The sequence below is a fragment of the Eriocheir sinensis genome, chromosome 34 (genome assembly GCF_024679095.1).
Source record: "Eriocheir sinensis breed Jianghai 21 chromosome 34, ASM2467909v1, whole genome shotgun sequence".
Taxonomy (NCBI): Eukaryota; Metazoa; Arthropoda; class Malacostraca; order Decapoda; family Varunidae; genus Eriocheir; species Eriocheir sinensis.
Genome location: NC_066542.1, coordinates 1759582 through 1884581, shown reverse-complemented (window position 1 = coordinate 1884581; position 125000 = coordinate 1759582). Strand labels below are relative to the sequence as shown.

Genomic DNA, 125000 nt, shown 5'->3' with positions numbered 1-125000 from the left:
TCGGTTGTGAGTCGAGCGTGCTAACCACTGCACCACGAAGCCCCCTACCTCTTAAGGGGAGCGTGGATCCTCTTTAGCTTCATGAAACTTGTATGGAAGGGTGCTTTGACCTTTGTACATTCCCGTATTTCTGATGGGGTAGGCCTGAGACTCATTTCTTTTGATGGGAAGGAGTTATTTACTAGTTTCGATCGTGGGATGTTGCTTCATGTTCCAGTTAGGCAGAACACTAAGAAAGAGCCCTGACTCAACGAACTGCAACCCACATTTCCACCCTTGACTGAGGTGTGTCCAGTGTTTATAAGACGAACAAACAAACTTTCGCTCTTATATAAATGAGAGTGAAGGAATAATTTCTGGAAGGGGGAGATGTTCAGACGGAATTTCTCAGGGGGGGAAAATGTCCGGAGGGGAAAGTGTTCATGGGGAAATATGACCGGCTACCTCTTCCCCCCCACCTTTCCCCCCATATCCTAAGGCTCGTGCAGGGTGGGAGGAAAAATGTGAAGGTGGAGGAAAATCGCTCAATGAAGGACACTCGGAAGAGGGAGAAAAAGATGTGGGAAATTGCTCCACATTTGCACGAAGGAGAGAAACACGAGTGAGTTATTCTTTTCTTCATTATACTCACACCAAGCTGTAAACTCTCAAGCATCTACCTGGTATGGTTATTATCAGCGTCACACCGGATATGAAGAAACGAAAACACAGGAAAGGAGAGATAAGAGAGTGCTTGATTTTGTTCTACGACACACATGCTTCAATTTCCAACGCATGTTGTCACGTATTCATATAAACCAACTATCATTTATATATAGACAGGAAATAAAGGACAAAATATAGATAGTGACCCTTCGTTTCCTACAACCCTCATGCCTCCACAACTCTCTCTCTCTCTCTCTCTCTCTCTCTCTCTCTCTCTCTCTCTCTCTCTCTCTCTCTCTCTCTCTCTCTCTGTAAAAAAAATCAGTTTCAAAAAGGTAGTAAATGAAAGACACACACACACACACACACACACACACACACACACACACACACACACACACACACACACACACACACAGAGACTAACACTAAAAACAAACAAAGAAACAAACAAAAATAAACACTCAGGTCCCTACAAAACCTTAACGCCAGGAATCAAACTTGACACCACATCAACGACGAACATTCGCTGCTAAATCGACTGTCATTTTCTCTGATGAGGCAACGCCATTCAGCAGCTTCTCACCGCGACTCATTCTCGTCCTAGACCTTTGCAAGTTTCTCCGCAAGCGATGTTCTACTTATCGGCCTCCCTCCCCACCCTCGCTTCCCTCCTCACACTCTCCCTCTTTTTACCTCCCTCCCCTCTGTGTCTCCCCCTTCCTCACCGTTCTCCTCCCCTGACTCACTTCCCACCCTCCTTCCCTACCTCTTCCCCTTTCCACTCCTCCACCCTATCTTTTCCTGTTTCTCACCCACTCCCTTTCGCTCCCTCCCTCTCCCAAAATCTCTTCTTCCAACTCTTATTTTCAGAACGCCTTACCTCTGTTTGTCACCTTCCACTCCCCAATTTCCTCCCCCTCTTTAAGCCCCTTTCCTTCTTGCCTCGTACTTTTTTTCTTCTTCCCCCTCTTCCGTAGCGCCTCCTCCTTTCCTCTCCTTCCTCCAGCACTACCAAATCATCGTTTTCGGCATAATGTATTTCCCGGTTTCAGAGTTCCAATCCATAACTATTACAAAAAAAAACCAGCATCAATAATTAACGATTTAACAATAACTCTAAATGAGAGTCAGAAATCGACAAATACAATAGGCTGATAGCGACAGTCTTACAACGTTGCTTTCCCCTTGTGCAAGTTACCCACCGCGACCGACCTACTGTGATGATGCAGGTCAGCGCTCCTCCCACCGCACCACCTGCATTACCTAACACCTCAGGCAGACAGGCAGACAGGTAGGCAGGCAGGCGTCCAACAAGAGGGAGAGTGGAGTGCATCCCCGCCATGTCTTTGTGTGCGTGTGCGTGTGTGTGTGTGTGTGTGTGTGTGTGTGTGTGTGTGTGTGTGTGTGTGTGTGTGTGTGTGTGTGTGTGTGTGTGTGTGTGTGTGTGTGTTTGTTTTGATGCTGTTGATACATAGCAAAGTGAGTATACAGTGGCAAACAAGAGAATATAGATGTATAAAGTGATTGCATAATGTAAACAGAGAGAGAGAGAGAGAGAGAGAGAGAGAGAGAGAGAGAGAGAGAGAGAGAGAGAGAGAGAGAGAGAGAGAGAGAGAGAGAGAGAGAGAGAGAGAGAGAGAGAGAGAGAGAGAGAGAGAGAGAGAGAGAGAGAGAGAGAGAGAGAGAGAGAGAGAGAGAGAGAACGAAAGAAACAAACCAATAACGAACGAAATAAAGGCAGGAAGAAAAAACAAAACAACAGGGAAGACTGTGGACGTGAATACTGAGGAGCAGAGAAGAGTTAGAATTGATAAAATAGAGTGAACAAAACAGTGCCATCAGATAACTGCCAACACATACGACAGTGGAGAAAGGAGGAGCTACAAACAAAGTGGAAGAGCTACGCCGCATTGCAAGCACGTCAGTAAATCTAATTCGTGTTCCGGCTCACGCACGGCGGCCGCTGTTAAGTAACCAGACACTGACCGAAGTGCTGTCCTTGGCACCGTTTGCATGACTGAAATAAAGTCACTGTCAGGTGTGTGTGTGTGTGTGTGTGTGTGTGTGTGTGTGTGTTAGTTCTAGATACGATTCGATAACACGCACTTTGTTTCTTGACCAATACATTTTATAAAGAGATTTCATGAATAAAAGTAGATCGGATCTTCCTCACACGCTGTTGAAACCTTTACGTTGATTTACAAGAGCGATTGCGTTACATGAAGCGTTTTCACCCTGAGGTATTGGTGAGGATATTGATTTGAACACTTGCTTTCGTGTGTCCTTGGTCATCAGCAGTATGTGGATTTCTTATTCAGACGTTTGCCATATTTTTAGAAGTCGTATTAATATCTGTTGCGTCTAGTTTGGCTTGTTAATTCCACTTTTGGGACGTGATTAGTTAGAACTGTTAGATTTTCACAGTCAAGTCAATATATTACAAACTCAGGCATAAAAGTGGTACAAAAAATCAACAAAACCAACTAACCTCGCCTTGGAAAACGGAACCAAAAAAAGACAAATTATGCACATAGGTAATACAGACTAATAGGACGTTTAAAATTCATGCGGTCATTCCACGAAAACCAGGGATGATGAGATGCTGGTACGCCTCGCAGGGTCGTCATCTTGTTCTTCCTCGGGTTCATCCTCTGACTACTTACTTACGACCTTTGCATCGCCTCGTTTTTGCTGCGGGAAAGCTTGGTTTGCTCCTGAGTCATGCCGAAGATATGATGCGGATGCGGAGAGTGAAAACGAGTAGACCACGAAGCGAGAGATTGTCAGAAGCGAGAGGTTGTCAGAAGCGAGAGGTTGTCAGAATCGAGAGTGAACGAGAGGAAAATCGGACCTTGACATGACTTATCTGAGGAAGCATCGAATTACCCCTCGAAATTATTACCATACCCAGTCTGAAAGTAATTTGCAATACTATCCGGCAAGAAAATAACATACATGGAGAACAAACGGGAGCTGGCGACACAGCCCATATTTCTCCAAGTCAAGAGTTAACCCGGTAGAATTTAGAGTAGTTTTTAAACTCTCCGGAATATTATGGTTGTTTATTTTTTTCTGAGTTTAGAATTGTGAGATCATGCCCACCTACTGAGCTGATTTATGAGTTATTTCTCTAAGACAGGGAGGGAGTAGCAATTTCAGCTCAGAGGGAGGAATTTTGTCCTGGGCTACAGAGGGAAACGATCGGGTGAAAATCAGACTGGTATGTACTTACACCTGTCCCCCGCGCCTAGGTGTGCCGGGATCGTCCACATTGCTTGCTTACCGCCACTTGCAACCCTCCCACCACCAGCCCTCCCGCCCTCATCACCACTACCACCACCACCCTTGGAAGACAGTAAGCTGCAGCCAGGAACGGACAGATATACTGCATAGTTTAAAAGGGAAAGCGTACCCAGCCTTATGAGGGAGAAGGGATCGGTGGCTGATAATGGCGACAATGATTATTCTTTAAATTAGAAGCAGACCAACACTTTCGATGCTATTAACGAGGGGCAGCGATAATGTTCTCGGTCCGAAGACACTAATTAAACAGCGTCGTTAATTCTCGGTAAAATGTGAAAACGCCAGCAAGTTGTTCAGAAATTATTTAGCAGACATGCACCAAAAATAAAATTGCAACCACTTTTCGGTGTAACAATACAACATAAAGCAAAGACACATCGACAATTCTTCCGATATTGACCTCCCTTCTGGCTACTCGTTTTTTTTCTCATACTGGAGCAGCGCCTAGCGTTTTTTTTTTCTTCTGTTTTTTGCCCTTGAGTTGCCTCCCTTGCTATAAAAAAACTTCACTGCAGCTGTACGTGTGTTGAAACTGCGCTACGCCTCCCAAAACGAAACGTTAGTAAGGACGAACAATCCGGCAACTCCTTCGTACCTACACTGTCATTCTAGGCGCAAGGCAAACATTCACGTCCTCCACCGCCGCTACTCAACAAACAAGACCGGCTAATTGCTTGTTAATTAAACAGAAAACATCGCCTTGTGCACGAAGTCACGTAGTTCAGACAAAAGAATGAAACTAGAGAACGACAGCGAACAAAAAAGGTTAGAGTAAATTGTCCTATGTCGAGTAATGTCGTACGTCGAGTAATATGTCGTATGTCGGAGTTTTTAGGGAGTTTAGGGAGGCGGTGGCTGAGAGGATAGCGTGACGGCGCCGCGTTCAGGACGACGCGAGTTTGATCCCCACCCGGTGCCACAAGCTGGGATTTTTCAGCCGCCGCCGAGTGGCACATGCCGTCCAGAGGACCACCTATCAACCCGTACTCTAGATTCTAGGATTAGAGATGAGCTCCGGGGGGCAGCATGAGCCAATACAAGATGGCGCCACTATAAACACTTGCCTGCGCCACAACGGGCTGGGGCTAACCATCAGGCCCTGATACGAAAGGAAAGCCTACCGGCGCAACGGGCGAAGACGTAAAAAAAAAACTAAAAAAAACACGCTGAACAAATAGCAATAAAAATACAAAATAAATAGAAAACACGCGTCCAGTCAATCAAGCCTCGCGGAATTTACATCAATATCTCAATTAGAAAAAAAACGAACAATACCGAAATGCCAGGATAATATTACGTACGGAGACGTTTCTGAGAACTACCAAGAGTCAGCCGAGTACGTGCATGGATCGAAGCTGATTTGCAGGTCCGGGAATAGTGTGAAATTCTCCGCCTGTACGCCCTTTAACTCAGTCTTTTGTACGAAGCGATAAGGAGGAGGTGGAGGAGGCTGTGTGTGTGTGTGTGTGTGTGTGTGTGTGTGTGTATTGCTGACATAGGAGCATTTGCCGGAGCAGGATGAAGTACACAAAGATCAGACAGAAAGAGAAGAACGCGGAGAAGGGGCTTTAGTAAGTGCTGCTGCTCATTATGACAGTGGAAATAATGATAAAGTGTGCATCCTAAAATGTTTAAAAGCTGACTAGATATCTTTGTTGCTCCTTCTGTCGTAATCACAACCCCACTGCTTCCATTCCTTCAGACTAGTTAGAAAATTAGTATTCTCTATCCAATAGTTTTTTTCATCCACAAGTTTCTTATTTCAATGTTTGTATCTCCCCTCCTCCCCTTCCTTCCCCCGTCCATGTCAGTTTCAATCAATTTCCTCTACCCCACGCAAATTCTTACTGAATATTCCGAAGCAACTTGTCTTAATGCCCTGAAACACACACACACACACACACACACACACACACACACACACACACACACACACACACACACACACACACACAAACAGTATACCCCTTTAGTACCCAGGTCACCCTCCGCTTGTCAAGGTGAGCGGTACAGGTACAGGTGTGTCAGCCATGCCAAAGGTCCACACAGGTGCGCCGTGTCTAAAGGATCACGGTGTACAGGTAGAAAGTATTACGAGCCAACCCCTTGTGTACGTTCGCATAATTTAAGTGTGCCCACCCGCCTGCGCGCTCCTATATACACACACACACACACACACACACACACACACACGTTCTGATATTCCGTCTTACTTTTTCCCTCTCTCAATCAAGGTGTATAATTCAGGTTTAATTAGTGAGTGGCCTTTCTCAGCGTGGTGCTTAGCGTGTTACTTTCCCACCCACTCCCTTACCTCTCTTCTGTGTGTGTGTGTGTGTGTGTGTGTCTCGCCGCCCGTCCCCACCCCCCTTCGTCGGCACTTCATCTCCTCGGCAGCACACGCACACCCCGCCCACCGCGCTGTCACTCCGGCAAAGACTGATGGCCGCATAGGTTATCGAGACACGTCGCTGCTGAATATATTTGCTCCTATCCTATATTTGCTTGTACACTCCTTTATTTGTCGTCTGCTCAGGGTCCATACGAGGCTTGCCGGGTACCTTACTCTGTTGGAATGTATTGTTTTGTTGGCACAGATGGTGGTTAGAGGTTACAGTGCGTCGACAACAAGAAAATACTGGTGCTTCTCGACATGTGGGCAGAGGTCAACACAAGAGTTCATCACAAAAACCTTTCCGGCTGAGTTTCATTAATGGTGGTAATTAGGCACGTAAAATAAAGATAAAAGCGGCCATGAAAAATAAAGAGGTTCGAAGTTTTTAACGTGCTCTATTTCTCGCAGATAATGGCGTTCGTTAACACACACACACACACACACACACACACACACACACACACACACACACAGGCAATAGTCGTTCATCGCTCTTGTGACAAAATCATCAACCTTGAAATGGAGTAGTCTAGTCTTGTTTGTGCCCATTCCTAAGGCTGGGCAAAGTTGACGGCCCGCCAGTGAAAACTTTAACTTTCACGGCTTATAACAACAATTGGATCACGGCCACTAAGGGGTGTCCGCCCCCCTCACGCCGGCGACGCCCTGAGTGAGTCGCGCCGGTACTGTAATGAGCCGTTCGCCGCGCCGCCCGAGTAGCCGAGCCGAGTACCGCGAGGGACAGACTGGTTCACTTACCTCTGCACACCTTGGTCCAGTTCAAGTCTCTGAGCACAGTGGAACCCGCCCAGACAACGCCGCCACACCTCACACACTCCACTTCACTCACACGGTCACACGTACCCTCCTCACAACACTCGCCTCTCGCCCCACACTCAACAACACAACCAAGACAAAGACACGTTGGAACGAGATTTTACCAGCAATGAAGTAAGACCTCCCGCACCTATGCCGTCCCGGTCAACACTGACACTGAGCACCGGCCGCCGCCGGAGACCAACCCCAACAAAGAGAAGTGACGTCACGGGGAGCGTCACAAACATGGAGAGCCTCGCAGCGGGGCAGAACTTACTCTCGATTACACTTGGGGCCAATAACCTCGAGCAGCAGGTGATATGGGAAGCAGACAGGACTCCCTACGTGAAAACATGGAACCTTATTACTGGAAAGACAGGATCGGCAGCCTTACCCCTCCCGCCACCTCCCACTCACCTGTCTTCCCTCCCCCCACACATCCCCGAAGGCCAAGCCGCAGGCCCCGACCACCACCTTGCCGCCACGCACCACCCACCGCACCGCACACACCTGCAGAGGGACCATGAACGGGCCTCTTAATTTTTGGACGATAATAACCGGAGGCTCTAGACTATTAATTACCTCTAATGATGAGAGTCTAGGTGAGAGCAGCGATTATCGGCGTCTCTCAGAGGGCTTTGTTTGCCGTTCCGTGGCAGGTAAAAGATAAAACTAAAACTGGTCTATCTTGATAATGTTCAGGGATGATAAAAAGGGTGGAGAAAACGAAATAACAAAAAGGAAAAGAAAAGAGAATGGAAAAGAAAAGCGGAAAAGAAAGGGAAAATGGTGGAGAAAAAATAAAACTAGTCTAACTTGTTATGTTCACGGATAATAAAAATGACAGTTCTTGAACCTACATAAACAGACAACATCGTTCTGAGATTAATTCCTGACTCCCAACTAATATTGTAAAGTAAACTGCTCCGACTCCCTAACGTAACCTGAGGAATGGCAACCTAGCTCCGCTGTATGAGTCCTGATATGAGGAACCCAGCCCCATGCACCAAGTTCGTGATCTAGCCCCACTAAATAGAAATCGGGAAACAGGACTGTCAGAACGATGCGATCTCATCAATTCCCGCCCCCCCCCCCAAAAAAAAAAAAAACATATAAAACATCACGTCATGCTTACTGGTGTTTCGTCTCGTGGTGCCCTGAGTCTGTGGCGACTGTGTTTCCCTCGTCCAGAGCACGGGCCAATCGTGACCTTTGGCTTCCCCACGTCAAAATTCCCCGGGTTTTCCCAGCTGTCGGCCAACCCACAAGAGCACATGTGTGGGTGGAATGTGAGTAGCTTTTCCCGGCCCAGACTTACAAAGAACACCGAATTTGTGGCTACAGAAAACACTACACAGAGGAAGTTTTTTTTTTCCCCATGAAGTGAACACAGGCAACATTCAAACCAGGCCCCATTTTCTCAAACACTCCGGGGCGTGCACACCCACGTTTGACAAGGCTTTTGTAAGAGTTGTGGGCATTTCCATGCGTACCTTCATGAGCATGGGTGTGGTTTCACGAAGCTTCTGTATATTTGTAACTGCGTACTCTCTCGATATGTTTCCCATTTCTGGATAGCCCTACACTGAGATTTTGTTTTATCCTCATTGATAATCAGACCCATGAGTGAAGTGCTACCTGCATCTTGACTGTAGAGCTGCCTGCAGCAACATGTCATCCGCATACATCATTGTGGTGACCCCTGCAGACAATTTTTCCTCAGCCAATTTGTTCATTAAGATATTGAACAAGGTTGGACTCAGTACTCCACCCTGAGGCGTCCCTCACTCCAGGTGTCTCTCCTGCGAGAGGTGCCCCTGGTAACACACCTGTGCCCTACGGCCAAAAAGATAGTCTCCAATCCGGCACAGAATCCTGCCTTTCACACCTAGTCTAGCGAGTTCGTATAGAATCACCTCACCATTAACCTTGTCAAATGCACCCTTGAGATCCACAAAAACCCGGCAGTAGTCGAAGTCACTGGAAAAGCATTGAATTACAGCGTCCGATGTACCTCTTCCTTTTGTAAATCCATACATATTCTCACTAAGTTGGTCGCCAACGAGATATAACATTCTTTTCAAAATTATCCTTTCCATCATTTTTGAGCAACAAGATGTTAAAGATACTGGCCTGTTGCACGCTCTAGGGAGCTTTCCTTCCCTAAGATTTTAAATTGACAGTTCAATGTATCATAAGTCCATCCTCCCCTGGTGCGGTAGACTTCCCTATCTTAATTGCTCTGAGAAGTTCATCTCTGGTGATCTCTGTGTCTGTCACATCACCAATGTTTAAGGCGCGGAGTATGAATTCCCGCCTTTCGCCCTCCCACCCTTTGAGAGCTTCACTGACGTCCTGAGGCAGCGAGGGAGGGAGAGAGCGAGAGAGAGAGAGGACGAGGGAGAGAGGCAGGGAGGGGGGCAGAGAGGGGAAGGAGAGAGGCAGCAGCCAATCAGGAGTTATCAGAATGTGATGTTACTGCAGGGGGTGGGGCTAGCCTCCGCGGAAGAAAAACTGGGCCGCTGTACAGCAGAAATACCTGAGTCCAGACTAATCCGCCCAAGTCCGCCCCACGATCGCCAAACAGTCATGTCAGGAAGCACCCTGCTCCACCAATATTGTTCCTGAGTAATAGCCGCTTTAACCATCAATAAATAACACAGCATGTCATTAAGGGTGGCAGAGATTGTTTGTATGATATATTTAGGTCTTTTAGGAAGATGATCACCGCGAACGCGCACGCGCAGGTCTCTCTCTCGTGTGTGTGTGTGTGTGTGTGTGTGTGTGTGTGTGTTCACCTCTTGGTCTCCTGCGGGTCTCTCTCGAGACTGCCAGCCGTTCCCAAATTGGAAATGATAGTAAGGTCTGAGGTTAAGCGTTCTGTGTGTGTGTGTGTGTGTGTGTGTGTGTGTGTGTGTGTGTGTGTGTGTGTGGCCTTCCTTCCCTCTTCACAGCAATTTTTGCATTAACAGTTATGCTCAGTGATGGAACGTGGAACATGTTTCGTAAAAGATCGGAATTTTTCTTTTTCAGCAAAGGAGACGGCTCAAGGGCAACAAAAAGAGTGCAGAGGGGAAAAAAAAAACGCTACTCACAGCTCCCATAATAGACAAAAGTAAAAAGTGGCCAAAAGAGAGGTTAATTTCGGGTGGAGAGTAGGTCAAGTCATAGGCAGAAGGAAATGCAGATGAAGAAAGGCTGTTCCAGAGTTTACTAGTGTAAGGGATGAAAGAGTGAAGATGCCCTACGCCCCTGTACACCCAGCAATGAATGGGTACCAGGTATTAATCGGGGGTTGTGTCCCGTCTCCTGGGATCTGTTCCCTTCTATAATTTCTTCCCCTTCTGTCTCTCTCCGGCATATGACCACATTTGTTGCGCCGACTAAACGAAACTTTCCAACTTTTTGGCCTTCGATTTATGATTATTTAGATTTTCTCTCTCTCTCTCTCTCTCTCTCTCTCTCTCTCTCTCTCTCTCTCTCTTGACGTGGAGTTCCTAAACGCATGGGACAATTTCTATGGACAAAATGAGCTCTTTCACAGGGACGGATTGCACCTTTCTCCCATCGGGGCAGCCAGACTCGGAAGGCTCCTCAACGAAGCAGTGCGTGTCATCCGAACAAAAAACGAGTCACGGCCACGTCCCTCCACCCCGCCCGTGTAAATAGACGCCGTGCATCACAACAAACCTGTAACCGTGATCCCGCAAGTACCACCACCTCTATTACCAAGCCTCTAGATAACTTAAAAATCCTTAGTTTCAATGCGCGTAGTCTAAGAAACAAATTTGATGAACTGAGATGTCTTGCTTTAACAGAAAATTTTGACATAATTGCTATAACCGAAACATTTATCGACACCACAAATATTGATTTAAGTTCCGAATACAACATAGATGGCTACAGACTCTTCAACAAAGATCGTGTAAACCGTAGAGGCGGTGGCGTCGCCCTTTATGTCAAAAGCTATTTGCAACCCACTGACAAAACACCGGGAAACAGTAACGTTGAACATTTGTGCGTGCGAGTAAACATTGCAAAAGTCAACTTAAATATATCTGTCACCTACAGACCTCCCGGGCAATCACTCGATGACGACCTTGAAATGTACAGCGTCTTAAGGCAGTCACTTAATAACAGCGACTCACTGATATTAGGAGACTTTAACCTCCCCCATATCGACTGGGCGACACTGTCAGGTACAGAAGGCGAGTCACATAGAATGATCGAATTTCTAGAAGAAAATTATCTAAGCCAAATGGTTTCTGAGCCAACTCGACAAAATAATATACTCGACCTTGTTATAACAACCCAAGATAACCTAGTCAGTAGTGTCACGGTAGGAGAACACCTCGGTTCTTGCGATCATAAATTAGTGCGCGTCGATATTAAAGCTCAATCATCAGTGACTGAAAATAAAGTAAAGGTGCCCAATTTCAAAAGAGCTAACTTCGTAGAAATCCGACAAAAACTAACAGAAATACAACTATCAGATGACTGCAACGTAGAGGAAGCCTGGCTAAGCCTTAAAAATCACTTACTCACTCAGCAGAACACATTCGTCCCCTTGTGCGAGAAGCGAATTAACACTAATAAAAGCCCACCGTGGTTTAATAGCGAGATTAAACAATCAGTCAATGAGAGAAAATTGTTTTACAGGTTAAAGAAAGAACAAAGCACGCCCGAAAACATTAGACTTTATAATGATGCCAGGCGACGAGTAAAAAGACTAGTAGGTCAGGCAAAGCGTAGATACGAAGAAAATATTGCAGCCAACTGTAAAAATAATCCGAAATCTTTCTTCAGTTACATAAACAACAGAAAGGCGATCAGAAGTGGTATTGGACCTTTAACAAACAGCGACTGTGCACTAGTGACTGACAGCCAACACATTGCAAACCTCTTAAACAATTACTTTTCCTCGGTGTTTAATACTAACAGTCTTCCTCTCGCTACCACTAACACCAGTACTATTGTAAATCTCGAGCATGCATTGCCTAATTTTGAAATAACAACCGATGAAGTCCTTAAAGCTCTCCATTCACTTAAAACAAATAAAAGTCCTGGACCCGACAAAGTATATCCAACTCTGCTGAAAGAAACAAAGAGCGAAATACTCTCCTCCCTCACAACCGTATTCAATATGTCCTTGCGACAAGGCATCGTCCCTTCAGATTGGAAAAAGGCTAACGTGACACCGATTTTCAAGAAAGGAGACAAAAAAGTACCAGGTAATTACAGGCCCATTAGTCTAACTTCGGTTGTAGGTAAGCTACTTGAGGGCATAATTAGAGACAAAATTGTGAATTACCTTGAAAGCCACTCATTGATTGGGGACTCACAACATGGCTTCCGAAACAAAAGATCCTGCCTATCAAACCTATTAACCTTTTATAACGACCTCTTCACTGTTTATGACGTAACCAAATCACTGGACGTAGTCTATCTTGATTTCCAGAAAGCGTTTGATAAAGTCCCGCATCATAAATTACTTTACAAATTAAAGCAAATAGGTATTGACGGTCAAGTAAACCAATGGATCGCGAATTGGTTGAGCAACAGACAACAAAGAGTAGTGATCGACGGATTTAACTCAGAGTGGGCGCCTGTCACTAGTGGCGTCCCTCAGGGCTCGGTCCTTGGCCCAGTGCTCTTCATTATTTACATCAACGACGTGGATGTTGGACTCAATAACCGCATTAGTAAATTTGCAGACGACACAAAGATTGGCAACTCGGTTCTCACTGACGAAGACAGGCAAAGCCTCCAAGAGGATTTGCACAAAATTTCAGCTTGGTCGGATAGATGGGAGATGCCCTTTAACGTAGACAAGTGCCAGGTCCTTCAAGTTGGAACAAGGAATAAGAAGTTCGAATACGAAATGCGCGGCGTTAAACTCAAAAGCGTTCAATGCGTCAAAGACTTGGGGGTCAAAATCGCGTCAAACCTCAAATTCTCACAGCAATGCATCGATGCAGCAAATAAAGCGAACAGAATGTTGGGCTTCATTAAAAGAAACTTTGTATTCAAGAATAAAGATGTAATACTCCCGCTCTACAACAGTTTAGTCAGACCCCACTTGGAATATGCGGTACAGTTTTGGTCTCCCCACCATGCAAAGGATATTGCTAAATTAGAAGGTGTTCAGCGTCGGGCAACGAAAATGATCCCTTCCTTGCGCAACAAATCCTACGAAGAAAGGCTTTCATCCTTAACATGTTCTCTTGAGAAACGTCGCCTGAGGAAAACTGATCGAATGTTTTAAAATACTTAATGGTTTCACGAATGTAGACAGATCAACATTGTTTATGATCGATGACACTTTGCGCACGAGGAACAATGGCGTAAAACTCAGATGTAGACAAGTAAATTCAGACTGCACCAAATTTTTCTTCACCAACGTTGTAGTGCGAGAATGGAATAAGCTTCCACCGTCAGTGGTCCAGTGTAACACGATTGACTTCTTCAAAAATAAGCTCGACCGTCACTTCCTTCAACTTAATATCAACTAGAGTAGAAATGCAACGTTTTGGAGTCTTCTGATTAATGTAAAATCACTTAGGTTTAAGGACAGACCACCAAGTCTGGACCATGGGGTCTGTGTGGTCTGATTTTCTGTGTAAATCTATGTAAATCTCTCTCTCTCGTTCTTGTTTTCGTGTTCTCTCTCTCGTTCTATCATTTGCTCTCGTTCATGCCCTTGCTCTCTTGCTCCAAAAAAATCCGTACAGCTTCTTTGCATTATCGACTCAAATAAAAAAAATGGTATTAGTCTTCTAGTAAGGGTCTTCCTGATCACATATATCACTGCTATTTGGTATCGTCTGTAATGAAGAAACACAGTCATACTCAGTAAGTCTTCAGGTCGTAAAACAGTGCACTATGGTTCATTTTTCCCTGTATGTTTATAATCAGATTTCTATTTTTACTTGTTTATGTAATTTCCCCAAGATTGGTTTCCGAAGGTTTCCTAAATATAGCATCAAGGACTGGAGGCTAACGATGTCTCAACTCGGATTGCTCAACCTCCTCTCACACAGGAATGTTTGTGGCTCCAGCCGTGACGGTCAGCATCCCGCCACGTCGCTGCAGGTCTGGGTCGCTATTCTCATCTTGCTTCTGCATCTCACACTAACAATTTCCAAAGGCCGAAAAGGAGATTAATCACTTTCTAATTAGTGCCTTTTTTCGGTCAGAGACGATAAAAATGTAACCTCCAGGCGAGTAAGTTAGCCCGCTTCGGACACCCCCCTCTCCCGACCGCTCAACCAGTAGCTTTCGCGACCTGATCATGACCTGCCCTGAATGGATGACTGACATATAATGCTCCATCTCTCTCTCTCTCTCTCTCTCTCTCTCTCTCTCTCTCTCTCTCTCTCTCTCTCTCTCTCTCTCTCTCTCTCTCTCTCATGCAGGCCCGTCTCCCTTTATTATAATAATAATTGTAATAAAAGTTTTATTTCGCCCAGCGGCATATATATATATATATATATATATATATATATATATATATATATATATATATATATATATATATATATATATATATATATATATATATATATATAGCTAGAAACAGGACAAGAAAACGAACGGAACGGAACAGAAGGGTTGGATGTAGGGTTACTAGGGAGTACTTGTAGGGGTACTTGGGAGAGAAGAGGGGTATAGGGGTACCAGGGAGGGGGTGCCGGAAGGGGTACCAGGGGGGAGAAGTGGGGAGGGGATTCGGAAGCAGGAATGAGGCGTGAGAACGGTTATCAAAAGGGAACATGTGTATTTGGGGTAGGCGTTGAAAAGGGTAGATTTGTGCAGCTCTTGAAAGTGTAGATTTGTAAGGATTGTAAATGGGTAGCGCTATTTCATCACTAAAAATACCCTTTTTCTACCCCTCTGCTACGTTTTTCTTCTGAGAGTGTAGAATGATCGAATTTTTAGAAGAAAATTACCTAAGCCAAATGGTTACTGAACCAACTCGACAAAATAACATATATACTAGACCTTGTTATAGCGACCCAAGATAACCTAGTCAGTAATGTTACGGAAGAACACCTCGGTTCTTGCGATCATAAATTAGCGCGCGTCGACATTAGAGCTCAAACAACAGTGACTGAAAATAAAGTAAAGATGCCCAATTTCAAAAGAGCTAATTTCGTAGGTATCCGACAAAAACTAACAAAAATACAACTATCAGATGATGGCAACGTAGAGGAAGCCTGGCTAAACTTAAAAAATCGTTTACTCACTCAGCAGTAACACATTTGTCAAACTGTGCGAGAAGCGAAGTAACACTAATAAAAGCCCACCTTAGTTTTTAACAGCGAAATTAAACATTCGATTAAGGAGAGAAAATTGTCTTACAGGCTAAAGAAAGAGAAAAGCACGCCCGAAAACATTAGACCTTATCATGAAGCCAGGCGGCGAGTAAAAAGATTAGTATGTCAGGCAAAGTGTAGATATGGAGAAAACATTGCAGCCAACTGTAAAAATAATCCGAAATCCTTCTTCAGTTATGTAAATAACAGGAAGGCGATCAGAAGTGGAAATGGATCTCTAACAAACAGTGACGGTGAACTAATGAATGACAGCCAACACGTTGCGAACTTATTAAACTATTACTTTTCCTCGGTGTTTAATACTTGCAGTCTTGGAAGACACTACTACCACCAACACCAGCGACGACAACAGTACTAACGTAAATCTCGTTCATGCATTGCCTAACTTTATAATAACTACCGATAAAGTCCTAAAAGCTCTCCAGTCCCTTAAAACAAATAAAAGTCCCGGACCTGACAAAGTATATTCTATACAGCTTAAAGAAACAAAGAGCGAAATATTATTCCCCTTCACAACCGTTTTCAATATGTCCTTGCGACAAGGCACCGTCGCTTCGGATTGGAAAAAGGCTAACGTGACACCGATTCTTATGAGAGGAGACAAAAAAATACCGGTAAATTACAGGCCCATTAGTCTAACTTCAGTTGTAGGCAAGCTACTCGAGAGCATAATTAGAGACAAAACTGTGAGTCAGGGATTCACAACATGGCTTCCGTAACAAAAGATCTTGCCTATCAAACCTATTGACCTGTTATAACGACCTCTTCTCAGTTTATGACATAGCCAAATCGCTGGTCGTAGTCTATCTTGATTTCCAGAAAGCGTTTGATAAAGTTCCACATCATAAATTACTTTATAAATTAAATTTAGCAACTAGGTATTGACGGTCAAGTACACCAATGGATCGCGAACCGATTGAGCAACGGACAACAAAGATTGGTGATCGACGGATTTAACTCAGAGTGGGCGCCTGTCACTAGTGGCGTCCCTCAGGGCTCAGTTCTTGGCCGAGTGCTCTTCATTATTTACATCAACGATGTGGATGTTGGAATCAATAATCTCATTAGTAAATTTGCAGACGACACAAAGATTGGTAACTCGGTTCACACTGACGAGGACAGACAAAGACTCCAAGAGGATTTGCATAAAATTTCAGCTTGGTCTGATGGATGGGAGATGCCCTTTAATGTAGACAAGTGCCAGGTCCTTTAAGTTGGAACAAGGAACAAGAAGTTCGATTACGAAATGCGCGGCATCAAACTCAAAAGCATTCAATGCGTCAAGGACTTGGGTGTCAAAATCGAGTCAAACCTCAAATTCTTACAGCAATACATCGATGCAGCAAATAAAGCCAACAGAATGTTGGGCTTCATTAGAAGAAACTTTTTATTCAAAAATAAAGAAATAATACTTCCGCTCTACAATTGTTTATTCAGACCCCTATTGGAATATGCGGTACAGTTTTGGTCTCCCCACCATGCAAAGGATATTGCTAAATAAGAAGCTGTTCAACGTCGGGCAACAAAAATGATCCCTTCCTTGCGGAACAAACCACACGCCTAGAGGCATTCCACCATTAACATGTTCCCTCTTGAGAAACATCGCCTCCGAGAAAACTGATCGAATGTTTTAAGACACTTAATGGATTTACGAATGTGGACAAATCAAAATTGTTTATGATCGATGACACTTTGCGAACGAGAGGCAATGGCACAAAACTTAAATGTAGACAAATAAATTCAGACTGCACCAAATTTTCTTCACCAACGTTGTAGTGCGAGAATGGAATAAGCTCCCACCTTCAGTGGTCTAGAGTAACACAATTGACTCCTTTAAAACAATTGACTCCTTTAAAACAAGCTTGACCGACACTTCTTTCAACTTAATATTAACTAGAGTAGAAATGCAAAGTTTTGGAGCCATCTGATTAATATAGATTTTTTTTCTTTCTAAGGACAGATCACCTAGTCTGGACCATTGATTGGGCCTGTGTGGTATGATTTTCTTTCAACATATTTGTAAACCTCTCTCTCTCTCTCTCTCTCTCTCTCTCTCTCTCTCTGTGTGTGTGTGTGTGTGTGTGTGTGTGTGTGTGTGTGTGTGTGCGTGCGTGTGCGTGCGTGCGTGCGTGTGTGCGTGTGCGTGCGTGCGTGCGTGCGTGTGTGTGTGTGTGTGTGTGTGTGTGTGTGTGTGTGTGTGTGATAATCATCAATATAATAACCCTTATTTTCAATAAAAGCGGTGAAGTTAAGCTTGAAAATTATTTCGGAAAATATCTGTCAATTTATCATAGCTGCTTGTCAATTGTGGGAGTTCCGTCGTGGAGCAGTTCCCAGTTTACTGCTTCCCGCGACATTGATAAGACGTACACATCGCGAGGCTCTGGTGCGACGGTCATGGCAGACTCAACAAAAAACATCTGTGGGTGAGTTGTGTGGAGGATTTGAAATGCGTGTTTGTGTTTCGCCGTTCTTTATATATATATATATATATATATATATATATATATATATATATATATATATATATATATATATATATATATATATATATATATATATATATATATATATATATATATATATATATATATATATATATATATATATATATATATATATATATATATATATATATATATATATATATATATATATATATATATATATATATATATATATATATATTCTATAAATAGATAACGTACAGACAGTGAGACAGATCGGCATGCGCAGGTCATCGCTAGATGTGTAAAAAATGGGGGGTTCCCCGGATCAGGCCACAGGGCTCAAGTCGATGGACTATAATTCTATCAACTAATTAAAGTTCTTTGACTATTTGAATTCTAATGTGGAGTGCATCTTGACACGTCACTGAAATTTCCAACCTGAGTGATTTCAATTAATGTTCACCAGCTTTGACTGTCATTCTCTTTTACTGACCGGCCTGGTGAACAAGGCTCTGCTCTCCTCAATGGTATAGAGCAGCTGGTTCAGCACCCTACATGTATGCCTGACCACCTTGGAGATCGCCCAACATTTTAAACATCTTTCTTATATTTAATCCTTCAGCTTATTCTATTAAACTGTTGTCTCCGTTGGGCTCCTCCGATTTCCAAAACCTTATTTCCGCATTCTGTCCTATCGCTCCTATACAGCCTGTGGACCCACCGAGAGGCAGTGATTTTGGGATTTTGCTTCAGCTCTGTGAGACGACCTGACTTTTACTTTTCCGATTATCCGTAAAATGATTACTGCTTCCAGGACGGAGACCCTTCTGTGTGTGCCTAGCACACCTTCTATGTACTGTCTCCACTCCTCTTGCTCAGAGACACGCCAGTCCTCGTCGACAGACCAACTTGGTCGGCTAGATTTCGATCGCCGATAGAGTCGGTCTGTCGGCTCCCTGCTACTCCCTGCCTTTGGCAAATACCCGTGCTCCCTCGTGCACGAGGGAGCAATCTCCCCCCCCCTCCCCCACTCCTCTTGCTAAAACCCCTTGTTCAGTAACGCTTATTCTCGCGCTATCAAAGACAAATAGGCAGCTCACAAAAGGCACCAGAACCTTCGCACTTCTGCTAATCACGATCCATACATTTCTGCCCAAAATCGTGCCAAATTCGACTTACCAAAAACACTTTCATCAGTATTAAATGCCAACACCGTGCTTTCTCTAATTCTACCACGGGATTCTGGCACCTAGCCAAAAATATCTCTAGCAGTTTCATTTCTTCATCTTTTTCACCTCTCCTAAATCCTGATGGCAGCACAGCTGTCACATCGATCTCTAAGGCTTAACACTTCTCTCAAACTTTCTCTAAAATCTCCACTCTGGACGATTCAGAGCATATTCCTCTTACTCATCCTCCCTTTGACTCCACTATGCCTATTATCAAGATTCTTCATAATCATGTTTTCCATGCCCTATCTGACCTCAATCCTCAGAGGGCTTATTGACCTGAAAGAGTGTCTCCTATCGTCCTTAAAACACACACACACACACACACACACACACACACACACACACACACACACACACACACACACACACACACACACACACACACGCACGCACGCACGCACGCACGCACGCAGCATGCACGCACGCACGCACGCACGCACGCACACACACACACACATACACACACACACACACACACACACACACACACACACACACACACACACACACACACGACTCCACGACTCCAGACTGGAAGCTGCAGAACGCTTAACCTCAGACCTTGCTATCATTTCCGATTGGGGCAAAAGGAACCTTGTGTCCTTCAATGCCTGAAAAACTCAATTTCTCCACCTATCAACTCGACACAATCTTCCAAATACATATCCCCTATTCTTCGACAACATTCAGGTGTCACCTTCTTCAACCCTAAATATCCTCGGTCTATCCTTAACTCAAAATCTCAACTGGAAACTTCATATCTCCTCTCTCGCTAAATCAGCTTCCTCGAGGTTGGGAGTTCTGAATCGTCTCCTCCAGTTCTTCTCCCCCGCACAGTTGCTATCCATACACAGGGGCCTTGTCCGCCCTCGTATGGAGTATGCATCTCACGTGTGAGGGGGCTCCACTCACACAGCTCTTCTGGACAGAGTACAATCTAAGGCTCTTCGTCTCATCAGCTCTCCTCCTCCTACTGATAGTCTTCTACCTCTAAAAGTCCGTCGCGATGTTGCCTCTTTTTCTATCTTCTTTCGCTATTTTCACGCTGACTGCTCTTCTGAATTTGCTAACTGCATGCCTCCCCCCCTCCCGCGGCCCCGCTGCACACGGCTTTCTACTCATGCTCATCCCTATACTGTTCAAACCCCTTATGCAAGAGTTAACCAGTATCTTCACTCTTTCATCCCTCACGCTGGTAAACTCTGGAACAATCTTCCTTCATCTGTATTTCCTCCTGCCTACGACTTGAACTCTTTCAAGAGGAGGGTATCAGGACACCTCTCCTCCCGAAATTGACCTCCCTTTCGGCCACCTCTTTTGATTCTTTTTATTGGATCAGCGAGTAGCAGGCTTTTTTATTATTGTTTCCTTTTTTTGTGCCCTGGAGCTGTCTCCTTTGTTGTAAAAAAAAAAAAAGCCATGTAATCTCACAATGACAAGGCTTAACTCCATTAGTGCAATACCACCCACCCGCCAGTCATGCCGCCTCCGCTGTGCTCCACTTGGAACAACTTATCTTCAGAGTACTTGAACCTGAAGGATGAGATAATCAAACATCTGAATCAACGTAACAGTTTAAAAAAAAAAAAAAAATTTATCAGAGGACACGGCTCAAGGGCAACAAATAGGGTACAAAACAACAAAAAAGCCCGCTACTCGCCGCTCCCATGAAAAAATAAAAGTGAAGAGTAGCCAAAAGAGAGGTCAATTTCGGGTGGAGACGTGTCTTGATACACTCTTCTTGAAAGAGGTTAGTCATAGGCAGGAGGAAATACAGGTTTAGAAGAGGAGAGATGGTGCTCCACAAAATGGAAATTGGAACGTGTGTGTGTGTGTGCGTGCGAGCGTGCGTGTGTGCGTGTGCGTGCGTGCGTGCGTGCGTGTGTGTGTGTGTGTGTGTGTGTGTGTGTGTGTGTGTGTGTGTGTGTGATAATCATCAATATAATAACCCTTATTTTCAATAAAAGCGGTGAAGTTAAGCTTGAAAATTATTTCGGAGAATATCTGTCAATTTATCATCTCTGCTTGTCAATTGTGGGAGTCCCGTCGTGGAGCAGTTCCCTGTTTACTGCTTCCCGCGACATTGGTAAGACGTACACATCGCGAGGCTCTGGTGCGACGGTCATGGAAGACTCAACAAAAAACATCTGTGGGTGAGTTGTGTGGAGGATTTGAAATGCGTGTTTGTGTTTCGCCGTTCGCTTTATATATATGTATATATATATATATATATATATATATATATATATATATATATATATATATATATATATATATATATATATATATATATATATATATATATATATATATATATATATATATCTATATATATATATATATATATATATATATATATATATATATATATATATATATATATAGATATATATATATATATATATATATATATATATATTTATATATACATATATATATATATATATATATATATATATATATATATATATATATATATATATATATATATTATATATATAGATAACTTACAGACAGAGAGAGAGATCGGCAGGCGCAGGTCATCGCTAGATGTGTAAAAAATGGGGGGTTCCCCGGATCAGGCCACAGGGCTCAAGTCGATGGACTATAATTCTATCAACTAATTAAAGTTCTTTGACTATCTGAATTCTAATGTGGAGTGCATCTTGACACGTCACTGAAATTTCCAACCTGAGTGATTTCAATTAATGTTCACCAGCTTTGACTGTCATTCTCTTTTATTGACCGGCCTGGTGAACAAGGCTCTGCTCTCAATGGTATAGAGCAGCTGGTTCAGCACCCTACATGTATGCCTGACCGCCTTGGAGATCGCCCAACATTTTAAACATCTTTCTTATATTTAATCCTTCAGCTTATTCTATTAAACTGTTGTCTCCGTTGGGCTCCTCCAATTTCCAAAACCTTATTTCCGCATTCTGTCCTATCGCTCCTATACAGCCTGTGGACCCACCGAGAGGCAGTGATTTTGGGATTTTGCTTCAGCTCTGTGAGACGACCTGACTTTTACTTTTCCGATTATCCGTAAAATGATTACTGCTTCCAGGACAGAGACCCCTCTGTGTGTGCCTAGCACACCTTCTATGTACTGTCTCCACTCCTCTTGCTCAGAGACACGCCAGTCCTCGTCGACAGACCAACTTGGTCGGCTAGATTTCGATCGCCGATAGAGTCGGTCTGTCGGCTCCCTGCTACTCCCTGCCTTTGGCAAATACCCGTGCTCCCTCGTGCACGAGGGAGCAATCTCCCCCCCATTCCCCAACTCCTCTTGCTAAAACCCCTTGTTCAGTAACGCTTATTCTCGCGCTATCAAAGACAAATAGGCAGCTCACAAAAGGCACCAGAACCTTCGCACTTCTGCTAATCACGATCCATACATTTCTGCCCAAAATCGTGCCAAATTCGACTTACCAAAAACACTTTCATCAGTATTAAATGCCAACACCGTGCTTTCTCTAATTCTACCACGGGATTCTGGCACCTAGCCAAAAATATCTCTAGCAGTTTCATTTCTTCATCTTTTTCACCTCTCCTAAATCCTGATGGCAGCACAGCTGTCACATCGATCTCTAAGGCTTAACACTTCTCTCAAACTTTCTCTAAAATCTCCACTCTGGACGATTCAGAGCATATTCCTCTTACTCATCCTCCCTTTGACTCCACTATGCCTATTATCAAGATTCTTCATAATCATGTTTTCCATGCCCTATCTGACCTCAATCCTCAGAGGGCTTATTGACCTGAAAGAGTGTCTCCTATCGTCCTTAAAACACACACACACACACACACACACACACACACACACACACACACACTCACACGCACGCACGCACGCACGCACGCACGCACGCACGCAGCACGCACGCACGCACGCACGCACGCACATACACACACACACACACACACACACACACACACACACACACACACACACACACACGACTCCACGACTCCAGACTGGAAGCTGCAGAACGCTTAACCTCAGACCTTGCTATCATTTCCGATTGGGGCAAAAGGAACCTTGTGTCCTTCAGTGCCTGAAAAACTCAATTTCTCCACCTATCAACTCGACACAATCTTCCAAATACATATCCCCTATTCTTCGACAACACTCAGCTGTCACCTTCTTCAACACTAAATATCCTCGGTCTATCCTTAACTCAAAATCTCAACTGGAAACTTCATATCTCCTCTCTCGCTAAATCAGCTTCCTCGAGGTTGGGAGTTCTGAATCGTCTCCTCCAGTTCTTCTCCCCCGCACAGTTGCTATCCATACACAGGGGCCTTGTCCGCCCTCGTATGGAGTATGCATCTCACGTGTGGGGGGGCTCCACTCACACAGCTCTTCTGGACAGAGTAGAATCTAAGGCTCTTCGTCTCATCAGCTCTCCTCCTCCTACTGATAGTCTTCTACCTCTAAAGTCCGTCGAGAGGTTGCCTATTTTTCTATCTTCTTTCGCTATTTTCACGCTGACTGCTCTTCTGAATTTGCTAACTGCATGCCTCCCCCCCCTCCCGCGGCCCCGATGCACACGGCTTTCTACTCATGCTCATCCTTATACTGTTCAAACCCCTTATGCAAGAGTTAACCAGTATCTTCACTCTTTCATCCCTCACGCTGGTAAACTCTGGAACAATCTTCCTTCATCTGTATTTCCTCCTGCCTACGACTTGAACTCTTTCAAGAGGAGGGTATCAGGACACCTCTCCTCCCGAAATTGACCTCCCTTTCGGCCACCTCTTTTGATTCTTTTTATTGGATCAGCGAGTAGCAGGCTTTTTTATTATTGTTTCCTTTTTTTGTGCCCTGGAGCTGTCTCCTTTGTTGTAAAAAAAAAAAAAGCCTTGAAATCTCACTGTGACAAGGCTTAACTCCATTAGTGCAATAGCACCCACCCGCCAGTCATGCCGCCTCCGCTGTGCTCCACTTGGAACAACTTATCTTCAGAGTACTTGAACCTGAAGGATGAGATAATCAAACATCTGCATCAACGTTACAGTTTAAAAAATTTTTTTTTTTATCAGAGGACACGGCTCAAGGGCAACAAATAGGGTACAAAACAACAAAAAAGCCCGCTACTCGCCGCTCCCATGAAAAAATAAAAGTGAAGAGTAGCCAAAAGAGAGGTCAATTTCGGGTGGAGAGGTGTCTTGATACACTTTTCTTGAAAGAGGTTAGTCATAGGCAGGAGGAAATACAGGTTTAGAGGAGGAGAGATGGTGCTCCACAAAATGGAAATTGGAACGTGTGTGTGTGTGTGCGTGCGTGCGCGTGCGTGCGTGCGTGTGCGTGCGTGCGTGCGTGTGTGCGTGTGCGTGCGTGCGTGCGTGCGTGTGTGTGTGTGTGTGTGTGTGTGTGTGTGTGTGTGATAATCATCAATATAATAACCCTTATTTTCAATAAAAGCGGTGAAGTTAAGCTTGAAAATTATTTCGGAGAATATCTGTCAATTTATCATATCTGCTTGTCAATTGTGGGAGTCCCGTCGTGGAGCAGTTCCCTGTTTACTGCTTCCCGCGACATTGGTAAGACGTACACATCGCGAGGTTCTGGTGCGACGGTCATGGAAGACTCAACAAAAAACATCTGTGGGTGAGTTGTATGGAGGATTTGAAATGCGTGTTTGTGTTTCGCCGTTCGTTTTATATATATATATATATATATATATATATATATATATATATATATATATATATATATATAGTTACATATATATATTTACATATATATGTGTGTGTATATATATATATATATATATATATATATATATATATATATATATATTGTATAAAGAGATAACGTACAGACAGTGAGACAGATCGGCATGCGCAGGTCATCGCTAGATGTGTAAAAAATGGGGGTTCCGGATCAGGCCACAGGGCTCAAGTCGATGGACTACAATTCTATCAACTAATTAAAGTTCTTCGACTATTTGAATTCTAATGTGGCGTGCATCTTGACACGTCACTGAAATTTCCAACCTGAGTGATTTCAATTAATGTTCACAAGCTTTGACTGTCATTCTCTTTACTGACCGGCCTGGTGAACAAGGCTCTGCTCTCCTCAATGGTATAGAGCAGCTGGTTCAGCACCCTACATGTATGCCTGACCGCCTTGGAGATCGCCCAACATTTTAAACATCTTTCTTATATTTAATCCTTCAGCTTATTCTATTAAACTGTTGTCTCCGTTGGGCTCCTCCGATTTCCAAAACCTTATTTCCGCATTCTGTCCTATCGCTCCTATACAGCCTGTGGACCCACCGAGAGGCATGATTTTGGGATTTTGCTTCAGCTCTGTGAGACGACCTGACTTTTACTTTTCCGATTATCCGTAAAATGATTACTGCTTCCAGGACAGAGACCCCTCTGTGTGTGCCTAGCACACCTTCTATGTACTGTCTCCACTCCTCTTGCTCAGAGACACGCCAGTCCTCGTCGACAGACCAACTTGGTCGGCTAGATTTCGATCGCCGATTGAGTCGGTCTGTCGGCTCCCTGCTACTCCCTGCCTTTGGCAAATACCCGTGCTCCCTCGTGCACGAGATTGCTCCCTCGTGCACGAGGGAGCAATCTCCCCCCCCCTCCCCCACTCCTCTTGCTAAAACCCCTTGTTCAGTAACGCTTATTCTCGCGCTATCAAAGACAAATAGGCAGCTCACAAAAGGCACCAGAACCTTCGCACTTCTGCTAATCACGATCCATACATTTCTGCCCAAAATCGTGCCAAATTCGACTTACCAAAAACACTTTCATCAGTATTAAATGGCAACACCGTGCTTTCTCTAATTCTACCACGGGATTCTGGCACCTAGCCAAAAATATCTCTAGCAGTTTCATTTCTTCATCTTTTTCACCTCTCCTAAATCCTGATGGCAGCACAGCTGTCACATCGATCTCTAAGGCTTAACACTTCTCTCAAACTTTCTCTAAAATCTCCACTCTGGACGATTCAGAGCATATTCCTCTTACTCATCCTCCCTTTGACTCCACTATGCCTATTATCAAGATTCTTCATAATCATGTTTTCCATGCCCTATCTGACCTCAATCCTCAGAGGGCTTATTGACCTGAAAGAGTGTCTCCTATCGTCCTTAAAACACACACACACACACACACACACACACACACACACACACACACACACACACACACACACACACACACACGCACACGCACGCACGCACGCACGCACGCACGCACGCACGCACGCACGCACACACACACACACACACACACACACACACACACACACACACACACACACACACACACACACACACACACACACACACACACACACACACACACGACTCCACGACTCCAGACTGGAAGCTGCAGAACGCTTAACCTCAGACCTTGCTATCATTTCCGATTGGGGCAAAAGGAACCTTGTGTCCTTCAATGCCTGAAAAACTCAATTTCTCCACCTATCAACTCGACACAATCTTCCAAATACATATCCCCTATTCTTCGACAACATTCAGGTGTCACCTTCTTCAACCCTAAATATCCTCGGTCTATCCTTAACTCAAAATCTCAACTGGAAACTTCATATCTCCTCTCTCGCTAAATCAGCTTCCTCGAGGTTGGGAGTTCTGAATCGTCTCCTCCAGTTCTTCTCCCCCGCACAGTTGCTATCCATACACAGGGGCCTTGTCCGCCCTCGTATGGAGTATGCATCTCCCGTGTGGGGGGACTCCACTCACACAGCTCTTCTGGACAGAGTGGAATCTAAGGCTCTTCGTCTCATCAGCTCTCCTCCTCCTACTGATAGTCTTCTACCTCTAAAAGTCCGTCGCGATGTTGCCTCTTTTTCTATCTTCTTTCGCTATTTTCACGCTGACTGCTCTTCTGAATTTGCTAACTGCATGCCTCCCCCCCTCCCGCGGCCCCGCTGCACACGGCTTTCTACTCATGCTCATCCCTATACTGTTCAAACCCCTTATGCAAGAGTTAACCAGTATCTTCACTCTTTCATCCCTCACGCTGGTAAACTCTGGAACAATCTTCCTTCATCTGTATTTCCTCCTGCCTACGACTTGAACTCTTTCAAGAGGAGGGTATCAGGACACCTCTCCTCCCGAAATTGACCTCCCTTTCGGCCTCCTCTTTTGATTCTTTTTATTGGATCAGCGAGTAGCAGGCTTTTTTATTATTGTTTCCTTTTTTTGTGCCCTGGAGCTGTCTCCTTTGTTGTAAAAAAAAAAAAAGCCATGTAATCTCACAATGACAAGGCTTAACTCCATTAGTGCAATACCACCCACCCGCCAGTCATGCCGCCTCCGCTGTGCTCCACTTGGAACAACTTATCTTCAGAGTACTTGAACCTGAAGGATGAGATAATCAAACATCTGAATCAACGTTACAGTTTAAAAAAAAAAAAAAATTATCAGAGGACACGGCTCAAGGGCAACAAATAGGGTACAAAACAACAAAAAAGCCCGCTACTCGCCGCTCCCATGAAAAAATAAAAGTGAAGAGTAGCCAAAAGAGAGGTCAATTTCGGGTGGAGACGTGTCTTGATACACTCTTCTTGAAAGAGGTTAGTCATAGGCAGGAGGAAATACAGGTTTAGAGGAGGAGAGATGGTGCTCCACAAAATGGAAATTGGAACGTGTGTGTGTGTGTGCGTGCGTGCGCGTGCGTGCGTGCGTGTGCGTGCGTGCGTGCGTGTGTGCGTGTGCGTGCGTGCGTGCGTGCGTGTGTGTGTGTGTGTGTGTGTGTGTGTGATAATCATCAATATAATAACCCTTATTTTCAATAAAAGCGGTGAAGTTAAGCTTGAAAATTATTTCGGAGAATATCTGTCAATTTATCATCTCTGCTTGTCAATTGTGGGAGTCCCGTCGTGGAGCAGTTCCCTGTTTACTGCTTCCCGCGACATTGGTAAGACGTACACATCGCGAGGCTCTGGTGCGACGGTCATGGAAGACTCAACAAAAAACATCTGTGGGTGAGTTGTGTGGAGGATTTGAAATGCGTGTTTGTGTTTCGCCGTTCGCTTTATATATATATATATATATATATATATATATATATATATATATATATATATATATATATATATATATATATATATATATATATATATATATATATATATATATATATATATATATATATATATATATATATATATATATATATATATATATATATATATATATATATATATATATATATATATATATATATATATACATATATATATATATATATATATATATATATATATATATATATATATATATATATATATATATATATTCTATAAATAGATAACGTACAGACAGTGAGACAGATCGGCATGCGCAGGTCATCGCTAGATGTGTAAAAAATGGGGGGTTCCCCGGATCAGGCCACAGGGCTCAAGTCGATGGACTATAATTCTATCAACTAATTAAAGTTCTTTGACTATCTGAATTCTAATGTGGAGTGCATCTTGACACGTCATTGAAATTTCCAACCTGAGTGATTTCAATTAATGTTCACCAGCTTTGACTGTCATTCTCTTTTACTGACCGGCCTGGTGAACAAGGCTCTGCTCTCCTCAATGGTATAGAGCAGCTGGTTCAGCACCCTACATGTATGCCTGACCGCCTTGGAGATCGCCCAACATTTTAAACATCTTTCTTATATTTAATCCTTCAGCTTATTCTATTAAACTGTTGTCTCCGTTGGGCTCCTCCAATTTCCAAAACCTTATTTCCGCATTCTGTCCTATCGCTCCTATACAGCCTGTGGACCCACCGAGAGGCAGTGATTTTGGGATTTTGCTTCAGCTCTGTGAGACGACCTGACTTTTACTTTTCCGATTATCCGTAAAATGATTACTGCTTCCAGGACAGAGACCCCTCTGTGTGTGCCTAGCACACCTTCTATGTACTGTCTCCACTCCTCTTGCTCAGAGACACGCCAGTCCTCGTCGACAGACCAACTTGGTCGGCTAGATTTCGATCGCCGATAGAGTCGGTCTGTCGGCTCCCTGCTACTCCCTGCCTTTGGCAAATACCCGTGCTCCCTCGTGCACGAGGGAGCAATCTCCCCCCCCCTCCCCCACTCCTCTTGCTAAAACCCCTTGTTCAGTAACGCTTATTCTCGCGCTATCAAAGACAAATAGGCAGCTCACAAAAGGCACCAGAACCTTCGCACTTCTGCTAATCACGATCCATACATTTCTGCCCAAAATCGTGCCAAATTCGACTTACCAAAAACACTTTCATCAGTATTAAATGGCAACACCGTGCTTTCTCTAATTCTACCACGGGATTCTGGCACCTAGCCAAAAATATCTCTAGCAGTTTCATTTCTTCATCTTTTCACCTCTCCTAAATCCTGATGGCAGCACCGCTGTCACATCGATCACTCCCGCTCAACACTTCTCTCCCCCTTACTCTACAATCTCCACTCGGGACGATTCAGAGCATATTCCTCTTACTCATCCTCCCTTTGACTCCACTATGCCTATTATCAAGATTCTTCATAATCATGTTTTCCATGCCCTATCTGACCTCAATCCTCAGAGGGCTTATTGACCTGAAAGAGTGTCTCCTCTATCGTCCTTGAAAAAACACACACACACACACACACACACACACACACACACACACACGCACGCACGCACGCATACACGCACGCACGCACGCACGCACGCACGCACGCACACACACACACACACACACACACACACACACACACACACACACACACACACACACACACACACACACACGACTCCACGACTCCAGACTGGAAGCTGCAGAACGCTTAACCTCAGACCTTGCTATCATTTCCGATTGGGCCAAAAGGAACCTTGTGTCCTTCAGTGCCTGAAAAACTCAATTTCTCCACCTATCAACTCGACACAATCTTCCAAATACATATCCCCTATTCTTCGACAACACTCAGCTGTCACCTTCTTCAACACTAAATATCCTCGGTCTATCCTTAACTCAAAATCTCAACTGGAAACTTCATATCTCCTCTCTCGCTAAATCAGCTTCCTCGAGGTTGGGAGTTCTGAATCGTCTCCTCCAGTTCTCCCCGCACAGTTGCTATCCATACACAGGGGCCTTGTCCGCCCTCGTATGGAGTATGCATCTCACGTGTGGGGGGGCTCCACTCACACAGCTCTTCTGGACAGAGTAGAATCTAAGGCTCTTCGTCTCATCAGCTCTCCTCCTCCTACTGATAGTCTTCTACCTCTAAAAGTCCGTCGCGATGTTGCCTCTTTTTCTATCTTCTTTCGCTATTTTCACGCTGACTGCTCTTCTGAATTTGCTAACTGCATGCCTCCCCCCCCTCCCGCGGCCCCGCTGCACACGGCTTTCTACTCATGCTCATCCTTATACTGTTCAAACCCCTTATGCAAGAGTTAACCAGTATCTTCACTCTTTCATCCCTCACGCTGGTAAACTCTGGAACAATCTTCCTTCATCTGTATTTCCTCCTGCCTACGACTTGAACTCTTTCAAGAGGAGGGTATCAGGACACCTCTCCTCCCGAAATTGACCTCCCTTTCGGCCACCTCTTTTGATTCTTTTTACTGGATCAGCGAGTAGCAGGCTTTTTTATTATTGTTTCCTTTTTTTGTGCCCTGGAGCTGTCTCCTTTGTTGTAAAAAAAAAAAAAGCCTTGAAATCTCACTGTGACAAGGCTTAACTCCATTAGTGCAATAGCACCCACCCGCCAGTCATGCCGCCTCCGCTGTGCTCCACTTGGAACAACTTACCTTCAGAGTACTTGAACCTGAAGGATGAGATAATCAAACATCTGCATCAACGTTACAGTTTAAAAAAAAAAAAAAATTTATCAGAGGACACGGCTCAAGGGCAACAAATAGGGTACAAAACAACAAAAAAGCCCGCTACTCGCCGCTCCCATGAAAAAATAAAAGTGAAGAGTAGCCAAAAGAGAGGTCAATTTCGGGTGGAGACGTGTCTTGATACACTCTTCTTGAAAGAGGTTAGTCATAGGCAGGAGGAAATACAGGTTTAGAGGAGGAGAGATGGTGCTCCACAAAATGGAAATTGGAACGTGTGTGTGTGTGTGCGTGCGTGCGCGTGCGTGCGTGCGTGTGCGTGCGTGCGTGCGTGCGTGTGTGCGTGTGCGTGCGTGCGTGCGTGTGTGTGTGTGTGTGTGTGTGTGATAATCATCAATATAACAACCCTTATTTTCAATAAAAGCGGTGAAGTTAAGCTTGAAAATTATTTCGGAGAATATCTGTCAATTTATCATATCTGCTTGTCAATTGTGGGAGTCCCGTCGTGGAGCAGTTCCCTGTTTACTGCTTCCCGCGACATTGGTAAGACGTACACATCGCGAGGTTCTGGTGCGACGGTCATGGAAGACTCAACAAAAAACATCTGTGGGTGAGTTGTGTGGAGGATTTGAAATGCGTGTTTGTGTTTCGCCGTTCGCTTTATATATATATATATATATATATATATATATATATATATATATATATATATATATATATATATATATATATATATATATATATATATATATATATATATATATATATATATATATATATATATATATATATATATATATATATATATATATATATATATATATATATATATATATATATATATATATATATTGTATAAAGAGATAACGTACAGACAGTGAGACAGATCGGCATGCGCAGGTCATCGCTAGATGTGTAAAAAATGGGGGGTTCCCCGGATCAGGCCACAGGGCTCAAGTCGATGGACTACAATTCTATCAACTAATTAAAGTTCTTCGACTATTTGAATTCTAATGTGGAGTGCATCTTGACACGTCACTGAAATTTCCAACCTGAGTGATTTCAATTAATGTTCACCAGCTTTGACTGTCATTCTCTTTTACTGACCGGCCTGGTGAACAAGGCTCTGCTCTCCTCAATGGTATAGAGCAGCTGGTTCAGCACCCTACATGTATGCCTGACCGCCTTGGAGATCGCCCAACATTTTAAACATCTTTCTTATATTTAATCCTTCAGCTTATTCTATTAAACTGTTGTCTCCGTTGGGCTCCTCCGATTTCCAAAACCTTATTTCCGCATTCTGTCCTATCGCTCCTATACAGCCTGTGGACCCACCGAGAGGCATGATTTTGGGATTTTGCTTCAGCTCTGTGAGACGACCTGACTTTTACTTTTCCGATTATCCGTAAAATGATTACTGCTTCCAGGACAGAGACCCCTCTGTGTGTGCCTAGCACACCTTCTATGTACTGTCTCCACTCCTCTTGCTCAGAGACACGCCAGTCCTCGTCGACAGACCAACTTGGTCGGCTAGATTTCGATCGCCGATAGAGTCGGTCTGTCGGCTCCCTGCTACTCCCTGCCTTTGGCAAATACCCGTGCTCCCTCGTGCACGAGATTGCTCCCTCGTGCATGAGGGAGCAAGAGGGAGCAATCTCCCCCCCCCTCCCCCACTCCTCTTGCTAAAACCCCTTGTTCAGTAACGCTTATTCTCGCGCTATCAAAGACAAATAGGCAGCTCACAAAAGGCACCAGAACCTTCGCACTTCTGCTAATCACGATCCATACATTTCTGCCCAAAATCGTGCCAAATTCGACTTACCAAAAACACTTTCAGCAGTATTAAATGCCAACACCGTGCTTTCTCTAATTCTACCACGGGATTCTGGCACCTAGCCAAAAATATCTCTAGCAGTTTCATTTCTTCATCTTTTTCACCTCTCCTAAATCCTGATGGCAGCACAGCTGTCACATCGATCTCTAAGGCTCAACACTTCTCTCAAACTTTCTCTAAAATCTCCACTCTGGACGATTCAGAGCATATTCCTCTTACTCATCCTCCCTTTGACTCCACTATGCCTATTATCAAGATTCTTCATAACCATGTTTTCCATGCCCTATCTGACCTCAATCCTCAGAGGGCTTATTGACCTGAAAGAGTGTCTCCTATCGTCCTTAAAACACACACACACACACACACACACACACACACACACACACACACACACACACACACACGCACGCACGCACGCACGCACGCACGCACGCACGCACGCACGCACGCAGCACGCACGCACGCACGCACGGACGCACGCACGCACGCACGCACGCACACACACACATACACACACACACACACACACACACACACACACACACACACACACACACACGACTCCACGACTCCAGACTGGAAGCTGCAGAACGCTTAACCTCAGACCTTGCTATCATTTCCGATTGGGGCAAAAGGAACCTTGTGTCCTTCAGTGCCTGAAAAACTCAATTTCTCCACCTATCAACTCGACACAATCTTCCAAATACATATCCCCTATTCTTCGACAACACTCAGCTGTCACCTTCTTCAACACTAAATATCCTCGGTCTATCCTTAACTCAAAATCTCAACTGGAAACTTCATATCTCCTCTCTCGCTAAATCAGCTTCCTCGAGGTTGGGAGTTCTGAATCGTCTCCTCCAGTTCTTCTCCCCCGCACAGTTGCTATCCATACACAGGGGCCTTGTCCGCCCTCGTATGGAGTATGCATCGCACGTGTGGGGGGGCTCCACTCACACAGCTCTTCTGGACAGAGTAGAATCTAAGGCTCTTCGTCTCATCAGCTCTCCTCCTCCTACTGATAGTCTTCTACCTCTAAAAGTCCGTCGCGATGTTGCCTCTTTTTCTATCTTCTTTCGCTATTTTCACGCTGACTGCTCTTATGAATTTGCTATCTGTATTCCTCACCCTCCTTCCGAGGTCCCGGTGGTACAGGCTTTCTGCTGATGCTCTTCCATATAATGTTCAAACCCCTTATGCAAGATTTAACCAGTATCTTCACTCTTTCATCCCTCACGCTGGTAAACTCTGGAACAATCTTCCTTCATCTGTATTTCCTCCTGCCTACGACTTGAACTCTTTCAAGAGGAGGGTATCAGGACCTCTCCTCCCGAAATTGACCTCCTTTCGGCCACCTCTTTTGATTCTTTTTATTGGATCAGCGAGTAGCAGGCTTTTTTATTATTGTTTCCTTTTTTTGTGCCCTGGAGCTGTCTCCTTTGTTGTAAAAAAAAAAAAAGCCTTGAAATCTCACTATGACAAGGCATAACTCCATTAGTGCAATAGCACCCACCCGCCAGTCATGCCGCCTCCGCTGTGCTCCACTTGGAACAACTTATCTTCAGAGTACTTGAACCTGAAGGATGAGATAATCAAACATCTGCATCAACGTTACAGTTTAAACTTTTTTTTTATTTTTTATCAGAGGACACGGCTCAAGGGCAACAAATAGGGTACAAAACAACAAAAAACCCCGCTACTCGCCGCTCCCATGAAAAAATAAAAGTGAAGAGTAGCCAAAAGAGAGGTCAATTTCGGGTGGAGAGGTGTCTTGATACACTTTTCTTGAAAGAGGTTAGTCATAGGCAGGAGGAAATACAGGTTTAGAGGAGGAGAGATGGTGCTCCACAAAATGGAAATTGGAACGTGTGTGTGTGTGTGTGCGTGCGTGCGCGTGCGTGCGTGCGTGCGTGTGTGCGTGTGCGTGCGTGCGTGCGTGTGTGTGTGTGTGTGTGTGTGTGTGTGTGTGTGTGTGTGTGTGTGTGTGATAATCATCAATATAATAACCCTTATTTTCAATAAAATCGGTGAAGTTAAGCTTGAAAATTATTTCGAAGAATATCTGTCAATTTATCATATCTGCTTGTCAATTGTGGGAGTCCCGTCGTGGAGCAGTTCCCTGTTTACTGCTTCCCGCGACATTGGTAAGACGTACACATCGCGAGGTTCTGGTGCGACGGTCATGGAAGACTCAACAAAAAACATCTGTGGGTGAGTTGTGTGGAGGATTTGAAATGCGTGTTTGTGTTTCGCCGTTCGCTTTATATATATATATATATATATATATATATATATATATATATATATATCATATAAATATATATATATATATATATATATATATATATATATATATATATATATATATATATATATATATATATATATATATATATATATATATATATATATATATATATATATATATAAATAGATAATGTACAGACAGTGAGACAGATCGGCATGCAGGTCATCGCTAGATGTGTAAAAAATGGGGGGTTCCCCGGATCAGGCCACAGGGCTCAAGTCGATGGACTATAATTCTATCAACTAATTAAAGTTCTTTGACTATTTGAATTCTAATGTGGAGTGCATCTTGACACGTCACTGAAATTTCCAACCTGAGTGATTTCAATTAATGTTCACCAGCTTTGACTGTCATTCTCTTTTACTGACCGGCCTGGTGAACAAGGCTCTCTCCTCAATGGTATAGAGCAGCTGGTTCAGCACCCTACATGTATGCCTGACCGCCTTGGAGATCGCCCAACATTTTAAACATCTTTCTTATATATAATCCTTCAGCTTATTCTATTAAACTGTTGTCTCCGTTGGGCTCCTCCGATTTCCATAACCTTATTTCCGCATTCTGTCCTATCGCTCCTATACAGCCTGTGGACCCACCGAGAGGCAGTGATTTTGGGATTTTGCTTCAGCTCTGTGAGACGACCTGACTTTTACTTTTCCGATTATCCGTAAAATGATTACTGCTTCCAGGACAGAGACCCCTCTGTGTGTGCCTAGCACACCTTCTATGTACTGTCTCCACTCCTCTTGCTCAGAGACACGCCAGTCCTCGTCGACAGACCAACTTGGTCGGCTAGATTTCGATCGCCGATAGAGTCGGTCTGTCGGCTCCCTGCTACTCCCTGCCTTTGGCAAATACCCGTGCTCCCTCGTGCACGAGATTGCTCCCTCGTGCACGAGGGAGCAATCTGCCCCCCCTCCCCCACTCCTCTTGCTAAAACCCCTTGTTCAGTAACGCTTATTCTCGTGCTATCAAAGACAAATAGGCAGCTCACAAAAGGCACCAGAACCTTCGCACTTCTGCTAATCACGATCCATACATTTCTGCCCAAAATCGTGCCAAATTCGACTTACCAAAAACAATTTCATCAGTATTAAATGCCAACACCGTGCTTTCTCTAATTCTACCACGGGATTCTGGCACCTAGCCAAATATATCTCTAGCAGTTTCATTTCTTCATCTTTTTCACCTCTCCTAAATCCTGATGGCAGCACAGCTGTCACATCGATCTCTAAGGCTTAACACTTCTCTCAAACTTTCTCTAAAATCTCCACTCTGGACGATTCAGAGCATATTCCTCTTACTCATCCTCCCTTTGACTCCACTATGCCTATTATCAAGATTCTTCATAATCATGTTTTCCATGCCCTATCTGACCTCAATCCTCAGAGGTCTTATTGACCTGAAAGAGTGTCTCCTATCGTCCTTAAAACACACACACACACACACACACACACACACACACACACACACACACACACACACACACTCACACACGCACGCACGCACGCACGCACGCACGCAGCACGCACGCACGCACGCACGCACGCACGCACGCACGCACGCACGCACACACACACATACACACACACAGACACACACACACACACACACACACACACACACACGACTCCACGACTCCAGACTGGAAGCTGCAGAACGCTTAACCTCAGACCTTGCTATCATTTCCGATTGGGGCAAAAGGAACCTTGTGTCCTTCAGTGCCTGAAAAACTCAATTTCTCCACCTATCAACTCGACACAATCTTCCAAATACATATCCCCTATTCTTCGACAACACTCAGCTGTCACCTTCTTCAACACTAAATATCCTCGGTCTATCCTTAACTCAAAATCTCAACTGGAAACTTCATATCTCCTCTCTCGCTAAATCAGCTTCCTCGAGGTTGGGAGTTCTGAATCGTCTCCTCCAGTTCTTCTCCCCCGCACAGTTGCTATCCATACACAGGGGCCTTGTCCGCCCTCGTATGGAGTATGCATCGCACGTGTGGGGGGGCTCCACTCACACAGCTCTTCTGGACAGAGTAGAATCTAAGGCTCTTCGTCTCATCAGCTCTCCTCCTCCTACTGATAGTCTTCTACCTCTAAAAGTCCGTCGCGATGTTGCCTCTTTTTCTATCTTCTTTCGCTATTTTCACGCTGACTGCTCTTCTGAATTTGCTAACTGCATGCCTCCCCCCCCTCCCGCGGCCCCGCTGCACACGGCTTTCTGCTCATGCTCATCCCTATACTGTTCAAACCCCTTATGCAAGAGTTAACCAGTATCTTCACTCTTTCATCCATCACGCTGGTAAACTCTGGAACAATCTTCCTTCATCTGTATTTCCTCCTGCATACGACTTGAACTCTTTCAAGAGGAGGGTATCAGGACACCTCTCCTCCCGAAATTGACCTCCCTTTCGGCCACCTCTTTTGATTCTTTTTATTGGATCAGCGAGTAGCAGGCTTTTTTATTATTGTTTCCTTTTTTTGTGACCTGGAGCTGTCTCCTTTGTTGTAAAAAAAAAAAAAGCCTTGAAATCTCACTATGACAAGGCTTAACTCCATTAGTGCAATAGCACCCACCCGCCAGTCATGCCGCCTCCGCTGTGCTCCACTTGGAACAACTTATCTTCAGAGTACTTGAACCTGAAGGATGAGATAATCAAACATCTGCATCAACGTTACAGTTTAAACTTTTTTTTATTTTTTTTATCAGATGACACGGCTCAAGGGCAACAAATAGGGTACAAAACAACAAAAAAGCCCGCTACTCGCCGCTCCCATGAAAAAATAAAAGTGAAGAGTAGCCAAAAGAGAGGTCAATTTCGGGTGGAGAGGTGTCTTGATACACTTTTCTTGAAAGAGGTTAGTCATAGGCAGGAGGAAATACAGGTTTAGAGGAGGAGAGATGGTGCTCCACAAAATGGAAATTGGAACGTGTGTGTGTGTGTGTGTGTGTGTGCGTGTGTGTGTGTGTGTGTGTGTGCGTGTGTGTGTGTGTGTGTGTGTGTGTGTGTGTGTGTGTGTGTGTGTGTGTGTGTGTGTGTGTGTGATAATCATCAATATAATAACGCTTATTTTCAATAAAAGCGGTGAAGTTAAGCTTGAAAATTATTTCGGAGAATATCTGTCAATTTATCATATCTGCTTGTCAATTGTGGGAGTCCCGTCGTGGAGCAGTTCCCTGTTTACTGCTTCCTGCGACATTGGTAAGACGTACACATCATGAGGTTCTGGTGCGACGGTCATGGAAGACTCAACAAAAACATCTGTGGGTGAGTTGTGTGGAGGATTTGAAATGCGTGTTTGTGTTTCGCCGTTCGTTATATATATATATATATATATATATATATATATATATATATATATATATATATATATATATATATATATATATATATATATATATATATATATATATATATATATATATATATATATATATATATATATATATATATATATATATATATATATATATATATATATATATATATATATATATATATATATATATATATCCTATAAATAGATAACGTACAGACAGTGAGACAGATCGGCATGCGCAGGTCATCGCTAGATGTGTAAAAAATGGGTGGTTCCCCGGATAACACCACAGGGGTCAAGTCGATGGACTATAATTCTATCAACTAATTAAAGTTCTTTGACTATTTGAAGTCTAATGTGGAGTGCATCTTGACACGTCACTGAAATTTCCAACCTGAGTGATTTCAATTAATGTTCACCAGCTTTGACTGTCATTCTCTTTTACTGACCGGCCTGGTGAACAAGGCTCTGCTCTCCTCAATGGTATAGAGCAGCTGGTTCAGCACCCTACATGTATGCCTGACCGCCTTGGAGATCGCCCAACATTTTAAACATCTTTCTTATATATAATCCTTCAGCTTATTCTATTAAACTGTTGTCTCCGTTGGGCTCCTCCGATTTCCAAAACCTTATTTCCGCATTCTGTCCTATCGCTCCTATACAGCCTGTGGACCCACCGAGAGGCAGTGATTTTGGGATTTTGCTTCAGCTCTGTGAGACGACCTGACTTTTACTTTTCCGATTATCCGTAAAATGATTACTGCTTCTAGGACAGAGACCCCTCTGTGTGTGCATAGCACACCTTCTATGTACTGTCTCCACTCCTCTTGCTCAGAGACACGCCAGTCCTCGTCGACAGACCAACTTGGTCGGCTAGATTTCGATCGCCGATAGAGTCGGTCTGTCGGCTCCCTGCTACTCCCTGCCTTTGGCAAATACCCGTGCTCCCTCGTGCACGAGATTGCTCCCTCGTGCTCGAGGGAGCAATCTCCCCCCCCTCCCCCACTCCTCTTGCTAAAACCCCTTGTTCAGTAACGCTTATTCTTGTGCTATCAAAGACAAATAGGCAGCTCACAAAAGGCACCAGAACCTTCGCACTTCTGCTAATCACGATCCATACATTTCTGCCCAAAATCGTGCCAAATTCGACTTACCAAAAACACTTTCATCAGTATTAAATGCCAACACCGTGCTTTCTCTAATTCTACCACGGGATTCTGGCACCTAGCCAAAAATATCTCTAGCAGTTTCATTTCTTCATCTTTTTCACCTCTCCTAAATCCTGATGGCAGCACAGCTGTCACATCGATCTCTAAGGCTTAACACTTCTCTCAAACTTTCTCTAAAATCTCCACTCTGGACGATTCAGAGCATATTCCTCTTACTCATCCTCCCTTTGACTCCACTATGCCTATTATCAAGATTCTTCATAATCATGTTTTCCATGCCCTATCTGACCTCAATCCTCAGAGGGCTTATTGACCTGAAAGAGTGTCTCCTATCGTCCTTAAAACACACACACACACACACACACACACACACACACACACACACACACACACACACACACACACACACACACACGCACGCACGCACGCACGCACGCACGCACGCACGCACGCACGCAGCACGCACGCACGCACGCACGCACACACACACATACACAAACACACACACAAACACACACACACACACGACTCCACGACTCCAGACTGGAAGCTGCAGAACGCTTAACCTCAGACCTTGCTATCATTTCCGATTGGGGCAAAAGGAACCTTGTGTCCTTCAATGCCTGAAAAACTCAATTTCTCCACCTATCAACTCGACACAATCTTCCAAATACATATCCCCTATTCTTCGACAACATTCAGCTGTCACCTTCTTCAACACTAAATATCCTCGGTCTATCCTTAACTCAAAATCTCAACTGGAAACTTCATATCTCCTCTCTCGCTAAATCAGCTTCCTCGAGGTTGGGAGTTCTGAATCGTCTCCTCCAGTTCTTCTCCCCCGCACAGTTGCTATCCATACACAGGGGCCTTGTCTGCCCTCGTATGGAGTATGCATCTCACGTGTGGGGGGGCTCCACTCACACAGCTCTTCTGGACAGAGTAGAATCTAAGGCTCTTCGTCTCATCAGCTCTCCTCCTCCTACTGATAGTCTTCTACCTCTAAAAGTCCGTCGCGATGTTGCCTCTTTTTCTATCTTCTTTCGCTATTTTCACGCTGACTGCTCTTCTGAATTTGCTAACTGTATGCCACCCACCTTCCCGCGGCCCCGCTGCACACGGCTTTCTACTCATCCTCATCCCTATACTGTTCAAACCCCTTATGCAAGAGTTAACCAGTATCTTCACTCTTTCATCCCTCACGCTGGTAAACTCTGGAACAATCTTCCTTCATCTGTATTTCCTCCTGCCTACGACTTGAACTCTTTCAAGAGGAGGGTATCAGGACACCTCTCCTCCCGAAATTGACCTCCCTTTCGGCCACCTCTTTTGATTCTTTTTATTGGATCAGCGAGTAGCAGGCTTTTTTATTATTGTTTCCTTTTTTTGTGCCCTGGAGCTGTCTCCTTTGTTGTAAAAAAAAAAAAAGCCTTGTAATCTCACAATGACAAGGCTTAACTCCATTAGTGCAATAGCACCCACCCGCCAGTCATGCCGCCTCCGCTGTGCTCCACTTGGAACAACTTATCTTCAGAGTACTTGAACCTGAAGGATGAGATAATCAAACATCTGCATCAACGTTACAGTTTAAAAAAAAAATTTTTTTTATCAGAGGACACGGCTCAAAAGCAACAAATAGGGTACAAAACAACAAAAAAGCCCGCTACTCGCCGCTCCCATGAAAAAATAAAAGTGAAGAGTAGCCAAAAGAGAGGTCAATTTCGGGTGGAGACGTGTCTTGATACACTCTTCTTGAAAGAGGTTAGTCATAGGCAGGAGGAAATACAGGTTTAGAGGAGGAGAGATGGTGCTCCACAAAATGGAAATTGGAACGTGTGTGTGTGTGTGTGTGTGTGTGTATGTGTGTGTGTGTGTGCGTGCGTGTGTGTGCGTGCGTGTGTGTGTGTGTGTGTGTGTGTGTGTGTGTGTGTGTGTGTGTGTGTGTGATAATCATCAATATAAAAACTATTATTTTCAATAAAAGCGGTGAAGTTAAGCTTGAAAATTATTTCGGAGAATATCTGTCAATTTATCATCTCTGCTTGTCAATTGTGGGAGTCCCGTCGTGGAGCAGTTCCCTGTTTACTGCTTCCCGCGACATTGGTAAGACGTACACATCGAGGCTCTGGTGCGACGGTCATGGAAGACTCAACAAAACATCTGTGGGTGAGTTGTGTGGAGGATTTGAAATGCGTGTTTGTGTTTTCGCCGTTCGCTTTATATATATATATATATATATATATATATATATATATATATATATATATATATATATATATATATATATATATATATATATATATATATATATATATATATATATATATATATATATATATATATATATATATATATATATATATATATATATCGATAAATAGATAACGTACAGACAGTGAGACAGATCGGCATGCAGGTCATCGCTAGATGTAAAAATGGGGGTTCCCGGATCAGGCCACAGGGCTCAAGTCGATGGACTATAAATCAATCAACTAATTAAAGTTCTTTGACTATTTGAATTCTAATGTGGAGTGCATCTTGACACGTCACTGAAATTTCCAACCTGAGTGATTTCAATTAATGTTCACCAGCTTTGACTGTCATTCTCTTTTACTGACCGGCCTGGTGAACAAGGCTCTGCTCTCCTCAATGGTATAGAGCAGCTGGTTCAGCACCCTACATGTATGCCTGACCGCCTTGGAGATCGCCCAACATTTTAAACATCTTTCTTATATATAATCCTTCAGCTTATTCTATTAAACTGTTGTCTCCGTTGGGCTCCTCCGATTTCCAAAACCTTATTTTCGCATTCTGTCCTATCGCTCCTATACAGCCTGTGGACCCACCGAGAGGCAGTGATTTTTGGATTTTGCTTCAGCTCTGTGAGACGACCTGACTTTTACTTTTCCGATTATCCGTAAAATGATTACTGCTTCCAGGACAGAGACCCCTCTGTGTGTGCCTAGCACACCTTCTATGTACTGTCTCCACTCCTCTTGCTCAGAGACACGCCAGTCCTCGTCGACAGACCAACTTGGTCGGCTAGATTTCGATCGCCGATAGAGTCGGTCTGTCGGCTCCCTGCTACTCCCTGCCTTTGGCAAATACCCTTGCTCCCTCGTGCACGAGATTGCTCCCTCGTGCACGAGGGAGCAATCTTCCCCCCCCCTCCCCCACTCCTCTTGCTAAAACCCCTTGTTCAGTAACGCTTATTCTCGCGCTATCAAAGACAAATAGGCAGCTCACAAAAGGCACCAGAACCTTCGCACTTCTGCTAATCACGATCCATACATTTCTGCCCAAAATCGTGCCAAATTCGACTTACCAAAAACACTTTCATCAGTATTAAATGCCAACACCGTGCTTTCTCTAATTCTACCACGGGATTCTGGCACCTAGCCAAAAATATCTCTAGCAGTTTCATTTCTTCATCTTTTTCACCTCTCCTAAATCCTGATGGCAGCACAGCTGTCACATCGATCTCTAAGGCTTAACACTTCTCTCAAACTTTCTCTAAAATCTCCACTCTGGACGATTCAGAGCATATTCCTCTTACTCATCCTCCCTTTGACTCCACTATGCCTATTATCAAGATTCTTCATAATCATGTTTTCCATGCCCTATCTGACCTCAATCCTCAGAGGTCTTATTGACCTGAAAGAGTGTCTCCTATCGTCCTTAAAACACACACACACACACACACACACACACACACACACACACACACACACACACACACGCACGCACGCACGCACGCACGCACGCACGCACGCAGCACGCACGCACGCACGCACGCACGCACGCACGCACGCACGCACACACACACACACACACACACACACACACACACACACACACACACACACACACACACACACGACTCCACGACTCCAGACTGGAAGCTGCAGAACGCTCAACCTCAGACCTTGCTATCATTTCCGATTGGGGCAAAAGGAACCTTTTGTCCTACAGTGCATGAACAACTCAATTTCTCCACCTATCAACTCGACACAATCTTCCAAATACATATCCCCTATTCTTCGACAACACTCAGCTGTCACCTTCTTCAACACTAAATATCCTCGGTCTATCCTTAACTCAAAATCTCAACTGGAAACTTCATATCTTCTCTCTCGCTAAATCAGCTTCCTCGAGGTTGGGAGTTCTGAATCGTCTCCTCCAGTTCTTCTCCCCCGCACAGTTGCTATCCATATACAGGGGCCTTGTCCGCCCTCGTATGGAGTATGCATCTCACGTGTGGGGAGGCTCCACTCACACAGCTCTTCTGGACAGAGTAGAATCAAAGGCTTTTCGTCTAATCCTCCTCCTACTAATAGTCTCCTACCTCTAAAATTCCGTCGCGACGTTCCCTCTCTTTCTATCTTCTATCGCTATTTTCACGCTGACTGCTCTTCTGAACTTGCTAACTGCATGCCTCCCCCCCCTTCCGCGGCCCCGCTGCACACGGCTTTCTGCTCATGCTCATCCCTATACTGTCCAAACCCCTTATGCAAGAGTTAACCAGCATCTTCACTCTTTCATCCCTCACGCTGGTAAACTCTGGAACAATCTTCCTTCATCTGTATTTCCTCCTGCCTACGACTTGAATTCTTTCAAGAGGAGGGTATCAGGACACCTCTCCTCCCGAAATTGACCTCCCTTTCGGCCACCTCTTGATTCTTTTTATTGGATCAGCGAGTAGCAGGCTTTTTTTTTATTATTGTTTCCTTTTTTTGTGCCCTGGAGCTGTCTCCTTTGTTGTAAAAAAAAAAAAAAAAGCCTTGTAATCTCACAATGACAAGGCTTTACTCCATTAGTGCAATAGCACCCACCCGCCAGTTATGCCGCCTCCGCTGTGCTCCACTTGGAGCAACTTATCTTCAGAGTACTTGAACCTGAAGGATGAAATAATCAAACATATCTGCATCAACGTCACAGTTTTAAATTTTTTTTTTATCAGAGGACACGGCTCAAGGGCAACAAAAAGGGGACAAAACAACAAAAAAGCCCGCTACTCGCCGCTCCCATGAAAAAATAAAAGTGAAGAGTAGCCAAAAGAGAGGTCAATTTCGGGTGGAGAGGTGTCTTGATACACTCTTCTTGAAAGAGGTTAGTCATAGGTAGGAGGAAATACAGGTCTAGAGGAGGAGAGATGGTGCTCCACAAAATGGAAATTGGAACGTGTGTGTGTGTGCGTGCGTGCGTGTGTGCGTGTGCGTGCGTGCGTGCGTGCGTGTGTGTGTGTGTGTGTGTGTGTGTGTGTGTGTGTGTGTGTGTGTGTGTGTGTGTGTGTGTGTGTGATAATCATCAATATAATAACGCTTATTTTCAATAAAAGCGGTGAAGTTAAGCTTGAAAATTATTTCGGAGAATATCTGTCAATTTATCATATCTGCTTGTCAATTGTGGGAGTCCCGTCGTGGAGCAGTTCCCTGTTTACTGCTTCCCGCGACATTGGTAAGACGTACACATCGCGAGGTTCTGGTGCGACGGTCATGGAAGACTCAACAAAAAACATCTGTGGGTGAGTTGTGTGGAGGATTTGAAATGCGTGTTTGTGTTTCGCCGTTCGCTTTATATATATATATATATATATATATATATATATATATATATATATATATATATATATATATATATATATATATATATATATATATATATATATATATATATATTTATATATACATATATATATATATATATATATATATATATATATATATATATATATATATATATATATAATATATATATATTCTATAAATAGATAACGTACAGACAATGAGACAGATCGGCATGCAGGTCATCGCTAGATGTGTAAAAAATGGGGGGTTCCCCGGATCAGGCCACAGGGCTCAAGTCGATGGACTATAATTCTATCAACTAATTAAAGTTCTTTGACTATTTGAATTCTAATGTGGAGTGCATCTTGACACGTCACTGAAATTTCCAACCTGAGTGATTTCAATTAATGTTCACCAGCTTTGACTGTCATTCTCTTTTACTGACCGGCCTGGTGAACAAGGCTCTGCTCTCCTCAATGGTATAGAGCAGCTGGTTCAGCACCCTACATGTATGCCTGACCGCCTTGGAGATCGCCCAACATTTTAAACATCTTTCTTATATTTAATCCTTCAGCTTATTCTATTAAACTGTTGTCTCCGTTGGGCTCCTCCGATTTCCAAAACCTTATTTCCGCATTCTGTCCTATCGCTCCTATACAGCCTGTGGACCCACCGAGAGGCAGTGATTTTGGGATTTTGCTTCAGCTCTGTGAGACGACCTGACTTTTACTTTTCCGATTATCCGTAAAATGATTACTGCTTCCAGGACAGAGACCCCTCTGTGTGTGCCTAGCACACCTTCTATGTACTGTCTCCACTCCTCTTGCTCAGAGACACGCCAGTCCTCGTCGACAGACCAACTTGGTCGGCTAGATTTCGATCGCCGATAGAGTCGGTCTGTCGGCTCCTCTACTCCCTGCCTTTGGCAAATACCTGTGCTCCTCGTGCACGAGATTGCTCCCTCGTGCACGACGGAGCAAGCTCCGCCCCCTCCCCCCCTCCTCTGGCTACAACCCCTTGGTCAGTAACGCTTATTCTCGCGCTATCAAAGACAAATAGGCAGCTCACAAAAGGCACCAGAACCTTCGCACTTCTGCTAATCACGATCCATACATTTCTGCCCAAAATCGTGCCAAATTCGACTTACCAAAAACACTTTCATCAGTATTAAATGCCAACACCGTGCTTTCTCTAATTCTACCACGGGATTCTGGCACCTAGCCAAAAATATCTCTAGCAGTTTCATTTCTTCATCTTTTTCACCTCTCCTAAATCCTGATGGCAGCACAGCTGTCACATCGATCTCTAAGGCTTAACACTTCTCTCAAACTTTCTCTAAAATCTCCACTCTGGACGATTCAGAGCATATTCCTCTTACTCATCCTCCCTTTGACTCCACTATGCCTATTATCAAGATTCTTCATAATCATGTTTTCCATGCCCTATCTGACCTCAATCCTCAGAGGGCTTATTGACCTGAAAGAGTGTCTCCTATCGTCCTTAAAACACACACACACACACACACACACACACACACACACACACACACACACACACACACACACACACACACACACACACACGCACGCACGCACGCAGCACGCACGCACGCACGCACGCACACACACACACACACACACACACACACACACACACACACACACACGACTCCACGACTCCAGACTGGAAGCTGCAGAAGGCTTAACCCAGACCTTGCTATCATTTCCGATTGGGGCAAAAGGAACCTTGTGTCCTTCAATGCCTGAAAAACTCAATTTCTCCACCTATCAACTCGACACAATCTTCCAAATGCATATCCCTTATTCTTCGACAACACTCAGCTGTCACCTTCTTCAACACTAAATATCCTCGGTCTATCCTTAACTCAAAATCTCAGCTGGAAACTTCATATCTCATCTCTCGCTAAATCAGCTTCCTCGAGGTTGGGAGTTCTGAATCGTCTCTTCCAGTTCTTCTCCCCCGCACAGTTGCTATCCATACACAGGGGCCTTGTCCGCCCTCGTATGGAGTATGCATCTCACGTGTGGGGGGGCTCCACTCACACAGCTCTTCTGGACAGAGTAGAATCTAAGGCTCTTCGTCTCATCAGCTCTCCTCCTCCTACTGATAGTCTTCTACCTCTAAAAGTCCGTCGCGATGTTGCCTCTTTTTCTATCTTCTTTCGCTATTTTCACGCTGACTGCTCTTCTGAATTTGCTAACTGCATGTCTCCCCCCCTCCCGCGGCCCCGCTGCACACGGCTTTCTTCTCATGCTCATCCCTCTACTGTTCAAACCCCTTATGCAAGAGTTAACCAGTATCTTCAATCTTTCATCCCTCACGCTTGTAAACTCTGGAACAATCTTCCTTCATCTGTATTTCCTCCTGCCTACGACTTGAACTCTTTCCAGAGAAGGGTATCAGGACACCTCTCCTCCCGAAATTGACCTCCCTTTCGGCCACCTCTTTTGATTCTTTTTATTGGATCAGCGAGTAGCAGGCTTTTTTATTATTGTTTCCTGTTTTTGTGCCCTGGAGCTGTCTCCTTTGTTTAAAAAAAAAAAAAGCCTTGTAATCTCACAATGACAAGGCTTAACTCCATTAGTGCAATAGCACCCACCCGCCAGTCATGCCGCCTCCGCTGTGCTCCACTTGGAACAACTTATCTTCAGAGTACTTGAACCTGATGGATGAGATAATCAAACATCTGCATCAACGTTACAGTTTTTAAAAAAAAAATTTTTTATCAGAGGACACGGCTCAAGGGCAACAAATAGGGTACAAAACAACAAAAAAGCCCGCTACTCGCCGCTCCCATGAAAAAATAAAAGTGAAGAGTAGCCAAAAGAGAGGTAAATTTCGGGTGGAGAGGTGTCTTGATACACTCTTCTTGAAAGAGGTTAGTCATAGGCAGGAGGAAATACAGGTTTAGAGGAGGAGAGATGGTGCTCCACAAAATGGAAATTGGAACGTGTGTGTGTGTGTGTGCGTGCGTGCGCGTGCGTGCGTGCGTGTGCGTGCGTGCGTGCGTGCGTGTGTGTGTGTGTGTGTGTACGTGCGCGTGCGTGCGTGCGTGCGTGTGCGTGCGTGCGTGCGTGTGTGCGTGTGCGTGCGTGCGTGCGTGTGTGTGTGTGTGTGTGTGTGTGTGTGTGTGTGTGTGTGTGATAATCATCAATATAACAACCCTTATTTTCAATAAAAGCGGTGAAGTTAAGCTTGAAAATTATTTCGGAGAATATCTGTCAATTTATCATATCTGCTTGTCAATTGTGGGAGTCCCGTCGTGGAGCAGTTCCCTGTTTACTGCTTCCCGCGACATTGGTAAGACGTACACATCGCGAGGTTCTGGTGCGACGGTCATGGAAGACTCAACAAAAAACATCTGTGGGTGAGTTGTTTGGAGGATTTGAAATGAGTGTTTGTGTTTCGCCGGTCGCTTTATATATATATATATATATATATATATATATATATATATATATATATATATATATATATATATATATATATATATATATATATATATATATATATATATATATATATATATATATATATATATATATATATATATATATATATATATATATATATATATATATATATATATATATATATATATATATATATATATATATATATATATATATATATATATATAGATAACGTACAGACAATGAGACAGATCGGCATGCGCAGGTCATCGCTAGATGTGTAAAAAATGGGGGGTTCCCCGGATCAGGCCACAGGGCTCAAGTCGATGGACTATAATTCTATCAACTAATTAAAGTTCTTTGACTATTTGAATTCTAATGTGGAGTGCATCTTGACACGTCACTGAAGTTTCCAACCTGAGTGATTTCAATTAATGTTCACCAGCTTTGACTGTCATTCTCTTTTACTGACCGGCCTGGTGAACAAGGCTCTGCTCTCCTCAATGGTATAGAGCAGCTGGTTCAGCACCCTACATGTATGCCTGACCGCCTTGGAGATCGCCCAACATTTTAAACATCTTTCTTATATTTAATCCTTCAGCTTATTCTATTAAACTGTTGTCTCCGTTGGGCTCCTCCGATTTCCAAAACCTTATTTCCGCATTCTGTCCTATCGCTCCTATACAGCCTGTGGACCCACCGAGAGGCAGTGATTTTGGGATTTTGCTTCAGCTCTGTGAGACGACCTGACTTTTACTTTTCCGATTATCCGTAAAATGATTACTGCTTCCAGGACGGAGACCCCTCTGTGTGTGCCTAGCACACCTTCTATGTACTGTCTCCACTCCTCTTGCTCAGAGACACGCCAGTCCTCGTCGACAGACCAACTTGGTCGGCTAGATTTCGATCGCCGATAGAGTCGGTCTGTCGGCTCCCTGCTACTCCCTGCCTTTGGCAAATACCCGTGCTCCCTCGTGCACGAAGGAGCAATCTCCCCCCCCTCCCCCACTCCTCTTGCTAAAACCCCTTGTTCAGTAACGCTTATTCTCGCGCTATCAAAGACAAATAGGCAGCTCACAAAAGGCACCAGAGCCTTCGCACTTCTGCTAATCACGATCCATACATTTCTGCCCAAAATCGTGCCAAATTCGACTTACCAAAAACACTTTCATCAGTATTAAATGCCAACACCGTGCTTTCTCTAATTCTACCACGGGATTCTGGCACCTAGCCAAAAATATCTCTAGCAGTTTCATTTCTTCATCTTTTTCACCTCTCCTAAATCCTGATGGCAGCACAGCTGTCACATCGATCTCTAAGGCTTAACACTTCTCTCAAACTTTCTCTAAAATCTCCACTCTGGACGATTCAGAGCATATTCCTCTTACTCATCCTCCCTTTGACTCCACTATGCCTATTATCAAGATTCTTCATAATCATGTTTTCCATGCCCTATCTGACCTCAATCCTCAGAGGGCTTATTGACCTGAAAGAGTGTCTCCTATCGTCCTTAAAACACACACACACACACACACACACACACACACACACACACACACACACACACACACACACACACGCACGCACGCACGCACGCACGCACGCACGCACGCACGCACGCACGCCCGCACGCACGCACACACACACACACACACACACACACACACACACACACACACACACACACACACACACACACACACACACGACTCCACGACTCCAGACTGGAAGCTGCAGAACGCTTAACCTCAGACCTTGCTATCATTTCCGATTGGGGCAAAAGGAACCTTGTTTCCTTCAATGCCTGAAAAACTCAATTTCTCCTCCTATCAACTCGACACAATCTTCCAAATACATATCCCCTATTCTTCGACAACACTCAGCTGTCACCTTCTTCAACACTAAATATCCTCGGTCTATCCTTAACTCAAAATCTCAACTGGAAACTTCATATCTCCTCTCTCGCTAAATCAGCTTCCTCGAGGTTGGGAGTTCTGAATCGTCTCCTCCAGTTCTTCTCCCCCGCACAGTTGCTATCCATACACAGGGGCCTTGTCCGCCCTCGTATGGAGTATGCATCTCACGTGTGGGGGGGCTCCACTCACACAGCTCTTCTGGACAGAGTAGAATCTAAGGCTCTTCGTCTCATCAGCTCTCCTCCTCCTACTGATAGTCTTCTACCTCTAAAAGTCCGTCGCGATGTTGCCTCTTTTTCTATCTTCTTTCGCTATTTTCACGCTGACTGCTCTTCTGAATTTGCTAACTGCATGCCTTCCCCCCTCCCGCGGCCCCGCTGCACACGGCTTTCTACTCATGCTCATCCCTATACTGTTCAAACCCCTTATGCAAGAGTTAACCAGTATCTTCACTCTTTCATCCCTCACGCTGGTAAACTCTGGAACAATCTTCCTTCATCTGTATTTCCTCCTGCCTACGACTTGAACTCTTTCAAGAGGAGGGTATCAGGACACCTCTCCTCCCGAAATTGACCTCCCTTTCGGCCACCTCTTTTAATTCTTTTTATTGGATCAGCGAGTAGCAGGCTTTTTTATTATTGTTTCCTTTTTTTGTGCCCTGGAGCTGTCTCCTTTGTTGTAAAAAAAAAAAAAGCCTTGAAATCTCACTATGACAAGGCTTAACTCCATTAGTGCAATAGCACCCACCCGCCAGTCATGCCGCCTCCGCTGTGCTCCACTTGGAACAACTTATCTTCAGAGTACTTGAACCTGAAGGATGAGATAATCAAACATCTGCATCAACGTTACAGTTTAAAAAAAAATTTTTTTATCAGAGGACACGGCTCAAGGGCAACAAATAGGGTACAAAACAACAAAAAAGCCCGCTACTCGCCGCTCCCATGAAAAAATAAAAGTGAAGAGTAGCCAAAAGAGAGGTCAATTTCGGGTGGAGAGGTGTCTTGATACACTTTTCTTGAAAGAGGTTAGTCATAGGCAGGAGGAAATACAGGTTTAGAGGAGGAGAGATGGTGCTCCATAAAATGGAAATTGGAACGTGTGTGTGTGTGTGCGTGCGTGCGTGAGTGCGTGCGTGCGTGCGTGTGCGTGCGTGCGTGCGTGTGTGTGTGTGTGTGTGTGTGTGTGTGTGTGTGTGTGATAATCATCAATATAATAACCCTTATTTTCAATAAAAGCGGTGAAGTTAAGCTTGAAAATTATTTCGGAGAATATCTGTCAATTTATCATATCTGCTTGTCAATTGTGGGAGTCCCGTCGTGGAGCAGTTCCCTGTTTACTGCTTCCCGCGACATTGGTAAGACGTACACATCGCGAGGTTCTGGTGCGACGGTCATGGAAGACTCAACAAAAAACATCTGTGGGTGAGTTGTGTGGAGGATTTGAAATGCGTGTTTGTGTTTCGCTATATATATATATATATATATATATATATATATATATATATATATATATATATATATATATATATATATATATATATATATATATATATATATATATATATATATATATATATATATATATATATATATATATATATATATATATATATATATATATATATATATATATATATATATATATATATATATATATATATATATATATATATATATATATATATATATATATATATATATATATATATATATATATATATATATATATATATATATATATATATATATAAATAGATAACGTGAGACAGATCGGCATGCGCAGGTCATCGCTAGATGTGTAAAAAATGGGGGGTTCCCCGGATCAGGCCACAGGGCTCAAGTCGATGGACTATAATTCTATCAACTAATTAATGTTCTTTGACTATTTGAATTCTAATGTGGAGTGCATCTTGACACGACACTGAAATTTCCAACCTGAGTGATTTCAATTAATGTTCACCAGCTTTGACTGTCATTCTCTTTTACTGACCGGCCTGGTGAACAAGGCTCTGCTCTCCTCAATGGTATAGAGCAGCTGGTTCAGCACCCTACATGTATGCCTAACCGCCTTGGAGATCGCCCAACATTTTAAACATCTTTCTTATATTTAATCCTTCAGCTTATTCTATTAAACTGTTGTCTCCGTTGGGCTCCTCCGATTTCCAAAACCTTATTTCCGCATTCTGTCCTATCGCTCCTATACAGCCTGTGGACCCACCGAGAGGCATGATTTTGGGATTTTGCTTCAGCTCTGTGAGACGACCTGACTTTTACTTTTCCGATTATCCGTAAAATGATTACTGCTTCCAGGACAGAGACCCCTCTGTGTGTGCCTAGCACACCCTCTATGTACTGTCTCCACTCCTCTTGCTCAGAGACACGCCAGTCCTCGTCGATAGCCAAATTGGTCGGCTAGATTTCGATCGCCGATTGAGTCGGTCTGTCGGCTCCCTGCTACTCCCTGCCTTTGGCAAATACCCGTGCTCCCTCGTGCACGAGATTGCTCCCTCGTGCACGAGGGAGCAATCTCCCCCCCCCTCCCCCACTCCTCTTGCTAAAACCCCTTGTTCAGTAACGCTTATTCTCGCGCTATCAAAGACAAATAGGCAGCTCACAAAAGGCACCAGAACCTTCGCACTTCTGCTAATCACGATCCATACATTTCTGCCCAAAATCGTGCCAAATTCGACTTACCAAAAACACTTTAATCAGTATTAAATGCCAACACCGTGCTTTTTCTAATTCTACCACGGGATTCTGGCACCTAGCCAAAAATATCTCTAGCAGTTTCATTTCTTCATCTTTTTCACCTCTCCTAAATCCTGATGGCAGCACAGCTGTCACATCGATCTCTAAGGCTTAACACTTCTCTCAAACTTTCTCTAAAATCTCCACTCTGGACGATTCAGAGCATATTCCTCTTACTCATCCTCCCTTTGACTCCACTATGCCTATTATCAAGATTCTTCATAATCATGTTTTCCATGCCCTATCTGACCTCAATCCTCAGAGGTCTTATTGACCTGAAAGAGTGTCTCCTATCGTCCTTAAAACACACACACACACACACACACACACACACACACACACACACACACACACACGCACGCACGCACGCACGCACGCACGCAGCGTACGCACGCACGCACGCACGCACGCACGCACGCGCACACGCACACGCACACCCACACGCACACACACACACACACACACACACACACACACACACACACGACTCCACGACTCCAGACTGGAAGCTGCAGAACGTTTAACCTCAGACCTTGCTATCATTTCCGATTGGGGCAAAAGGAACCTTGTGTCCTTCAATGCCTGAAAAACTCAATTTCTCCACCTATCAACTCGACACAATCCTCCAAATACATATCCCCTATTCTTCGACAACACTCAGCTGTCACCTTCTTCAACACTAAATATCCTCGGTCTATCCTTAACTCAAAATCTCAACTGGAAACTTCATATCTCCTCTCTCGCTAAATCAGCTTCCTCGAGGTTGGGAGTTCTGAATCGTCTCCTCCAGTTCTTCTCCCCCGCACAGTTGCTATCCATACACAGGGGCCTTGTCCGCCCTCGTATGGAGTATGCATCTCACGTGTGGGGGGCTCCACTCACACAGCTCTTCTGGACAGAGTAGAATCTAAGGCTCTTCGTCTCATTAGCTCTCCTCCTCCTACTGATAGTCTTCTACCTCTAAAAGTCCGTCGCGATGTTGCCTCTCTATCTTCTTTCGCTATTTTCACGCTGACTGCTCTTCTGAATTTGCTAACTGCATGCCTCCCCCCCTCCCGCGGCCCCGCTGCACACGGCTTTCTACTCATGCTCATCCCTATACTGTTCAAACCCCTTATGCAAGAGTTAACCAGTATCTTCACTCTTTCATCCCTCACGCTGGTAAACTCTGGAACAATCTTCATTCATCTGTATTTCCTCCTGCCTACGACTTGAACTCTTTCAAGAGGAGGGTATCAGGACACCTCTCCTCCCGAAATTGACCTCCCTTTCGGCCACCTCTTTTGATTCTTTTTATTGGATCAGCGAGTAGCAGGCTTTTTTATTATTGTTTCCTTTTTTTGTGCCCTGGAGCTGTCTCCTTTGTTGTAAAAAAAAAAAAGCCTTGTAATCTCACAATGACAAGGCTTAACTCCATTAGTGAAATAGCACCCACCCGCCAGTCATGCCGCCTCCGCTGTGCTCCACTTGGAACAACTTATCTTCAGAGTACTTGAACCTGAAGGATGAGATAATCAAACATCTGCATCAACGTTACAGTTTTTAAAAAAAAAATTTTTTATCAGAGGACACGGCTCAAAGGCAACAAATAGGGTACAAAACAACAAAAAAGCCCGCTACTCGCCGCTCCCATGAAAAAATAAAAGTGAAGAGTAGCCAAAAGAGAGGTCAATTTCGGGTGGAGACGTGTCTTGATACACTCTTCTTGAAAGAGGTTAGTCATAGGCTGGAGGAAATACAGGTTTAGAGGAGAGATGGTGCTCCACAAAATGGAAATTGGAACGAAGACCGCGAATGTTGCAGAGATTGATAAGAAAGAGGTCCGAGGAGTTATCAAGACACCTCTCAAGTCGGCAGTCAAAAGGTGACTGCTCCCTGGGGGAATTTGTGGCCCCCCCCCAGGCGGGGACTTCGAGGCAATGCTAATTTTCGCCATTTTGAATTTGTAAAATTTTAGGAGATGGTGTGTATGTTGTGTGAATGTAGTGTGGTGTGAAAAGAGAGAATCTGTCTTTAGAGAGCATGTTGAACTACTCTCTGGTGTTGATGAGATAATAGGGAAACGGTTAGTGAGGACATGGGAAGGGTCTTTGGGGGGCTTCAGCACCCTCCTCGCTTCTCATATATATTTATTAATTATTATTATTGTTATTATTATTATTATTATTATTATTATTATTATTATTATTATTATTATTATTATTATTATTATTATTATTATTATTATTATTATTATTATTATTATTATTATTATTATTATTATTATTATTATTATTATCATTATTGTTGTTGTTGTTGTTGTTGTTGTTATTATTATTATTATTATTGTCCTACACACATTATTAAAATGTTTGACCTACAACACAATAACGTGAAAACAACAACACGAGTGAAGACATTGTCGGTGCCACAACAGGCTGACGATGAGGAGGCTGCCGCCCTTGAAGGTCCCGGTGACTTGCCGCACGATGGAGCAGGTGGCCGTGGAACCCGGCAAATTCGTTTTATACCACACCTTCGAAGATTGGTACCCGTCCTACGCCTCCCTCTCCATCCTGCCTGACGACATCTGGGTTGTCACCTATCCCAAAACAGGTGAGACCACAAAAGTGTGATAACTTATTGCAGTCTTCCATACAATGTGCTTATTTCTCGCCGTAAAGTTGATCCATTTATCGCTTGATTGTACGGAGCGTCCCTCTAATTTGCTTTAATTCTCAAAATATTCAGCTATGACCTATTTTAATACTCCGCAAAGTTGATTAATTTACGATAAAATGAAAATGTAACAATTGTGCTACACTTGAAGTCCAGGGGTGCTTTGCGTGTACATAATTAATTTCTGAGTCTCCAGTGATTTTTATTAATTTAAGTGCTTTGTAATATCAAGATCTTTGAGGACGATGAACATCTAGAATCTTTTATGGGAGCAAGACTTTGTGTGCGTTATCAATAAAAAAAAATAAAAAAAGATAACGACACTCGATACTTGTGCAGTTTGCAGTGACACTCACGTCAGCCCCGGTAGGGCGGCTCCACTATCCTGAGTGTTAGGATTAAACATACATCATGCAGATCAATCACATCAACCAGCTGATCGCCTAATTGCTTTCTTTGCCCTCAGGAACAACGTGGACCCAGGAACTCGTGTGGTGCCTTCTGCATGACCGTAACTCTCCTGAAGCCAAACAGGATCTCATGAAGCGTTTTCCATACTTAGAGTACGTATTTGTGACATTCATTAATGATCTTCCAAAAGAAACTGTTCTATCCACTCGTACGCCGGTGACTTTACTCTGCATTACTTAACATCTTTTGACAAAAGAGCCTTCCAACAGGAATTACATGGCTCTAAGCTTGAGACTGCAGAACGCTTAACTTTAGGCCTTACTATCATTTTCGAATGGGGCAGAGGGAACTTGATGTCCTTCAGTGCCTCAAAACTCAGTTCCTCTACCTGTCAACTCGACACAATCTTCGAAACGCCTATCCCCTATAGTGGAGCAGATAACAGCAAATTTTCAGGAGAATCTTTCATTTCCGGAAACGAGCACCAAATTTGGCACACATACTCCTCGGGGATTGCTCTTTTGATAAAACCTGTTGGCCACCTAAAAAATCAAGATGGCGGCCATTTTTCAAGATGGACGCCATTGAATATACAGAAATATTGCATTTCACAATAAAATCGCAAAGACTTGTTCTATTTGAATGATCTTGGTGTCAAATCATACATTTTTCACTATGTAGAATCCGAATTTGGAACCATGGATTTACTCACTGGGTTCCTTGTACCAACAGAGCGGATGTCAACGCACAACCAGGGCACACTGGATGGCACCGCTGTTATAAAACTCAGCATGGGGTTCAGTATCAGCTGAATAATTATTTAGTGTACCTAAATAATTAGTCTAGTGTCCCAAATGCTGTCTAATAAGCCCCGCATCAGTTAGCTACTGTAGATTACATGTAGTTTAACATAGATGTTTAGTTAGACAGCCGCGCCTGAATTGACAGGGTGTGCCAGCGCGGGAGAGCCGAGCCAAGGGCAATGGGGCTTTACATTGCTTTGGATGTAGTTACCTGGATGGTGTACAGATCGTACGGACTTAAATGATACTGGATGAACGATCGGGCTTGGGGTAGGTCAAATATTTTTATTCCCGAACCTAGTCATATCCCATACCTTATTGTGCATGATTGTGATCAAGGTGGTAAAAGGACAAACCCTCGGCCTTGATTCACTGAATACAGATAATTATCATTCTGTGATACCTTGAATACCATTCACCATGATGGCAAATACAGATCCAGGACTGTCTAAATTCCGGATTGACTGGAGCAAGTGTTGTCTTTGCCAGAAGAAGAAGAGTGAAGAGCTCAGGTCACCACGTGCACAACGACCACAAGAACATGATGGCTACACTATGATTGCGACTAATATTCCCCTCTTTCACGCAATTAATGAGATGCCTATTGTTCTGGATCCAGCCAAACTTGATGATGGTAGTGGCATTGGAGAAACTCTGAGGAGGAACAAGGCGCAGTATCACCAAAGTTGTTGCCTTATGTTCAACAACACGAAACTGGAGGGAGCCAGAAAAAGAAGAGCAGAGTGGGCTCAGTCAGTAGAATGCCAGACCAAGCTGGGTAGAACCATCCTTGAGGGCAAAACGTGTTTCATATGTGACAAAGAAGCCCCATCCTCTGAACTCAGACAAGTTATGACGATGAACCTCAATAACAGACTTCATGAATGTGCTCAAACTTTAAATGACGGAAAACTTCTTGCAAGACTCACCGGTGGAGATGCTATTGCACAGGAGCTCAAATACAATTTTGCATGCTCGACAGACCTGTACAATAGAGAGAGGACGTACCTCAGAGCCACCAAGAGACTGGAACAGGAACGTGCACCCGAAGAGGATGCCCACCCACAGGCATTCTCAGAGCTAGTCACATAATCTACTGGAGACCACCAGATCTGTTGAGGGTATTGCAGTCTTCCGACTTGCAAACATAGAGGGTACTGAACACACCAGCCACCATGAGGAGACAAAACGAGCACAAAGAGCGTTCCTTGAGAAAGTAGAAAAGCTCTCACAAGCCATGCAAGATATAGGCAATCCTTTCCAGGAGGAGAGTCGGGACCTGATTTCACTTGATGTAAAGGATATTGCTCACCAAACTGCCGCCGAGCTGATTGGCACACACCTTGAGAAAGGCAAGGTCCGTTTCCAGGAGTTTATGAAGGGACTGGAAGGGGAAGAAGAATCCACCTTCTATAAACCAATCAAGAAGAACAGGGTTGACTTTTTCCGACAGGTACCAGCGTCTGTTGACTCTTCAGAGCAAAAAGTGCTGAAGGCAGACTGTCAACTGTTCTCCAAGCAGTTCATATCATGCCAGAGCAGAGAGTGTGACTTGAAGGAGTTCTTCCGTCATGAGAACCAGTCACATCCCGCTGCCCTCAGTGATGGTGAAAAGCTCCACACCTGTCAGAAATCCCACCTCACTACCATTCTTGAGAGCCAAATTACAACCCCTGAGGCAGAGCCAGACGCCGACACCATCATCATTGATGGTGCAGCGTTGGTGAACAATCTGCCTACCAGGCGGGCTGCATCTGGAGTCAGTCAACAGTACGTCAACCAGAAAAGCAGACTCCTGCCAACTGGGACTGGACCAAGAAAGGAGATCTGTGGCAGATTGTTTGGACAGAGCTCCCACCCATTGCAGAGAGTTGTCAGCAGCTGACCAAGTGTGGATGCAAGTCGGAATGCTGCGGTCAATGCAAATTCTACTGTTTTGGTCTGACCTGACAACCATTTTTCCCCCCTGACAGATGCTGACGATATACAATGGCCTTGTCCAATCACATAAATATTATGGAGTATGCATCTCATGTTTGGGGGGTCCCCAATAAACGTCTCTCTTGAATAAAGTAGAGTGAAAGGCTTCTCGTCTCATCAACTTCCTTCCTCCTACTTACAGTCTTCTGCCTCATCCGCCGCATTTTTGCCTCTCTTTCTACCTTCTATCGATATATGCATACTAACTGCTCTTCTGAACTTACTGACTTCATGCCTCACACCTCCCGCGGCCCGGCTGCACACGGCTTTCCACTCTAGCTCATCACTATACTGTACAAATCCCTTATGCAACCATCATATTCCTTCTCTCATCCTTTTCACTGTTAAATTATGGAAGTTTTCCTACGTCTGTATTTCCTCATGGCTACGACTTGACCTCTTTGAAGAGAAGAGTATCAAGACACCTCTCCACCCGAAATTTACCTCTTTTTTTGACCACTTTTCTCTACTTACTTTTACAGGAGCAGTGCTTAGCGGACCTCTTTCCTTTCATTTATTATTACCCTTAAGCTGCTTCCTTTACTCTAACACACACACACACACACACACACACACACACACACACACAGTGCAGTATGGCTTACCGCTACTCTCTACACTTCCTTCGCTTCCTCAGGCGTGGAGCTGGATACCCCCCCTCACAGGCCATCGACACACTAAAAACACTGAACCTGTTTCGTAGCCGTGGCCGCCGGGCAGGGTGCTGTGTTCAGCGAGCCATCAGTACTATTACAAGTGTACGCCCAGTGACTAATATAGTAGAGCATAGCGAGTACAAACACTTTGAAGTGCCGCGCGTGTGGTACAACCTCCCCTCAGTGCTGATGTCGAACGTCACCTCCCTGAACAACAAGCTCGACGAGGTTATTACCACAGTGAGAACCATCAACCCGGACATAGTGGCGATAACGGAACCCTGGCAAGTGTCCCCAGAGCTGTGCCAGGTGAACGGGTACAATGTGTTTTCCCGTTATTCCAATATTTAAGAAGGGAGACAAATCTTCTATGGAGAACTATAGGCCGATTAGTTTGACGTCAGTTATAGGTAAAATGATTGAGTCAATAATAGCTGATAGTATTAGGGACCATATAGACAGACATAATTTAATTCACGACTCACAGCATGGGTTTACTAAAGGAAAGTCGTGCCTCACTAATCTTATATCCTTTTACAATAGAGTATACGAGGCAGATGACAATGATGAGAGTTATGATGTGGTTTATCTTGATTTTAGTAAGGCCTTCGATAAGGTACCTCACCAGAGACTGTTAAATAAAGTCAGGGCTCATGGGATAAGAGGGAAGGTATTTGATTGGATTAAAGCGTGGATTAGCGACAGGAAACAGAGGGTTACCGTTAACGGTAAAAAATCCGAATGGGGTAATGTTACCAGTGGGGTTCCTCAAGGTTCAGTTTTAGGCCTGCTTTTATTCATTATCTGCATCAGTGACATAGACAATGGGATAACTAGTGACATAGGTATATTTGCAGATGACACCAAAATAGGACGTACTATTAGGACTAGAGCTAGAGCACTGCAGGAGGATCTCAACAAACTGTCAGCTTGGTCTGAGAAATGGCAGATGAATTTTAACATCACCAAGTGTAGCGTACTTAGTGTAGGAACACACAACCCATTACACGGGTATAGTTTAGACTCCACAGCGATACGCAGATCAGAGTGTGAAAGGGATTTGGGAGTGTTAATGAACTCTGACCTAAAACTAAGGAAGCAATGTATTAGTGCGAGGAATAGGGCTAACAGGGTATTAGGCTTTATTAACAGGACGGTAACCAACAGGAGTGCAGAGGTTATCCTCAGACTCTATTCAGCGTTTATTAGGCCACACTTAGATTATGCTGTCCAGTTTTGGTGCCCACACTACAGAATGGACATCAACTTGCTAGAATCTGTTCAGAGGAGGATGACCAAGATGATTCAGGGGCTGAGGAACCTCCCATGTGAAAATAGACTGAAACATCTAAACTTACATTCACTAGAGAGACGAAGAGTGCGGGGAGATCTGATAGAAGCATTCAAATGGGTCAAGGCGATATAAATAAAGTACTGAGAATTAGCCAGCAGGAAAGAGCTCGCAGTAATGGATTTAAATTAGAAAAGTATAGATTTAGGAGAGATATAGGCAAGCATTGGTTTAGTAATAGGGTGGTGGGGGAATGGAATAGACTCAACAATCACATAGTTAGTGCAGGGACGATAGCTTGTTTTAAGAGTAGACTGGATAGCTACATGGACGAGGACGACAGGTGGCAGGGTACTGGTGCGTGCCTAGTACCGCCGGTATAACGAGGATCAAGCCTCTACCTGTAACCCCTGTTACTACACCTCACCCACCGTGAGTAGTGGGGGAGATTCTGGAGCTGCCTTGTGTAGGCCACCCGGCTTCTTGCAGTTTCCCTATGTTCTTATGTTTTTATGTAAGTTGTTCTCCAAGATACGCTATTTGTGTGCCCTGGGAAACCCATCTTCGGCTTTCCCTTTTCTCCCCTCCTCCTCCTCCCCCCTTGAGATAGCTGAACTGATTAACTCTCACTTTTCCTTCATCTGTCAAAGCCTTCCTTCCCTAGACCTTGTCTCCCTCCCCGCCTACCTACCCTCCCCGTCTAATCCTCCATCCGTGGAAGTTTCAAGTTGCCGAAAAGCTCAGATCTCTCAAACTCAGAAGGTCTACCACACCCCTAGATTTACCCATAAAGCTTTATCAGGAGTTTTCCTGTGAACTTGCTACCACCCTTGCCTCCATCATAAATGCCTCCCTCACTCAGAGCAAATGCCCCACAGATTGGAAAACCTCATTCGTCACTCCCATCCCCAAAGTCACCAACCCCACCTCACTTAATGAACTAAGACCCATTGCCATCACTCCAATCCCGAGCCTGCTTTGTGAAGACTTTGTATTTAGCTGGGCATATGATACTATTCATTACAAAATTGATCAGAGGCAGTTCGGCAACGTTAGAGCCTCCTCCACAACTCACTGCCTCATTAGTTTCCTTAATTTCATTCTTAAAAACCTGGAAACCAGAAAAAAACTTCCTCTGCCCTCGCCTTTATTGACTTTCGGAAAGCCTTCGACCTGGTTGACCACACCACTGTCATCACCAAGGCCATAAACATCGGCCTGCCCTCGCACCTGACATCCTGGCTGGCGGACTTCCTGACGCACCGGCACCAAGCTGTGCGTCATCAGGGCTGCACCTCCATCCTCCAGCACCTATGTGCTGGGGTGCCACAAGCGACGCGCATGGGGCCTCTTTGCTTCCTTATTCTGATCAACAATGCACTGATAGATGCCCCTCATCGCTGGAAGAATGTAGATGATTCTACAGTGGGCATTTCCATCAACAACACAGCTACTGACTACGCGCCCCTACAAGACTTTCTGGACAACCTGCAGAGCTGGACGCAAGCCACCAACGTCACCCTCAACCCCCACAAGACGGTGGTGATGCATTTTCACACCTCCACCACTGCCATCCCACCGCCAGCCCTGGAGGTTGGCCCTCACCAGCTGCAGGTGGTTGAATCCACCAAACTACTTGGAGTCACCCTAGACAGCAAGCTGAGCTGGGGCAAGCACGTCACCACCATCATCAGGGCGGCTTCCTACAAACTTTTCATGCTGAGTCGCATGAAGGCACTTGGAGCCCCCACCACCTTCATCCTTCCCAGACTCCTCTACGCCTTTCCTGCTTGGGCTTCCTGCATCAACAAGACCCAGCAACGCCAATTAGAGAGTGCAAAGGCGTGCATGCAGACAGATTCTGGGAAATTCTTACACCAACTACGAGCATGCACTCACCCAGCTGAATATGCCCACCCTACGGGACCGATACCAGACAAACCTAACCAAATTCGGCAAGTCCCTCCTACACAACCCCCGTCATAGAGACCTACTCCCACCCGCCCTCCCTCCCCCCACTAGACCCACAAGACACCACAATATTAATAAACTCCACTAATGTCCCAAGTCCATCTCGCTAATCTGGGTGCCTGGTCACTGCAACATACACGGCAATGAGTAGGCAGACGCCTTGGCTAAATCGGCTGTCGAACTCGAGGGAACCTGAGAAGTCCCTCGTGATCTTCAATCGTGCCTCTCTCTTGGGAAAACATCAATACATCTTCTGTGGCAAAGTCAGTGGACCGACCTGGCCTTAAATACAATAAAACCTAGTCTGGGAGAGTGGAGCACCGCCAACCGCTCCTCTCGCCGCGAGGAAGTAGTCTTGAGCCGGCTGAGCCTAAACTGCACCCGGCTCACACACCTGACCCCCTACATTAACAGAACCTTTCCACCACTATGTCAATGCAGCGTGGTTGAGGGTAGGTGGTGGCCGAACTGGTAGCGTACTGGACTAACATTCGCAGCGTGATGGACGATGCGGGTTCGAATCCTCACGCTACCACTCGGATTTTTCAGTCACCGCCGAGTGGCTTAAAACTTCCCACATGCTGTCCTGAAGACCACCCATCAACCCGGACTATAGAGGAAGCCGTCCAAGCGAATCAAGAACGAGTTCCGGGGGGCAGCATGAGCCAATGCAAAATGGCGCCACTATAAACACTAGCCTGCGCCAGAACGGGCTGGGCCGACCATCAGGCCCCACCTGGAAGAAGCCTTGGGCCGACCATCAGGCCCCACCAGGAAGATGCCTACCGGCGCAATAGGCAACAACGTAAAAAAAAAAAAAAAAAAAAAAGTGTGATAATACACTATCCATCGGCCACCTCATCTTGCGCTGCAGTAGATTTACCCGTGAACGCGGTCCACTGGTAAACTACTGCAGCGCCAGGGACATTCCCATCACCTTGGACACAGTTCTTGGTGACGGGAATCCCGAGTTGACCGACCTGTTGATGCTTTTCTTAAGAGAGACCTGCTTGATCGACGAGATGTGACCGAAATATATGTATATTTTTTTGGTCTGGATTGATAATTTTCCTTATTATATAAAATAATAAATATTTATCATACAAGGGTACTCTTACATATAAAATATGTAAACCAATGTATTGTTACTGTTGTGGTCCACGTGATAATCAGCAGGTGATACATATAAAATTGATATATATGCTATCTCATATTTATATGCGATGTTGGTATATTGCTGGGCCACACAGCCCCGTGTGTGTGAATGCTGTGTGCATGTATGTCCCTGCCCACCCCTGCTTAGTTAGCTTTGGTTAGGTACCCCGGATGTAATGAAGAGTGTATGTGTGAATGATGATTATAAAAATGACTTTGTGAATGGTGGTAATAAAAATGACTGTGTGAATGGTGGTAATAAAAATGACTGTGTGAATGGTGGTAATAAAAATGACTGTGTGAATGATGATTATAAAGATGACTGTGTGAATGATGATTATAAAAATGACTGTGTGAATGCTGACTATAAAAATGACTTTGTGAATGGTGGTAATAAAAATGACTGTGTGAATGGTGGTAATAAAAATGACTGTGTGAATGATGATTATAAAGATGACTGTGTGAATGATGATTATAAAGATGACTGTGTGAATGATGATTATAAAAATGACTGTGTGAATGCTGATTATAAAAATGACTGTGTGAATGATGATAATAAAAATAAACAACTACAACAACAAAATAAGCAAAACATACAAAAAAAGCAAATAAATATGGCTTAATAGCCCAGCCAGGGCTGATGTCCCCCCCCCCAAAAAAAAAAAAAAAAAAAAATCTCGTCCCGGTCAAAACTCGCACGGACAGATATCGGCTTAGTGGGATGCCGACGCTTGTGAGGGTCATTAACACCTCCATGATCACATGACCCCTCCACCCCATCACACACACACACACACACACACACACACCACCCTTCCCCACTTCCCCCATTACTCACCACATGAAACTCATTGTATGGTATTTTTGTGTATTTTCAGGCTGATGGCTGCCTACAAATAATTAAACCATTTACTATTATTATTATTATTATTATTATTATTATTATTATTATTATTATTATTATTATTATTATTACACACACACACACACAGGCATGCACGTTCCCAGACCCATTAGTGACGGCTTTAAGGCAAGCGTGTCGCTCTCCTTCGTTCAATGGGCGCCGATTTACTTCCTTGCTCGATGTTCGTTGTTAGCTTAATTTCGTCACGGTGATATGCTTTTGTTTAAAGATTTGCTGCTTTGCGCACTTAACTCGTTTCGTGGACTGACAACGTATTTTTTCATTCTTTAACTTTAAAGGAGGCAGTTCAAGAGAGAAAACAGACAAACAGCAAAAAAGTCAACAAAGATCTGTACCTATAAAGTGAGGTACAAAAGAAGTTTAAGAAAAGTAATCAATTTGAGTTGGGGATGTCATGAAATTCCCTTCCTGGATGTACTTCAGTTGTAGGAAATAGGAATGGCGACAAGAGAATGTTGTTCCTGAGTGTACCACGCTACCCCTGCCTCTTCCCTGTACTCCAAATGGTCCTGAAACGCGACACCCGAGCGGGATGAACGCAGGGAAGTTGGAGGAGATCCTGAGACTCGCTTTCCGTTAACTAAAAGAAATACGCACGTTGGTCCCAGCCAATATGAGAAGACATTCCAAGTAAAGAATCCTACTTTGAAAATGATACAGAAGAATACTAGGATAACGATGTTTGTTAGTTGCTAAAAACACCGAAAATAAGTTCAACGCAGAAACTATTAGAGACAAAGTTTTCAACGCGAGTCAGATAACTTCCAGGGACACTTCCACTATAAATAATAAGCTAAAATAGAAAAAAACAACAAAAAAAACAGACTCTTCGGTAAAAAAATTTACCATTTCATTAACTAAATTAAACCGCTAGTCATATATTTTTCATGAGTCAAAAAACATTAAGATTGTACTGTGTGTTGTATTTTGAGATTAATAAATTATCTATCTCCTTGCTACTGTCTTAATCTATCTATCTATCTATTTCTGTTTCTCTACCCCGTTACAGTGTCGCCGGTGACAGTGAGGATCCTGAACCCCGGCGAGGCAGCCTCGGCGGGCACGGAGCTGCGACTTACGTGCTGTGCTGTCATGAGCTCCCCCTCCCCGCCCTCATTATTTGGTGGAACGGCCACAAGCCCCTCTCATCCGTGTCTTACGCAGTGAGTTTTACAAGGTAGAGAAAAGAGGAGAGCGGGGTGAAGGGAAAAGGAATGTGGGAGTGTACATGGAGGGAGTGAGGGAGGGAAGGAATGAGGGAAAGAGTGAGGAGCATTGGATTTGTGTATGGTAAGGGAAAGGCCGAGTCTTCCTCCGTCGTCTGCCTCCAGTCTATTTATATATATATATATATATATATGTATATATATATATATATATATATATATATATATATATATATATATATATATATATATATATATATATATATATATATATATATATATATATATATATATATATATATATATATATATATATATATATATATATATATATATATATATATATATATATATATATATATATATATATATATATATATATATATATATATATATATATATATATATATACATACATACATACATACATACATACATACATACATGACGATTCTTTGTTAAAAAATGTTAGTGTGGTATGATAAATGACTACGCCGTTGGTAGTAGATAAATAGAAACGGGGAGACGAGAACCGGACGGGACATGAGCGAGAATAAATATGAGGAAGGAGGGATGGAGGAGGGATCTTGGGTGTACGGCGGGGAGAGAAGTTGTTGTCTGGCAAACTCTGATGGAAAGAGGATTATTAACTTTCACACAAACAGAAAAACGAAACAGAAACTTTAACCCAACGTACGCTAAATGGACTGTGATGTGCAAAGCGAGGAGACATAAAATTATGGTAACAATGAGAGGAGAACAGGGAAATACTGAGCGGCAAGACAAGTTCTGTCTAATACGGAGCGCGCACTGCTCTATAAACTATTGTAACGGCGCAAGTTTGTAGACGAAAAAGAGGAAAACTGTTGGATAAACGGAAAGCAAGGAGAGTGAAGGGCAGAGGCGAGGCACGTCCGAGATTGTAGAATAAGTAAGAAAGGAGAGAAAGAAAAAGGGAGAAAAGGAACAGGAAAATAATAAATAAGGAAAATGGAGAAAATATATAATTTGATTGATATTTTGTATCGACTACTGTTTCTTTCATCTGGTAACGACAGTTGTGAGGTGGAGAGAAAAGCCGGCAAGGTGTGAAAAGGTAGACTTAGACAAGGGCTGATGTTAAGGGAAGGGATAGTAAAGAGAGAGGTGGGAGAGAGGAGGAAAGGAAATAAACAAAAATGATAGGGAGCGTAGGAGGGAAGGAGAGTGCGACATTGAGCAAGGAATATAAGATTAGTGGCGAAGAGGGAGAGGGAGACGGAGAGAAAGGGGAATAGAACTGGACAAAGAGTTGAAGTGAAAATGAGTTAGGAGTAATAAGGATTAGCGTCCAGGAGAGAGAGAGAGAGAGAGAGAGAGAGAGAGAGAGAGAGAGAGAGAGAGAGAGAGAGAGAGAGAGAGAGAGAGAGAGAGAGAGAGAGAGAGAGAGAGAGAGAGAGAGAGAGAGAGAGAGAGAGAGAGAGAGAGAGAGAGAGAGAGAGAGAGAGAGAGAGAGAGAGAGAGAGAGAGAAAGCAAGAGAAAGAAAGAGAGAAAGCAAGAGAAAGAAAGAGAGAAAGAGAGAAAGAAAGAGAAATAAAGAGAAAGAGAGAAAGAAAGAAAGAAAGAAAGAAAGAAAGAAAGAAAGAAATAGCTTTACATAGATTTACATAGAAAATCAGACCACACAGACCCCATGGTCCAGACTAGGTGGTCTGTCCATAAAACTAAGTGATTCTACATTAATCAGAAGGCTCCAAAACGATGCATTTCAACTCTAGTTGATATTAAGTTGAAGGAAGTGACGGTCAAGCTTGTTTTTGAAGGAGTCAATCGTGTTACACTGGACCACTGACGGTGGGAGCTTATTCCATTCTCGCATTACAACGTTAGTGAAGAAAAGTTTGGTGCAGTCTGAATTTACTTGTCTACATTTGAGTTTTACGCCATTGTTCCTCGTACGCAGTGTCATCGATTATAAACAATGTTGATCTGTTTACATTCGTGAAACCATTAAGTATTTTAAAACATTCGATCAGTTTTCCTCGGAGGCGACGTTTCTCAAGAGAGAACATGTTAAGGGTGGAAAGCCTTTCTTCGTAAGATTCGTTGCGCAAGGAAGGGATCATTTTTGTTGCCCGACGCTGAACACCTTCTAATTTAGCAATGTCCTTTGCATGGTGGGAAGACCAAAACTGTACCGCATATTCCAAGTGGGGTCTGACTAAACTATTGTAGAGTGGAGGTATTACATCTTTATTCTTGAATAAAAAGTTTCTTTTAATGAAGCCCAACATTCTGTTCGCTTTATTTGGTGTATCGATGCATTGATGTGAGAGTTTGAGGTTTGACGCGATTTTGACCACCAAGTCCTTAACGCATTGAACACTTTCGAGTTTAACGCCGCGCATTTCATAATCGAACTTCTTATTCCTTGCTCCAACTTGAAAGACCTGGCACTTGTCTACGTTAAAGGGCATCTCCCATCTATCAGACCAAGCTGAAATTTTGTGCAAATCCTCTTGGAGGCTTTGCCTGTCTTCGCCAGTATGAACCGAGTTACCAATCTTTGTGTCGTCTACAAATTTACTAATGCGATTATTGAGTCCGACATCCACATCGTTGATGTAAATAATGAAGAGCACTGGGCCAAGAACCGAGCCCTGAGGGATGCCACTAGTGACCGGCGTCCACTCTGAGTTAAATCCGTCAATCACCACTCTTTGTTGTCTGTTGCTCAACCAATTCACGATCCATTGGTGTACTTGACCGTCAATACCTATTTGCCTTAATTTGTAAAGTAATTTATGATGTGGAACTTTATCAAAGGAGAAAGAGAAAGAGAAAGAAAGAGAAAAAAAAGAGAGAGAGAGAAAGAGAAAATGAGAATGAGAGAAAATATGAGAGTTGCTTTGTTCTCCTTGCCGTCCTCGCCCCCAGGTGGAGGCGGGAGGGAACGTCACCAGCGCCATGTTCACGCTGCTGGTGAGGCGGGAACACAATGGGGCGACGCTCACCTGCACCGCCTCCAATCCCGCCTTCCCCGGGGAACGCCACCTGTTAGACTCCATCATGCTGAGCGTCTACTGTGAGGAAAAGGGAAGCTGTGTAAGGAGGAGGGGGAGATAAGGAATGGAGTCTTGCTTTTTGTTAGTTTTAGGGCGTTACGTTGTCAAATTAAGTGATGAAAATACAATGTTACGTGTGTGAAGGAAGGAGTGGGTGAGGAACGACTGACTGTGAGGAATGGGGGCTTTGTGAATGGAAAGGGACTAAAAGCAGTATTATCTCTATAATTAGCGTAAGAAACGTGTGTTGTTGTGAATCTCTGTTATGGTGGAGAACGCAACCTGTATGTGTAAAAGTGAAGGATGAAATGAGGCGTTTGGTGTGGAGGTCCGTCATTGTTGTTATCGGGATGGGGAAGGTAAGATGTGAGGGGAAGCTGCTTCTCTCTGGGTGTGAAACTGTAGTGTATTGCCTGTTTGAGTGTCAGGGTGAGGCGAAGAAGGAGGGTTGTGTCATGTGTTTTTCTTCAATCAGTGTGAGTTTTGTCCTCTGAGTCTACAATGGGTCAAGGTGAGGAAGTGAAGTTGTTTATGGGGATGAAGACACGATAGACTGTGAGTTTGTTGGTGTGAAGACCCCGTCCAAGCTGTGCTATCCTAAGGGTGAGAGAGTGAGGTTAAAGAAAGTTGAGAATAGAGAGGGAGAGGAGTTAGACTATTTTGTCAAAGTTAAGGTGCAGAATCCACAAGACGCCTCTAGTATTTTTCGTAGGAATGAGATTAATCCAAAGTTTCCATTTCTAATATCCTAATAAAGAGTTTGACACACCCTTCACATACACTGATACACAAACACTCAAAAAGAACGATCCTTATAAACGATTCTTCACGTACAGTCAACATATAGGGACAAATCCCGGTCACAGGACGCCTTTCACGGGTCTTAGGAGGTGAATTCACGTGCATATAAGAGCTACAATATGAAACGCCTCCCTGCAGCCGACGCTTTGTCCACTTTTGTACGCCTGAGGTTTGCGGAGACCTTTGAAATAAAAGCTATTTATCCCAAGGCCTGAGGCGCGACACGAGCGGTTCAGACTATGGCTCCTGCACCAGACACCGAGCCCCTTTGACTCCGAGCACCCCGTTCTACAAATCCGAACTTTTTTTGTTACTGAAACGGATGCAATCTTTTTCAAGGTTTCAATATCAGATCAATATCGCAATGCGACCTCTCCCTCCTTTTGGAAATAGTCGGGAAAGCACACGTGGGTGACAAGACGCCGCTGGCAATATTTGTTATATAATGTGTGGCGAGCGGGAAGAGGAGGGGCAGGGCGATGCTGGGTGTGTGGTGTGCTGGAGAGGGACGAGGTGGAGAAGGAAGAGCCATGAGGAGCACTGGATATGAGGACGTTAGTGATAAGGGAAGAGCCGGAAGCTGTAAACAAAGACCAAAGAGAAATGAGAGAGAGGTGAGCAAGGAGAAAAGAAGATAAGCAGCCTTGACATGGGAGAGTGAGGAGATTATCTTTTATGTTGAGAGTATCAGAGGGTGTGCATGTCTTACATCAAAGCATGGCAATTAACAAGCTAAACTAATCCCCCAGAGCGTAAGAAAATGACATAGAGAACAGCAACATCAAAGCAATTGTTCATTTTCATAATGCAAATATATAAATACTAATACAATTGATATCACTTTTGGTTACATATTTTATCCTAATGTGTAAATGATATGCTGTTCATGGTGTGTGTGTGTGTGTGTGTGTGTGTGTGTGTGTGTGTGTATGTGTGTGTGTGTGTGTGTGTGTGTGTGTGTGTGTGTGTGTGTGTGTGTGTGAGAGAGAGAGAGAGAGAGAGAGAGAGAGAGAGAGAGAGAGAGAGAGAGAGAGAGAGAGAGAGAGAGAGAGAGAGAGAGAGAGAGAGAGAGAGAGAGAGAGAGAGAGAGAGAGAGAGAGAGTGTGTGTGCACACATTCACACGTGAATGCTGATGGAAGAGCGGAACATCAAAGTCTCGACTCAAGATAATACGTCTCGTCTTATCTCTGCTGTTATTATTTTGTAGTGATACCTTGGTTTAACATGTGTTACATACACATGTTAGATTTATTTTCACCTCTTAATTATGAATAAAGCCTCCCTTACACTTCCTGAATAGCAGTGAACCTCTCCGCCACTCACACCCGAACACGACGAACACCGTTCGTTCACAACAAAACTTGAGTAGTACTACTGCGACGTTGCCGGTTGGAGGGAAGGCTTACCACAGTGGGTACAGGAACTCATTTCCGCAACTGTACCACAACGTGAGTAATACACGAGATGCTACACTTTATTTCGCCTATTTTTGAGTCTTTCATCATATTTATCTTCTCTCTCCATACAACCTCTCTTTTCTTTAGTCCCCCGCACCCTAGAAAAAACAAATTTGTTCCTACACCAAATTTCAGTGTTCCAAGTCCCTCTGCCGTCTGTCCTTAAGCCTTCCGTTACCTACATGATTTTTCTTCCTGTCCCTTCAATGTCTTTATCTGCCATTCTTTCTTCCGTTTTCTTCCTTTCAGTCCTTCGTTGTCTGTTTAATTACCTCTTCCGTTGCCTTCACCGTACATCCTTACTGCTCTCTCCTCCATCTGTCTCTTCTTCTCTTTCACAAACTTTTCTTCATTTTCTCTTTTTTTTCTGCAGCAATCTCAACAGTTTCCTGCTCACACGTCTCTTTGCGCTCCGGTTTCAGAATTCCATATTAAAGTTACGCCCCTTTTCTTTTTGTTCTTCTCCATCTTTTGTATACCCCTTTTGTCTACCTTCCCGCAGTTTCGACTTCGCTTTGGTTCCACTGTCCTCTCCGTCCTCTCTTTCTGACGTTATGATTTTTTTTATACACGCTCTGTTGATTTCCTTATGGACACGCGCCTCACACTGTACCGCCAACATCCTCACTCTTTTCCTTCTCGCCCAGGCTTTCGTTTCTTGCACGTTTTTGCTCTTTAGTCTTCTCATTTTAAGGCTTCGCAATTACACTTTTCTCTCACTTTTCCATATCCAATCAAAGTTCTTCTTCAATACGTTTTTAATAAGTTCCGCTTCGTCTTTCTCAAACTTCTCTCCTCCTCCTTCTCCAATTCAATGTCTTCATAAACTTCCACGGTGTCTTTCTCTTTACCTCTCCGTCAGGCAATTTATAATGGCTTCCTCCTTACTCTGATCAAAAGTCTCCTTAATACACTTCGCTCCACCATCACTTTACACCACCTTCGGGGCCACCTGAGACACCCAACTCGTTATCTTACGCTGGCTTCTTCTATGCTCCTTCCCTTCCTCATTCTCCTCGTCATCCTTCCCTTCTACTCCCACCTCACTCATTTCTTTCTTCTCCTCTTCGTCTCATTCCTACTCTTCATCCGGCCCTTAACTCACATTATTGCCTTTCCTTCCTTCTCTTTTTCAAACAGCCTTTCTTCTTTCACCTCTCCGTCCTAATTTCATGTTAGTGTCCCGGTGTATGTCGCCCGTAATAACGTTGAGGTATGAGGCAAAGTTTTGTTCGCTCATCTAAGTTTGTCGTCCAGGGTTCAGCTTCCGCCTGCTGCCCCTCTCGTCGCTGCGTCTAGGCTTACACCTACAGCTCCCACCTACAGCTAAGTGATCTATTTGCTAGGATGTTTTAAGATAGATAGCTAGGTTGCTGTGTGCTTGGTATTAATTAATTATTCTTAATTACCAGCGAGTTTCTTTGTTGCTTAAATAAACTTAAGAGCTGGTTCATCTGGTCTTTGCTTGACCTATGGGAGATGTGGCTGGTCAAAATTAAATATAATAAGTGACTAGGAGGGGCCGTGAGTCTGATAACTCAATTTTCAGATATTTTATTTTATATATTTTATTGCTGAGAATTTACGGGATTTTCGGAAGTCCAGACCTTTCAAGAGCCCCACACTCGTATCCCTGAAACACATCACTAGTCGCCCCTGCTGCTACGAGACTAGCACACGTGGGCACTTACCAACCTTCGGTGTTCGGCCTCTCCGACTGACCCTCCGTCGTTGTGCCTGATTGCAGGTTACTCGCGTCACAAACTCTCAGTACCGTAAAGCCACACAAGGCACGGGAATGTATAGCACAGGTCACCACGCACACCTCCGCCGAAACTATAACAAATATGATCACTCACCGCCGGGCTCCCGCGCGCGCCGCCTATAGGTTTGCTGCTAACCTGACGGGCGAACTCTTTCATTGTGGAATAAGGTTGCCCGAGGCCTTCTTCAGATATTGTTATATGATGTCAGATACTTATGGTTTAAATATAATAATGAGCACACGGATTTTACTTTGTTGAATAGTGGACAAACAGTAAGACGCTAAAGTAAAGCTGATTGTAGCAACATATGAAAACTGTAACCCCCAAGTGATGACGGGACGAATGAAACGTTTCAGAAGATATAAAATAAACTGCGACTTAGTAACGAATGAGAACCAGCAAATTTGATTCGTGTTGTCCTTGATCATGTATTATTATGTATCACAGTCATGTATATATATATATATATATATATATATATATATATATATATATATATATATATATATATATATATATATATATATATATATATATATATATATATACATGGCCGAGAAGCAGGATGTAACTGGTAACTGTTTGTCCTTAAATGAGGAGAGGGAGAGAGGGATGAAGAGTTGTTCATATAAAGCACTACTTGACTCATGGTTCGCTTCACCGACCATTAATGAAGAGATGGTTGTTCTTTAGGCTTCACCCTGTTGCTAATCTGACGACTTTAATTGACACTAATTTTTTTTGAAGGGGGTTGACGATAAACGTCCAACTCAAAATGGCATGAACAAAAGTAAACCAAATGCCGTCATACTCAGCGTTCCTACCTTGCAGCAGAAGAGAATGCACCGCAAGTTCGAATTAAATCACACGTGTAATGGATATGGCATTGAAAGAGACCCTAACTACTTTTCAGAACCACTGCAATCATCTCCGTAATATAGTCTCTCTCTCTCTCTCTCTCTCTCTCTCTCTCTCTCTCTCTCTCTCTCTCTCTCTCTCTCTCTCTCTCTCTCTCTCTCTCTCTCTCTCTCTCTCTCTCTCCACGTTCCTTCACAAAGGCATTTGTGAAGGCACGCAGGAAGAAACATAAAGAAGACAGTCCACGGCTCAAACACATGTGCACAAATCCTCGGCACCGACCCGACACAAACGGTAACAACTACAGCGATAAACAATGACGCAGGTCCCCGTTATCATAACTCTCTCCCCGCTGCCCCAGACGATCCGGTGTGCGCCAGGACAGGGCGGGAGAGGACCAAAGGGGTGGCCCGCGGTTCCACAGCGTCTATCAAGTGTCTGGTGGAGGCGGAGCCAGCGGAGGACGTCACATGGTCGTGGGTCAGGAAGCGAGTGGACGGCACGGTGGAGGAGCTGCCCGGCGAGGACGTGCGGGTGGATGGCTTGTCCTCCAGCATCATCGTCACGCCCATCACTCCCGAGGACTACGGACGCTTCCTCTGCCGCGCCGCCAACAGCGTGGGGCGGCAGCGCGAGGCCTGCGTGGTGACTCTGGTGCCCGCGGGGCCGCCTGACACGCCCACAAACTGCTCCGTGTTCCCGGCAGACTCCAGTACGGTGCACGCCCGCCCTGCCACCGCCGCCCTCACGGTCATCTGCCTCGAGGGCATTGACGGCGGCCTCCCGCAGCACTTCACGCTTGAGACGTGGCAGGACAACGAGCTAGTAGCTAACATGACCAGGTGAGCACGAGGCACCTGCCTCACGCCACACCCTAGGCGATCTCAGCATGGGAATGGTCATTGCCAGGGATTGTTTGTTCATTTCAGGTCATATATTTGGGTCACTTATTTGTTATTGTTCCGGTAACTTTCCATAAAACATGTTTATTCGGAGGAAAACAAGTAAAAGTTACTAAATAAGGAAAGAAGTATAATGTAAAATTACAGATCAGCTTCCTTTCATTTCTACCAAATTTGCTTCTCAGAAAATCGTAAGGCCCATTCTTGACTCTCCAATAGTTGTTGAAATTGAAATGTACACAAAAAGATGACGACAAAGTATGTAATGACTCATCGATTATAAAAAAAAAATCATCGAATTATTTTTAGGGCAGATACTCGGAATACCTTATTTTACACGAAGTTTATCCAATGCCAAACACAAGTATATTTCTCCCTCCTTTTCCCTGAGCCCCCGCCGCAGCATGTTCCTGGAGTGGGTGGTGGCGGGGCTGCGGCCGGGGGTGGCCGTCACGCTGCGGGTGGCGGCTCATAACACACGGGGCCGCAGCAACGCCTTGCGCTTCGAGGTACACACCGCCAGCATCAAGCAACACGCCGTCAGAGGTGAGGGGGGGAGGGGGGAAGGGCTGAAGAGGGTCAGGACAGGGGGAAGATAAGAAGGGAAATCTTGTAGTTCTAGTAGTAGTAGTAGTAGTAGTAGTACTACTACTACTACTACTACTACTACTACTACTACTACTACTACTACAACCACCACTATTACTAATACTACTCCCGAAATTGATCTCTCTTTTTGGCCACTCCTTTGACCTCTATTCAGGAGAAGAAAGTAGCGGGCTTTTTTTATTTTTTTTATTTACGCCCTTGAACTGTCTCCTTAACTGTAAAATAATAATAATAATAATAATAATAATAATAATAATAATAATAATAATAATAATAATAATAATAATAATAATTGCTATGGCTATTACGACATATTTATGGCATCATCATGCACTCTAAAGGCGACAAGCGAGGCGGTGGCGCAGGCAATTACTTTGGCAGCACAGGCAACACATTCGCCTCGTTAATAAAATTAGTTTTGCCAGGCAGCTTTGGGTGAAAAAGTATAGTTCGGCGAAGTTTTAAAGTGTGTGTTTTCCTGTCAGGCTCCAAGTGGGGCCTTCTGGGCGTGCCGCCGCTGCTGGGGGTCCTGGTGTGGGTGGGCGCAGTGCTGCTCCTCATCCTCATCACGGGCGTGGTCGTGGCCAGACAAATGAGGCGCCCACCACCGCCTACGCACAACCACACTGTCATCATGATGCCCACCGCCACTACCGACACCGCCGGCACCACCACCACCACTAATACTAATACAATCACCGTCCCTGATCCCGACACCTACGACCCTGGCGTGGTGTCTTCTCTATGCCGCCCTGCCGACAGCCTGGATGTCCTTCCCAACTCAGACCCCATCCAGCAGACCACGCCCTCCACCACTCTCACCGTTGCGCAGGCTGCCATGCATCAAGGAGAGCAGGGGCAGGCCGTGGCAGGGAGCCACGACAACAACCAAGGCAACACACACACGTCCTTCCCCCGCGGGGTCTGCCTCCACAGACAGGTAAGGCCGGTGAGGACTGGGGGTGGACACGTCTCTCTGTGGTGTGTTGGTGTTAAATTTGCTTCTTTGTTAAGTGAAAGAATGATAGCACGAGACGCAGAAAATTTTCAGAAATCTTAAAGGCACGGGGATCCCTTTGAATCGACGCTAAAGTATCTGATTCCCGTCTCAAGAGACCGGGTTCGAATCCTGAGGTGATGTTTGTGAAAATGATTTATTCTACCGAAAAGATAAATTTTTCGTGTGTCGTGACATTGAGATGTCGTATGTATGATGGGAAGTGAGTTCCGTCAAACTGGTGGCAGCGGTGGGATCCTCTCCTACTCTGGTTGGCTTCCCCTATTTTTTTTTTTTTTACAGGTAAGGAGACAGCTCAAGGGCGCAAAGAAAAAAAAAAAAAAAGGCCCGCTACTCACTGCTCCCGAAGAGAGGTTAAAGGAGTGTTCAAAATCAGAGGTCAGTCTCGGGAGGAGAGGTGTCCTGATACCCTCCTCTTGAAAGAGTTCAAGTCGTAGGCAGGAGGAAATACAGATGAAGGAAGATTGTTCCAGAGTTTACCAGCGTGAGGGATGAAAGAGTGAAGATGCTGGTTAACTCTTGCATAAGGGGTTTGGACAGTATAGGGATGAGCATGAGTAGAAAGTCGTGTGCAGCGGGGCCGCGTGAGGAGGGGAGGCATGCAGTTAGCAAGTTCAGAAGAGCAGTGAGCATGAAAATATCGATAGGAGATAGAAAGAGAGGCAACATGGCGGCGGAATTTGAGAGGTAGAAGACTATCGGTATGAGGAGGAGATTTGATGAGACGAAGAGCCTTTGATTCCACTCTGTCAAGGAGAGCTGTGTGAGTGGACCCCCCACACACATGAGATGCATACTCCATACGAGGGCGGACAAGGCCCCTGTAAATGGACAGCAACTGTGCGGGGGAGAAGAACTGGCGGAGACGGTACAGAACGCCCAGCCTCGAGGAAGCTGATTTAGTAAGAGATGAGATATGAAGTTTCCAGTTGAGATTTTGAGTTAAGGATAGACCGAGGATGTTTAGTGTTGAGGAAGGTGATAGCTGAGTGTTGTCAAAGAATAGGGAATAGTTGTTTGGACGATTGTGTCGAGTGGATAGGTGGAGAAACTGTGTTTTTGAGGCGTTGAAGGACACCAGGTTCCTCTTGCCCCAATCGGAAATAATAGTAAGGTCTGAGGTTAAGCGTTCTGTTGCCTCCAGCCTTGAATCGTTAAGTTCCTATAGGGTGGGTCTTCTATTAAAAGAAGTTGAGTAATGCAGAGTGGAATCATCGGCGTAGGAATGGATAGGATAGTTCGTTTTGGAAAGAAGATCATCAATGAACAACAGAAAGAGAGTGGGAGATAGGACAGAACCCTGTGGGACACCACTGTTAATAGGTTTAGGGGAAGAACAGTGACCGTCTACCACAGCAGAAATAGAACGGTCAGAAAGGAAACTGGAGATAAAGGTACAGAGAGAAGGATAGAAACCGTAGGAGGGTAGTTTTGAAAGCAAAGATTTGTGCCAGACCCTATCAAAAGCTTTTGATATGTCCAGCGCAATAGCAAAGGTTTCACCGAAACGGCTAAGAGAGGATGACCAAGAGTCAGTTAGGAAGGCAAGGAGATCACCAGTAGAACGCCCCTTGCGGAACCCATACTGGCGATCAGATAGAAGGTCAGAAGTGGAAAGGTGCTTTTGAATCTTCCGGTTAAGGATTGATTCAAAAGCTTTAGATAGACAAGAAAGTAAAGCTATAGGACGGTAGTTTGAGGGATTGGAACGGTCACCCTTCTTGGGAACAGGGAGATGAGTGGCCTAGTCTCTCAGATAAGTATATAATGTAAGATAAGGAGCTCAATTATACACACATAAATTGATCTAAATGGAAGAGGGAAAATAGCGTGATGATCCGAGACACGGAAAGACTCTGAAAGGCCACTGGCCGCGGGGTCCCATTGGCTCGGCGCTAGAGTGTCTGCCTTCCCGTCTCAGGGGCTAGGGTTCGAATCTCTTACTGAATATTTGAAAACAATAATAATTCCCCGGAATAGGTCAATACCTTGTTAGCTTCATTGCATGGATATGGAGTGTCTAATTTTGTGAAGTGAGTCCCATCACAAAAGCCTTACACTTATACAGTCATTCTAGATGTAAATAATTTAAATGGCATTAACGGTTGCTTCTGTTACTCCACAGAAAAGTGTTTTCTGGGACAGTAAAGAGACGGCCGACTCGGACTCAGATTCTACCTTCACGGACCTGACCACGGCGGGCCGGGTGGACGCCGCCCTGCCGCCAGCGTCCAGGAACTCCCTCCCGCGGGTAAAGAGGCACCTCCAGCAATTATCATCCTCTCCACTCGACTTACAGCTGCCAGCGTGTCAGGTGTCCCAGGTGGTAACGACCCCCGACGGTATGATTCAGCGCATCCCTTACCTCCTTCGGATCCCGCGCTAGCTTCCCCCCTCCTCCTCGGGGGACCTACGACACCTGATGGCCTCGGCGGAAGAGCTACACCCTCTCATCTTCTCCAGAGACTTTCGGCAGCTGCTGACGTCAGCGGATGTGAGACAGTTGTCTTATTCAGGCACAGAGCTGAGGCTACTTCCTGGCACAGGCACGTGGCCGCTTGGCTCCTCGTCAGGGGAGCTCACACTTCCTCTGCAGTCTTCGGGGACTTCACGTTCGATAACCACAGAAGAGCTCCGCTTGATGCCCTCATCGTCAGGGTCATCTCCGTGGGACTCGCCAGCCACGCCAATCTTCAGCGGGCTCTCTCCGGTCAACCATCGACTGCCGTGCACGGAGGGGACGCAGCTTCCATCACAGACAACCATCACACAGCCACAACCGCACTCGCCCTGCGGCCACTTGCAGTCTCGATCATCTAGCACCCAACCTCTTCTTCAGGCCATATGCACGGAGCCCCAGCCCCAGTCCAAGCCCCACTGCCAGGATCCTAGGCTTTATCAGCCCTATGTTGGTCATCAGCCTCAGGAGCCCAGTGGGATTCTTCATCATCATGGATCTTGTACCGTATCTCAGGCCGCGGGAGTGAGTGCTGAGGCTCAGTCACGACTTGGCTTTGTCGACTCACACCGCCAGGCGGAGGGTTCGAGTGTGGCTGCCAGACCACATGTCCAGAGCAAGGGGCTCCAGCATTCAAAGGTTACAAGACCACACCCACCCAGGCTATAGTTTCTGAAGAACTCCAAGTATCTCTGAGGGAGCTTCAGCCCCCTCCGCACTAAGCAGTGAGGTGGAGCCCCTGCCAGACAATATAGAGCCGCCTCCGTCCTTTAGGTTTAGGGAGCCCGGGCAATTCTCTCAAATAGAAGTTGGCTTACTAACAGACACTGTTCGCCAGAGGGAGCCGGTAGGACAGCCCGTGGCTTGTCCACTGTCTCCTTCAATGAGCCACTTGCCAAAATATGTCACCTGATGGGTCGAGTGCAAAGTCTAGCTCAGCTGTATTTCAAAGAAAACCCTTTCCGTGTCACGATATAAATAAAAAAATGGAACAGTCACAGGACATTTTTACGAACCTCATTTGTGGTAGTTTTGCATACGTTTGGATAAAAAAATAAATGACTTGTCGTGTCGCTGATGGTCGTGGTATCATGACTTTTACTTTTCATTCAACATTTACCTTGAGCAATTAAACTCGTCCTTGTTACTGGGTTTTATAGTACACGCACTGACAGCTTCAAACATAGAAGGTAAGTTAAACACACTGGACTACGAAGCAGATGCTTCATCACTCACCCTCTCGTGATGAAACCCTTGTGCCGACATGAGTGTAAGTCTATCAAGAAGCACCTTTGATCTAATGGGAAGTACTTCACGTATTGTCCTTTGTAGAGAAAACGAATTCTCTTGATAAAACACCGCGAGACCAAGAACAGAGCTGTGCGGAAACCTCTGTTCACTAATCTTCGTCTCTCCTCCTCCCCTTATCATTTATTTATACTAAAGGATGCAGCTTAAGTACAAAAATATACAAAAAGTCGACTAGGTACAAAAAAATCCGCTATACAAAAAATAATCGTTACAAAAAGTCCACCTACATTGCTGCTGAAATCCACCAGATCTCAATAATTGTCTTAGCTTAGAAATGAAGTACTGTGGTGGAAGGCGGAGAGTGAAGTGCCAAGGGGAATATGGCGAGAGAGAATGAGAAGAGATCACGGGAGGATTAATAACCTGACCTTTGTCAGTGCTGCAAATTCAAAAGTGCATAAAAAGGGATGAATAAGAAACAGAAAAAGGAAAATTATTAAGGTACTAGATAAAACTTGAAGCATTAAGAAAAAAAAAAGATACAAGAGAGGAAAGCGAAGAAAACGGGTGAACAAAAAGGAAAACGGATCTGAAGTGAAAACGAAAGAACGGGAGGTAAAAATGGAAAGAACAGATTTAGAAAGCTTAGCTGAGAGCCGAGTTGAAAGAGGTGTGGGCTGGAGGAGATGTGTTATGAGGAAGGAGGATTAGGAGGATACAAAGAAAGAGGAAATTAAGAAATACGAGAATGAAGAGGAGGAGAAGTAGAGAAGGAATAGGAAGAGGAGACGGGGAAGGAGGAGGAGGAGGAGAACATGAGGACTGAGAGAGAGGAGAATGAGGGGAAGGAGGTGGCTGAGGGAGGAGGTGAGGGATGAGGAAGCCAACATCTCAACATTCACCTGCTGTATATGTATGAGCAAGGCTTGGCACGAAGTGACGGACGGCAAGTGCTTCATTGTGACAAAGGTGAAGCAGCTGCTGGTGAGGAGGGGGGGGGGGGGGGCGCACACACACACACACACACACACACACACACACACACACACACACACACACACACACACATACATGTCTGGACCCGCAGCAAGGGACACACACGGCTGGATGTAACACCGAAAGGGGAGTCTAATGCTTTACGCCGCAGACTTCCATCCGCCGAGTCTTTTACGGTAAGCAGCCTTTGAGTCCTGATGGTAGGTAAATTAAGTCTCCTAACCGTGAATGTATAGTGATTTGTGATTGGCTGCCGTGTTGGGAAGGCTTTCTATGTGGTCACTGAGAGTATGAAGAAGTGTGCGTGGGGGGGAGGTCCTGCGGTGAAGAACATACTCATTCATGCAAGTTGTAGCCGTCCCATCCACCTTTGTATCCGCCCAAAGGTTCACCGTCATCGTGGCACGAGGGACATAAGAGTTCGTGTTCTCCACCTTGTCCGTAAATACACACAAAAAAAACCATAACTGATAAAACGATTACATTGGCGGAATGGAAAATTGTTTGGCCACTTACACGTATACATTATTCATGAATAATTAAAAAAAATCGTGTGCATTCCCTCTGTGGAAGGTCATGCCAGTAGAGCGACATTATATTTTTGTTACAGGATGAATTAACAAACCTAATTGAATTGGCGGGGGAGGGACGTGTAGAAGGATAATTAAATGCAGAATAGTATTGAGTTATATTCTGTCAAGTTTTGTTTTGTGATCTCACCTTATTTTTTAGTCTCGATGACCAAACGGACACTGAGTTAAGCAGTGAGAAGTACCAGCGGTGTACCATCCAACGGAAAGTGCATAGTATTGATGCATCATTGTATTGGTGACAGAGTATGTTAGATGTTACTTTATATAAACAGTTTAGACGCACCTGCATCACACTAACGGCCTTTAGTAAATGTACCTTTCCTCTGGTATTAAATTTACGATAAGGTTAATTCTGTCTTGTCGGCTCTTTCTGTCTGTTAGGTTTACTTAGGCCGCTCATTGCGTTAATGGCTCCCCATCTGTTCCTGCCTCGTAAACTCTCAAACTTGATACACGGTGTGACCCCTTCGCAGCAACGTAGTCTTTATCTTGGCAAGTAAAACAAGCTAGTGTGGAGTTATTTCTCTCGTTGAGTTCTTTACCACATGTTACCTGTTGTTACTTGACCTGTGAGAGTGAAAAAACATTTCCGCCGGGTTAGTGAAGGATAATACTCCAACACATTGATAAAGAGATTATCGTGAAAAATATTAAAACCTTTTGTGACTCTGTCCTAGTTCGGTGGTAGAGGTTGTATTGGCAGTGCCAGGGTATTGTAAATGAAAATAATGTTTATATATAAGTTATATACAAAAGGGATCTGGTGGGCTTTCAAATATAATGGCACAAGTATATCTTGGACTCGAAGACTTGGAGTAAAAAATAAATCCTCTCAACACACACACACACACACACACACACACACACACACACACACCACCGTATTATGCCTCAGCAGCACGTTATCGCGGGAGGCATCTCATCGCACGCCTACCTCCGGACTCCGCTTAATTGTTAAAGAAGACGCACCTGAGGGAGTCACCTGCCAGCTCGCCGATCTCAGCTCATCTGTTCGCCTGTTACCGGAGCATACATAGCATTTTCCTGAACTATATGAACATTTTACATACTAAGAAATGATACGGGAACTTTCTTGAATATGCTAAGGCGACCGTCATCATTACACAACTCCTATTTTAATTTATATACTGATCCGAGGATGCAAATTTTTTAAAGTAACAATAAAGTCAAATATTACGAAAATTACAAAACCTCTCTCTCTCTCTCTCTCTCTCTCTCTCTCTCTCTCTCTCTCTCTCTCTCTCTCTCTCTCTCTCTCTCTCTCTCTCTCTCGCCTCCCCTGCTCTGTTTACTTCGCCTCGGCTGACCCTTCCACGATTACATAACTAATCAACCCAAGCCTTTGTCTAGGGTTAGGTTATTACGGAGGGTACCTGACGGCTTTTTATAGAGGCGGTAATGATGATAATGCTTAATGACGAGTGTGTTTATGATGAGGGTTGTGGTGATGGAGGTGCTCATAACTACGTCGAGGATATTACTACATACGAAAAATAAAGTGTAAGTCCCATAAAAATCACTCCTAAGGCACATATAATTAGGAGAGCAATTAATACTACAGTTTCACACAACCCCAAAAGGCCAAAAAGAACTAGAAAAAGAACAGTAGGACGATTATTCGCTGCTTAATCATTTCCTATTCGAGCCGGCTGATAATGAGTGGGCTGGAGGGTAACAACTTTTGCCAGCGTCCATATAACGGTGGTCAGGACACGCACGGGGCGGGGCGGGGCGTGGAGTGTGGTGGGTTGGGTCGGGGCGGGGCGGGGCGGGGCGGGGCGAGCTAGGACGGGGCGGGGCGGGGCGAGGCGGGGCGAGGCGGGTCGGGCCGGGGCGGGTGCTGCGGCTATAACATGCAGATCACTCATTCAGCTTTCCATTCACTGGACCATGATGCTGCATCGTAATTGCCGCTTTTCCCCGAACGCCTAATAGCCGGAGCCTCTACTTCCCCTCGTTCTTTTCGGCGAAATTGCTACTTTGTCTTACGGCGAATGGAGATGGCCAAACTGACTGATTTCAGGAAGTAATGTACGGCGCAATAAAGGGCACGACTGAGCGAGCTACATGAGCATGAGAATAGAGGCCGTTTACCATCGAAGAAACGTTGTCCGAATGCAAAGTGACTGGAATTACGAAGTTACTGTGTGTGTGTGTGTGTGTGTGTGTGTGTGTGTGTGTGTGCTTATGATGGAGTGACCAGAGTAATTTGAAAGGATGGCTAGTCGTTTGTTCTCCGGGGCCGGGATTCTGAGCTGGGTCATTACAAGCAGGCAGTTCAAATGAGAGCAGCGCTGCACATTACATTATAAAATTATGCAGACATTATATATAATCCTCTAACTGTACTTTTTCGCGTCTATTTTTCACTTCTCTTTCAATACTATTTGAGTAATACCACAACAATCTTCTTCATATAATTAAGGAGTTTTGAATCTATTATTAGCATGAATGATCTTTACTTACTCGGGCTAAGGGATTAATAGTTGAAGACACTCTTGGCTGGTAATTAGCAAGCTCTTCCCGTTTTATTTAATTGGAAACTGTAAAATAACTTCCGAATATATTTGGCAACGTTTGTCCCTGTCTCGTAGGTGATTCCTCGTAAGTGATCATATCAGAGAAATACTGCCTTCAATTTATACTTCAATATAACAGCACGGCACAACGAACGCGTAATAAATACATATTCATTTGCATAGTTTATTAATATCTGACATCATTTGAATACAAATTGTTGTATTCAAATAGTGTAATATGTATTATAGACAGCTAATTACGATGTACATTTTATATTGTTATTTGGGTTTACATTCGTGCTAAAGCATTTTCTCCACGTGCCTTGTTATGCTGCTCGTGTGCGGCCGCCGAGACTCCAGCGTTTCTCCCTGAGCCTAGGTAAAAATAGTCTACCGACAGGTAAAATCATCCCCCCTCCCTCGCGCAGGCAAGGTACCAAACTCCGCCCATACCCGTGACGTCAAAGAGTGGTATAGGTAAACTCCGCCCATACCCGTGACGTCAGAGTGGTATAGGTCTGGGTCTTGGATGTGGGTGAGCTTCTTCATTCAACGGAGCTTCCCGTTGTCTTGATTTATTTCTGTGTCGAGCAGGTTATTTATTCTTTTCATTGTCTACAGAATTGGTATATATATATATATATATATATATATATATATATATATATATATATATATATATATATATATATATATATATATATATATATATATATATATATATATATATATTTTTTTTTTTTTTTTTCTTGCCTCTTTTCATATGCTGTATGTGTTGTATGTGTGTAGAGAAGTTCCCCATGCATGTCCTGCAAGTCACTGCACGTCACGGGGTCAAGTCTGAGACTGAGCCGCTGTTAGCTCTGCAACCTCTCCTCCTACCCACGCTCTGACGTCACACACACCCGCACTCAGAAGCGCAAATTTAGAGCCAGCGTTTGGGGGGGACGATTTTACCTGTCCGAAGGATGTTTTTACCTTGCCCTGAGCCACGATCACCTTAGACATGGAGGCATTTGTGGGCTCCCAACCATCTAATGGCATATGCTTTATTAATTACCTCACCGCAACGTATGATAAAAAAGGGTGTAAAAGTAGTGTGATACTTTGCAGCGTGGGGTGCAACCAAGGAGGGTTAGTAATGTGAACGGAGGCTGTAAATACGAGTACCAGAAAAAAAAAGAAACATGGAAACAGTAAGACTAAAAACGACAATGGAAGAAATGAGTGACGGAAGAGAGGAATCATAGGGAAAGTGGAGGTGAGAGGAAAGGTTGTTTCCAGGAATAGAGAAATCCTGCGCAAGGAGGGATCGCGGGTAACAAACGTTCATTAATCGCCCTTGTAAAGCTCGACGCAGGGCAGTGCGCCGGCAGGCTCTGAGTTCGCTCTAAAAAGTCTCGCTAATTTGTTGATGGTGGAGAGCAAGTGAACGTTTACATTTCTCGGGGCGTTCGCTCACGGCAGCCTTGATTGTTGTTGTTGTTGAATTATTACCAGCTCGTTGACTGGAGGGGCTATACAGGAGGCCTGCAGATGAGCTAGACAGGCCTAACGGCCTGTCTAGCTGGTCGGAGGCACGGGTGCATCTAGCATCCCGTAGCCGGAGCCGAGCGAGCAACTCAGCAGTTCATAGTTGGCACACAGGCCGTAAGAGTTGCTCGCTCGACAAGTGCTGGCGTTCCACTGGGCAGCCTTGAGGATTTTTAGTGATTTCTTTAGTTGACTCCCGAAGCTGAGAAATCACGGGATCCCGATGTGAATAGCAGCTTTTAGCGGAGGAGAAAAACGGGATGCACGTGTAAAGGAGAATGCGAATAAAATCAAGAGAAAAAGCAAGTTGGAAAAGAATAACGATGAGAGGGAGTGAAATGCAGGAAGTTAAAGTGGAAAAAAGACAAAAAGTGCGTGACATAGTGTTGAAAAAGGTAAAAAGGTTAGTGATCTGAATGGGTGCCGAGAAACACGAGATAAAACGGGTGTAGCGATAGATGGCAGGTGTCCAGTTGTAGAGTTTTACCTGAATGTTTGGGTCTGGTTGTCAAGATTATGTTTTTATAGTGAGACAGACAGACAGAAAAACAGACAGGGACAGAGAGATAGACAGCCAGCCAATCAGCAAGCAAGACAGCCAATAGACACGATGACACAGACAGACAGACAGACACAGAAATAGACAGACATATGCAGATATAGACAGCCAGCCAGTCAGCCAGCAAGACAGCCAATAGACACACTGATACACACAAAAAAAAAAAATCTAGTGTCGTTTAATTAGATACACAGACAATATCACTTAATCAGATTACACTACATCACGATTGTTTTCATTATCACAAGGATTTTTTTTCTTTTCCAATCAAAGTTCGCGCATCATTCTCTTCCCTCTGTTTCTTCTTTGATCTTTTTCTTCGAGTCTTCTTTTACTGCTTGCTTTGATCTTCTTTTTATCTTTCATTATGTCCTACTCTTGTTTATCTCGCGTGTCTTCCTTGCTCGTAGTTCTTTCATCCTTTCTCTCTCTCTCTCTCTCTCTCTCTCTCTCTCTCTCTCTCTCTCTCTTTTTTTTTTATTTAAACTGACAACATATTTGTTTTTGCCGACGACACTTTATGCGATCGTTCGTCACACTGTGCACTTTTCAGGTCTTAAAATGTCACTTTTTTCTTGTGCATTATTTCAAAAGCCCTTTACACTTGTTCACTGTGTATTTAGCATCACTAGTGGTGTGGGGCATGTTCTTCGCCACCTGTGAGCAGCCACTTTTACCTGCTGGGTGGACATGGACATGGACATGGGATGGACTCTGTAGCATTCTTCTGTCGCTAATTCCTCGGTATTGTTTTCTATCTCCTGTTTTTCTCAGTCTTCTCTCTCTCTCTCTCTCTCTCTCTCTCTCTCTCTCTCTCTCTCTCTCTCTCTCTCTCTCTCTCTCTCTCTCTCTCTCTCTCTCTCTCTCTCTCTCTCTCTCTCTCTCTCTCTCTCTCTCTCTCTCTCTCTCTCTCTCTCATCATAATCTCCTAATGTCTTCCACACACTTCCATTAATTGTTTCCTGTCCTCACTGTCCCATTATTTTCAGTTTTTTGCCTCACCCTTTAGTGTTTTCTAATTTCTGATCATTTTTATCTATATTTTTCTTACTCATTCCTCCTTCGTCTGTAGTTAATTCACTCCTTCTTTTCACTTATCTTTTTTCCTCCTAACAATACCGATCTCTCCTCCATTTTCTTTAACTCTCATTTACAGGTCTTTTCTTCTAATTCCTTTTCTTTTCCTTTAGTTTCTTTATTTACTCTTCCTTTATCTACTCTTTCTCTTTCTTGCTTTTCTTCTCGTTATTGTCCTTCTTGTGTTTCAAATTATCCTTTTTGTCCTCCTTCTTTTTTCTTTATATTCTTTCATGTTTGCTTCTTTTATTTGCTTCATTGGTCGTTATCTTTCTCTTCTATCTATCTGTCTATCTATATATATGCTCTATCTATCTGTCTCTTTTCTTTAACGACTTCTACTTGTCATGTTTCCTTCTTTCTTTTCATCTTTTTTTATAATTTCTTTTCCACTTTCTCTCACAATTTTATTTTCTGGTGTTCTCGTGGAATACTCTTTTTCTGTCCTTTGTTCGCTACTTCTTTGTTTTTCTTGCGCCACGACTCTTTCAGGCACGCCTTATCATTCTCTCCCTGCCTGTCTTCTCCGCATACCTCATCTCTCTCTCTCTCTCTCTCTCTCTCTCTCTATGTTGTATGCTTTGCTCCTCCTCCTTCAATATATTCCTCCTCCTTTCTTCGTCTTGCCTTGCATCATCTTATTTGTATTCACCCTTTCTATCTTCCTGTCTTCCCTCATTCGCTCTTGCATCGTCTTTCTCTGTCAATGAATTTGCTTTTCACTCAGCCAGTCTGTCTCTTTCTCTCTTTCTCTCGGTCTCTTAAACAAACACACACACACACACACACACACACACACACACACACACACACACACACACACACACACACACACACACACGCACACACACGCACACATACTTGTGACCCAGTCCTGACCGAGGTCGGACGTGGGTCATGGCGCTCCTAAAAAGGAGTAGCCCGGGGCCAGCCTGTTGGCCTCTCCCCTTCCCCTTCATCCCCGTCTCCCCTTTCATCAAGAAACCTACTTCGAGAAACACTACTAAGCAAGTTATATTTTGTGACATTAAGTGAAACCATGGTGACCGTCTGACAGACAGTGAGTGGAGTGCGCGTGTGGTATAGCGGGAGGACACATATCGCCGAGTGTGTCGCCGCCGCGGCTTTCCATCAAGTCCCTCCTGACGCCCCGAGGTCTCCCCAGCTCACCATCCCGCCCATCCTGCTGTTGAAGTCTGGTCAGGTGCAGTGCAGTGGAGGCTTCGTCACTCAGGTGGGGGCAATGTGCAGGCTGCTCACCACCAAGGCTGTGCAGTCTGTTCCCAGGAACAGCAGCGAGTCTTCACATCTGTCTCGCCACCTGTATTGGATTAGTGCTCCACCGCCAAGCCCCTTTCTGAGTGACCATCGATACCGCCTCTACCTGCTCTCCGGCCACCTGCTGCTACCTGACCCAGCATTTTGACCTGGGGATGACCTCGGATTAACACCTACTCGCCTTCCAAAAGAGGATTAGCTTCCTGCCTCATCGCTCTACCACACCGCACTCCACCACCTCCTCACCACTCAAACATCACAACAACGTTCCCTCCGTTACTGTAAATTACCTACCCCCACACCCCTTTCATATTGTAATTTTTTATATAGTTACACTTTGTAATCTTAATATGTACATTTTCAACCTAATGGCTGCCATCTCCGAATTAACCGATTATTATTATTATTATTATTATTATTACACACACACACACACACACACACACACACACACACACACACACACACACACACACACACACACAAAGCTATACAAAGTCAGCGTCTTAATCCTCCTCTCTCGCCTTACTCACGGAACAGACAAACACAAAGGATCTTTGCTCGCTAATCTTCTCTGTGTAGGATTTCTCGAAGACTCCAGTTCGAGAGAAATGAAGGAGACAAACAAATAGACAGAGAAATAAACAAACAATATATAAACAATGAATGAAAGGGGGAAAGGAGAGGAAGAACTCAGGTATAAGTACTAAATCAATTAATGAAGATAAAGACGGAAGGCGGGAAGGAATGTAATCGAAAACCTATCCAAAATTTACCTTAGGGGCTTCTGCTAAGTGGTGAATATTAATGGCCTTTTTAAAAGTTTTCCTAACCCGGGGGGGGGGGGGGGAACCCAGGGGTATATCTTTAAACAGCTCTGGGCCCAAGAACACATATTTGACAAGACTTTCGTAGGTGTTTGGGTCATTTCCAGGGGTAGTTTAATGACCCTAGTGTAGCTTGACCCTTCTTCTGTAGCATGGACCTACAAAACACGCATTAGAACCAGACGTATCTTCTTTTCGGCCTTTGGAAATAGTTGATGTGAGGGGCGGAAAAGTCTGAGAATATCTAATGCCGAGGAAAGGGGTGCATTTCGTTTTCTTTCCTTTGAATGAATAAAACATGCGATGGTAGGGCGTATAGGACGATACTCTTTCCTAATGTAATGTGGCGTTTGTGGTGATGGTGGTGGTGGTGGAATAAGTCTTGAAGTAATGGTGGCAGAGGCAATCGGCCAATAATCGGTTAGCGCATCGGTCAGCACATCGGGTCTTGCTTCGAGTCTTCTGCGATAGTGAAGACAAAACTATGCAGGATTTTTTTTCTTATCTTCAGTGAGTTTGTCGTGGTGGTGTTCATAAGGGTGGAGGTAAGGGTGCGACAGATAGCTTAAGTAATGGAAGTAGATTTATTTAACATGGAAGTGGGTTAGTAGTATCGTTTAGTGTAAGTATATTAGAATCACCGGGTGCTGTTTCGAATCTAAAGCATGTCAGCAGGACCTCAAAGCCCATCCAGTCGTTCATCCTTCCTCGTGGGCCGATCAACAAAGAGAGAGCTAAGGAAACATGTGACAGGATATAATGTGCTAGGAAGGGTTCACAGTCGGCATGGCGGTGGTGGTGGTGGTGTTGCGGGCGAAGGATTTTCCAGATAATATATTCATAGCTATTTATTTATCTATATCTACATAAACACCCGCAGGAGTACAGTGTGTGTGTATGTGTGTGTGTGTTGTGCAGGTCTTCGGTCCGTGTAAGAAAATTCGAGATGCAGATAAAGAACAGTGAAAATAAAGAAGAAAAGGAAAGAAAGCTCCCTCTCTCCCCTTTATAATAATACTTCCACGCCCTCGCTCAACGGGAAAACAATTTGTATTGAGTTTGTCCATACGCCTCCCCTTCCTTCCCTCCTCTCCCTTCTTTTTCCTCCCCTCCCCTCCACTCCCGGGAAAGTAAACAAGTGAACGACCTGAATATGACCCTCCCTTACCTTCTTGCCTTCCATTCTAACTTCCGCTGTTTTTCCCTTCTTCTATCCATACCATGTTTACCTTTTCCTTCATTTATTTATCCCCCCTTTCTCTCTCTCTCACTCACTCGCCTACTCACTCACTCACTTTCTCATTGCAGTCATTCCCGTCTCTCCTTCCCTCCTGTTTTTTACCTTCCCGCTTTCTTTACCTTCTTCCACCGTTAATTAAGCCATCAAACTCAGGTGGCATCGGGGATGGTTGGCAGGACCGTCGAGATAAGCTTATAGGGAAAATTTTGATGCCTGTGAATATTGACTCTCCACCAAGGGATTTGCATGATGACTTTCCGAGGCTCGGCTGAAACGCCTCTCCCACCCATACCCAAAGTCCGCTCACCTATTACCAAGTTCACACCGTCCACGCTTTTCTCTCTCCCACCCACTGTTCCATCGCACCACCACCACCATCGAATGATTTCGTTTGAAATAAAAATCAAAGAGGACATGAAAACGAGTGAAGAAAGATTACCTGACTACGGACGTGCGGATTTTGAAAAACTAAGAAATTTACGAGCGAATGCAGACTGGAGCGAAATTTCTGCAACCTCTGATATAAATAAAGCTTGGGAAACATTCACAGAAACCTTAAGTAGAACCGTGAATTTATGCATACCATTCCGTAGAAGACGACCAACAGCCAACTGGAAGCCTAAGTAGTGAAACAAACAACTCAAACGCCAAGTTGAGAGTAAAAATCGAGCGCGTCGCAAATACTTGATTACAAATAATGAAACAGATAAAATTGAATTCCAAAGATTACGCCGAGAAACAAAAATAATCATACGTCTCAATAAAAGAAACTAGAGCTTCATATTGCAAGCGCCAGCAAAACAAGTCCTCAAGAATGTTTTGCCAACGTAAGAAATTAAAAAGTTCTCACCCCTAGTATTGGCCCAATAGCAACTGTAAATGGCGAGTCCACGAATGATGATAAAGAAATTGCTGACATATTGAATGATATTTTTGCCTCCGTTTTTACAGAAGAAATCTTATCCGAAAGGCAACCGGAAGCCCCTAGATATATTAATGACACATCCTTGAGTAGTATTAGCGACATTGTAGAAAGTGATATAGTACAAATTATCGATAATATTAAACTAAACAAAACGCCCGGCCCAGATAAAATATCCACGCGTATTCTTTAAGAGGCAAAGCATCAGATCGGCAAGCCCGTCTTGAACATATTCTCAAAGTCGCTAAACACATGAAAAGTACCACTAGAATGAAAACTCGCTAACGTAACTCCTATCTTTAAAAAAGGCGACAAGTCGCAACCAGGTAATTATCGACCGATCAGTCTAACGTCAATCGTGTGCAAAATTTTAGAGACAATCATTCGCGAAAAAATGGTAAAGTGTTTTTAAGATAACAGACTAATTAAGGATTCGCAACATGATTTTCGAAACAAACGTTCCTGTTTGACTAACCTTCTCGATTTCTTCAACTACATATTTAATGTGTACGATGAAAGTCAATCAGTAGACATTGTATATTTGGATTTTCAGAAAGCATTTGACAAAGTCCCTCACAACCGCCTCCTTAGTAAATTGCAAGCTCACGGTATAACTGGAAATATTCATAAGTGGCTCAAGGACTGGCTTACCGACCGTAAATAGAGAGTTGTTATGAATGGTATATTATCTGACTGGTGAGATGTCAAAAGCGGTGTTCCACAGGGGTCGGTGTTGGGACCCGTTCTGTTTTTAGTGTACGTAAATGACATTGACGAGGGGCTATCGTGTAAAATATTGAAATTTGCCGACGACACAAAAACAGCCAGCAGAGTCACTACGACAACGGACAAAGAACACTTCCAAGCTGATCTCGAACGTTTAAGCAGTTGGGCACGAATATGGCAAATGAGTTTCAATATTGAGAAGTGCAAGGTTATGCATATCGGAATCAACAACGATCGTATTTATTATCAAATTAAAGGAGTGCGACTCTCTGAAGCCGGCAAAAAAAATATCTTGGAGTAATAATTTCGAACGATCTTAAACCGAGTCAGCATTGTACAGAAATATTAAAAACTGCCAACAAACTGATCGGATTTATTGGTCGTGCATTTGAACACAAATCAGGAAAAAGTAATATTGACACTGTACAATTCGTCAGTTCGCCCACATCTTGAGTACTGCGTTCAGTTTTGGTCTCCCTATCACAGAAAAGATACAGATAAGCTTGAGAGGGTGCAGCGTCGAGCTACTAAAATAATCCCTAGACTGCGAAACAAACCGTACAAACACACACTTAAAGAACTTAGCTTATTCAGATTATCAAATCGCAGGCTAAGAGGTGACCTTATAGAAGTGTTTAAAAATAACAAGAAACAATGGATAGACAATAACGAGGAAGCGTTTCAACTCAAATGAATCAAAACCCTTCTTCTTCAACAGTGTTATCAATGTATGGAATGTTTTTTTTTTTTTTTTATTTATTTATTTATTTATTTTTTTTTTTTTACGTCGCTGCCTGTTGCGCCGGTAGGCATCTTACTGGTGGGGCGTGATGGTCGGCCCCAGGCTTCTTCCAGGTGGGGCCTGATGGTCGGCCCAGCCCGTTCTGGCGCAGGCGAGTGTTTATAGTGGCGTCATCTTGCCTTAAAACGTCGTCGAAAGCGAAATTATTTGCACGTTAAAAAAACGACAAGACAAATATTTAGAAGCTAACCCAAACATCCACTATTTTGCTCCGGTCTAACAGGTGTTAGCTTCGTTGTTGTATGTGATCTTCCTTCTGTCCATGTAAAATTCCATTGTAGTTTTTCTATACTACATGGTATTCTTCCTTTTCGTGCCAGCCTCGGCTGGAGGGACTGGTGGGAGGGGAGGAGCCTTCACCTTGGCTGTCCTGTGTCTCTGACTCGTACATTAGAGTAGATGGTAGCAACAACAAACAGCCAAGTTAGGACCAAGAGGTCTGTTGCTGTTTGCTTTTCCTTTGTACTCTTTTGCACCACCACCACCACCACCACCATCACCATTGGAGGAGTTGTTAAGATCATGAAAGGACAAAAACAAATATTCCTTTTAACTCATCGTTATTTTTCCTGCCATACGTTCAAGCTTAAGTGTTTTTAGACAGGTTTATTTTGCGATATTTTGGATTTTTTTTTTTTTTTTTGTGTCTTTCCCTCCTAGTGTTTTTTTCTTGTTTGGTTGATGTTATGCATGCTGTTCGTCAATCGTTTGTGTCTTTGTTTGTTTTGCAGGTATGTGCGATTGCGTCTAAAAGTGTGTGTGTGTGTGTGTGTGTGTGTGTGTGTGTGTGTGTGTGTGTGTGTTTATACTTACATGAATGGAAATTGTGATCAAGATTAGTTGAACACAATTCTCTCTCTCTCGAACCCCCCTAACTATAGAAAAGCGAATTTTACGGACCTAAGAAGATAATTGGCATCAGCAAATTGGAATCATTTGCTCGATAATGTCAGCGTTCAAGAAATGTATAATTGTTTTACTGCACAAATCACAGCGACCGTAAATAAATTCATCCCACTTAAGCCACGAAGGACAGAGAAACAAAAGCTGTTGTGGATGACTAATTTCCTGCAGAAAATCAACGTCGAAAAAAGAAAACTGTATAAGAAATATAAACTGTCACACAATTCATAGGATAATACTAATTATATCAATATCAAGAGAGTGCGAAAGGAAAATCAGAAAACAGAAACGCGAATATGAGGTGAAATTATCACTTGATGCTAAGAAAAATCCCAGGTTATTTTTCAGTTACACAAGAACCAAAAAAAAATAATAATATCGGCCCACTATTAGTAAAGTAGTTCCCTCCTACTATCTCTATCATAAATTTTAATCCAAAGCTGGATGTTGCGTCTACGTGCGCAACGACATCACTTGCTCTCGTGCCCACGACCTTGACTCTTCTGAATTTTCCACCATCTGGCTAAGACTACATTGTCATTCTATTACTAAATACATCTGTGCTGTTTATCTGTCAACTATACTAACTATGTAAAATTCTTTGACTATTTGAATTCTAAAGTGAAGCACATCTTGACTCACTCTCCCTCCGCTGAAATCTCCATCTTGGGAGATTTCAATGTTCACCACCAGTTTTGGCTTTCATCCTCTTTCACTGACCAGCCTGGTGAACAAATCTACAACTTTGCTCTCCTCAACGACCTAGAGCGGTTGGTTCAGCACCCTACACGTATTCCCGACCGTCTTGGAGACAGGCCCAATACTCTAAACCTCTTCCTAACCTCTAATCCTTCTGCTTACTCTGTCAAACTGTTCTCTCCGTTGGGATCCTCCGATCATAACCTTATTTCTGTTTCCTGTCTTATCCTGTCTTAATTTTCTTTCTATATCACATCAGAAATCGCTAATTCAAAGGGGAAAGGACTTAACAAGTACGGCCATAGTCAAATTTTAAGATGCATATTTAATGGCACAGTCGCATTAACTAGTATTAGTCACTCCATTATCGGTGAATGTGTTGTTACAGGAAGTGAGGGCCCTACACTTAACCTAACCTGACGAAACCACAAAAAAGTTATCATACGTCCATACTCAGAAAAGCTCATATATGCTTCCTTACTAATGAGACTTTCTATACAAGAAAGTGAATTTTTTTTTTTTTTTAATTTATGCTATAAGTTTCTGGATATCATGTGTTTGAAAATTTCAAAGACTTAACCTAACCTGGCAGGAAACAGACAACCAGCAACAGAACGAGGCCCTGTCAAGCCCAGCTGAAATCCTCCGAACAGTAAAATCCTGACCAGGAAGGACTGGGTCACGTTAAACAGAGCACGTGCAAAGGTTGGAAAAAACAAGTGCAACCTCCACAGGTGGGGATTAGCCAACAACCCCGAATGCCCATGTGGAGAAGTGCAAACTTTGAACCACTTACTCCAGGAATGTCCAATGGGGCCTCACTGCACCGACTAAGATCTTATGGTCTAAGAGATGACCCCCGTTAATTCCAATATTTCCTTGGAAAGGTTTTCACATCTTACCCTAAGTAAAAAAGTATGCTGAAAACGATGGTTGAGGGCTTGCAAGCCTAAACCATTGCGTTTTTTTCAGATTTCTGCAGTTTTTGCAATTTTTTATGCTTTTTTTGCGATTCTCCGTTTTCTATTTTTCATTTATTCTAGAATCATTATGTTGATACTAAAATCATTTTAAATGTAAAAAAGTCTGTAAAATTCAAATATTGCATTTAAAAAGCTATAACGCGAATATTTTGCAAGCTATAGGTATTTTCTAGGTGCCAGATGACCCAAATGTGAAGGAACGAGACTGCAGGGGCCCAAGGCTGTTCCGGGCTAACACTTTTTCTCCTGAGCCAGGTATTTTGCTCCCCCCTTACACAGTGTAGTCAGGAGAAGCGATACACAAGATGTAAACTCCGTCTTTAATATGCACTTCAGCTCGCAGAGCCCACGGGAGACAGGTAGGACGACCGGCGTGGTAAGGCCGATCACACAGCCCACGGGAGACAGGTAGGACGGCCGGCGTGGTAAGGCCGATCACACAGCCCACGGGAGACAGGTAGGACGGCCGGTGTGGTAAGGCCGATCACACAGCCCACGGGAGACAGGTAGGACGGCCGGCGGGGTGAGGCCGCTCACACAGCCCACGGGAGACAGGTAGGCCGGCCGGCGGGGTGAGGCCGCTCACACAGCCCACGGGAGACAGGTAGGACGGCCGGCGGGGTGAGGCCGCTCACACAGCCCACGGGAGACAGGTAGGCCGGCCGGCGTGGTAAGACCAGCAAGGGGCGGCCTGGGTATACGGTCTCGGGGCCAACAGCGTCTTCCCCGGGTAGACCGGAGCGGTGCTACGGCTGAGTGATGGAGGGCAGTGCCGGGCTGGGCGTTACGCGGCAGCAGCCTCGTCACTTGGATGACTCGTTAGGTGGTGAAGAAGAGCCAGTGCCTAGCGAGCTGGCTCACCGAGTCCTGGAGTCGTCTCCCCTCCTCAGCTCACCAACGTCCGAGGTTGCTTCGGCTTCTGACGTCAGGGCCCCCACTCGCGCCGGTTGGAGCTCGGGCAGGGCGTTCAGAGGCGTTCCGCTGCGGGAAGTTCCAAGCCTCGCTCGGGACGAGTGTAGGTCGAGCGGGGTGTTCCGTAGCTATAACAGGGTCGACGGGTTTATAGTTGTCTTCCCTTTACACATTACCACCGACAAGACTCGATACAGAGTATCGAGCTAGAAATCGGAAAACAAAAATAGCTTCATATGAATGTATAATACCCAAACCAAACCGACCCAAGAGAAACCATAGAACCAAACCCCAAGAGATTCAACTGTAAAAGCAAACCCATTGATCTACGTAGCATCCCACAATAACTAACATCTGCTTAAGAAATCTGCTCCAATATTATCCTTCCCAGGAATATGTACAACCCTGGAATGATACCCTTGAAGACACAGTGCCCATCCAAGGAGACGGTCATTATTACCCTTGAAGTGGGTCAAGTAGACGAGAGGTTTATGGTCAACTTCAAGCACAAACTCCTTGCCCCGCAGATTGTAGTCAAAATGCTTAATCCCAAAAATGACTGCTAAGCATTCCTTTTCAATTGTGGCATACCTGCGTTCTCTGTCTAGGAGCTTTCTGCTAGCGTAAGCTACTGGGTGCGGGTAGTCCTGAACGTACTGCAACAACACAGCTCCCAAACCTTGATTTGATGCATCGGTCCGTAAAACGAAGAGACGTGACGGGTCAGGCAACTTGAGGACCGGCTGAGAGTGCAGTGCTGACTTGAATTGTTCGAAACAGGTCCGCATCTCATCTGACCATACCAGTGGTTCGGGGTTCTCTTTCCGCAGGAGGTCTGAGAGTCCACTGGTGTAGGAGGCTACTTGAGGTATAAAGACTCGGTAAAAGGAGATCATGCCTAGAAAGGAGCGAAGCAACTTTTTAGTTGTAGGAGGTGTGACTGAAGATATGGCAGATACTTTACTTTCCTGAGGCCATAGTGTGTTACCATCCACAATGAAGCCTAGATATTGGATGGATGTAAACCCGAATCGACATTTCGAAGGTCGAGCCGTCAGTCCATGTTTTCTGAGACGGAGGAGGACAGTGTGGAGGGCGTCCAGGTGTGTTTCCCAAGTTGAGCCTGATATGAAGATGTTGTCGAAGTAGAAGGTGACTCCCTCCAGACCGGCGAGGACGATTCGCATGAGCCTAATGTAGGTTGCACAGGCTGTGACGAGTCCAAAAGGGAGGCGACAGAACTCCATTAGTCCCACGTGTATAAGGAAGGCCGTCAGTGCCATGGCTCGGTCCGTCAGAGGTACCTGGTAATAGGCTTTAGTTAAGTCTAGTTCAGAGAAGTATTTACTACCGTAAAACTTGTGAAGGTCCTCCGTGATGGTGCTGATTGGCTCCGCGTCAAATATAGTCATGGAATTCAATACCCTGTAGTCCACGGCAAGGCGGTAGCTGCCAGACGTCTTATTTACCATAACGACCGAGGAACAATGAGGCGACCTTGAGGGTTTGATGATTCCTTGACTGAGAAGTTGTTCCACTTCCTGTTGGAAGAAAGGCCTGATATGTAAAGGAATGGGATAGAGTTTAGGCTTGATTCGCTCGGAGGAGCATAGATTGACGTCGTGCTTGATAGTGGAGGTACAGCCCGGAATTTCTGATAAGACATCGCTAAATTTGTCCGTGAGGTAGAGGAGATCGTCCTGCTGATCAGGAGCGAGTTGTTCTCCTACTGCAGGCAGGGGATCAGAGACGTCGCGGTCCGCACGGCCATCTGGGGTTATCGGAAGGTCTTCGGCTGGGTCAAGACAGTCATCCCGGGACGGAGAAGACTACTTCACAGATATCTTGTCCGTCACTAGGGATGGAAGGCTCATCTAGGATAGTAGCTTGGTTTATGTGGGCACGTCTGTGATACAGCTTCAAGAGGTTAGCATGATAAAACTTTTCTTTACCATTCTCATCGATAAGATAATTCACCCTGTTTTTACGCTCTAGAACCTTGTAGGGGCCACTCCAAGCCATTAGTAGCTTACTGGAAGTGTCAGGGAGGAGGACGAGAACTTCATCACCAGGTTTGAACTGACGATCTTGAGAGTTCAAATCGAAGTAGGTCTTGTATCGGGTGGCACTAATGTTGGAATTTTGGGCGGCGATCTTGGAACAGTCGGCCAACTTGTCCTTCAAATCGATGACATACTGGAAGCAAGACCTTTCATGCTCTGAAAGCTTACCGTCTTCCCATAGATCCCGTAGAACTGAAACTGGCCCCCTTACAGCCCTTCCATACAAGAGTTCGAAGGCAGAGAATCCTGTTATATCACTAGGCATCTCCCGGAGAGAAAACAATACGGCCGGTAGATAGCGATGCCACTCTCGAGGCTTGTCAGAGCACAGCTTCCGGAGGGATGACTTCAGTGTAGAGTGGAAACGTTCTATTCTTCCATTCCCACTCGGACGGTAAAGGGTAGTGAAGAGCGGTTTCACTCCAAGAAGCCTGTGCAGTTCGGCCATCATTTGATACGTAAACTGTGTGCCCCGATCAGACAGGATCTCACGGGGAATACCCACTCTGGAAAATATGGTCAACAAGGCTTCGGCGGTAGAGATGGAAGTGATGTCCTTAAGGGGAACAGCCTCGGGGAAACCAGTAGAAAAGTCAATCAAGGTAAGGATGTAACGGTGTCCTTCTGATGTGGGAGGAGACAACGGGCCAACAATATCGACTGCTACTCTAGCAAACGGCTCAGTAATTATGGGAAGCTGTTTAAGAGGGACCGGCCTAAGGCGTCCTTTAACTGACATTCAGTGGCACTTGTCACAAGACCTACAGAAGGTTCGTATATCAGACCACATACCTGGCCAGTAAAAGTGCTCTCCAATCTTCATGCCAGTCTTCCGATGGGACAGATGTCCTGCCAGGGGACTCTCATGGGCGACGGTCAACACTGACCGTCGGCACTCCGCAGGGACTACTAGATACTTCTTTCCCAGCTGGTTGCTATGATGTGAAGACTGACAAACCCTGTAGAGTAGTTCGTCCGAAAACTCGTAGCCGAAGGTGGAGTCGGTGCAAGTGACTTCTTCTTCACCCGTAGAGGCCTTGTTACGAAGTGACGCTAGAGTAGGGCACGAACTCTGCAATTTAGAGGAGTCCTGAGGAATAATAGCCAGGGGCTCCAGATGAGGGAGTACCAGAGGGGGAATCTTGCGAGCGGCGGCGGACCGGGTCTGGACAGCTTGAATACTTTTCCCGGGAACCTGGTCGGAAGAAACCGGAAGGGGTGTAGGTCGTCACATGCCTTTGTCACGTCTGGGTCGTCAGGTGCACGTACTCCCTCAATGTTACCTACCAGCACTGTGCAGAACTTAAGTGGTGCCCGGATGGCATCAACCCAACCGTCAAAATAGGGGCACCGGAGGTAGCATCTTACCACAGTGAAGTAGTCGGCACGACCCAAGTAGTCGCTGCAGCGAAACTTCTTACCGTTGGAAATATTCGCGTCCGGCAGTGCCTCCTCGGATACTAAGACACTTGAACAACCTGTATCGCGAACAATGGTGGATACCCTAGAGCCGTTGATGGTGCCTGAGGTGTAACACTGACAAGACGGTGATCAGGAACGGCAGAAGCCAATTTTGGGAGACTCCTTGGTTGGTTCTGGCTTGAACTGTTGGTGGTAGCGAGTGTTCTCAAATGCTAATAGGTCCCCGGATAGAGAAACTCAATATCCGTCTGGGTTACTTTATTTGGACAAACTTACAGAGGTCATCGACATAGACAAGACACTAAGAAAAGGTGTTTGTTTGTGTATGCGTTTGTGTGAATGTTGTGAAGTGTGGTTTAACATTTAAGTGTTGGTGTATGTGTAAAACAATGTGTAAAAGTGGACAACAAGAGGACATGGACGGGCAGTAGAAGGTAAACGAGAAACAATAGATAAACAATTGAGACGCAATACAAATCAACGGACGACGATAACAAAATACATAGTTTTGCTTGTAGCGCCATCTTCTTTAGTGTCACTAAGGGGAAGGAGCACGCAATTTGATCGGTGACTGCTACAGAACCTCTGTTTAAAAAGATAAGGATTCTGAGGGCAGTTAGGTCTAAGGTGGCCGCTCTGACCGCAGTTATGGCAACGAACCACCGAGGGCGTCTTTCTTGTCATAGCTGGTGAGAGCTGGTCGTTTTCCGCGTTCCGACGCAGGGTTGCGTGGGTAAGAGTGGTGTGCTGAAGCCCAAACATCAGCTCCTGTCACTACCTCCTCTATGGTCTGAACGTTGTTTTCTTTCAGGAACAACCGTAATTCTGTGGAAACAGAGGCTAGAAATTGATCGAGGATCATGAAGGACTTGAGCGAAGCAAAAGAGTGGTCTAACTCGCTCGCGCTGAGCCAGTGGTCGAAAAGGCGAGTCAAATGGGTAGAGAATTGCTGGAACGTGTCACCAACGTTGATCTTGGCTGAGCGGAAGGCGGTGCGGTAGTGATCACTCGTCCTATGGGAGTGCTGCAGAATAGCTTCTTTTAGCTGACTGTAGTCGCCTGTGACCTCTTCCGACAAGGTGGTATAAAATTCATCCAGCTTACCTGTGAGTAGGCTTCCCAAGTGGACTGCATAACCGCTCTTATCAATGTTGAGGAGGGTAGCAACTCGCTCAAACCGGGTAAAATACGAGGCAATGTCCTCACCTTCTCGATAAGATGGTAACTTGGGACGAGCAGCAAAGTCGACACTAGGGACGCCTAAGGCCGCCGAACCGTCAGCAAACTGGAGATTAAGCCGTTCGAGGGCGAGAGCATGTTTTCTCTCCCGTTCACGTTCCTCGCGTTCCCGTTCCTCCTTTTCTTTTCGGTTTCTTCTCTCCAACTCACGTTCGTCCCGAAGGCGTGCCTACTCACCGGACACAAAGCATTTTAACTCGTCGCCGTCGTACCCAAGTCCCAAGCTCGCGACCGAGCTTAACTAGTTCCTGGATGGAAGACATCCCGAATGGGAAAGACCAAAATAGAAGGATACACAGGTCAAATACAAAATCCCAACAATGAATCCAACAAAACCCCAAACGATGAAGAAACCAAACCCAAAGCAAATAGACAACAAAAATAGAAGACCCAACTTCGAATTGACACTAGGGAGGCGCACACGGCCTGACGCCCACAAATAGCACGAGTGGGGCTGAAGGTTAACAATAATGTGCACACACGCACAAAAAAATACCCATAACCGTATCCCCGTGTGAAACACCACGAACACAGCGCGTATCCGGGAACGGGAGACATCATATCAGAGGAGATGAACTCGCACCTGACTTCCGTGAGATCCGGACCCGAGTCTCCTAAGACGCACCTAGCCTGGGCGGTGGAATGGACCTCAACACAATACAATCGCCAAACACTCACTTTCGCCTTGAACAGCAAGTGTCGGTAGGTTAATCCTGACCGTCGATGGTGATTGGCTGGTAGCAATGGTCTCCTGACCAGCAATGAGGGGGGGGGGGGGGGGAATCCTGGCGAGGTCGCCACTTGTGAAGGAACGAGACTGCAGGGGCCCAAGGCTGTTCCGGGTTAACAGTTTTCCTCCTGAGCCAGATATTTTGCTCCCTCCTTACACAGTGTAGTCAGGAGAAGCGATACACAAGATGTAAACTCCGTCTTTAATATGCACTTCAGCTCCCACAGTCCACGGGAGACAGGTAGGACGGCCGGCGTGGTAAGGCCGCTCACACAGCCCACGGGAGACAGATAGGACGGCCGGCGGGGTGAGGCCGCTCGCACAGCCCACGGGAGACAGGCAGGCCGGCCGGCGTAGTAAGGCCAGCAAGGGGCGGCCCGGGTAAACGGTCTCGGGGCCAACAGCGTCTTCCCCGGGTAGACCGGAGCGGTGCTACGGCTGAGTGATGGAGGGCAATGCCGGGCTGGGCGTAACGCGGCAGCAGCCTCGTCAGTTGGAGGACTCGTTAGGTGGTGAAGAAGAGCCAGTGCCTAGCGAGTTGGTTCCACCGAGTCCTGGAGTCGTCTCCCCTCTTCAGCGCACCAACGATCGAGGTTGCTTCGGCTTCTGGCGTCAGGATCCCCACTCGTGCCGGGTGGAGCTCGGGCAGGGCGTTCAGAGGCGTTCCGCTGCGGGAAGTTCGAAGCCTCGCTCGGGACGAGTGTAGGTCGAGCGGGGTGTTCCGGAGTTATAACAGGGTCGACCGGTTTATAGTTGTCTTCCCTTTACACCAAAATAGTGTTAATTCTTAGTAAATTGTTACATTAATAGGTAAGTAATTGTGTCTTTTATGTGCATATCACTATTATTTTGCAAATTATATTAAGTTTGTTGCAGCTAGTGATATTTTGCAATTTACAGAAAATTGGAATGTTATTACTTATCACATAAGAAAGTTATTAGATGAAGTGCATGGATACACACATGTTTCTCATTTTATTCTTATCGATATTCTTCATTGATCATAACACATACTCTACATATTACATATCTAGCTCTTAGTCTACAATACTTTCTAATGATAATACTTTTAATTACTGTATCAGAAACAAAAAATCATTACACAATTAGAGCTATCAATTAATTATCAATACACAATTGATAGTTGTCCTTTCATTCATTTGATGGCCTTAGATCAAAACTTTCATGATCTTCATTCATCTGATTCTGAATCATCAGAATCAGAAGAGTTAGCATGAATGTCGGTGAATTCATTCTCAAATTCATCAATATGCCTCTCTTCAATATGCTTGCTAAGATCTGTGGGCAGTTGATCACCCGTGAACCACACTCGTTTAATCACGCCATCTTTCTCCTCCCATCCTTGTTCAGTTGGTGACGGAGTACAATCTAATGGATCTTTCACCGATGATCGCTTCCACATACACGCGATATAGTTTGTCCTCTTGATTTTCTGCGTAAGGCAGTCATGGCATGGGGGTAACATTGTGGCACCTAGCCCAGTAATGCTGGATAGTGGCGGTTCAAGAGTTTCTTTAGGGCTGCATCAAAGACCCTGACAGATTCGAGAAACTCATAAAGCGAAGGAGAGTGAAGATTCTAGCAAGTGCAGCAGTTGCAAGAAAAGTTAAGGGAAAATGTGCCAACCTAGCTGTACTGAAAACAACCACCGATTCGCTAGGTCGACTTGTATATCTAGCCTGCACACAGGACATCGATTTAGCAAGGGTTTTTGGAATGCTTGTAGGTAAAGCTTGGATAATTGCCATTATGTCATATATAATGACATCAATTTCATCTGGTACACCATGCGACACCAACTCATTCAGATGATTGGTTATGGCTGACTTTGATGTCTTATTCATTAAGCCATCGATATCTGCCAGAGACAGTGGTAAAGGTGTCAGAGAGTATTCGAAAAACCCTTGCTAAATCGATTTCCTGTGTGCAGGCTAGATATACAAGTCGACCTAGCAAATCGGTGGTTGTTTTCATCAACATAATGATTCTAGAATAAATGAAAAATAGAAAACGGAAAATCGCAAAAAATGCATAAAATTGCTAAAACTGCAGAAATCTGATAAAACGCAATGGTTTAGGCTTGCAAGCCCTCAACCATCGTTTTCAGTATACTTTTTTACTTAAGGTAAGATGTCAACACCTTTCCAAGGAAATATTGGAATTAACGGGGGTCATCTCTTGTACTATTAGGGAAGCAAGTGAAAATGCCATTCAATGAGTACGTTTTTATCGCGACAGGATATGATGATGACCTAACCTAATCTAACAAAACTCCGAACAGTTACCACATGTGTTAACTAATAAAAATAACCTATTCTTCCTTACTGAATGAGACTTTCTATATAGCATAAGGAGTTATTCCATTGTTAATATTATCATAATGTGCAGCCTATCATGTGTTTGAAAATTCTTTAATAACCTAGCATAACAAAACCCCGAACAGTTAATATACGTCTTTACTCAGAAAAATCATATATGCTTCCGTATTCTTCCAACACGAGGCAGGTTTTTAATTAACCTCCCGTGACCCGAGACTCACTAATGCGTGTAATCAAGGCATCGGAGACTTGAAAGACGTCAGCGGCCTTTGCTCCCTTAGATATATGACGCACTTCTCCCCCCCCTCCGCTCCGCTGCCGATTGAGGAACAGAATCGATATCCACTACAGTGTGCAGCCTCATTTCCGGCCCCTTTGCTGCCAGCATCATTCCTTAAACACACACACACACACACACACACACACACACACACACACACACACACACACAGTGCAAGATGGCGCCACTATAAACACTTGCCTGCGCCACAACGGGCTGGGGCCGACCATCAGGCCCCACTACGAGGGCCTACCGGCGCCATAGGCAAAGACGTAGCACACACACACACACACGGGATTCTTTCAATGACAACAATGATGCACACTAATCTTCTCGAGCTTCGTATATACATGGTTTTCTTTAAAAAAATCGTGGCTATTTTGTTTCTGAGCATTGAAATGGAGCGGCTGTTTTGGTATCTGTGTTTTTATTCATCTTGTCGTAACCTTTCCGCCACCACGCTCCATCCAGGCGCCACTCCATCATCCGCCTTCCGCCAGACATTCTCCACGTGACACAGGAAGGAGGACGCCCCGCTAACATTCCCGCTACTGAGTCTTCATGAATACAAGTCAGGGTGAGTCATGCTGTTGCTCGGGTGAGAGAACGGAAGAGTGAATGACAAGTGAACAGTCGAACAGGTATTTTATAGAAGAGTTTAAAGTGAAAAAGGCAGACTTGAGAGTTATACAGTTTTCTAAGATGTGTATGTATCTTCCTATCTATCTACCTATGTACAGTCGCGATATGAAGTGATGTCGTCGCTCTCAAAATGTTTCGTACGGGAGCATTTGAAGGTAACGGAAGCGATGTGTATTTATTGTTTATGTTATAATGTTCCCTTTTAATGATAATATATAATACGTTGTAATGTAAAACACGGTAAAATAACATAGTAGTACCTGAATTACAATTATACATTCATTTGCTTTAAAAAATGCAACTGCGAATGTCATGTGTTGTCTTCAGTGCTGAAATACTGAAGACAACCTTGAAATGATTTAGCTCACGTCGTGTGCTTATCTTTGCAAAACAGTTGTTATACGTTGTTCAGATTTAGGCGATATATATATATATATATATATATATATATATATATATATATATATATATATATATATATATATATATATATATATATATATATATATATATATATATATATATATATATATTCTGGGTCATTCCATGAATTGTCTTCTGCAGTTATTAATACACACGCACAGTGTGACACGAAGCGAATGGACAGTTGCTGGCATTACTTTGCGTTTTATTGATTAAGAAACGATCAAATAATAAGGTTTCACATTAAACACCTTTTATTCACTATTGTGGCTTCTTATCATAAGCATGGGCACTGAAATATAGAGTAAAATTGCTCAGTGACGATGATGAATGAAGAATGCCTTCAGGTAGGGTTGCCATATCTGAACTATCAAAATTCCGGACGCCTCTACGAACACTTGACCATAGCCTAATGTTTGGCAGCGCTGCGATTAGCCTACCCGCCCGACCACCACCTCCATTTCAAAGCCATATTTTCTTATTTCCCCACCCTCCTCGATTATTCTATGGCACTTATAAGCTGTGGACATGTTCCACTGATCACCTCCAAGCATTAGAAGTCTACATGAAGCTTTTGTCATCGTTATATTGACCAAGAAAGGCAATGATGTTTGCAATCGGCGGCAAAGAGTGAGGAGCTTGGAGTTACAAAACACGACTATTCTGAGGCTATTTATTCTTATTTTTCCATCTCCCACTATCCCTTGGTAGTTATAGGCTGTGGGCATCTTCCCTTTATCACTATCATGCTTTAGAAGTCCACGGACAGCTTTTGTTATCGTTATGTTGACCAAGAACGGCAAAGAATGAGTCAGGGCTGAATAATAGGTATGGTGCGCGGGCAATGACGTCATCATCATAATCGAGTATAAATTAAATCAATTAGTCGTCATCCTAGTTTAGGATATCGACTAATTATGCATGTCCTATATATTGTGCATATGATTTAGTGTTGTCAACAATGATCATGAAAAGATAATTTTACTTTCTGTTTGAGTAATATGTCGATATTTGGACTTCATTTGACTCTTTCCTTGGTGAACGAAAACACTTTGTGTCAAAATATTTCGACAAGTCTTCGTAAGACATCATTGAATATTTCTTTTTAATTTTTTTTCTAGCTTCTAAAATATATTTACTTAAGTTATGATGAAGATGCAGGAAAATAATGGTACTCTTGAAAATATATAACGATACTTGGGTGATCGAAAATAAACGTACACGGCGACATCACTTCATATCGCGACTGTACATGTGTATCTGTCTATCTATCTATCCATCTCTCTATGTAAGTTGCACAATTAAGACTTAAATGGCAATTGATATTCAAAGATGTATTCTGGGAACTCTCACAAATGTTAATAATTTCAAGCTAGTTTTTTTTTCTTTTATTTAAATCAGATTGATTTGATTTAAATCATTTTTTTTATTGATGAAAATAATTATATGAATGTAAACCTATATATTCTCTACATTAGTCTAAAACACATATTGGAGTATTATTCTAACATATTCCATCACCATAACTAATCTGGTTGGCTGTTTGAGATCCAAAGACTGACCAGCCGCAGCCAGCCAGCAATGGGCCAGCACTACATCACAACTCTGTCTAGTGCCTTAAATGTCTAACCAGATCATGTCATGTTTTGGACATGTCCTCACTGAAATTGCACAAAGAAAAATGACGCAGCTTCAAATGCAAGTATCAGAAATAGCTGTGGATGATCCATGTATGTATGTGAAGTGATTCTTTGAAAAATAAGGGTATATATTTCAAATATTTCCTTTACTGCCACTTCCTCTATTTGGTGTTTTTTGTTCACTTTAATAGCTTTTCTTTTGATCATTTGATTGTGTGGAGGGGCCAAGACTACCCACATGCAGTCCTCATGATTGCCTATCAACCCAGACTCCAGTGAAACTCTAAAGAGTATAAATTGATGTTGGGGGGTGGGTGGGGGGAGTAGCCAAGTAAGATAGCGACACTATAAAACAGTTGCCTGCGCCATCAATTGGCTGGGGCCAACCAAACGAGTAAAGATGGGGGCATACGTTATGGTTGAGTGTGGCCGCAGTGCTCATCTCCGTAACATTGGCCCTTGAGCCTGTGGTAAGTTCCAGGGAGCCCATCAACCTGGGACACGGGTTCAGCGTGACATCCAGGTTACCACAGTTTGCTTTCCCCAAGTTTCCCCAGGTATCCATTTATCGACCAGCCCGAAAGGGTAGATGAATTGAACAGCTGGGTGAGCAGCACGCTGACTGCCCAGGTTGGGATTCCAACCCAGGATCGCGGATTCGTAGCTCGACACGCTGACCACTAGACTATGGAGGCATAAAAAAAAAAACAAGGGGTGAAAAACTTGCTATATGGGGACAGACTTATGCATCTAATACAGCCAATGTCAACAAGATGAGAAAACAATTACAACAAGAAAATTAACTGAAGTTGCTAACCCTTGGCTGCCCTGCAAACATTCTAAATGTTTGGGCTCATGATCTGGAAATTGGTAACATAAAAGAACATGTGGCTCACGTTAAATACTTTTGAAACCATCACCCTGCCTCAGTAAGATAGTCAGAAAGGCGGCCAGTGTCTTGTTCTGCTAGGATAGTGGATGGACCATGTATGGCTGATAGAAGATATATATATAATGAACTTAACTCAGGAAAATTTGTGAAGTTGTCAGGGAAAATACTGATATCAAAGTTAGAGTGTTTTTTTTTTCTTTTTTTTCCATTCTATATTGTTGGCCTCCAATAAGATCAAAGTTTAAATCAATGACATTAAAACAAATCAAATAATATAAATCTTGATATAAATCAAAGATTTAAAAAATCATTTGATTTAAAATCTTCATTTAAATCAGTGATTTAAATCAACTTGATTTAAATCAAACAACCCTGATTTCAATATTTCATCATTGCTTTTGGTGGAATGAAAACTGCGCATTTGTATTTGTAGTTAATCATTGGAATCCAGTGATTTGAAGAATAAAATAAATTCATGAAAGAATAAGAATGGAACGATTATAAACACTTTAATTAAAGGCTTTGTACCGCACACACGAGTAAAAGTTACGAAAACGAGTTTGTTGTAATGAAATCAATTATTGGATTTTTCCCCACTCTGGCGGCTCAAATCTGAAAATATAGCCAATCATCGGAACAATTTTCATATTAGAAGTAAATAATCGCATTACAAACTAAAAAGACAAATAGCGCGTAATGACTAATTTCTGTTCATTATCTTCCATTTTTAGTCCCCTTGTACTCTTTCTCCTCTTCCTCTCTCCCTCACGTTACACAAACCCCCATTTTTCCGTCTTGTATTATCACGTTACGTAAGTACCGGGCTGGAGTTTTACAGGCTCATGATATCGCTCTTGTGCCCCATCTCATTACTGCTATCCCATATTAAAAAAAACCTGCCTGAGTGAATATTAATAATCTTATCTCCCTACGGCTCCCTTCTTTTTCGCTAATATTATCTCTCGCTTCCTCTTACTAGTAGTCTCTTTCTCCACTTATTTTCATTCCTAATCTTCCTTTTCCTCCTCCTCCTCTTCCTCATCTTTATTCTCCTCCTCTTTAGATCATCGTGAATCTTAATTTGAAATACTTCACTCATTTTTTTTTTTTATTAATTACTTTGCCTTACTCAAACTTTAATATCTTTCAAGCCTCTTTATTTGCCAACTTCTAGGGAGTCTTTTCTTTAATAGCAGAAGGAACGCGTGGGTTTGTTTTCTGTGTCAACATAATCCAGTTTTTATGCATTAACCTAGCCTATTTATCGAATCTTTAAAAAAAATGGAACACTACTTAGAATGATATACTATGTAACAAACTTTTTTTTTCATTCGTTACAAGTGTCGTTTTATTTATTTATTTTTTTTTTTTTGCGCCTAGCGAGCTAGCGAACTTTTTTTTCCCTCCTGAGCTGCTTTCTTTGATTAAAAAAAAAAAAAAAATCGGCCGCTATTTCATGTTTAGTAACTCACCGAACGTTTGTATACACAGGTAGAACACTTTTTTCGCCTCGTACAATGAAGGAGGTCAATGAACATTCCAATTCACATGTACAATAGCTTAATTAAAGTCAATTTACTTTCTGAATATAGTCATAAAGTTACAATTTGAAATGTGTTTTTATGTAGGCCGAAACATAAATTTATACATCTGCAGATAATCGCGGATTTTGCAAGTTTTTGAAGCCTCGTTACATGTTAAACCATTGTGAAGCTTCTGCCTGACGTGTTGGGCAAAAAAAAGTAATAAACGAAACAAATTTTAACGACAAACTCTCGGATCAAAAGCAGTTGAGTTGGCTTTTGAACACAAGCATTCTTTCTCACCGTCATCACACACACACACACACACACACACACACACACACACACACACACATATACACACTCGGTTAAACATGAGAGATTGCGCCCTTCTGTGCTCACGATACGCCATATTTTCCCACCCATCATCTCGTACTCTTACCTCAAAGTACGCAGCTCATATTACATCCCACTGACGACCTTCCTCAGAGCCTCTCCCTGCAGCCTCTTTATACTTCTCCTCTTACTCCTCCTTCATCCTTTAGTAAGATCTCATTTCTAAGAACACAGAGGTAGCGGCGTCTTCCTTCTCCTCCTCCTCTTCCTCCTCAAACTTCTCCTTCTCCTCAAACTCCTCCTACTCCTCCTCTTCAGCCGTCTGCTCCGCCTGTCTCTGTCTTGATAAACTCCGCCTGTCCCTCTGAATAAACTCGTTGAATGCAGACGTGAATATCTGATTAAAATATGACTTTGCACTTGGACATCATACAGAGAGATACACACGGTTAAACATGAGAGTGTTTAACCATGTGTGTATCAGAAAGAGATTTAACAAAAGGATGAAGAAGGAGAAAGGAAGAAGAATAAAGATGAAGAAACTGAATAAATGATATGAGCTATCGTAATGAAAAAGCAAAGGGATAAAATGCATACGTTTACAGTTTCATCTGCAGGTGCTCAAGCATTTTAACATTATGAATCGAATGCGGATTGAACAGTACGACATTTTCACTCTTATTTCCCGAACTAATATATTTTTCATCCGGCTAAATATGCAAAATTCTTATGATTAATTATATAATCTACGTTAGGGACACTGAAAGGATGAATACAACACTGAATACGCTATTTTGATATGCATATTTGTAGAGGAAAAAGTCGTATTAATATTTGATTTACTTTTGCCCTCTAATTTATACACGGAAAGCAAAATGAGCAAAAGTCAATGTGTACACGACAAAATAAATGTGTGACTACTGATGGGAGCGTGGCAGAAGAGGTGTGTGAAAGGAAAGATAAAAGGGTGAGGAACGATAGAGGAAAAAGTTAATAAGTGAGAGAGAGATGGAGAGTAAAAGAAAAATTTATTAGGAAAAAAAAAAACAAATAATAAAACAAAGACTAAGGGCAGCAAAAGTAGAGGAACGGGCCAAAGGGGGACGAGAGAGAGAGAGAGAGAGAGATTATGCCATTGTTCCTCGTTCGCAAAGTGTCATCGATCATAAACAATGTTGATCTGTCTACATTCGTGAAACCATTAAGTATTTTAAAACATTCGATCAGTTTTCCTCAGAGGCGACGTTTCTCAAGAGAGAACATATTAAGGGTGGAAAGCCTTTCTTCGTAGGATTTGTTGCGGAAGGAAGGGATCATTTTTGTTGCCCGACGCTGAACACCTAATTCAGCAATGTCCTTTGCATGGTGAGGAGACCAAAACTGTACCGCATATTCCAAGTGGGGTCTGACTAAACTATTGTAGAACGGAAGTATTACATCTTTATTCTTGAATAAAAAGTTTCTTTTAATGAAGCCCATCATTCTGTTCGCTTTATTTGCTGCATCGATACATTGATGTGAGAATTTGAGGTTTGACGCGATTTTGACCCCCAGGTCCTTAACGCATTGAACGCTTGTGAGTTTAACGCCACGCATTTCGTAATCGAACTTCTTATTTCTTGTTCCAGCTTGAAGGACCTGGCATTTGTGTACGTTAATTAAAAGGCATCTCCCCTCTATCCGACCAAGCAGAAATTTTGTGAAAATCCTCTTTGAGGCCTTGCCTATCTTCGTCAGTGAGAACCGAGTTACCAATCTTTGTGTCGTCTGCAAATTTACTAATGCGATTATTGAGTCCAACATCCATGTCGTTGGTGTAAATAATGAAGAGCACTGGGCCAAGAACCGACCCCTGAGGGACGGTACTAGTGACCGGCGCCCACTCTGAGTTAAATCTGTCATTCACTACTCTTTGTTGTCTGTTGCTCAACCAATTCGCGATTCATTGGTTTACTTGACCGTCAATACTTATTTGCTTTAATTTATAAAGTAATTTATGATGTGGGACTTTATCAAACGCTTTCTGGAAATCAGGATAAACTACGTCCAATGATTTGGTTACGTCATAAACTGAGAAGAGGTCGTTTGATAGACAGGATCTTTTGTTACGGAAGCCATGTTGTGAATCCCCAATTAATGAGTGGCTTTCGAATAACTCACAATTTTGTCTCTAATTATGCTCTCAAGTAGCTCACCTACAATTGAAATTAAGCTAATGGGGCGGTAGTTACCTGGTATTTTTTTATCTCCTTTCTTAAAAATCAGTGTCACGTTAGTCTTTCTCCAATCCGAAGGGACGATGCCTTGTCGTAAGGACATATTGAATACGGCTGTGAGGGAGGAGACTTTTTAGCTCTTTGTTTCTTTAAGCAGTATAGGATATACTTTATCGGGTCCAGGACTTTTATTTGTTTTAAGTGAATGAAGAGCTTTAAGGACTTCATCGGTTGTTATTTCAAAATTAGGCAATGCATGCTCGAGATTTACATTAGTACTGGTGTTGGTGGTAGTGGGAGGAGGACTGTAAGTATTAAACACCGAGGAAAAGTAATTGTTTAAGAAGTTTGCAATGTGTTGGTTGTCAGTCATTAGTGCACCGCCGTTGTTTGTTAAAGGTCCAATTCCACTTCTGATCGCCTTTCTGTTGTTTATGTAACTGAAGAAAGATTTCGGATTATTTTTACAGTTGGCTGTAATATTTTCTTCATATTTACGCTTTGCCTGACATACTAATCTTTTTACTCGTCGCCTGGCATCATTATAAAGTCTAATATTTTCGGGCGTGCTTTGTTCTTTCTTTAACCTGTAAAACAGTTTTATTTCCTTGACTGAGTGTTTAATTTCGCTATTAAACCAAGGTGGGCTTTTATTAGTGTTAATTCGCTTCTCGCACAAGGGGACGAATGTGTTTTGCTGAGTGAATAAATGATTTTTAAAGCTTAGCCAGGCTTCCTCTACATTGCCGTCATCTGATAGTGTTATTTATGTTAGTTTTTGTCGGATTTCTACGAAGTTAGCTTTTTTTAAATTGGGCACCTTTACTTTATTTTCAGTCACTGATGTTTGAGCTCTAATATCGACGCGCACTAATTTATGATCGCAAGAACCGAGGTGTTCACCTACCGTGACATTACTGACTAGGTTATCTTGGGTCGTTATAACAAGGTCGAGTATGTTATTTTGTCGAGTTGGTTCAGAAGCCATTTGGATTTGATCATTTTATTGTAGAAATTCGATCATTCTATGTGACTCGCCTTTGTACCTGACAGTGTCGCCCAGTCGATATGGGGGAGATTAAAGTCTCCTAATATCAGTGAGTCGTTGTTATTAAGTGACTGCCTTAAAACGCTGTACATTTCAAGGTCGGCATCAAGTGATTGCCCAGGGGCTTATGGTAACAGATATGTTTAAATTGACTTTTGCAATGTTTACTCCCACGCACAAATGTTCAACGTTACTGTCTGTTGGTGTTTTGTCAGTGGGCTGCAAATAACTTTTGACAAAAAGGGCGACACCACCCCCTCTACGGTTTACACGATCTTTGTTGAAGAGTCTGTAGCCATCTATGTTGTATTCGGAACTTAAATCAATATTTGTGGTGTCGATAAATGTTTCGGTTATAGCAATTATGTCAAAATTTTCTGTTAGAGCAAGACATCTCAGATCATCAAATTTGTTTCTTAAGATTACGCGCATTGAAACCAAGGATTTTTAAGTTATATAGAGGCTTAGTAATAGAGTTTGTGGTACTTGCGGAATCACGGTTACGGGTTTGTTGCGATGCATGGCGTCTATTTACACGGCCGGGGTGAAGGGACGTGGCTGAGGGTCGTTTTTTGATCGGGTGTCAGTAGTAACGAATGTACGGAAGTGGGGGTAATTGGGAGTTGGGGGCACGGAAGTGGGAGGCGGGGGGTCAGCAGGGGTGACGGAAGAGAGGTAGCTGGACCCCTTCCCTCCCATCTTTCACTTTTTCATATACCCTATCACCCCCCTCTCAGGCTAGCGTACGGAAGCAGGGGTGCTGGAGCAGGGAAGGTGACAGGAGCAGGGTAGGACGGTCAGCAGGAGGGTGACGGAAGAGAGGGTGGTCAGCAGGGGGTGACAGGGAGTGGGGTAGGATGGTCAGAGGGCGGTCAGCAGGAGGTGACAGAGTGGGGCATACACAAAGTGTGGGAAATTGCTAGTGTTGTTTTTGTTGTTCTTGTTGTATATATACACACACACACACACACACACACATTTTCCTTTTTATTTTCGATCATACTACTTTGTTCATTTGTCTCATTCATTTCATTTCATCTTCCATTGATGTATATTTTCAGCTCTAGGGCTGCCTGGTACTTCATGAAATAAACCGTTTATTATTATTATTATTTTTATCATACTTTTTTGTTCATTTGTCTCATTCATCTCATTTTTTTTCATTTCATCTTATGTTTGTTCATATTTTCTGCCTGGCCTGGTATAAAGTACTTAAATATTATATTTATTATTATTATTACACACACACACACACACACATATTCTGTGCTATATAAGCATCATACTTTAATAATTACCATCATTAATAGAGTTTCCGCTATGGCTGAGACATATTCAGAGAACCTTCTTGATATTTTCCAATACCCTGCGCGCATAATAGTTGCAGAATATAGCAACTCCGGAAAATCCGAACTTGTACAGCAGCTTATACTGAAGTATCATAAAAAGTCCTAAAAAATTGTCATATGTGGCTTAACGTCTCATCCTCTTCAAAGAAATAAAGAAATAGGACCTAAAGTTATAGTGTCGTCTGAAATAATTGATCCAATTGCCAACGAGGATACGTTTGATCAGAGAGGGACATTGTATGTACTTGACGATATTTTCATTGATGCTGTAAGGAACAAAATTGTGGTTGATGCTTTTACTTGCGGACGGCACAACAATATTCCATGCATATTTATCACTCAAAATCTATATATAGGTGGAAAGCATGCAAGGAAAATTAGCCTGAACTGTTCTCATTTCCTCTTGTGAAGACAGCGCGATTTATCTCAAATTCACACTCTGGGCAGACAAATATTCGGAAAAGAGAAGGCAAACCAGTTTGTTGATATATATAAATATGCTGTATATTCACGTCCTTATGGATATTTGTTTGTTGATTTGGGTATAAATACTCCTGAATCCCTACAGTTTCGCTCAAACATTGTTGGAGAACCCCCAGGTGAACGCGTATTTCAATGGTGAACTCCAGGAAGAAGGAACTCTTACACGCTCTATACTCCCAACATGACGAACCCTATGGTTTAAGCTCTCAGGCGAAATTATGGGAGAGAGCAAAAAGTAAGTATAAGTCCGGCAATAAAACGTGATGACATATTCAACTTTTTCAGAAGCAATAAAAACATATACATTGCATAAGCTACAGACTAAAAAAATCCCCGGCAAAAGATAATATCCTCAAAACCCAAAGTAATCATGGCTGCCGATTTAGCAGACGTGAGACATATAAGAAAGGAAAATAATAACATAGGCTACTTGTTAGTATGCACAGACGTGTTTTCTAGATATATTCAAGTTGTCCCGTGTCGGAATAAAGACGCAAATACTACGCTCGTGGCCTTTAAACAAGTGGTGGAAAATTAAGATTCTGAAGGCTTACGAAGATTAAACACCGACTTGGGCACAGAATTCTGGAATCGAAAAGTAAAAAACTATTTATGTTCCCGGGACATTAAGCTGTACAGTGTGTACTCAAATGAGATCAAAGCAGCCTTGGCAGAGCACGCATCTACAAGTTCATCACGTTTCAAAATTCTTCAAGATATATTGATCAGCTGCAAAACATGGTCAATGCCTACAACCGCTCGCCCCATTCTGGACTGAAGAACAAACAAACTCCCATTGATATTCATAACTTAAAAGACCCATCTGTAATCAAACGGCAATTCCACGCAATGTATAAAAACCCGAAGCAACCAGCGTCTTCTATCAGTCCTCGACTGGCAGTTGGGGAAATAGTTCGCCTTGTTGGAAGTGCTCGTTCCTCTGTATTCCATAAAGGATACACGCAGGAAAATACTCCCGAGCTCTTTCGCATAAAATCAATTAAACACAAGAATCGCCCAAGAACTTATCTCTTAGAAGATTTGTCTGGAGAACCAATACAGGGGATATTCTACGCCCCAGAGCTCGTCTTTAGCGCTCTGCCTGTGTCATACGATATTAAAATACTGCGTTCACGAAAAATTAAAGGAAAAAAAACAGTATTTTGTATCGTGGTTGGGATACCGTACTTCATTCAACAGCTGGATTGACGCTAATGATATTGTAGAAAATTAATAAAAAGACACCACTCCTCAGTGCACAGAAAAACTTTGTCTTACTTTTGAAGAAATTAAAAGTAAAAGAGAGAAACCGTGCTATTAAGCAAGTAGCTCGAGAACAATTGAACTGTATATCTGAAATATTTTCAAATTTGTTAAAGAAGCACCTCACCCTCAATAGCAAAGTTATCAAGAAATTACGTAACTATCGGGAAGACATACGTGGCATAGCTAGAAAGAAAAATCCTTTCCATAAGAAAAGACTTATATTGACATCGAGACGGGGCGGTAATATATTAGCTGCTATATTACCTATTGTCGCTTCCTTGATCGGAAAATTATTTGGATAATGCGCACGTATTATCTTATTCCCGAGTCTACCGCTGAGCGTGTTTTAACGAGTATTAAGCCTAAATGCGCCAACTCCACGAGTCCGGGGGTCAACGGCCAATCGTGTTTCAACCCGCAGTCGGCCTATACCGATCACATGCCGGTCTCTGAACATGTACCAACAAGCAGCAGTAGTACTGTCTTGTCGTCCTATGGTACAACACCAAGCACTCCTACAAGATTGAACCCGTCATCTCGCTCTGTAAGAAAGAAAATTTACAAAAAAAAAAGAAAATATCGCGATCTGGTGTATACAAAACCACAAAACTACCACCCGTGCAACTTAGAGTCACAGTGATTAGGGAGAACAAGATTTCCTCCAATCCTGAAATAAGTAATTTAATACCTCTGCATGCTAAAAGTATCGACGTGCCATACGTCAATATGATGCTAGAACGAATAAAAGACAATCCCATCGTAAAATGGGATAGCAGAGGTACCCTATTGTCTTCTGTTCGATCCTCCAATACCCTGTACATGTTGAATTTACTCTCTAATGCAAGTCAAAAACAAACGATTGCTGACATTGCTGATATAAAATACATGCGCGCGACCTTCCTTGGGTTCACACGTGACTTTGCCCCGCTGCTGTGTGGTGCCAACTCGCTCTTTCCTCTGTTTTCCTCTGCTTTCGCGGTGTGAGGCGTTCTGTGCTTCTGTGTAACTGCTGCTGTACTGGAGGACTACAAAACCAGGAGGATTACCCTGCCTTCTACTACAGACCGCTAAGTGTTCTGATTTAGTATTTACTTAGTTAGATAGTGATCCACAGTTACTCCTAGGACAAGTGTATTAAGCTTCCCACATCTACACTAAATTCAACATTCTTTCACGCCAACCCAGTGCTACACGGTTTTATATTGCTTTTGTGTTTTTTATATTGCTTTTGTGTTTTCTTCTCCTTCTATTATTAGGATACTTTACTGTGCTGTGATAATAGGACTACGTGAATCAGGCGCGCCAAGCTACGTTAATTTCTAAGTCCACACAAAAACACTAGATAATCCACATTTCGCGCAAACCTAGTGAACACAGTTATTATCTTCTTTACATAAGTGATTTCTCAGTATATTAATATTGGCCTATGTTTTGTCTTGGTGGGTAGAAATAACCGCGCCTTTTTACCCGAGACACACCCTTTTCCCCGGGGAATTGACCTGACTGCGACCTCACAGCAGCTGTGGTTTGTTTTCCTAGATACACATTTTTTGACCTGACGACCTCACCGCAGCTGTTGGTTTGTTTTCCTAGATACACATTTTTTGACCTGACGACCTCACAGCAGCTGTTGGTTTGTTTTCCTAGATACACATTTTTGACCTGACGACCTCACCGCAGCTGCGTACTTTGTTATCGTCTTAACGCGCCTAATTGTTTCCGTCTTGCCTCGCCCATATCTTCACCATGACGTCCCTCAAGCGTTGTTCTGGGTGTGGCCTTCGCATGGCCAAGCAGTACTTTCTTTCCAAGGACGTTTGTAGGTTCTGCGTTAAGACTCAGAAGGATGATCAGAGGATCATAGAGTTAGAGAATAGGGTTACGACTCTCGCCCAGGTACACTTACTGGTTAGTGCAGCAGCAACAAGCCCCGCCTACTCCTCCTCGCCTTCCTCTTCCTCTTCTTCCTCGTCCTCCTCCCCCTCCTCTTCCTCTTCTTCCTCGTCCTCCTCCCCTCTAGTATTGTCTTCAACCACACAGCAGCCCCTCCCATCCTCCTCCTCCTCCTCCTCGACCATCTCCGATCTCCCCGCTTCCCACCCCTCCTCCTCTTCTTCCTCCTCTTCCTCCTCCTCCTCCTCCTCCTCCTCGCCCTCCTCTTCCGTCCCCCCTCTCCCCTCTCCCCGCCCACCCTCCTCCTCCTCCTCCTCCTCTCTTCCTCCCCCATGGCCTCCGCCTCTACGCTCGTCCCTCCCTCCCCCACCGGTCCTTCACCGTCCCCTTCCCCCACTTCCGCCGCCCTCTCCGCGTCCGTCCCTCCCTCCCCCACCTCACTCTCACTTTCACCTACTCCTCCTTCCTCCTCCTCCTCCTCCTCCTCCTCCTCCTCCCCCTCCTCCTCCTCCGCCTCAAATTCCTCGCCTTCCTCTTCCGTCACCCCTCTCCCCTCTTCCCGCCCTCCCATCCTCCTCCTCCTCTCCCTCTTTCTCCTCCTTGTCCTCCGCCTCCTCGCTCGTCCCTCCCTCCAACACCTGTCCCTTACCTTCCCTTTCCCCCTCTTCCCCCTCCCTCTCCTCGTCCATTCCTCCCTCTACCACCTCACCCTCCCTTTCTCCTTCTTCCTCTTCCTCCACCTCCACCCCCGTTCCACCTTCCACCTCTTCCACAAGTTCTCCTCGTTCTTCACAGCAGGTCCTCCCCTCCTTCCCGCTCTCCACTCCCCTTCACCCCACCTCCTGGCCCCCTTCCGACCGTCGGGTTCTTGTTGTTGGTGATAGTCAGGTTCGTTATGTTGACAGGTATTTTGCTCCAAGGATAAGAACAGGACGGGGTGTTTCCCAGGGACAGGGGTGGGCCATATATCAGACAGGATTGAGGCGTGTATGGCAAGCGAGGATCGAACCCCAGTGTCTGTCGCAGCTGTGGCGGAAACGACGTTTCTCGTGTGCCAAGCGAGGACCTTCTCAGGCGTTTTAGAGAATTGTTAGGCAAGATACGTGACGCTGGTGGGTCACCAGTAGTGTGTGGCGTCCTGCCAAGGAGGGGCGTTGGCGATGGATGGCTGTCCAGGGCGATAGCAGTGAACAGCAGACTTGCTGAGCACTGCGAGCGCAATGGGTGGCTGTTCGTCGACAATTGGGACCTCTTCTTTGGCAACGACGCCCTCTACGCCCGTGACGGGATACACTTGACGTTCAAGGGTGTTGAGGCTTTCTCAGACTCCCTTGAGCGAGCACTTGGTACCCTGAGGGATTTTTTAGTATAGGCGAGGGGAGGGTAATGGAGCAATGGGAGGGACATCTAGCTCATAATATAACCAGGCAGCTTAGAAGTAATTCTACAGGAGTAACAGAGGACGGGCTAAGAATCTTCTATACTAACAGCAGGAGCCTCAGAAACAAGATAGACTTACTAAGGGGTGAAGCTTGTTCAGAAAATTTTGACATAATAGCGATCACTGAGACATGGATAGACTTTGCTAATAGAAATTTTAGGTCAGAATTTGAAATAACGGGTTATCAGATGTTTCACAAAGACAGAAGGGGTAGAAAGGGAGGTGGAGTTGCGCTATATGTTAAAGACTCACTTAAATATTTAGTTAACAACTCAATCAAAACTAACATGGATTCAGAATCAGTTTGGGTGGACGTTTACAAAGGGAAAGAAAAACTAACTCTAGGAGTTATATACAGGCCACCCAACCTTAACAGGCAGGACACGAGTATATTACTACAGGAGATTGGCAGGGCGAGTATGAGTAGAAATGTCTGCGTAATGGGGGACTTTAATTATAGGAATATAGACTGGGAAGATCTAGTGGGTGACCTGGAAGCCGAGGACTTTCTTGAAGTTATACAAGATAATTTCCTTAAGCAGGTAGTTACTGAGCCTACCAGAGGAGATAACATATTAGACTTAGTCCTAACCAATAATGGGAACTTGCTACGTGAGTTGGAGGTGGGCGGAGAGTTAGGAAATAGTGATCACAGAACGGTTCGTTTTAGGTTAGACTGGGCGGTAACCCGTGATAAAACCCAGTGTTAGTGCCAGATTTTAGAAGAGCAAACTACGAGGGGCTTCGAAGACATCTTGAAGGGGTAAACTGGGATAGTTTAGGGATTCATGAGGGCCAGAACTGCGGATTGGAGAGCCAGGAGAACCAGGTAGAAATGTCTTACAATAATTTAGTTAGAGTAATAGTAGAGGGGCAAGAACAGCATATACCACAGCGAACACTTATAAAAGAAAACATTGATCCTAAGTGGATGACTCGTGGACTAAACACGAGATTGGGTTAAGAGAATTTATCAGAAAATAAGAATGGGAAACACATCTCAGGGGCCGGTACGTCGAACTATCTAGATTAGTTAAGAAAAACACCAGGATAGCAAAAAGAACTATGAGATCAAAGTAGCAAATGAGGCGAAAAAGTAATCCTAAGGGCTTCTTTCAGATGTATAGAACAAAAACACGGGAGAAAATTGGACCGCTGAACTCAAACACAGGGGAGCTAGTCGAAAATTACGAAAATATGAGCACATTGTTGAACGACTACTTCCTTTCAGTATTCACCCAGGAGGATCGAACGACTATACCGGAAAGAGTTCAGGTGTACGAGGGCGGGGATGGCGATAAATTGAGGGATATAATCATTACCAGGCAAGTAGTTCAGGATGAGATAGATAAGCTTAAGAAGAACAAGTCGCCAGGTCCTGACGGGATATTTCCGAGGGTATTAAAGGAGCTAGGTGATATAATCAGTGACCCACTAACCGACATCTTTAAGAAGTCGGTAAATACTGGCTATGTGCCGAGCCTATGGAAAGTAGCTAATGTGACGCCAATTTTTAAAAAGGGACAGGTCAGTTGCTTCAAACTATCGCCCAATTAAGCTTAACATCGGTTATAGGGAAGATGCTGGAGTCCATAATAGCCAGGAAAATTCAGGAGGATTTAGAGAAACATAGCTTAATTCACGACTCGCAGCATGGGTTCACAAAAGGTAGGTCATGCCTCACCAATCTCTTGTCCTTCTACAATAAAGTATTTGAGGCGGTTGACAGAGATGAAAATTATGATGTAATCTATCTTGATTTTAGTAAAGCGTTTGACAAAGTTCCTCACCAACGACTGTTGCTTAAATTACAGGCTCACGGAGTAGAGGGTAAAGTTTTGAACTGGGTCAAGGCGTGGCTTAGCAATAGGAAGCAAGAGTGCAAATCAATGGTAAAAGATCTGACTGGGGATGTGTTACAGTGGGGTCCCACAAGGTTCGGTATTAGGTCCACTTTTGTTTATTATTTATATCAATGACTTAGACACAGGAATTAGTAGTGATGTTAGTAAATTTGCAGATGATACCAAGATCGGTAGAAGTAATTGAGTCGGATCAGGACGCTAGTATTCTCCAAGGTGAACTCAACAGATTATATGACTGGGCGGATAAATGGCAGATGGAGTTCAATGTAGGGAAGTGCAGTATTCTGAGTGTAGGTAGGAACAACCCCTCACATAACTATTGCTTAAATGACACTCTCATAAGTAGGTCTGGGTGCGAGAGGGATTTAGGGGTCATAGTGAGCTCTGATCTCCGTCCAAGGGCACAATGCATTCAAGCTAGAAATCGAGCTAATAGGGTACTGGGATTTATTTCAAGGAGCGTAAGCAACAGAAGCCCCGAAGTCTTCCTCAAACTATATTTACCATTAGTTAGACCTCATCTTGACTATGCGGTTCAGTTCTGGTCACCCTACTATAGAATGGATATCAAAATGTTAGAATCGGTGCAGAGGAGGATGACTAAGATGATTCAGGGGTTGAGAAACTTGCCATACGAGGAAAGACTCAAACAGTTAAACTTGCATTCTCTAGAAAGGCGAAGGGTGCGTGGAGACATGATCGAGGTTTATAAATGGATGAAGGGCTTTAATAAGGGAGACATTCATAAGGTTTTGTTGGTAAGAGAACCGGGTAGGACACGAAGTAACGGGTTTAAACTGGATAAATTCAGATTCAACAGGGACATAGGCAAAAATTGGTTTACTAATAGGGTGGTGGATGAGTGGAATAGGCTTAGCAGCCATGTGGTGAGTGCCAATACAATTGACACATTCAAAAATAGACTAGATAAATTCATGAACAGCGATATTAGGTGGGGTTAGATTTTCTTCTTTCCTCCATTCATCCCTTATCTCCCTTTTCTTCTACCTTTCTCCACGCCTCCTCAGTCCTCTCTTCATCCAGGCTCCCTTCTTTCTCTCTCTCTCTCCTCCATTTCACACTTTCCTTCTTCCTCATCTTTCCTCCCCTTTCATATGTCACTCATCTTCACTCTCTGCTCTCCATTCCTCTTCCTCATCCATTCTTCACGTCTCCCCAGCCCGCCATTCATCCACATTCCACTCTTCCTCCACCTGCTAACACTTTCCATGGCCCTTCTTCTTCCACTCTTTGATCTGTCTCTCACCTTCGTTTCCATTTTTTTTCTCAATCTTTCTTCTCTCCTCTTTAGCCATTCTCAATCATCCATCATCTTACACTTTCTACCCTCCTTCTCCTTCCCTTTGATCTGTCTCACTTTCCATTCCAGCTTTTTTTTTTTTTCTCATCAACTTTTTTTCGTCTCCCCTCTAGCCATATTCATCCTTACTCTCCTTTTTCCTCTTCTCTCATCCGCACTCTATTCCTCCTCCAGTAGACACTTTCCACCCTTCTTCTCTTGCTATGTTTCTGCGGCTTCTTACTCTTTCTCTTTCCTCACCTTTTCTTCTCTCCTCCATCCCCCTTCCACCTTTCACGTTGATCCTAACCCTCTTCTTCCTCCTCCATTAGACACTTTCCACCCTTCTTCTCCTCTTGATATGTCTGCAGCATCTTAATTTTTTTTTGTCCTCAACCTTTCTTCTCTCCTCCATCCCTTTCATTCATCACCTCATCCTCTCCTCCGCCATCGTACACTTTCTCCATCCTCGCCGGTTACCGCCCCCCATAAAAAGTGCTCTACTCTCCGCCCCGCCATACATGCGTCTAAAGGGGAGCAAGGCGGGCCAGTTTTGCTGTTGGTGAATCTTCATCGCGATGGGTTCGGAACAAGCAGGTCAAGGACTCTTAACAACACCATTACCTTGTCTAACCTTACCTTACCTTACCCCTTTCCCTCCCACCCTCCCTCCCTCCTCTACGTACCTAGCTGCGCCACGCCTCGGAGTTGCTGTTTGTTTGTTTGTTTGAGGTTTGTTTTAAATTTTCTCGTTGTTGTTGTTGTTGTTGCTTTTTAATGATGGTTGTTCCTCTTTTTTTCCTCTTCATCCTATCTTCATCATTTTTCTTCTTCTTTTTGTTCTTGTTGTTGTTGTTGTTCAGGGGTGACACCCATCAGCCACCCACTTCTGAACTTAGCTTTACCTGTCATTCTGACCCACCTGTAATTACTTCAGGATCTTTTTTTCTTAACGGAGGAAGTAGAGGGGTGGGAAGATGCAGAGCTTAATAATGTGTGTGACAATGAGACTGTGTGTGTGTGTGTGTGTGTGTGTGTGTGTGTGTGTGTGTGTGTGTGTGTGAGTGTGTGTGTGTGTGTGTGTCATGATGGTAATTTATTAATTTTCCTTCTTGTGGTAGCCCTTGACCGTGTTTTTGTTTCTGCTTCGTTTCAAGGGCAGAAAAACAGTAGAGCGCTGGTCGTCCTCAATCTCCATTCAGCGTTAAGTCAGACCTCACCTCGATTATGCCGGTTCAGTTCTGCTCTCCTTACTATAGAATGAGCAGAAAGAGGTTAGAAGATCTGTGCGGAGGAGAAATGTAAAGGGGCGTCGTCCTGGCGCTGTTCCTAACGGCCGTGCAGATGCGGGAGATTGTAACTGCCGAGCCTCGGCAACCAGCCCAGGATTGCGCAACTGCCGAGGCCTCCAGTGGCCAGCCCGAGAGGAGAGGCGTCCGTGCAGGAGATAGTAACTGCCAAGCCTCAGCCAGCCCAGGCAGAGGAGAGGCGTCCGTGCAGGAGATTGTTACTGCCGAGCCTCGGCCAGCTCGAGCGGAGCAGCCGGGCGCAGGCTCGCCTCAGCAAACTCGCTCG

At 44.0% G+C, this 125000-nt stretch overlaps 1 protein-coding gene and 1 long non-coding RNA gene across 7 annotated transcripts; both read left to right on the top strand.

The window, feature by feature from the left end:
- The first annotated feature begins 24715 nt into the window (after positions 1-24715).
- Positions 24716-55986, top strand: LOC127007205 (uncharacterized). 6 transcript variants are annotated; one of them, XR_007760109.1, is made up of 2 exons: positions 24716-24791; positions 55680-55986. It is a non-coding gene; the product is annotated as an uncharacterized LOC127007205 (long non-coding RNA). The 6 variants fall into 6 exon arrangements; XR_007760108.1 differs by lacking the exon at positions 24716-24791 and adding an exon at positions 31497-31572; XR_007760107.1 differs by lacking the exon at positions 24716-24791 and adding an exon at positions 34932-35007.
- A 1044-nt stretch (positions 55987-57030) lies between these two features.
- Positions 57031-80154, top strand: LOC127007174 (uncharacterized). Its single transcript, XM_050877891.1, is given in 8 exon segments — positions 57031-57108; positions 58589-58847; positions 59884-60080; positions 69197-69364; positions 74445-75049; positions 75513-75655; positions 76204-76658; positions 78862-80154. Coding segments are annotated over 8 exon segments (2907 nt in total). The 3' UTR covers positions 79864-80154.
- Positions 80155-125000: the final 44846 nt, after the last annotated feature.